Here is a 144,179-nt window from a genome sequence, read left to right as displayed (position 1 = left end):
CAAAAAGGCGAAGAAGGTGAACCCAGGCAACTATAGACCGGTGAGTCTGACTTCTATACCAGGAAAGATCTTTGAACAAATTATTAAACAACATGTATGTAAGTACCTGGATAATAATGAAGTGATTAAACAGAGTCAACATGGGTTTGTAACTAATAAGTCATGTCAGACTAACTTAATTTCCTTCTATGACAGAATCACTTATTGGGTGGATCAGGGAAATGCTGTAGATATAGTATATCTTGACTTAGTGATCGGACTCAAAGAGTGGTCGTAAATAGCTGCACATCCAGTTGGAAGAAAGTCTCAAGTGGGGTACCACAGGGCTCTGTCCTGGGCCCTGTATTTTTCAACATCTTTATACACGATTTAAATGAAGGAATTGAGGGTAAACTGATTAAATTTTCTGATGATGACACAAAGCTAGGAGGGATAGCTAATACTAGAGAAGAGAGAGAGAGGATTCAAAAAGATATAAATAAACTGGAGCAGTGGGCAGCAACTAACAGAATGGTTTTTAACAGGGAAAAATGCAAAGTACTACATCTGGGCAATAAAAAATGAAAAAAGCATATACAGAATGGGAGGAATAGGGCTAAGCAACAGTACATGTGAAAAAGACTTGGGTATACTAATAGATCACAGACTGAATATGAGTCAACAGTGTGATGCAGCAGAAAACAGGCAAATGCAATTCTAGGATGTTTTAACAGAAGCATACAGTCTAGATCACGTGAAGTCATTATTTCCCTCTACTCCTCTTTGGTCAGACCTCATCTGGAATACTGTGTCCAGGTTTGGGCGCCATATTTTAAAAAAGACATCAACAAACTGGAGCAAGTTCAAAAAAGAGCGACCAGAATGGTGACCGGTCTGCAAACCCTGTCTTATGAGGAAAGGTTGCAGGATTTGGGAATGTTTAGCTTGCAGAATAGAAGACTGAGAGGAGACTTAATAGCTGTCTACAAATATCTCAAGGGCTGGCACATTGTAAAAGGATCATTTTTATTCTCATTTGCACAAGGAAAGACTACACTGTGTTACAAATTATTATGCAAAAAGAGTTTAGGAGTGATAAGGTTAGAATTTTTTGTTTGTCATTTAAACTCATTGATGGTGATGTGTGTCAGGGCTCTTTATATCACTGAAAGACTGAAAGCAATTGCAGATACCTGTGCATATGAGTTTGGCAGGTGTGTCCAAATAAAGGCAAGACTACTTAAGAAGGCTGGTCCACATTATTAAGCAGCCTACATTTTTTGCCAAAATGGGAAAGAAAAAGGATGTGTTGGCTGCTGAGAAGCAACAAATTGTGGAGTATTTAGGTCAAGGCATGACTACAATCAACTTTGCCAAGACACTTTATCGTGATCATCGCACAATCAAGAAGTATGTAGCTGATTCCCAGCACACACGTGTGCGTGCTGATAAGGAAAAATTGAGGACTCTTTCCAACAGGCAATTGCGTCAGGTTAAAAGAGCAGCTGCAAAAATGCCTTGTCATAGCAGCAAACAAGTTTTTGAAGCTGCTGGTGCCTCCAACGTCCCCCGAACAACAAGATGCAGGGTCCTTCAGAGGTTTGCAGCTGTGCATAAGCCATCCTGCCGACCACCTCTATCCACTGCACACAAGCAGAAATGGCTCCAGTGGGCCAAACGATACATGAAGACTGACTTCCAAACTGTTTTGTTCACCGATAAGTGCCGTGCAACGATCGATGGTCCAGATAGATGGAGTGGAGGATGGCTGGTTGATGGACCCCCCATGAAAACACGGCTAAGACGCCAACAAGGAGGAGGTGGAGTAATGTTTTGGGCTGGAATCATGGGGAGAGAGATTGTCGACCCCTTTAGGATCCCTGAAGGGGTAAAGATGAACTCCATAATCTATGTGGAGTTTCTAAAACAGCACTTCCTGCCATGGTTCAAGAGGAAGAACCGTGCTTTCCGCAGCAAGATCATTTTCATGCATGATAATGCACCGTCTCATGCTGCAAATAACACATCTGCATCTCTGGCTGCTATGGGCATAACTTATGGTGTGGCCACCATCTTCCCCTGACCTCAACCCCATTTAAAACCTCTGGAGCATCATCAAAAGGAGTGTCTATGATGGCGGGAGACAGTTCACATCTAAGCAACAGCTCTGGGAGGGTATTCTGTCCACATGCAAAGCAATTGAAGCACAAACCATCCAAAAACTGACAAATTCAATGGACGAGAGAATTCAGAAGCTTCTTTCCAACAAGGGGTCCTATGTGCAAATGTAACATCACCTAGAATAAAGTTTTGACTTGAAAACTGTTTGATTTCATTTTGTAATAAGCTGATAATGCTTATAATTTCACAATTGACCATTTTTTTGTTCAAAATAAAAATAAAAAGGTTGAAAACTCTGCTGTGCATAATAATTTGGAACATGCATTTTGAGTGTTTATTATTTTTAAAAATATACTGTTTTCATAGGCAGTTTGTACAAAAACATTGCAATTATACTAGAATATTAGATGACTGGAAAATAACAATGACTGCAATTCATATAGGTAATTTAGAGAAAATATGAGGAAATATTTTTTGCATAATAATTTGGAACACAGTGTAGAAGCAATGGGATGAAACTGAATGGGAGGAGACACAGATTAGATATTAGAGAAAACTTTTTGACAGTTAGAGTGATCAATGAGTGGAACAGGCTGCCACGAGAGGTGGTGAGTTCTCCTTCAATAGAAGTCTTCAAACTGAGGCTGGACAGACATGTGTCTGGGATGATTTAGCGAATCCTGCTTTGAGCAGGGGGTTGAACCAGATGGCCCAGGAGGTCCCTTCCAACTCTACGATTCTATTATTCTATTATTATATTTCTCAATAATGTCACTAAAGTCTAGTAATCAAGAACCCATGGTTTAGCATCCTTCTCTCCGTAGAATAGTTTCTATGCAAATATGGTGGCTACTCAGCTTCTTTTCTACTGACGCCTCCAAACTAAGGCTAGTTTCACACTAGCGTTTATTCCACGCAGCGCACGGCGCCGCTAAGCCCCACCCCCTGCCAGCTCCCTGCCCGCCCCATCCGGTCATCGCCGCCTACTATCGCACATGGATGCTTGCGATCTGCGCACCCTATCTTTAGCATAGGGTGCACAGATCGTGCGCTGGCCGTGCGTTAGTAGGATTTTGGCGAGCGCTGCGTACTTTTGAAGGTGCGCCGAGTGCGCCGAAATGCAACATGCTGCGTTCGGCGCACACGGACGCACCTTCAAAAGTGCGCAGCGCACGCCAAAATCCTACTAGTGCACGGCCAGCGCACGATCTGCGCACCCAATGCTAAAGATAGGGTTCGCAGATCGCAAGTGTCCATGTGCAATAGTCGGCGATGACCGGATGGGGCGGGCAAGGAGCCGGCAGGGGGCAGGGCTTAGTGGCGCCGTGCGCTGCGTGGAATAAACGCTAGTGTGAAACTAGCCTAAAAAGCGGGGAATTTTCTCCTTCTAGCTTTCCTTTCCCTTTCATGTTCCGCTACCTTTCCGGCTGTAAACTTCATAACATCCCGCTAGGCTTTCTTCCTCAGGCTCCAGCACTTCTTCTTTCAGACTCTGGATTGAAACTTGCTTCCTTTCCAGTTGTCTCTTCTTTGCCTCTGCTGAGTCTTACTATCTGTCTCACTCATCCCCCTCTTGTACAGGGACACCTACTACATTTGGTTCTACTAACTAGCCAGATCTGAGGTCTGCTACAGCTGCAAGCTGAGCCCTATCTGCTCTTCTTTCAGGAAGTCAATTACTGTACTCCCATGTAGTCCCTCTCATTCTGGGCTAGTCTCAACTGTTAACTCTGTATATGCCTACTAATTATCTGTTGCTGGGAAGAAGATAACCACCACATAAGGGTGGTTTCACAAGTCCTGATATTTCTGGTACCGGAAAAAACAGTACCGGAGAAATCAGTGTCCATGTGTCTGTGTGTGCAACACTTGTGTAATACATGTGGCAACCATGTGTCACCTGTGTGCCACATATGTACTACTGGGAATCAGCAGTACTGTTAGTGCTGTGACCTGGCACTGGGTGCTGAAGACAGCTCACATCACCGTCCCCTGCTGCGATCATCGTTGAGAGTTATATTCAGTCAATAACGGTGAGAGCAGGCGCCGGCTGATGAAAGTATTCATCTGCCACTGCCTCCGCTATAAATAAGTAAATTAATTAATTTAAAAAACTGCGTGGGTTCCCCTGAATTTTTGATAACCAGCCAGACAAAACTGACAGCTGCGGGCTGCAATGCTCAGCTACCACCTTTAGCAAGGTTGGTTAAATAAATAATTTAAAAAAATGTTGTGAGGTCCCCCTCATTTTTGACAACCAGCCTCGCTAAAGCAGACAGCTGGGGGCTGGTATTCTCAGGCTAGTAAGGGGCCATGAATAGTGACCCCTCAGCCTAAAAATAGCAGCCTGCAGTCTCCCAGAAAAAGCACATCTATTGGATGCGCCAATTCTGGTGCTTTTCCCAGCTCTCCCCACTTGCCCTGTGGCAGTGGGGAGAAAGGAAAAGATTATTGAAGATTTTCTGCAGTAATTCTGCACTTATTAGCAAAAATAGGTTACTTGAGTTTTGTTCATTGCATTTTGTTACATGCGACTTTATCGCATTTTTGACATTTTTGTTTAAAAAAAAGCGGCTTTGTTTCTGATACTTTTTGGTATTTGGAATATTGGCAAAGCTTTATTGATACAGGTATATGTAAATTAACGTGTTTTTCATGCTTTGCCGCAGCTAAAAAGCATATGTATTTTTTACCTGTGGATTTTCCAAATCTAATACAATTCTATGGGGAAAATCTGCACATAAATCTCGGCATACTTGTGAGAGAAATTGATATGTTGCAGATTTAAAATAAAGCACCTAAGGTCAGTTTATGCTGCATAAGAAAAACCTCGGTGGGTAGGAGATGTTTATAAATCACGGTAACGTTGCTGGAACTGTGAGACGCTTCATTTTTTGTGCAGCGAAGATACACATTTTCAAAACTAATTTTGGCAAGTTAACTTTATTATCATACCCTGCAATCATTTTACCATGTGTGAACATAACCTGTGAGATAGACAGAATAGTGTCTGTGTGTATTGGGGCCAAAAGCCACACACATTTCTCACAGTGCTGTCTCACGGTTACCTTGAGAAGTTGGCTGACCCCATCCGCATAAGTCAGTTGTACGGCTATTTACGAGACAAGATTTCCAAGATCTTACTTTAATGTCAATATTCTTAAATAGCATTCTGATGATACATCTTCTCCAAAAAAGCCAGGCAGCCATTTGCTAAGAAACAGACATTCTGTGTGAGGACACCACTGCGGCTCGTAGAAATGTACTCGATTTTCTGTGAAAGTTGTATTGACTAAATTTGAAACAGGGTGACAGCGTAGTAAGGTGCAGTATAGAATATCTCATGCTACCGTATGTATCCCAAAAACGGGATTTTACAAAAGCGTGACAGGTTCCCTAACTTTCACATACAAGGACACCAACACGCTGCACACAGGATTATAGAGCGCACAACTAAAATGTAAAAAATAGTCTATAGTTTCATAGCTTTTAAGGTAAAGGTAGTCCTACGTCCATCAAGTTCCACCTATACCGTAAGGCCTGTTTCACACATTCGTCTGTTACCATCAGTCAAAATCCGCCGTTTTGCAAAAAAAAACGGATCCGCCATTTCGCTTTTCCCATTGAGTTGCATTACCGGCGGATCTTGTCGGATGGCCATCCGTTGGATCCGTTATTTGGCGGATCCGCCAAAATTTTGGCATCCGCTGACATGCCTGGACGGACAATGCAACGTTTTTTCGGCCGGCCGGATCCGCATTTTACATTGTGCATGCCCGAAGGACTTGCCTCAGCCGCAAATTTAACCCTAAACTCTGTTCTGGCGGCTGAAAAATTCTCTCTTTCTCTCTCCTCCCCAGACAGTGGTTCCTTGAAATGTCTTCCATGGCCGGATCCGTCACAAAAAATGGTCCGGTGGCACACGTTGATGTCCGTATGCAGGCGGATCCGTTTTCCGCCATTTTGGCGGATTACAACTGACAGAAAAAACTGATATGTGAAACAGGCTTAACATGTTACTGCATAGGAAGGTAGAAACTTCATTGAGCAGACACTAATGACTTCATATTGGGGGAAAAATTCCTTCTCAACGCCACAAATACCAATCAGAATAGTCCCAAAATTTACCTGTAATACTACACTGCTCAAAAAAATAAAGGGAACGCTTAACAGAATATAACTCCAAGTAAATCAAACTTCTGTGAAATCAAACTGTCCACTTAGAAAGCAACACTGATTGACAATCAATTTCACATGCTTTTGTGCAAATGGAATAGACAACAGATGGAAATTATTGGCAATTATCAAGACACCCTCAATAAAGGAGTGGTTCTGCAGGTGGGGACCACAGACCACATCTCAGTACCAATGCTTTCTGGCTGATGTTTTGGTCACTTTTGAATGTTGGTTGTGCTTTCACACTCGTGGTAGCATGAGACGGACTCTGCAACCCACACAAGTGGCTCAGGTAGTCCATCTCATCCAGGATGGCACATCAGTGTCAGTGTAGTGTCCAGAGGCTGGAGGCGCTACCAGGAGACAGGCCAGTACACCAGGAGACATGGAGGGGGCTGTAGGAGGGCAACAACCCAGCAGCAGGACCTCTATCTCAGCCTTTGTGTAAGGAGGAACAGGAGGAGCACTGTCAGAGCCCTGCAAAATGACCTCCAGCAGGCCACAAATGTGCATGTGTCTGCACAAACGGTTAGAAACCAACTCCATGAGGATGGTCTGAGTGTCCGACGTCCACAGATGGGGATTTTTGAGCAGTGTATAATTTTCAAGAAAGGCATCCAGTCCTTGTACTTTGGTAGTGACTCAAGCATTATAACATCATGAGGCAGAGAGCTGCCTGCTCTTACAGTAAAGAATCTGCTTCTGTAAATTAGGTTAATCCACTTAATGAAATTTGGACCCAGACCGAAAATCTGCAAGATATGGCCATTCTACAGAGTCACAACCAATGATGCCGGCGCACAATTTTCATTCCCAGCTACTCCCACCGAAGTTCTCCTTATGTTGTCCAATTGTTCCAAGTGTATTATGCTGTGAATAGTGTTGAGCGATACCAGCCGATACTGAAAAATATTGTATCGGAATGGATCGGCCGATCTAAAAAAAGTATCGGGTATCGCAGATTCCGATACTGGAAGTCCCATTCAAGTCTATGGGACTTCCGGTATCGGAATAAGAAAAACCCTTTTCTGTCCTTGTACAGCCTCTCGGGGGTGTGTACGGACCTTCCGGGGGTCTGTGCCGGCCTGCCGGGGGTCTGTGCCGACTGCCCGGGGATCTGTGCGGACTGCCGGGGGACTGTGCCGGCTGCTGGGGGTCTGTGCCGACTGCCCAGGGGTCTGTGCCGACTGCCCAGGGGTCTGTGCCGACTGCCCAGGGGTCTGTGCCGACTGCCCAGGGGTCTGTGCCGACTGCCGGGGGTCTGTGCCGACTGCCGGGGGGCTGTGCCGACTGTCCGGGGGTCTGTGCAGGCTGCGGGGGTCTGTGCAGGCATCGTCCGATGGGACTACAAGTCCCATCGGGCTATGCCTGCTACCATGACGGTGATTGACACATTAGCCAATGATGGGACAGTAGTAGTCCCATCATCCGGCTAATGTGTTGAATGTAAAAAAAAAAAAAAAAAAAAAACATACTACATACATACATATATACTACATACATACTACATATATACATACTACATACATACTACATATATACATACTACATACATACTACATATATACATACTACATACATACTACATATATACATACTACATATATACTACATATATACATACTACATACATGCTACATACATACTACATATATACATACTACATACATACTACATATATACATACTACATACATACTACATATATACATACTACATACATACTACATATATACAGTATGTAGTATGTATATATGTAGTATGTATGTAGTATGTATATATGTAGTATGTATATAGTATGTATGTAGTATGTATATATGTAGCATGTAGTATGTATGTAGTATGTATATATGTAGTATGTATGTAGTATGTATATATGTAGTATGTATGTAGTATATATGTAGTATGTATGTAGTATGTATGTAGTATATATGTATGTTGTGTGAATGTAGTATATATGTAGTATGTATATAGTATGTATGTAGTATGTATATTGTATGTATGTATGTAGTATGTATGTATGTTGTATGTATGTAGTATGTATGTATGTTGTATGTATGTAGTATGTATGTATGTATCTAGTATGTATGTATGTTGTATGTATGTAGTATGTATGTTTTTTTTTTTTTTTACATTCAACACATTAGCCGGATGATGGGACTACCACTGTCCCATCATTGGCAAATGTGTCAGTCACTGTCAGTGTAGCAGGCATCACCCGATGGGACTTGTAGTCCCATCGGACGATGCCTGCACACACACAAGACCCCCGGCAGGCCCGTACAGACCACCGGCAGCCGGCACAGGCACACGGCAGCCGGTACAGACCCCCAGCAGGCCCGTACAGAGCCACGACAGTCAGCACAGACCCCCCGCAGTCGGCACAGACCCCCTGCAGTCGGCACAGACCGCGCATCATGATGCGCACAGACCGCACATCATGATGACGTCATTTCAGCAGCCAATCACAGCCATGCCAATAGTTAACATGCCTAACAGGATGTGCCCACACTTCTGAGGATTCCCATTGGCTGAATCAAATCGAGCAGGCTGATAGCTTTATGGGAACTTCCGATTCCGGTATCCGATACGAAAAAAGTATCGGAAGTCAGTATCGGAATTCCGATACAGCTAATATCGGCCGATACCCGATACTTGCGGTATCGGAAAGCTCAACACTAGCTGTGAATGATTTTAGTAAGTTGGTTTGCCAGTAATTTGGTCAATATTTTGTAGTCAACATTAAGTAGCGAAATGGGACTCTAAGATCCACAATCTAATGGATCTTTATCTGTTTATTTTTAAAGCTCTACTATAGTGGCATCATACAGGGAATCTGGGAGAGAGCCTGACTCAAAAGCATTTTGGAACATGTCCTGGAGAGATTCACTCAGACATTCTGTGTATCTAGAATATTTTTATTTATTTTACTCACTTATATAGCACCATTAATTCCACAATCTGATAGACCTCTATTGGGATGCCATCTGGCCCTGGTAATTTGCCTTCAGCCAAGTCCTCTATTACTTGCTCCATTTCTTGAAGGGTAATATCTGAGTCTACCCATTGCCTATTCTCTGTTGTTAGAATTTTTTTTTTTAAGAAAGTGTTAATATCAACTTGTCCATTAATTAGCTTCGAATTGTACAACTGTTGATAATAGTCCCTGAATCTATTAAGGATTTTTTTCATTGTCCATTAATAGATCCCTTTGTTCTGATTTCATTTTGAGCATAGAGGGTGAGAATTGTTTTGTGGTTTGGAAATATCCCAAAACCTTGCTAGACGCATTCCCGAGTTCAAATTGTGCTTCACACAATCATAGAATCATAGAATGTTAGGGTTGGAAGGGACCTCCGGGGTCATCTGGTCCAATCGCCTGCTCAATGCAGGAGTCACTAAACCATCTCAGACAGATGTCTGTCCAGCCTAGTAGAGCATGCCCTCTTGTCCCCATTGCAGGCCTAGGTATTAAAAGATCAGTCATATAAAAAGATCATCAAAAAAATCTCTATAATTTGCCCTCATATATTTGTACAGTGTAATGCCCCTAAGCTTTCAATTTCCCAAACTAGATAACTCCAATTATGATAACCTGTCTTGTTACTACAGTTCATCCATTTCTTTAATTACCTTGGTTGCTCTTCTCTGCAGCCGCTCTAGTTCAGCTCTGTCCTTCTCATACACTGGAGACCAAAATTGTACACAGTATTCTAAGTGAGGCTGCACTAGTGTCTTGTATAGAGTCAAAACTATGTTCTTTTTCACAAGCATCTATGCTTCTGTCCTTGCATCTTATTACCGTATATTATTAGCCTTGGCAGCAGCTGCCTGACACTGGTCACTAAAGTTTAGTTTGCTGTCCATTCGTACTCCAAAGGGTAGTTTACCAACCATAGTGAAGAAACACATACACCCAAATAGGTGGAGGGATTAGGCCACAGATGTCTTTATAAAAGATCAAATTTAATTGAAATACACTATATAAACCTTAACCAATTTGTTATTAAATCTTTAAGAACCACCATAAGATAAAATTGGGCCAACCATAAATTTAGACTTATCCATCACAAGCTACTTACTTCTTAATTCTAATTAAAGATGCCATGACAACATAAAAACTAAAAAGTGCGGGACGGTGGGAAGCAGGACACTATCAGCAGGGTGTTCTGTCCCCACATGAGGCGAAAGGAGGTGTGTTATGATTGAGTCACCGAGGAGGAAAATACAAAACACAAACTCAGCCCAGAAAATCAGAGAGGTTGGAAACTAGCGGATTGCAGACCCCTAATCCTATCACACAACTATCAGTAGCCGTGGAGTGTTCCTACGGTGATCCTAGACACCTCGTCACAGCAGGAGATCTAAATAAGCCTAAAGAGAGAAAAGGGAAAAACTGACTGCCCCAGAGCAGACCCCAAAGCAACAGGCAGCCCCCAACATATAATGACGGTGAAACAAGATGAAAACACTAACACAGATAGAAAGATAGGTTGAGCAAACGATGGGGCCCAAGCTAACTAAAAAGGACAGGACAGAAAAGCTGCTGTCTGCAATCCGAGAAAACCCTGCTAAAAATATTACCAACACAACTGATAAGCAAAAATAACCCTGAAGTCACTAGACTTCAAACCCTATATCAGCACTCAGAATATTCTGAAAGCAGAGCAAAAGTGATCAAGGAATAAGAATCCAGCACACCCCTGGCCGGGTATGGCTGAACTAAAAAAACAAGGTAAACAAAACCAAAACTAATAAGTTCAATAGCAGAGCAAAAACTTATCTTTGGGAAGCAGGAATCAGACTGGTCTCCAAGAATCCAGCAGAGAAGTCACCAGCCACTCAGAAGGGCGTCGTCTGCCTTATATCCAGTCTGAAGTTCCTGTTACCCAGTCACAGTCCACCTGATCAGGTGTTTGGTTTCTTTCATCCAAATCAGCCTCACTACCTTCCTTCACCAGAAGAGGGAGATCCTCGGACACAAAAGGAGAATGAACAGATGAGCTCACAACAGAGGTGTAGTTAATTGGGGCTGAGAGAGATTCCTACCTTCCATTTACTCAATGCAGAGCAGACAGGACCAATGCCGTTCGGCGTCCGGAGATATGATGCACATCAGGGATTGTGAAGTCCAGACTTGTTTATTGGAAGTCCGGACATACAGCATATGATTGGTAATACAGTACTTCTACAGAAATGCAGGTGTAACAACCAAGGTGGTACAGCAAAGTGGTCGAAAACTGATGCCTTTCACAGCTCGGTACAAGCATGTCTCTCCCAGAGAAAGTGAAACTAACAATGGCTGCTTGGAGGAAACAGGAGACCTGAACCTTGATCCGGAAGTGGAAGGCATGCCATGAGGATTAATTAACTGCAGGCTGCTATATAGAAAAAATACCAGCAGATGGCAGCAGAGCACATGCAAGACTAGATTATACATAGCATTAAAATAATACTATGGAAACCATAGAAGAATAGCTTACACAGAACAGCACACTCCCCGTCTGAAATTCCTTAAGGGATTTCACTATATTAATGTCCTTGAAATAAAGTTCAATAACCTAGAAAACAAACACCAATATGATGGAATGCAATAATAACAACAAACAAGATAGACGAATGTCTTTAAGTTAATTCCTGAGATAATTCAAAGGAATCCCATCTTCGGATCGGAGAAGCCACACTAGGCCAAACTGTCTCCGACCCAACAGTAATCCGATGAACGAAGTACTAGGGCAGTGTTCTGTTCATGGTTCATCCTACCGGAATGTCCTCAATTGGTAGTATCAATACGAGCTCGTGGATTGGCCTCTGAAATGTCTTAGGCTCGCCTTTCCTAAGGACCTTCAGCCCCACCTTCCAGACCTTAACATCTTGACTAGGGAAAGTCTTTGTAATGATTCCCATAGGCCAGTTGGTCCTTTCAGCTTGCTGTTCCTTCATTAGCACCATGTCTCCTTCTTTCAAGTTTGGTTTACTCTGTTGCCATTTTCTTCTTCCTTGCAGAATCACAAGATACTCCTTTCTTCACCGTTCCAGAAGTAATCGGTGAGGTAGTGTACGCGCTTCCACTGCTTTTGGTAGGTATTTGCGTGAGTAAACTCTCCACTGACTGTTAGCGGGTTCCCGGTCTCTTGGGTAAGAAGAGTAGCTGGCGTAAGAATGGTTGGCATTTCGGGATCCATTGACACTGGGACAAGTGGCCTTGAGTTGATTATGGCAGAAACTTCAGCCAGAAGAGTAACCAAGGTCTCATGCGTAAGTCTTGAAGAGTTTGCGACCATAAGCATGGAGTTCAAGATGTTGAGGGAGATCCCGATCATCCTTTCCCAGGAACCTCCCATGTGAGAAATATGCAGAGGATTGAAGATGCAGGTGCAACCTCTTTCTGCCAGTTGATCCTGAATTGGCTTGATGTCAATATCCAGCTCTCGGCATGCACGGATGAAGTTGCTTCTGCGGTCGGACCTCAACTGTTTCACCGGTCCTCTGATCGCTAGAAACCGCCGAAGAACGTTGATCAGGCTGGATGTGTCCATAGATTCTATCACTTCTATGTGAACGGCACAGACACTCATGCAAGTGAATATTACGGCCCATTGTTTGCTGTTGGCGTGTCCACGTCGAGTTCTGCGTGCAAATACCATCCATGGCCCAAAGACATCTAGGCCAACATAGGTGAAAGGCGGTTCGGCACTCAGTCTGTCAGAGGGCAGGTCGGCCATTTGTTGATGTACCTGTTTTCCTCTGGTTTTGCGACATTGCACACAGCGATGTAGTAATCCCGCTACGCGTCTTTTCATACCTATGATCCAAAGCCCTGCAGACCGTAACATGCCCTCTGTGATCTGCCTGCCTTGGTGTTCGGTCCTTTCATAAAAGTGCCGGATCAGTAGATCAGTGATATGATGTTTACTGGGAATGATGCAAGGATGTTGCTCTGAAGCCACAATCTTGGCTTGATTTAAACGACCACCGACTCTCAGCAAACCAAAGCTGTCCATTTCTGGATTCAAATGAGCAATGGGGCTTTTCAGAGGGAACAGCTGTTTGTGGTGTAAACATTCCCATTCAGTACTGAATACGCTCTGCGGGATGTAAAATATTATAAGAGACTCACAGTGAGAAATGTCCTCGGCAGAGAGTGATTTATTGCAGACGTGCCAACCGTGACAGTCTTTGTCTCCACGTGAGTTGTGATAAGATCTCGCAATGTGGACTAACCTCGCGATAGTCTTGACGATTGTCCTCCAATTGGAGAAGCGTTCGAAGCGCTGGCAACCGAGGCTGGAGGTTGGTTTAGTGTTCGTCGCCAGAGCACTGACCTCGGAGCGGACTTCTGGATCGCCATCCGGATCCTGGATGCTGAAGACTTCCTGGACACATTTACTTCACTTCTGTTCCAACAGAAACTTAGGACCTGAATGCCAAAAAGAGTTAGCAAAAGAACTTATAGACATAGGTCTAGTGGCATGGTCAGCTGGATTAAGTGCGGATGGGATATTGTGCCATTGTTCAGGCTTGGAAGAACTCCTTATTCTCTCGATGCAGGTACTGACGTACACGTAGAAGCACCTTGTTTGGTTGTAGATGTAACCTAAGACAACCTTTCTGTCACTGTAGTATTGTATGTCATCTATGTTGGTGTCCAGCTCATGCTGTATAAAGTCTGCAAGTTCTACTGCAAGTACGGCCCCACAGAGTTCAAGCCTGGGAATAGTGTGGTCAGGCTTGGGAGCCAACTTAGCCTTGCTGAAGACGAACCCAACATAACCTTGATTGTCGGGTCCCGTCACCTTCCAGTAGGCAACAGCTGCAATGGCTTCAGTGGATGCGTCTGAGAACACATGGAGTTCCTTCCTAGTGCTAGCAGCAAGTGAGGTTCTGGCATAGCATCTTGGTATGTGGATCTCATCCAAGGCACATGAGGACTGATTCCAGGTTTCCCATTTTGGTTCCTTATCAAGAGGGAGTGGGGCATCCCAGTCCTTGACGGTTTCGGAAAGCTGTCTCAGAAGGGATTTACCTTGTATGGTTATTGGTGCTACGAATCCCAGTGGGTCGTATAATCTATCCACCACTGACAGGACACCACGTTTAGTGAATGGTTTGTCTGCACAGTTGATTTGGAAACTGAAGGTATCGACTGACAGGTTGCACCTCAAGCCTAAGCTTCTCTGCACAGGCGGACAGTCTGGTCCCAGGTCTATGTCCTTGAATCTTGGTGCGTGGTCACTTGACTCAAAGGCTCTCATGCCAGGCTGTTTGAAGCAATTTTGTGCAATCTAAGCTTAGCTCGGTACAGCATACCTTGGGTCCTCGAGTAGGTCGATCGCCGCTTCTTCTGTGGGTAGAGATTTTAGTCCTTCATCTACGTAGAAGTCTTTCTCTTCAAAGTCTCTGGCGTCTGTTCCATATTCGGACTCACCATCTTGTGCAGTTCTCTGCAGGCCATAGGTTGCCACTGCGAGGGAAGGGCTGTTCCTGAATACGTGCACCCTCATGCGATACTCCACCATCTCTTTGCTGGGGTCATTGTCCTTGTACCACGGGAACCTGAGGAAATTCCTATGGTCCTCTCTGACTATGAAACAGTGGAACATCTGTTCAATGTCGGCGGTGATGGCAATGGGCTCTTTCCAGAACCTCATCAACACTCCTACTAGGATGTTCGCAAGATTAGGACCCACGAGGAGGACATCGCCGAGAGACATGCTTTGATGTTTGGTGCTTGAATCAAAGGCAACTCCAATCTGCCTAGGCTTCTGTGGGTGACACACTCCGAATGAGGGCAGGTACCAGCACTCCTCATTTTCCTTTAAGGGAGGTGCTGGCTCGCATGGTTATTATGGAATATCTTGCTCATAAAGGTGACAATGTGTTCTTTCATCTCCGGTTTGTTGCTAAGTGTGCGCTGGAGAGAGTTCAATCTGGATAAGACTTGTTCACGATTGTTCGGGAGTCTTAGCCTGGTAGCTAGGAAGGGTAGGGGAAAAACCCAGTGATTAGTCTCATCCTTAAGGAACTCATTGTCCATTATCCTGACAAATTCCTTGTCTTCCATTGATGGGGCTACTTTGTTGTCATCCTTAGTTGTATGAAACACCGATCTTCCCAAGTCGTCTGCATAGGGAGAAGGAATGACATCAGGCAGCTGTACGGGATCTGAAGGTTTCTCTTTCACCTGATAGAGATGAGGGCATGGTTTGCAGAAAGTAGTTCGTCCATCTTGGCATATGTAGGTCTTAAAGGGGTCGACTCTTGGTCGGTCCAAGCAGACATTTCCTATGATTACCCACCCCAAGTCGAGTCTCTGTGCGTAGGGGGCATAGTCAGGACCATTACACTGTTGGCGGACCTTATGTATCCATAAATTGTCTCTGCCGAGCAGAAGTAGAATTTCAGCATCTGTGTCCATAGGTGGGATAACGCTGACCAGGTGCCTTAGGTGTGGTTGGTGGAACGCAGCTTCTAGGGTAGGAATCTCATCCTTATGTTTGGGTATCTGATCGCATTCGATTAGCGTAGGTAGGGGTATTTCTAAGCCTCCATTGATAGGAGAAGCAATTAAACCTTGTGCCCTCCTGCCGCTAGTCTCTATGCGGCCCGAGCAAGTATTCAGAGTATAGGGCGTTGCTGGTCTCTTGATTCCAAAGGCTTCAAAGAACTTAGGTCCAGCTAGGGATCGATTGCTCTGATTGTCAATGATGGCATACGTTTTTACTGCCTTCTCTGGTTGCCCTTCTGGATAAACTCTGATTAGGCATATCCTGGCACAGCATTTATCACTTTGGCTCTCTGTTATGAATGAGTCACCGGAGGAGGAGAAAACAAAAATACAAGCTAAGTCCAGAAAACCGGAGAGGTTGGTAGCTATCGGATTGCAGACCCCTGATCCTATACACACAACTAACAGTAGCCGTGGGGGGTTCCTACGGTGCCCTAGACCCCTCGACACAGCCGGAGAACTACATAAGCCTAAAGAAGGAAAGGGGAAATCTAAACTGCCCCAGAGCAGACCCCAAAGCAATAGACAGCCCCCAACATGTATTGTCGGTGAAAAACAGATTAAAACACAAACACAGACAGAAAGACAGGCTGAGCAAACGATGGGGCCCAACTAACTAGATAGGACAGGACAGAAAAGAGGCTGGCTGCAATCCGCAAAAAACCCTACCAAAAAAGTCCCAACCGTCTGATAGGGAAAAAGGCCTATATCAGCACTCAGGTATATTCTGAAAACAGAGCAAAGAGATCAACTGATCAGAGACAAACATGGAATTCAGCCAGTCCAAACCAGGACTGGCTGAATACAAACACTAAGGAAACCAGACAAAATCTCATGGAATAATAGCAGGGCAAAACTTAGCTTTTAGTAGACAGGAACTAAGCTGGAAGCAAGAGCTCAGTCCAGAAAGGATCACCAGCAGCCCTGCAGGGCGTCGGCTGCCTTATATCCACTCAGAAATTCCAGATGTCCAATCACACTCCGCCCGTTCAGATGACAGGCTCTTCCCATCCCAATCAATTTCTGTACCTCTCTTCACCAGCAGAGGGAGTTCATCAGACACCAAAGGTGAAGGGGAGAATGAACTCACAACAGTACCTTCCCCTTGAGGAGGGGTCACCGAACCCTCATCCACGCCACCAGGGCGATCAGGATGGGCCCGATGAAAAGCAAGAACCAATCTTTCGGCATGAATATCGGATGCAGGGACCCAAGAATTATCCTCCTGGCCATAACCCTTCCATTTAACCAAATACTGGAGTCTCCGTCTAGCCAGACGAGGATCCAGTATCTTCTCAACCTCATATTCCACATTACCTTCAACCAATACAGGGTCAGGAGGTGCCACCACAGGAACTACTGGCTCAACAAACCTTTTTAACAGAGACTTATGAAACACGTTATGGATCTTGAATGTAACAGGAAGAGCCAATCGAAAAGAGACCGGATTAAGAATCTCCAAAATCTTGTAAGGTCCAATAAATCTAGGTTTAAACTTTGGAGAAGCCACCTTCATAGAGATATTCTTTGATGACAACCAAACCATATCACCCACCTTAAACTGGGGACCAATGGTCCTATGCCAGTTGGAAAACCGCTGGGCCTTTTCCTGGGAGAGAGACAACTTATCCACCACTTGGTCCCAAATCTGGTGCATTCTCTCCACCACAGTGTCAACACTTGGGCAGGCAGAAGACTCCACCTGCCCTGAAGAGAATCGAAGATGAAACCCAAAGTTGCAAAAAAAAGGTGACATCAAAGTGGCAGAACTAGCTCTATTATTTAAAGCAAATTCGGCCAAGGGCAAAAATGAAACCCAATCATCCTGATCAGCAGAAATAAAACATCTCAAATACGACTCCAAAGTCTGGTTTGTTCTCTCCGTCTGCCCATTGGTCTGAGGGTGAAAAGCAGAGGAGAAGGACAACTGAATTCCCAGCTTGGAACAGAAGGTCCTCCAAAATCTAGACACAAACTGAACTCCTCTGTCAGATACAATGTTCTCAGGAATCCCGTGCAAGCGAACCACCTGTTGCAAAAACAAGGGCACCAACTCTGAGGAAGATGGCAACTTAGGGAGTGGTACAAGATGGACCATTTTAGTGAATCTATCACAAATCACCCAAATAACAGTCATTCTCTGAGAGACAGGCATATCAGAGATAAAATCCATTGAAATATGGGTCCATGGCCTCCTGGGCACCGGCAAAGGCATCAACAACCCACTAGAGCGAGAACAAGGTTTAGACCGGGAGCAAGTCCCACAGGACTGCACAAAATTCCTGACATCACAAGACAAGGCGGGCCACCAAAAAGACCGACTCACCAAATCTCTAGTACCAAAAATACCCAGCCAATGCGGAGCAATGAACCTCAGACATCACTCTCTTTCTCCACTGGTCAGGAGCATACAATTTTCCAATGGGACAACGCTCAGGTTTGTCCTCCTGAAACTCCTCCAGAACACGTCTCAAATCGGGCGAGATGGCAGAAAGAACTACCCCCTCACCTAAGATTGTAGCAGGCTTGATCACAATAGGAGAATCAGCAAAAAAAAACTCCTAGAGAGGGCGTCTGCCTTGACATTCTTAGTGCCCGGAAGAAAAGAGACCACAAAATCAAAACGTGTGAAAAACAAGGCCCACCTAGCCTGTCTAGGATTCAAGCGTTTGGCCGACTCCAGGTAAATCAAATTCTTGTGGTCAGTAAGGACCCCGACTTGATGTTTAACTCCCTCCAACCAATGTCTCCACTCCTCAAATGCCCATTTCATGGCTAACAGTTCCCGATTCCCCACATCATAGTTACGTTCGGATGGGGAGAACTTTCGGGAAAAGAAAGCACAGGGATTCATTTTAGATGTTACAGGATCTTTTTGGGACAAAACAGCTCCTGCACCAATCTCAGAAGCATCCACCTCTACCTGAAACGGAAGTGAGACATCAGGTTGCCGCAAAACCGGAGCAGAAGTGAACCTTCGCTTCAGCTCCTGAAAAGAAGAAACAGCTTCCGGAGACCAATTCAGCACATCAGCCCCCTTCTTAATCAAATCAGTCAATGGTTTGGCAATACCAGAAAAATTAGCTATAAATTTACGATTAAAATTAGCAAAACCCAAAAACTTCTGGAGGGCCTTCAAAGAAGTGGGCTGAACCCAATCATAAATGGCCTGTACCTTGGTCGGGTCCATTTCAATAGTTGACGGAGACAAAATAAATCCCAAAAATGAAATCCTCTGTACACCAAAAAGGCATTTCGATCCCTTGACATACAGGGAATTCTCCCTCAAAATACGGAACACAGTCTGAACATGCTCCACATGAGAGTACCAATCCTTGGAAAAGATCAAAATATCATCCAGATAGATAATCAAAAATTTATCGACAAAGTATCGGAAAATTTCGTTCATGAAGCACTGGAAGACAGAAGGGGCATTAGTGAGCCCAGAAGGCATCACCAGGTACTCAAAATGTCCCTCCGGAGTATTAAACGCCGTCTTCCATTCATCCCCATGCTTAATGCGGATAAGATTATACGCCCCCCTGAGGTCAAGCTTGGTAAACCTGCAAGCACCTCTAACTCTAGAGAATAGATCCGAAATCAGGGGTAACGGATACTGATATTTAACAGTAATTTTATTGAGGGCACGATAATCAATACAAGGCCTTAAAGAACCATCCTTTTTGGCCACAAAAAAAAACGGCACCTAAGGGTGAAGAGGATGGTCTAATATGACCCTTCTCCAACGCCTCCTTAATATAGGACCGCATAGCCTCGTGCTCGGGTACAGATAAATTGAAGAGCCGACCCTTGGGAAATTTACACCCCGGGCTTAGTTCAATTGCACAGTCATAACTCCTATGAGGAGGCAAGGACGCAGACTCATTCTCACTAAATACATCATAAAAGTCCGCCAAATAGTCAGGAACATCATGCGACTGAGGAGAGGTGGAAAAAACCGGAGCCTCACTAAAGGCACACCGACAACCCCAACTCACCACAGACACAGATTTCCAATCCAAAACTGGATTATGAATTTGCAACCAGGGAAACCCCAGAACAACGGCATCATGCAGACCATGCAATACCAAAAATCTGCAATTTTCTTGATGGTCTGGGGCGACCCGCATGACCACCTGGGTCCAAAACTGAGGTTTATTTTTAGCCAAAGGAGTAGCATCAATCCCCCTCAAAGGGATAGGCGTCTGCAGAGGTGTCATTGGAAATCCACAACGTTTAGCAAAATCCAAGTCCATTAGGTTTAGCGCTGCTCCCGAATCCACAAAAGCCTTGGCGGAAAATGTGGACAGGGAGCAGATCAGAGTAATTGCCAGAAGAAACTTAGGTTGAACACCACCAACAGAAAACGTGTGTGCAAAGCGTTTCTCTTGTTTAGGACAAACAGAAATAATAAGCGAGGCATCTCCACAGAAAAAACACAGCTTATTACGCCTTCTGAACTCCTGACGTTGCGCCTTAGACAAAACTCTATCACATTGCATAGGTTCAGACGTCTGTTCAACCGGTGGCAACACCTCTCGTGCAATCCTGCGTTCACGTAAACGCCGATCAACCTGAATGGCTAATGACATAGAATCGTCCAGACCAGAGAGAACAGGAAATCCCACCATAGTATCTTTTACGGCTTCTGACAAACCCTTCCGAAAGAGAGCAGCCAAGGCATTATCATTCCAGGTAGTAAGGACCGCCCACTTTCGGAACTTTTGACAGTACAACTCTGCAGAATCTCGACCCTGGTTCAATGCCAACAGGGTCTTTTCAGCCTGATCAATAGCATTAGGTTCATCATACAACAACCCCAAAGCTTGAAAAAATGCATTCACATTAGTTAGAATAGGATCATCTGGTTTCTGTCACGTCTCCGTCAGATTTGGGGCCTGCTGTTCCGGTCGCAGCCACTAGGAGGCGCCGGGCCGCCACTTCGCCGTCAGACTCGGGGACGGCTGTTCCTGCCTCGGCCACTGGGAGGCGCCGTGGTTCTATTACGTCGCCGTCAGACTCAGGGCCTATGGTCCCAGCTTTAGCCACTAGGAGGCGCCGGTCTGTCACGTCACCGTTGGATTCGAGGCCTGCTGTTCCGGTCACGGCCACTAGGAGGCGCCAGACCGCCACTTCACTGTCAGACTCAGGGACGGCTGTTCCTGCCTCGGCCACTGGGAGGCGCCGTGGTCCGCCCGTGAGTTATGGTGGTGACAGAGAAGTGGCTCCTGCGCAGGCATCTGGTGGGCGCAAGCTCCGCCCCTCTGTCAGTCATCAGGGGGTTACTGCAACACCATCTGGCCTGGTCCTGGGGGCGGCCCTAATGACATCACCAGCCCAGGAACCTGTGAGGGATGACCTGATCCCTCAAATACCTTGGGACTGGTCTTGCAAGCCGCCGGATATATTCTTGGTTCCCCTGTGTGTTGCTTAGTGATTGATTTCTGTTTGACTCTGACCTCAGCCTGGATTTCTGACCCCTCTTTTGCCTGACGATTCTGTACTTCTGCTACTCTCCTGGTTTGTGACCTTGGCCTGGATATTCTGACTCTGCTACTTCCTAACGATTCTGTACCTCTGCCGCCCTCCTGGTTTTTGACTCTGACCTTGGCCTGAAATTGACTCTGCTATTGCCTGCCGTTTTTGTACTTCACTCTGACGACCGTCCTGCTCTGGACGCTGCTCCTATTCAGACAGTACCTCCTGGGCTCTGTTGTAAATCCAGATCCCTGTATAGGGGTAAAGGGTATCAGTGTTTCTCGGGGTGTTGCCTGGCTGCAGCCCAGAACCGCAGACGGACGTTACATTATATCCGGCCATAAAATTAACTGCTTCTTGTGTATATACCCAACATATACAAAAGCAGTCTCCCTGAACTTTTTTTTTTTTTTTCTTCTTCTGACTGAGCTGATTTTTAGCCTGAACACCTGTTGCAGTGCACAGCCTGGAAGATCTCTCTCCTTTTCTTGGACAACTATGCGGCAGTCTGGAGTCTTCAGGGAGAGAGCTGCACCTCAGAGATCCATGCTCCTGGCACGTCGACCTCTGGGCAACTACTCTGGCTATGGTTGCCCAGGGGCTCAGGTATTGCCCGCAGATGCGGCTAAAGTTTTATTACCCATTTCAGTTTCATGTGGTCAGAAATCGCTGTGTTTAAACGCGTATGTGGATAGTGGCTCTGAAGGAAATTTTATGGATTCCTTGACTGCTAGGAATCTGGGTGTAACTCTACTAAAACTTAATGCCCCTATTAAAACCACGGCTATTAATGGCACGTCCATTATTCAGGAGGGGGTTAAGTTTGTTACTGCCAAGGTTGCTATGTCTGTGGGAGCCTTACACACTGAGCTGGTGTCATTTTTTGTGATGGACAATTTAACCTCTGCAGTTATTCTGGGTATGCCATGGCTACGCCAGCACAATCCGGTCATCGACTGGCACTTGGGTGACGTTGTACGCTGGAGCCCACAGTGTCAGAAAAATTGCATATCCTTGGCAGTAAACCAAGTTAAGGTTAAAACCCCCCGCATACCGTTTGCTTTCAGAGATTTTGAGGATGTCTTTTCTATTGTAGAATCTGAAAAGCTACCCCCTCACAGAGAGTATGATTGCCCTATTGATCTGATTCCGGATGCCCGTCTCCCTAAGGGAAGAATATTTAATGTCTCTGGCCCAGAGCGTCAGGCCATGAATGACTATATTGCAGATAGCCTAAGAAAAGGGTTTATCAGACCGTCCATTTCTCCAGTTGGGGCCGGGTTCTTCTTTGTGGAGAAGAAAGATGGTGGTCTCAGACCCTGCATTGATTATCGGGAGTTGAATGCAATCACTATAAAAAACCAGTATCCGCTTCCACTCATCCCTGATCTTTTTAATCAGCTAACAGGAGCCCGTTGGTTTACTAAACTTGACCTCCGGGGGGCATATAATCTGGTCCGCATAAGAAAGGGAGATGAGTGGAAAACGGCCTTCAATACACCCCTTGGCCATTTTGAGTACCTGGTTATGCCATTCGGACTCAGCAACGCACCTGCCGTATTTCAGCACTTTGTTAATGATATTTTTAGAGACATTTGTGGGGTGTATGTCGTGGTGTATTTAGATGACATTCTGATTTACTCTGCTGACCCTGTGACACACTCTCAACACGTCTGTTCTGTGCTACAAAGACTACGTGAACACTCCTTGTTTGCTAAACTGGAGAAATGTGTCTTTTTTGCTGAGGAGGTACAGTTTTTAGGATACATGGTTTCAGGTAAAGGCTTCCGCATGGATCCTGCCAAGGTCCAGCCTATTAAGGCTTGGGTGCAACCAAAATCGCTGAAAGCGCTGCAGCGATTTTTGGGGTTCGCTAATTATTACCGCAAGTTTATTAGAGGTTTCTCAGAGATTGCCAAGCCACTCACGGATCTGACCCGGAAAGGGGCGGACGTGGCCAACTGGAATCCTGAGGCAATTCAGGCGTTTTCTATGTTAAAAGAGAGTTTTGTGGCCAACCCAGTTTTGGTTCAGCCGGATCTGGACCGTCCATTTATTGTGGAGGTGGATGCCTCTGAAGTCGGAGTGGGAGCAGCGCTATCACAAGGCACTACATCCCTCACTCAGCTTCGTCCATGTGCGTTTTTTTCCCGCAAATTCTCTCCCACGGAGAAAAACTATGATATTGGGAATCGGGAACTATTGGCAATTAAATGGGCCTTCGAGGAATGGCGTCACTTCCTCGAGGGCGCCAAACACAAGATCACGGTAATTACCGATCATAAGAACCTGACATACCTAGAATCAGCAAAAAGGTTAAATCCTAGACAAGCAAGGTGGGCATTGTTTTTCTCTAGGTTTAATTTTATAATCACCTTCCGCCCTGGTACAAAAAATGTGAGGGCCGATGCCCTCTCTCTCAGTTTCTGCCCCTCACAAGCCGAGGACTGTGAACCAGTTCCGATATTGGCCACTGGGATCATTGTGTCCGCAGTGTCATTGGACCTTCTGGAGGAGATCCGTAAATCCCCAGAACAAGCCCCTGACACTACGCCACCCAACAAATTGTTTGTTCCGCCTGCGTTTCACCTACAAGTGCTTAGAGAATCACATGACTCTGTCTTGGCAGGCCATCCTGGTCTCAATAATACCGCCAGATTGATAACTAGGAATTTTTGGTGGCCGACGGTGGTTAAGGACTGCAAAGAATATGTCTTAGCATGTGAGGTCTGTGCCCGCGCCAAGTCCTCCCATACTCGCCCTGCCGGCTAGCTCCAGTCCTTGCCCACCCCCGAGAGTCCATGGACCCACATCTCCATGGACTTCATTACGGACCTACCGTCCTCAGATGGAAAGACGTGTATCTGGGTGGTGGTGGACAGGTTCAGTAAACAATGTCATTTTGTCCCCCTGTCGGGGTTACCTAACTCGGAAACGTTGAGTAAACTGTTTATTGTACATGTGGTACGTTTACACGGTGTCCCGGTCAATATTGTGTCTGACAGGGGTACCCAATTCGTGTCAAAGTTCTGGAGGGCGTTCTGTAAACGTATTGGTATTGAGCTATCTTTTTCCTCGGCTTACCACCCTGAAACCAATGGGCAAACCGAACGTGTCAACCAGGCTCTGGAGCAATACCTTCGTTGCTACATCTCAGAACACCAGTCTGATTGGGCAGAACATCTGCCACTAGCCGAGTTTGCCCTAAACAATCAGTATCAGGACTCCATTAAGTCTACCCCCTTTTTCTGCAACCACGGGCTGCATCCGCGCTTTGGCTCATTCTCGGCCAGAATGTCGGAGCTTCCTGGGGTAGAGAAAAATATACATCGTTTAAAAACCATTTGGTCTGAGGTAAACTCTAACTTGAAAGGGGCCCGGGTTAGACAGACCTCGGCAGCGAACAAACGGCGATCCAAAGGACCGCACCTGGGAGTTGGAGACAAGGTTTGGCTCTCCACCAAAAACATCAAGCTTAAAGTACCGTCTGCCAAACTGGGTCCCAGATTTATTGGTCCATACGAGATTATAGAGGTGATTAACCCAGTGGCCTTCCGTTTAAAACTCCCTCAGTCTTTCAAATTACCCAATGTCTTCCACAAGTCTCTCCTCAAGTTTTATCGCTCCCCAATTCACCCTGTCCCGTCCCCTCCTCCTCCCGTTTCGGTCGGAGGGTCCTTGGAGTATGAAGTCCAGGGTGTCCTTGACTCCCGCCTTGTAAGAGGGTCCGTACAGTATCTGGTACACTGGAGGGGCTACGGCCCGGAGGAGAGGTCCTGGGTCCCTGCGCGGGACATCCATGCAAAAGCACTAATTAGAAGTTTCACCTCCTTCACCCTGACAAACCAGGTTTTGAGGGTCCGGAGGCCCCTCTTGGAAGGGGGGGTACTGTCACGTCTCCGTCAGATTTGGGGCCTGCTGTTCCGGTCGCAGCCACTAGGAGGCGCCGGGCCGCCACTTCGCCGTCAGACTCGGGGACGGCTGTTCCTGCCTCGGCCACTGGGAGGCGCCGTGGTTCTATTGCGTCGCCGTCAGACTCAGGGCCTATGGTCCCAGCTTTAGCCACTAGGAGGCGCCGGTCTGTCACGTCACCGTTGGATTCGAGGCCTGCTGTTCCGGTCACGGCCACTAGGAGGCACCAGACCGCCACTTCACTGTCAGACTCGGGGACAGCTGTTCCTGCCTCGGCCACTGGGAGGCGCCGTGGTCCGCCCGTGAGTTATGGTGGTGACAGAGAAGTGGCTCCTGCGCAGGCATCTGGTGGGCGCAGGCTCCGCCCCTCTGTCAGTCATCAGGGGGTTACTGCAACACCATCTGGCCTGGTCCTGGGGGCGGCCCTAATGACATCACCAGCCCAGGAACCTGTGAGGGATGACCTGATCCCTCAAATACCTTGGGACTGGTCTTGCAAGCCGCCGGATATATTCTTGGTTCCCCTGTGTGTTACTTAGTGATTGATTTCTGTTTGACTCTGACCTCAGCCTGGATTTCTGACCCCTCTTTTGCCTGACGATTCTGTACTTCTGCTACTCTCCTGGTTTGTGACCTTGGCCTGGATATTCTGACTCTGCTACTTCCTAACGATTCTGTACCTCTGCCGCCCTCCTGGTTTTTGACTCTGACCTTGGCCTGAAATTGACTCTGCTATTGCCTGCCGTTTTTGTACTTCACTCTGACGACCGTCCTGCTCTGGACGCTGCTCCTATTCAGACAGTACCTCCTGGGCTCTGTTGTAAATCCAGATCCCTGTATAGGGGTAAAGGGTATCAGTGTTTCTCGGGGTGTTGCCTGGCTGCAGCCCAGAACCGCAGACGGACGTTACAGTTTCAAACAAAATGCCCAATCCTGGGGATCGCCACGCAGCAAAGAGATGACAATTTTAACCTGCTGCGCGGAGCTCCCTGGCGAGTTAGGCTTCAAGGCAAAAAATAATTTACAATTATTTTTGAAACTCAAAAATTTAGATTGATCCCCAAAAAATACATCAGGTGTAGGGATCTTTAGTTCAACAGCATGCGAACGCGCAAGGTAGGCAGAAATTCCCCGCACTTCCGCAGCGAGCTGCTCCACACGATCAGACAATTGCTTTATCTCCATTGAGAGAGAAAAAAAAATTCCCCCTACGGCCTCAGAGATATAGAGGAAAGAATATACACACACCATTTTTTTTTTTTTTTTTAAACACAATTCTTTCCTGCTATTGAGTACCCTAGGATCTGCGGTACGACGGGTGAATCTGTTATGAATGAGTCACCGTAGGAGGCAAAAACAGAAATGCCAGCTTAGTCCAGAAAACCAGAGAAGTTGGCAGCTATCGGATTGCAGACCCCTGAACCTATCAACACAACTAGCAGTAGCCGTGGGGGGGTTCTTACGATGCCCTAGACCCCTTGATCACAGCCGAAGAATTAAATAGGCCTAAAGAAAGAAAGGGGAAATCTAAACTGCCCCAGAGCAGACCCCAAAGCAATAGGCAGCCCCCAACATATAATGATGGTGAAGCAAGATGAAAACACCAACACAGACAGAAAGATAGACTGAGCAAAGACGGGGCCCGAGCTAACTAGATAGAAAAGGACAGGAAGGCTGCTGTCTGCAATCCGTGAAAAACCCTATGAAAATAAGAGCCAACAGACTGACAGTGAAAAAGGCCCTGAAGACGCTAGGCTTCAAAAAGCTATGTCAGTACTCAGGAATATTCTGAAGACAGAGCTACAGGCAAAAGGAGATTCAGCTCACCCCAGAAGGGAATGGCAGAATACAGAAAAGCAAGGAGAACAAAAAACAAAACAAGAATGCTAACAGGCAAAACAGAAAACTTAGCTTTAGAGGAGTAGGAATCAGATTGGTGTCCTAGAAGTCCACAGAGAAATCACCCACAGGGCAGAAGGGCGTCGGCAGCCTTATATCCAGTCCGTGACTCCACTCAGCCAGTCATCCTCATTAGACTCAGGTGCCTGATAATCAGGCTCATTACCTTCCTTTACCAGAATAGGGAGTTCACCAGACCTCAGTGACGAAGGGGAAAATGAACTCACAACAGTACCTCCCCCTTGAGGAGGGGTCACCGAACCCTCAACCACGCCACCAGGGCGATCAGGGTGAGCCCGATGAAATGCACGCACCAATCTTTTGGCATGAATATCAGAGGCAGAGACCCAGGAATTATCCTCCTGACCATAACCCTTCCACTTAACCAAATACTGGAGTCTCCGTCTAGCCAGACGGGAATCCAGTATTTTCTCTACCTCATATTCCATGTTACCTTCAACCAATACAGGGTCTGGAGGTGCAACCCCAGGAACAACTGGTTCAACAAACCTCTTCAACAAGGACTTATGGAACACATTATGGATTTTAAATGTGACAGGAAGAGCCAAACGAAAAGAGACCGGATTAATAATCTCCAAAATCTTGTAAGGTCCAATAAATCTAGGTTTAAACTTAGGAGAAGCCACCTTCATAGCAATATTTTTTGATGATAACCACACCATATCACCAATCTTAAACTGGGGACCAATGGTCCTATGTCGATTGGAAAACCGCTGGGCCTTTTCCTGGGAGAGAGATAACTTATCCACCACTTGGTCCCAGATCTGGTGCATTCTCTCCACCACAGTGTCAACACCTGGGCAGGCAGAAGGCTCCACCTGCCCTGAAGAAAATCGAGGATGAAACCCAAAGTTACAAAAAAAAAGGTGACATCAAAGTGGCAGAACTAGCTCTATTATTTAAAGCAAATTCGGCCAAGGGCAAAAATGAAACCCAATCATCCTGATCAGCGGAAATAAAACATCTCAAATACGACTCCAAGGTCTGGTTTGTTCTCTCTGTCTGCCCATTGGTCTGAGGGTGAAAAGCAGAGGAGAAGGACAACTGAATTCCCAGCTTGGAACAGAAGGTCCTCCAAAATCTAGACGCAAACTGAACTCCTCTGTCAGATACAATGTTCTCAGGAATCCCGTGTAAGCGAACCACCTGTTGCAAAAACAGGGGCACCAACTCAGAGGAAGATGGCAACTTAGGGAGTGGTACAAGATGAACCATCTTAGAGAACCTATCACAAATCACCCAAATAACAGTCATTCTTTGAGAGACTGGCATATCAGAGATGAAATCCATTGAAATATGGGTCCATGGCCTCCTGGGGACCGGCAAAGGCATCAACAACCCACTAGAGCGAGAACAAGGTTTAGACCGGGAGCAAGTCCCACAGGACTGCACAAAATTCCTGACATCATGAGACAAGGTGGGCCACCAAAAAAAGCGACTCACCAGATCTCTAGTACCAAAAATACCTGGATGACCAGCCAATGCAGAGCAATGAACTTCAGACATCACTCTCTTCTTCCACTGGTCAGGAACATACAAACTTCCACTGGGACAACGCTCAGGTTCGTCCTCCTGGAACTCTTGCAGAGCAAGTCTCAAATCGGGCGAGATGGCAGAAAGAACTACCCCTTCGCCTAAGATGGTAGCAGGCTTGGTCACCACAGGAGAATCAGCAAAGAAACTCCTAGAGAGGGCGTCTGCCTTGACATTCTTAGTTCCAGGAAGAAAAGAGACCACAAAATCAAAACGTGTAAAAAACAAGGCCCACCTAGCCTGTCTAGGGTTCAAGCGTTTAGCCGACTCTAGGTAAATCAAATTCTTGTGGTCAGTGAGGACCACAACTTGATGTTTAGCTCCCTCCAACCAATGTCTCCACTCCTCAAATGCCCATTTCATGGTCAACAGTTCCCGATTCCCCACATCATAGTTACGTTCCGATGGAGAGAACTTTCGGGAAAAGAAAGCACAGGGATTCATTTTAGATGTTACAGGATCCTTTTGGGACAAAACAGCTCCTGCACCAATCTCAGAAGCATCCACCTCTACCTGGAACGGGAGTGAGACATCAGGTTGCCGCAAAATCGGGGCGGAGGTAAATCTTCGCTTCAGCTCCTGAAAGGAAGCAACAGCCTCAGGAGACCAATTCAACACATCAGCACCCTTCTTAGTCAGATCAGTCAATGGTTTGGCAATACTAGAAAATTTTGCTATAAATTTCCGATAAAAATTAGCAAAACCCAAAAACTTCTGGAGGGCCTTCAAAGAAGTGGGCTGAACCCAATCATAAATGGCCTGTACCTTGGCCGGGTCCATTTCAATAGTTGACGGAGACAAAATAAATCCCAAAAATGAAATCCTCTGTACTCCAAAAAGGCATTTCGATCCTTTGACATACAGGGAATTCTCCCTCAAGATCCGGAACACAGTCCGAATATGTTCCACATGAGAATCCCAATCCTTGGAGAAGATCAAAATATCATCCAGATAGATAATCAAAAATTTATCGACAAAGTCTCGGAAAATTTCGTTCATGAAGCACTGGAAGACAGAAGGGGCATTAGTGAGCCCAAAAGGCATCACCAGGTACTCAAAATGTCCCTCCGGAGTATTAAACGCCGTCTTCCATTCAACCCCATGCTTAATGCGGATAAGATTATACGCCCCCTGAGGTCAAGCTTGGTAAACCAGCAAGCACCTCTAACTCTAGAGAATAGATCCGAAATCAGGGGTAACGGATACTGATATTTAATAGTAATTTAATTGAGGGCACGATAATCAATACAAGGCCTTAAAGAACCATCCTTTTTGGCCACAAAAAAAAAAATGGCACCTAAGGGTGAAGAGGATGGTCTAATATGACCCTTCTCCAACGCCTCCTTAATATAGGACCGCATAGCCTCGTGCTCGGGTACAGATAAATTGAAGAGCCGACCCTTGGGAAATTTACACCCCGGGCTTAGTTCAATTGCACAGTCATAACTCCTATGAGGAGGCAAGGACGCAGACTCATTCTCACTAAATACATCATAAAAGTCCGCCAAATAGTCAGGAACATCATGCGACTGAGGAGAGGTGGAAAAAACCGGAGCCTCACTAAAGGCACACCGACAACCCCAACTCACCACAGACACAGATTTCCAATCCAAAACTGGATTATGAATTTGCAACCAGGGAAACCCCAGAACAACGGCATCATGCAGACCATGCAATACCAAAAATCTGCAATTTTCTTGATGGTCTGGTCTGGGGCGACCCGCATGACCACCTGGGTCCAAAACTGAGGTTTATTTTTAGCCAAAGGAGTAGCATCAATCCCCCTCAAAGGGATAGGCGTCTGCAGAGGTGTCATCGGAAATCCACAACGTTTAGCAAAATCCAAGTCCATTAGGTTTAGCGCTGCTCCCGAATCCACAAAAGCCTTGGCGGAAAATGTGGACAGGGAGCAGATCAGAGTAATTGCCAGAAGAAACTTAGGTTGAACACCACCAACAGAAAACGTGTGTGCAAAGCGTTTCTCTCGTTTAGGACAAACAGAAATAATATGCGAGGCATCTCCACAGAAAAAACACAGCTTATTACGCCTTCTGAACTCCTGACGTTGCGCCTTAGACAAAACTCTATCACATTGCATAGGTTCAGACGTCTGTTCAACCGGTGGCAACACCTCTCGTGCAATCCTACGTTCACGTAAACGCCGATCAACCTGAATGGCTAATGACATAGAATCGTCCAGACCAGAGGGAACAGGAAATCCCACCATAGTATCTTTTACGGCTTCTGACAAACCCTTCCGAAAGAGAGCAGCCAAGGCATTATCATTCCAGGTAGTAAGGACCGCCCACTTTCGGAACTTTTGACAGTACAACTCTGCAGAATCTCGACCCTGGTTCAATGCCAACAGGGTCTTTTCAGCCTGATCAATAGCATTAGGTTCATCATACAACAACCCCAAAGCTTGAAAAAAATGCGTTCACATTAGTCAGAATAGGATCATCTGGTTTCAAAGAAAACGCCCAATCCTGGGGATCGCCACGCAGCAAAGAGATGACAATTTTAACCTGCTGCGCGGAGCTCCCTGACGAGTTAGGCTTCAAGGCAAAAAATAAATTACAATTATTTTTGAAACTCAAAAATTTAGCTCGATCCCCAAAAAATACATCAGGTGTAGGGATCTTTGGTTCAACAGCATGCGAACGAGCAAGGTAGGCGGAAATTCCCCGCACTTCCGCAGCGAGCTGCTCCACACGATCAGACAATTGCTTTATCTCCATTGAGAGAGAAAAAAAAATTCCCCCTACGGCCTCAGAGATATAGAGGAAAGAATATACACACACCATTTTTTTTTTTTTTAAACACAATTCTTTCCTGCTATTGAGTACCCTAGGATCTGCGGTATGGCGGGTGATTCTGTTATGAATGAGTCACCGTAGGAGGCAAAAACAGAAAAGATAGCTAAGTCCAGAAAACCAGAGAAGTTGGCAGCTATCGGATTGCAGACCCCTGAACCTATCAACACAACTAGCAGTAGCCGTGGGGGGTTCCTACGATGCCCTAGACCCCTCGATCACAGCCGGAGAATTAAATAGGCCTAAAGAAAGAAAGGGGAAATCTAAACTGCCCCAGAGCAGACCCCAAAGCAATAGGCAGCCCCCAACATATAATGATGGTGAAGCAAGATGAAAACACCAACACAGACAGAAAGATAGACTGAGCAAAGACGGGGCCCGAGCTAACTAGATAGAAAAGGACAGGAAGGCTGCTGTCTGCAATCCGTGAAAAACCCTATGAAAATAAGAGCCAACAGACTGACAGTGAAAAAGGCCCTGAAGACGCTAGGCTTCAAAAAGCTATGTCAGTACTCAGGAATATTCTGAAGACAGAGCTACAGGCAAAAGGAGATTCAGCTCACCCCAGAAGGGAATGGCAGAATAAAGAAAAGCAAGGAGAACAAAAAACAAAACAAGAATGCTAACAGGCAAAACAGAAAACTTAGCTTTAGAGGAGCAGGAATCAGACTGGTGTCCTAGAAGTCCACAGAGAAATCACCCGCAGGGCAGAAGGGCGTCGGCAGCCTTATATCCAGTCCGTGACTCCACTCAGCCAGTCATCCTCATTAGACTCAGGTGCCTGATAATCAGGGTCATTACCTTCCTTTACCAGAATAGGGAGTTCACCAGACCTCAGTGACGAAGGGGAAAATGAACTCACAACAGTGTACTGTTTATCGGCAGTTACTGCTGGTGGTGGCAGGTTAGTCTTTCTGACACTTTCACTATTTCTGAAATCCTTGCGTCTATGTGTGACACATTCATACCTTGATGACGGTGTTGCTGGAGCTGTCGTGTTAGGCTCCAGGAAGTCTAGGCAAGGGTCGTTCCTCATTTGGGCCTGTTCGTAGATGAACTTGCAGAACTAAATGAATGGAGGAAAATTGACATCATGTGACCTTTTCTACCTGGAGACACACACTGCCCACTTCTCTTGCAGACTATGGCAGCTTTGAGACGATTGGGTTCACCCCATGGGAGGTGTCCAGGTAGCACAATCCAGACACACGAGGGTCTCTTTTTGCAAGTACCAGCTCCATAAGCAGATCACTTAAGTCCAGAAGCTTGTGGGCTTCCTTAAGGTAGATCCTTGGAACGTTCTGCAGTCTCTTGAATAGGGACTTTTCTATAGCTTCAGAGCTGCCATAGGTTCTTTCGAGACTCAGCCAGGCATCGGCGAGACCTGCTTCGGCTTGCCCCACATAGACGGTCTGAAGACTCTTGATATGGTTTGTGGAGTCAGGACCCAACCATTTAACCATGAGGTCGAGTTCCTGTTCCGCGGATAGGTTGAGGTCAGCAATGGCGGCCTTGAAGGTTGCTTTCCAGGCTCTGTAGTTCTCTGCACAGTCGTCAAATTTTGAGAGGCTGGTGCCGATTAGCTCTGTGCTCACCATGAACCTGGCAAACTCAGACATGTCTGATCCTTGACTCCATGTTACCGTGTCAGCTTGTGGTGCCCCTTGGGTGTATAAGCTGTGTGGCATGGAGGGGTGAATTGTTCCCGGGTAGAATTATGTTGCTGCAGGATTGAGCTGTGGTTTAACCACTGGAGATTTCGATGACTGCGGCTTGAACTGTGGAGATGGACTGAAGTGCGTCTTGTGGTGATTGCTGCTCCTGAGGGGACACATTATGGCGCTGGTCTTGGGTCTCTGCCGATGCTGTGGGTAACACTGGCACCGTAAGTTGGGATGACTTGGACGTTTCCACAATTTGGGTAGAACATCGCTGGAGAAGATCTGTGCTGCAGATATCTGTTTCTGCACGTAGTTGCTGGTACGAACAGCTGGGTCTTCTTCTTCCAGTGGTGGTAGGGAAATCGGGTAGAGGTTTTGCTTCAATGCTTGCTCGAGTATTTTTACTTCAGCTAATACGATTTCTTCCTCCGTTTGTGTTTGAAGAATCTTTTTTGAGCCTCTGCTTCTGCTTTCTTGGATTCTGCCTCTGCTTCAGCTTTCTTGGCTTCTGCCTCTGCTTTCTTTTCTGTAAAGGAACGTCTTAGTTTGGATCGCTCTGCGTTTAAACGGGCCTCTAGAATTCTGTCACTGAGGGCTGAAGTTCTTGAGCAGGATGATTTGTATGACCAAGAAGACTGTCTGGATGAGCCTGACCTGTGGGATCTTGATTCTTGAAGATGAGCAATACAGAGCTCTGTTTCATCTTTGGCGTCTTGCACGGCGGCATTCTTTTCTCTGTCTGTGGAATCTACTTTGCTTAACTCTGATGAGGCTTCATCTATATTAGTCTTTTAGGAAGGCAACGTACCTTGCGGACAGTCTCTTGTATCTTCCGTGGGTCGTGTCTGGCCGTTTTATAGTGTCTTGTAGACTCGCTGCATCATTTTTGTGGTGTTGGATGCTTGACATGAGGGAGATGACTCATTCCCATAGGTCGTCCATGTTGTCATTGAACTCATCCTTTGTGGAACGGTAGTTCTCAAGGACCTTTAACGTTGGCTTAAGGGAACGTACTGGTCGTGAGTCTTGGCTGTCTCTGAAGCTGGCTCTGTTTCCCGTTCTTCATAATGGGCAGTATCGGGTTGTATTTGCTCTGTTTCGACATTGGGGAACAGTGCCGAGTCTTTTTCGGCCATTTTGATTTAAGGTGCGCTGTCTCTTTAAGAAACTAAACTTTTGAATTTAGGGCTAGAAATTGCAGTGCAGCTTAGTTAAGATGTCCTGACAAGATTCCCAAGGTGTTTTTGGAGAATTGTGGGGTTTTGCAGTCCGACAATCTGCAGCGATGTGGTATAATATACAGAGTCTCTATGCACGGATGCAGTGTGAGGTGACGCTGCAGGAGATTTCTTAGCAGAGCAGGGCTGCAGTATGTGAGCAGGCAGATGGGTTGGGATATAAAGGTGATTTTTTGCCGGACTTCAAGGCAGTTTTTGACTGTTCTGACTCCCCACATGAGGCGAATGGAGGTGCAGTTGATTGGGGCTGGAAGAGATTCCTACCTTCAGTTTCCTCAATGCAGAGAAGACAGGACCAATGCTGCTCAGCATCCGGAGAGATGATGCACACCAGGGATTTTTAAGTCCAGACTTGTTTATTTGGAAGTCTGGACATATAGCATATGATTGGTAATACAGTACTTCTCCAGAAATACAGATGTAAGGCCTGTTTCACACTTCAGTTTTTCACAATCAGTCAAGATCAGCCAATTTGCCAAAAAAACGGATCCGCCATTTTTATTGGCGGATCCGTTTTTTCCCCTATTGACTTTCATTATCGGTGGATTTTGACTGATGATCGTCCGTTGCATCCGTATTTGTGCGGAGCCGCCAAAATTTTGGCGTCCGCTCAGATCACCGAACGGACCACGCAACTTTTTTTCGCTGTCCGTATCCGCATTTTCCCCTTTTAACCCTGAATCAAGTCTCGCAGCTGGATGAAAATTCTCATTCTCTCTCTCCTCCCGCGACTTCCATGATCGCGTGATGCCTTCTTCCATGATTGCGCGATGCCTTCTTCCATGATCGCGCGATGCCTTCACTGCTGTACTCCCGCGACTTCATCGCGCGATACCTTCATATCGCAGCCATGGACCCCCGCTCCAACATGCAGGTACTCCGCTATATCGCGCCGATACGCTCTCTGCGAGGGTTCCTTTAAATTTTAACCTCGGCGGATCCGTACATCCGCCATTCCGGTGACACCCCTTCCTGTCAGTCCGCCTGCGGATCCGTTTTCCGCTATTTTGGTGGATTTAGACTGACAAGAAAAACTGATGTGTGAAACAGGCCTAACAACCAAGGTGGTACAGCAAAGTGGTCGAAAACTGATACCTTTCACAGCTCGGTACAAGCATGTCTCTCCCAGAGAAAGTGAAACTAACAATGGCTGGTTGGAGGAAAAAGGAGACATGAACCTTGACCCTGGAAGTGGAAGGCATGCCATGAGGATTAATTAGCTGTAGGCTGCTATATAGAAAAAAGACCAGCAGGTGGCAGCAGAGCACATGCAAGACTAGATTATACACAGCATGGAAATAATACAATCTATGGAAACCATAGAAGCATAGCTTACACGGAACAGCACACGGCGTTCTTGAAGTTACAGCCTTCTTCCCCAGAATTTTTATATCTTCCAAAGGTCACTTGAGAACTTACTGTACTATGAAGAATTATCACTGGGCACAGATATAGCTTGCCCCACAGCAATGACACTGGCATAGGTCAAGGTAATGACCCAAAAATTGGCAGTTACTACCCAGCAATCATTCTGCCTTCACTTTAGGTGGGAAAATTGGCAAATTTGGCAGGAAAAAATGTTGGCGGATGATTTAGTGCGGTTAATGAAGAGCAAGGATAAAGATTTCATCAGCATATCAAGGAAATGGAAAGACGATACCAAGGTATATGAAATGTGAACATGATGGATGCTTCAGAGAAAATCTGCACACCTTCAGTAAGAGAAAAGGTATCAAGAGAAGCTTTGAAGAGAAAAGGAAAAAGCGCAATAATTTCCAATAAAGTTGCAGAATGAATGTTCAATACATTTTTATATATCACTTGTAAGTAATTTTCCTGTGTGTTTTGTGCAAAATATATGATGGTTAACCCTTTTCTGATGTTAGACATATTATTCCGTCCATGTGACCAGGGCCAATTTGACCATGGACGGAGTAGTACGTCATCGCGATCGGCCGTGCACAAGGGGGGGGTGCGGCCGATCGTAGCCAGGTGTCGGCTGATTCTTACAGCTGACACCCGACACTAAGTGCCAGGAGCAGTCACAGACCGCTCCCGGCACTTTAATCCCCCAGAATACTGCAATTGAATACGATCGCAGCATTCCGGGAGCAAGCAGAAGGCTGACAGCCCCTCTGTCTTTGGATCGGAGACCCCGTGGCGTGATGCGGGGTCCTGATTGCTGCCATGGTAATCAGATGTCGTCATGATGACATCCGGATTATCAGAGCTGAGAAACTTCTCGGTCATGCGCAGTGCATGATCAGGAAGTCCCGTAAAGTTGAGGTTAGGATTTGGATTACAGTTACGGTTGGGATTAGGGTTAGGATGGGATTAGGGTTAGGGGTGTGTTAGGGTTAGATTTGTGGTTAGGATAATGGTTAGGGTTGGGATTAGGGTTAGGGTTGTGTTGGTGCTAGGGTTAGAGTTAGGGGGGTTTCAAATGTTTAGGCAAATCAGGGGCTCTCTAAACGAGACATGGCATCTGATCTTAATTCCAGCCAATTCTGCGTTGAAAAAGTCAAACAGTGCTCCTTCCCTTCTGAGCTCTGCTGTGCGCCCAAACAGTGATTTACCCCCACATATGGGGTATCGGCATACTCAGAACAAATTGGACAACAACTTTTGGGGGGGTGAAAAGGTCATTTTTGTGCAAAAAAATATGATTTTTTATTTTTACAGCTCTACGACATAAACTTCTGTGAAGCATGTGGGGGATCAAAGTGCTCACCACACATCTAGAAAAGTTCCTTAGGGGGTCTAGTTTCCAAAATGGTGTCACTTGTTAGGGGTTTCCACTGTTTAGGCACATCAGGGACTCTCCAAACGCAACATGGCATCCGATCTCAATTTCAGCCAATTTTGCATTGAAAAATCAATCAGCGCTCTTTCCCTTCCGAGCTTTGCCATGCGCCCAAACAGTGGTTTACCTGCATATATGGGGTATCAGTGTACTCAGGACAACTTGTACAACAACTTTTGGGGTCCAATTTCTCCTGTTGGTAAAATAGGAAATATTGGATCTGAAGTAAATTTTTTGTGAAAAAAAGCTAAATGTTCATTTTTTTTAACCAATCCAAAAACTTCTGTAAAGCACCTGAAGGGTTAATAAACTTCTTGAATGTGATTTTGAGCACCTTCAGGGGTGCAGTTTTTAGAATGGTGTCACTTTGGGGTATTTTCTATCATATAGACCCCTCAAAGTGACTTTAAATGTGATGTGGTCCCTAAAAAAATGGTGTTGTAAAAATTAGAAATCGCTGTTTAATTTTTAACCCTTATAACTTCCTAACAAAAAAAATGTGGTTCCAAAATGGTTCCAAAATTGTGCTAATGTAAAGTAAACATGTGGGAAATGTTACTTATTAAGTATTTTGTGACATATCTCTGTGATTTAAGGGCATGAATATTCAAAGTTTGAAAATTGCAAAATTTTCAAACTTTTTGCCAAATTTTCATTTTTTTCCCACAAATAAACGCAAGTTATATAAAAGAAATGTTACCACTATCATGAAGTACACTATGTCACGAGAAAACAATGTCAGAATCACCAGGATCCATGGAAGCTTTCCAGAGTTATTACTTCATAAAGAACAGTGGTCAAAATTGGCCTGGTCATTAACATGCAAACCACCCTTGGGTAAATGAGTTAAAAATAGATTTTTTTTAATTAAGGCATAAGAAAACATAAGAATCAGTCATTGGATTTGAAATTTTTCTTTCATAAACTAAAATATTGCATACCTGTGTAATCTTACAGATGATAACTATTTTGATTCTTATAATCCCATGCGGCTCCCTCCTAAATGTTACGCACCGGTATCCTTTGAAAAGCCAGCAACTCATATGTGGCTACTGTAAAATCTCACTGACAGGTTATAATAGAAAAGATAGAATAGATATATACCGTACATATAGTATATATGTATTTATATACACACACGTGTCAGTGACACACATACATATACAGTATAGGTATTTATATTACATAGATAAATACAATTAGTATAGTATGTGTGCAGCTTAATGTTAATGTATTGAATTAATAAAACTTTTTTTTTTTTTTAAATGGCGTGGGCTCCCGCACAATTTTCCAAACCAGAGAGGAAAAGCCAACGACTGGGGGCAGATGTTTACAGCCTGGGAAGCGGGTAATACCCTTGGATCTTCCCAGGCTATTAATATCAGCTCACAGCTGTATACTTAGCCTTTACTTGCTTTTAAAATAGGGGGACCCCCCCAAAAAATGACGTGGGGTCCACCTATAATTAATAACCAGAAAAAGCTATACAGACAGCTGCGGGCTGATATTCATAGCTTAGGAAGAGGCCATAGATATTGGCCACCCACTGGCTACAAACACCAGTTCACAGCCACCCCAGAAATGGTGCATCTCTAAGATGCGCCAGTTCTGGCACTTAGCCTCTCTCTTCCCACTTGCCCTGTAGCAATGGCAAGTGGGGTAATAGTTATGGGGTTGATGTCACCCTTGCATTGTAAGGTGACATCAAGCCCATGGCTTAGTAATGGAGAGATGTCAATAAGACACCTATCCATTACTAATCCTATAGTTATAGGTTAAATAAAAACACAGCCAGAATAAAGTATTTTAATGAAATAAAACACTAAACACAGTTTCCCATCTTTATTATACAGCAAATCCATACGACGCCCTCGTTCTCCTGTAATTAAAAAAAACAACAAAAAAGCAACAATATACCATACCTGTTTGTCGTTGTGTCTCACGCCATAATCCATATCTGGGACGGTGCTAAGATGCGACCATCCCAGCTGAAAAACACTGGTGAATGAGGAGATGCTGCCAGCGCGGTGACTAGCGCTGGACGTCACTGAGTCTGCACTCTCTCACAGCCTTAATTGCGATGACCTTTGTACCATGGGAAAATGCCAGTAAAGAGGTCGCCGCAGTTCATGCTAGCATCAGTGTATTCACAGCTGATCACCGTGAGAATTTCTCACGGTGATCTGCTATGAAGACAGTGTGGGACACAACGACGGACAGGTATGGTATATTGTTTTATTTTATTTTTATCACAGGAGAACGAGGGCTTTGCATGGATTAGGTATGTTTGTAAGCATGATTTAATTAAGAATAGTAAAGGAGTCTGTGTTTTTATTTTAATTAAAGGATTTTTTACTGGCTGTCGGTGTTTTCTTTTCAATCTGACTATGTGGTTAGTAATAGGGTCATCTTATTGACATTGATGCCTCTCCATTACTAACCTCGGGGCTTGATGTCGACTGAAAAGTGACATCAACCCCCATCTACCGTATTACCCCATATGCCACCGCTACAGGACAGTGGGAAGAGCAAAGCTATTTGCCAGAATTGGCGCATCTTAGAGATGTGCCTTTTCTGGGGCGACTGAGAGCTGACGTTTTTAACCGGGGGGCAGTATCAATTGCCCCTTCCTAGGCTATTAACATCAGCCCTCAGCTGTCTGCAAAGCCATTGCAGGCTATTATTTATAGAGGGACCCCACGCCATTTTTTGTCTGTAAAATAATCTTTTATTAATTAAATACATGTCCAGTAGTTTGCACACACACTATACTAATTGTATTTGTCACTGAAATCTATATATCTACCTACTCTATATGGATTTACTGTATGTAATTGATCTCTCCTAGCCTGTTGGCTCCTGCAGTGATTTTACAGAATCTTTCTCTCTGTATATATCTAAAGCTGAGTGTATGTATGTATAAAACCACGCCCACTCCACATAGCCCCGCCCACTCCACACACAGAATGGTCTGTGCAGCCTTTCTGGGATTGATGTTGTGTGTGGATAGATCCCTGCAGCCCGTGATCTGCAATCAAGCACAAGATGACATTGGTTGAGGGGTAGGACAATGCCTGGTCAGTATTTTACCTCAGTGTTTGGTCAGTATTTTACCTCATTGTTTGGTCAGTATTTTAGATCAGTATTTGGTCAGTATTTTATCTCAGTGTTTGGTCGGTATTTTACCTCAGTATTTGGTCAGTATGTTACCTCAGTATTTGTAAGCCAAAACCAGGAGTTAGTGAATAATACAGAAGTGGTGACGTGTTTCTATTATACTTTTCCTCTGATTGTTCCACTCCTGATTTCAGGTTACAAATACTGATGTCAAATACTGAACATGTACACATGGCCTTAAAATTAGACATCAATACCAAAGGTAAGACTATGTTCCCACAATTAGTTTTTGAGTTGTTTTATGCTGCGTATTTCTAAAAAAATGCAAGTATTCTATTTTACCTAATAGGTGCAGAAATGGCACAGAAAATCTGCAACATCAAAAACTCATTGTGGGAACAAAACATTAAAGTTAGATATCAATACAAAATGTAAAGTTATTTTTCCACGATGCGCATTTGGTGAGTTTTTTTACTCTGCATATTTTTAAAATAATGCGAGTGACCTATTTTGCTTGATCGGTGCAGAAATAGTTCAGAAAGTCTGCCACATCAAGAGCTCATAGTAGGAATATAACCTTACGAAATTTTCAGAATGTTCTCTTATAAGGCTACGTTCCCACGATGAGCTTTTGGTGAGTTTTTGATGTTGCAGATTTTCTGCACCCATTAGCCACTTAATAACCAGGGGTATTTCAGTTTTTGAGTTTTGTTTTTTGCTCCCCTTCTTCCTAGAGCCATAACTTTTTTTTTTTTGGTCAATATGGCTATGTGACTTTCCCATTATGCTACACAAAGAAGCAGTGTGTTTCAGTTGTGCATTAAAATACATCCACAGGTGTGTCTGTAATTAACTCAGATGTTGCAAAAAAATTTAAAAAAAAAACAAAATCAGAAGCTTCCAAACACATGACATGATCATATGGGCAGTCCAGAATTGTTTACAGGCATAGTAACCTTAGTGCATGTAAACTATTGACTTTGCAGTAATAAAAATGCCTTAAAACATTCTCTCTCTCTCTCTCTCTCTCTCTCTCTCTCATTATTCTGGAATTTGGCAAATATTAAGAACTAGCTGAAGAACCCGGCGTTGCCTGGGCATAGTAACCAACTGTGGTTAGTTATAACAAATTATAATGATTATATTGCACATAAAAACATTTCACATCATATATTCAACACTACAGATTTGCAACACAAATTAACTAAACGATTACCCAAGTATTGATAGTATTTTATTTTCAACTCATTCAAGAGCCTTTTGATAAACAACATTTTTGGGTTTTCCTTTCGGTGCAAAGATGAACAGATTTTTGGCAGTTCCAACAGATCACGTAAAGTTGACCATGAGAAAAGCATGGAGATTGCAAATCGATCCCTACTACTTTCAAGGACTGTCCCTGAGCATTGTTAATGGACATTGCAAATAGCAGTTGAACTGGAAACTGGAGGTGTTTAAAATGAAAAAACAAATCAGATGGAATGAGTAGAATTCATGGAATGAAAATGTCCTCTCCTTTGGCACACCCTGTTTCTGAGCTGTGTATCTAACCCTATCCTGTGTGATAATGTCTGCTGAGCTGTGTACCTAATCCTCTCCTGTGTGATACTTTCTGCTGAGCTGTGTATCTAATCCTATCGTGTGTTACTGACTGCTCAGCTGTGTCCAAATCCTATCCTGTGTGATACTGACTGCTGAGCAGTGTATCTAATCCTATCCTGTGTGATACCGTCTGCTGAGCCGTGTATCTAACCCTATCCTGTGTGATACTGACTGCTGAGCCGTGTATCTAATCCTCTCCTGTGTGATACTGACTGCTGAGCTGTGTATCTAATCCTATCCTGTGCAATACTGACTGCTGAGCCATGTGTCTAATCCTCTCCTGTGTGATACTGACTGCTGAGCTGTGTATCTAATCCTATCCTGTGTGATACTGACTTCTGAGCTCTGTATCTAATCCTATCCTGTGTGATACTGACTGCTGAGCCGTGTATCTAATCCTATCCTGTATGATACTGCCTGCTGAGCCATGTGTCTAATCCTCTCCTGTGTGATACTGACTGCTGGGCTGTGTATCTAATCCTATCCTATGTGATACCGGGCTCCCCCTGCAGTCTGTGTCAGAGGGTGGTCTGTGTTGGCACAGTAACAAATTGTGTTATTTCCAGCTTTACAGAAGGACGATAACACCATAGAAATGATAAGAATAATAGACCTCAGTTACCACAACTGTCTACAAAGAAAACTGTTGCTGATAGCAACCAATCACAGCTCATTTTTCATCTTTTAAACAGCTCTGTGACATCATGGTGAGTTTTGAGTGGCGACTTTTGTTTCGACTTTTATGTGGCAAGGTTGGTGTATGTGTGGTGAAATGTGTGCTGAGGGTGGTATATGTGTTGAAGCACGTGGTAGTGTGTGGCGCATTTTGTGTGTGTTCATATCCCCGTGTGTGGTGAGTATCCCATGTCAACGCCCCACCTTAGCAACTGTACGGTATATACTCTTTGGCACCATCGCTCTCATTCTTTAAGTCCCCCTTGTTCACATCTGGCAGCTGTCAATTTGCCTCCAACACTTTTCCTTTCACTTTATCCCCATTATGTAGCTAGGGGCAAAATTGTTTGGTGAATTGGAACACGCAGGGTTAAAGTTTCGCCTCACAACATAGCCTATGACGCTCTCGGGGTCCAGACATGTGACTGTGCAAAATTTTGTGGCTGTAGCTGCGACGGTGCAGATGCCAATCCCGGACATACATACATACACACATACATACATACATACATACATACATACACACACACACACACACACACATTCAGCTTTATATATTAGATTATAGAAATCCTAATTGACCTAAAACGGGAAAGGTTTATTCTGATTTCATGTCAGATCTTGAAAAAACATGCATATAGTGTATGTAAACCTCTGAATTCAACTGTATAATAAATTGGGAAGATGCTTAGAGACTTTGCATCCTCAACCCTCAATTAATTTTAAGTCTCTACACAGCATACTCCCCACCCCACAAATCATTATAAATCTTTGTATAATGTCCTCTAAACCCCTATATATATATATATAAAGCTGTGTTTGTGTGTATGTATCAAGCCCCACCCACTCAGCATAGCCACACTCACTCCACACGCAAAGCCCCGTTCACACGGCCAACGTTATTAGCACACACAGGCGGAGACACATTCATCTCGAAAGCCACCCTGCAAAATTCCCCTGCTGCGACGTCCCAGCCACTGTGAGCTACAGTTAGGGCCACCGCCTTCAGAGTATCAGTGTGCGGAAGTTACAGGCCACAACTAGCTCCATTGTGTCTAGAATGGAGTTGCTTGTGTGAGGCATGACGTCAAGAGAAAGGGAGGAGCCTCATGGATTACACCGCTGTGCTCATAACTGGAAGATGCTGGGCCCGTGTGAGGGGAAGAGAGGAGTGAGGGGAAAAATGAGAGGAGTGAGGGGAAAAATGAGAGGAGTGAGGGGAAAAATGAGAGGAGTGAGGGGAAAAATGAGAGGAGTGAGGGGAAAAATGAGAGGAGTGAGGGGAAAATAGAGGAGTGATCGGAAAATGAGAGGATTGAGGGGGAAAATGAGAGGATTGAGGGGGAAAATGAGAGGATTGAGGGGGAAAATGAGAGGCTTGAGGGGGAAATATAATTTGTTATAACTAACCACAGTTAGTTACTATGCCATGCAATGCCAGGCTCTTCAGCTAGTATATACAGTATATATATATATATTCTATGTGTATATATCCTATCTATTCTAACCTGTCACTCTGTGATTATACTGTACACAGCAGATCATTAACCGGATTTTAATCTAATAAACATATATAATATATATATATATATACACATACAGCACTGGCAATAATTAAGAGACCACTGCACAGTTTTATAAAAATCAGCTTCTCTATGTCACGGTCCACTCCAGAGTTTATTTTCTGCTGTCCTCTCTTTGGACTGGTCATGCAGGGGGTTAATCTGCTCGGCCTCGTTCTGGAGCTATCTGGGCTATTTCAGGCTGTCACGGCCTGCTGACCAGTGTTAGTGATAGCTCTAGCTTCCAGTTCAGAGCCTCTGACCCTTGTACCTTGGTGATCCTCCTGCCTTTGATTTGTATCCACATGTATGACCAGGACATATCTCTGACCCCGTCTCTTGGTATTCGTCTCTGCTGCTACGTTCTCTGTCTGGCTTTTGATTCCCTGGCTTGTACCCTGACCACGTCTTCCGTCTCACGTTTTTGGACCCCGTGCTCATCTTTGGCTTTTTGACCCTCGGCTTGGTATTTTGACGTGTATTGCTGCTACTTCTGGTACATCTGTTCCTGATTGGTCAGACGAACCGAGTCAGAAACTTTCTCTCATTACCTGTGACACCTGTGCGGTTGCTCAGTGTTACTACGCTTGGTGTTTAACCTCTCTTCCCTCACCAGCTCCCCCTGGTGGAGGTTTCACTACACTCTACATGTCTGACAGCCATTCCATTCCAGTGTCATTTGAATTCCAACCAGAGTATGCCTCATAATACCCCTGTGCCTCCTTTAATAATAATCCCCTTGACCCCTTATAATAATGACCCTGCACCTCCTTATAACAAAAAACACACCCTGTGCTTTCTTATAATATTAATGCCTCCTTGCATTCTTTATAATGACCCCCAGTGTGCCCCCTAATAATAATTCTCCTTAGCAGGGCGTACATAGAAATCACAGGCGCCCCATAGCAAACGTCTTATCATGTCACAGTCAAAGAAGAGCACATCTCCAAACTTTTTAAGACAGAGAGAATATGTATTGCAAAACTTACATAGTTATTTTGCCTCCACTGAATATCCCAAGTGGCCTCAACCACTATGATTTCCCTTTCATAACCCCCACGGACTATAAAGTATGAGTCTCCCACAGCCCCCAAAAACTAAAAATCCTGATACTCACCTAATTCATACTCATCGTCCTCCGCAGCCTCAGCCTGTCTTGTTTTCTACCAGGTCTCGCAGAGGACGCTGATGGCCCGTGGCCTGCCAGTGTAATTGATGGAGCCTTGTAGGTATGATCATAAGAAGATAGATTTCCTGGACGTCCGTTTGGAGGTGGATGACAATTCGTCCATCCAGACTGATGTCTTCCAAAAGACAACGCCAGTTAATGCTTTGATTCATGCAAAATCTTCACACAGCCAAGCCACCATTAGGGCCGACCCAGTCGGACAGTTCTTGAGGCTGAGGCGGATATGCTCTACGGATCAGAAGTTTGAAGCCCAGGCAGTTTATCTCAGAACAAAATTTGCACAATGGGGATATAGCAAAAGGTGCATCTGATATGGGTACAATAGGGCTAAATCCACCCCCCCCGTAACCAATTGCTGTATCAGAATAAAAAGAGGTGGATTCTCTGTTGAGAGGAACAGAGGTCGCTATCTGTGTCTGACAGGATATCGGGACTCTTCAGACCTACAGATGACTGCCCATTCCTGCTACTACATGTGGGGACAAATGACACCGCAAGAAACGACCTGGAAACCATCTGCAGAGACTTTGCAAACTTAGGTAATAAAGTGAAAGAACTGGGAGCGCAGGTGGTCTTCTCTTCCAACCTCCTAGTGGATGGCCATGGAACAAGGAGGTGGAATAAGATTCTGCAGGTGAACAACTGGCTACGTCGATGGTGCCGTCAGCAAGGATTTGGATTTCTGGATCATGGAGTGAATTACCTATACGATGGACTACTTGCTAGAGATGGGGTGCACCTTACGAAGACTGGAAAACATGTATTTGGAAGCCGCTTTGTTACACTCATCAGGAGAGCTTTAAACTAGAATACTGTGGGAAGGGAAGCAATTGCTATTGAGAACTCTGCTATTAGAAGTGGAAAGGAAGAACAGACAAAAGAATCTAAATAATAAAAATATTGGAGAAAGAGAAACCAATCACAAACTAAAATGTTTCTATACTAATGCACAAAGCATGGGCAACAAACAAGGAGAACTGGAACTACTAATGCAGGAAAAGAAATATGATGTAATTGGAATCACTGAAACTTGGTGGGACAATACACATGATTGGAATAGAAGGCTAGAAGGATACAACTTATTTGCTAGAAACAGACTTGATAAACGAGGAGGAGGTGTCGCATTGTATGCTAGAAACGCGTATATCTGCACAGAGATCCAAGCTTCAGAGACTGGGAGTTCTGTGGAAACTGTTTGGGTAAGAATACAAGGACAGAACAATGGAAAGGACACCATTGTAGGCATTTACTACAGGCCGCCTGTACAAGCTGAAGATATGGATGAACTCTTTATGTATCAAATGGCCAAGTTCTCCAAAAAATATGAGATAGTTGTCATGGGAGATTTCAACTATCCAGACATTTGTTGGGAATCTCTCTCAGGCAAAACTAACAGGTCAAGAAAATTCTTATCCTCTCTTGCTGGCAATTTTATCTTCCAAAAGGTAAGGGAGAAAACAAGGGGATCTGCTACCTTGGATCTAATCCTTATAAACAGGGAGGAAATGGTTGAGGAGATAAAAGTGGCTGGGACCCTAGGAGGTAGCGACCATGCTATTTTAGAATTTTGGATAACTAAAAGAGGAAGACCTGTGAAGACTCAGACATCAAGGTTATATTCCAGAAAGGCAGATTTTAAGGGATTCAGAAAGAGAATTGGAGGGATCACGTCATTATCTCCCTCTACTTCTCTTTGGTCAGACCTCATCTGGAATACTGTGTCTAGTTTTGGGCGCCACATTTTAAAAAATGCATCAACAAACTGGAACAAGTTCAGAAAACCGCGACCAGAATGGTTACCGGTCTGCAAACCCTGTATTATGAGGAAAGGTTGCATGATTTGGGAATGTTTAGCTTGCAGAAGAGAAGACTGAGAGGAGACTTAATAGCTGTCTACAAATATCTCAAGGCTGTCACATTGTAGAAGGATCAACTTTATTCTCATTTGCACAAGGAAAGACTAGAAGCAATGGGATGAAACTGAATGGGAGGAGACACAGATTAGATATTAGAAATTTTTTTTTGACAGAGTGATCAATGAGTGGAACAGGCTGCCACGAGAGGTGGTGCGTTCTCCTTCCATGGAAGTCTTCAAACAGAGGCTGGACAGACATCTGTCTGGGATGATTTAGAGAATCCTGCTTTGAGCAGGGGGTTGGACCAGATGGCCCAGGAGGTCCCTTTTAACTCTACGATTCTATGAGGGATAAGGGAGATGACACAATTCGCTTTATCTCGGTATTTAACCATGAATGGGACAATAGGGGGGCGATTTTAACAAGACATTGACCCATTCTAAGTTCCGAACCCTCCCTGGGACCTTATCTGGCTGATCGTCCATTTATGACCCCCCTCCCCCGCAGATCAAAAAATCTAAAAGCTTTTCTGATAACAAGTCATTACATTGCACCAACTACGAATCCGTTTGGATCAAGAAGACCCTTGAAGGGCTGTTACACCTGTGGCCACGGTCTGGCCTGCGTCAATGTTCTCCGCAGCACCTCCTTCCAGTCTGCTGATGGTAAAAAAACATTTTTAAATTAAGTAATACATCTCTTGTAACAGCATGAATGTTATATACTATGCAATATGTAGTTGCCCACTAATTTATGTGGGGCTCACCTCAAGAGAATTAAGAGTGAGAGAGCATGTGCAGGATATTGGCGCAGCCAGGACTGAGGCGGATCCATCAGAATTAAAGACTATCCCTAGACACTTCAGATCTGTCCATAATTGTGACCCTAAAGAGTTTATGGTAAGAGGGATTGATATAGTCCTCAATGGCTTAAGGGGAGGGAATATCAAAAACCTCCTAGCCAGATGAGAACTTCAATGGATCGTGATGTTGGGAACAGTAAAACCTGATGGTCTAAATGAAGCCCTAAATTTTGTGCTTTTTTTGTAAGGCGATCATGAGGATGATCAGAATGTATAATCCCCTCCAGCTATATCTTTTTAACTGGTTGTGTGTCTTATATGGTTTTAATATGTTTTGTATTCTATTTTCAGTCTCCTGTGGTGTAATGGATTCCATAATTCACATCGATTCTTATATTATTTCTACCTTGTATGACAGACAATATGATCGTGAAGATTTAGTGCCTGCATACGATCCTGTGGACATAAGGAGAGACAAAACAGTGGGCATGAAATTATACTGGATGATAATATTACGGATGAATCCCGCTAGAATTTATATCTAGTCTATCAGTTAATGTAGTGATGATAACATGAGGCGACAACTAAATCTCTTATGCTGATTGGGTTGTGGTGCGAATGCGCCCGCTTGCCTCCTGCAGAAGCCCCGCGTCATCCAGCAATATGGCATCCTGGGCTCACGACTGGGGGCCATGGCAACTGCTGTGCTCCTGCTCGCGTGCACGGTGATGCCTGACTGGGTCATGTGGGTGCAGTGCGGACAGCCGCCGGCGCATTTGCTGCAATTATACAACCAATCAGCGGCCGGTCACATGATACATGTGACCGGTTACTATGGATACAAAAGGTCCTACAGGAGACTAATACATCACCTTCTCTTGAGAAAGCATGGCGTAATAGCGGTGAAACGCGCGTTGGGGTTGTCTAGTGTTGTGTGCCTCAGTACGGTAAGGTTACCCTTGTCCAAATGCAATGAATGCCGTCATGATGGCTTTACCAATAACTGTGGTATGTTTTTCGAGTCTTAGAGAATCGGGAACCATGTCTTTTTGAACAATGTGGCATGTGCACAATGGAATTATAAATGGATAGGTAAGATCTATTTATATAATTCCGTCTGGATGTCCCGAAATCCCACAATCCACCGCGCCGCTTCGGAAGTACTCCAACCGCCATATTGGAATACCCAAGTGATGGGTATTCCAATATGGTACCCGCTGGTGGTACCAGGCCCTTCCACAGTACCACCAGCGGGACACCGCTGGAACCCCCCCAGGCGGACCCCTGCCGCCGGACCCCCCACTGCCTGCCCACCCACCTCCGTGCAGTCACAGCCGTCAGGAAAGACCACGGCTTGCGCTGGAGATGGGGTGCGGCCCCACCAGAGGGCGCTCGCACCCTATCTCCAGCACAGGCCACAAACCACCGTCTTTCCTGCCAGCTGGGTATAGCAAGAGGGGTATAATGAGGGGGTTTAATGAGAGGGGTGTAATGAGGGGGGTATAATCAGAGGGGTGTAATGAGGCGATATGAGAGGGGTGTAATGAGAGGGGTATACGCTGGACCCCCGCTAGGACCTGCCGCCTATCGCGCCGGATCCCGCTGCTGCCTGCCCACCCACCTCCGTGCAGTCATAGCCGGCAGGAAAGACCGCGGCTTGAGGCCTGTGCTGAAGATGGGGTGCAGGCACCCTCTGGTGGCGCCGCACCCCATCTCCAGCACAGGCCGCAAAACTCTTTCCTGCCGGCTGTGACTGCACGGAGGTGGGTGGGCCGCCAGCGCCACAGAGCTGCCCCCATCGTGATGTCACTGCCCTCCCGATGCAATAGCATCGGGCCCACATCTAGTAGTAGTATAACTTTTCTATAAAAGACATGTTTTCACGGTTATACCACCCAAACTGCCAGGGTTTACCTTACCTTTTGATGATTATATAAATAAGATGGAAATATATGGTGGTATATGGCACTCAGTACCACTATTTTGGTGTCCTCATCTGCAAATTTTTATCTATGTCTATTATTTAACGTGTCAATAAAGATTTTTGTAATATTTTTATTAAAAAAAACTCCTTTGGCTCTTCTTTTTCTGAACATGTTGGTTTTGGAGTTGTTTTGGGAATAGCTAGGAGAATTTCACTTGGTGAACTCATCAATACGAGTCTGGGTTTCTGTGTATTAATAACTGATGGAGCCTGCGACCCTTCTGGCATTTGCCATAATTGCCAGTCCGGCCCTGCCCATAATCACAGCTCAATGGTGTGATATCCTATAATAAACTTGTCAAATGCAAAGTTTATGAAAGAGCTCTCTGCTCCAAATATCATCTGCTGAAATCCAACGTGAGATTTTTGCCTACCTGGTTGTCCATAGATACTTCCTTCGTGACAGGTCACACATTGATGAGTAGATTCCTGCTTTTCTTTTCTTTATTTTATACAGCTCACATCAAAGCGCTTTACAGACATCACCACCACTGTCCCTATTGGGGCTTACAATCTAAATTCCCTATCTTTGGAGTGTGGGAGGAAACCGGAGAACCCAGAGGAAACCCACGCAAACACGGGGAGAACATACAAACTCCTTGCAGATGTTGTCCTTAGTGGGATTTGAACCCAGGACCCCAGTGCTGCAAGGCTGCAGTGCTATCCACTGAGCCACCCTGCTACCCCATAGAGGTAACACCCACGCTACACAATTATGGAGTCAGAAATTAGCTAGTATCTGAAGGCATTTAAAGGGTTACTGTAGACACCGTATTAGGCTACAAGGGAAAACAATACTAGATTCTGGAATGGAGTCTGTAAATATTGGTGAAGGTTTTCCAGTAAGAGTGTCTTCATTTTTTGCAGCTACCTTGTCTGTGCACACCTTTTTGACCTAGCAGTCAGCAAAAACTAAGTGTGTGCAAAAAGCATACCTGCACCCACCCATAGGCTGCATCCGATCCTCTCCAATTCCCTGACCAGGCGGAAGGACATGGTGACCCCACCACTACAACCAAATACGATTTGGTCTGAACAGTGTCTATAAAATTCTGCAATACGCATTACTAAAAATGTTGAAAGGACATGTCTGCTATACTGGCAGGTCTGTTTTAGTAAATTGTTGCACTTCTCATACACTAACTCTGGAGCACCTCTCTAGAGAGTTGTGCGGTTCTTCCATTACCCCTCCTGCTAATGTATGAACAAACTGACATCTCGCTTACCCAGTCTCCTGGTCAGGGCTGGTTTCCACCAGTGTATACATAGGCTGAGTGCTCTGCGATGTTTTACCGGACAGCACTCGGCCCAATCTTATGATATGGAGCAGTGAAGATCTGCGTTTTTCCTTTCTCATACCAATGCAGCGTGAGAAAAACTATTACTGAAAGATACACTGGTGATGAACGAATGTGGTCGCGTAAGGTGTTATCTCAGCATGCTCAGGTGCTAATAGCATACCTTTGGTGTGCTCCAACAATATGTTCGAGTCCCCGTGGCCTGCATGTCTCACTGCTTGATCACTGCTATACAGTCATAAAAGGGGCCTACAGGGCAGTGAGGAGAGCAGCAGTGGGCTTTTCAGATCATTGTCTAATTCATTTAATTCCAGCCTACAGGCAAAGGTTGAAAACATCCAAACCTACAGTTTATACAAAGAAGACATGGTCTGAGGAGGCAAAATTGCAACTACAAGCATGCTTTGAATGCACGGACTGGGAGGTATTCCAGGAAACATGCTCGGGTCTGGATGAATGGGTTGATGCAGTGTCCTCATATATCCGTTTTTGTGAAGACGCGTTTATTCCATCCAAATCTGTCCACTTTCGGGGAAACAACAAGCCGTGGTTTACAAATAAAGTCAGGTTGATCCGTAAGAGAAAAGAGGAGGCTTATAAAGCAGGCGATATTACTGAATTCAAGAAACTTAGGAACTCGCTATCTAAAGAGATCAAGTTAGCCAAACACGAGTATGCAAAGATTCTGGAGGAAAGGTTCTCATCAAAAGATAATAGATCTGCATGGAGAGGATTAAGAGAGGTCACCAATTATAAAAGCCACCCCACTATAGTGAACCCCAGCAGAAGTCTGGCAGCAGAGTTAAATGAATTCTACTGCAGATTTGAGGCAAGCTCTACACACAGTGGCTATTCATCTCTAAGCTCCTCAGTCTGTTCATATAAAGATCATTCATTGTGCAACACCCAAGTAGTGATCTCCGAGGCAGAGGTGATACGCATCCTGAAGGGACTTAACGTCAAAAAGGCACCTGGCCCTGATGGTGTATCTCCAATGTGTCTGAAAGTATGTGCTACCCAGCTTGCCCCTATACTGACAAATATATACAATGTGTCACTGAAAGAGTGCGTTGTACCTCAGTGTTGGAAAAATTCCACAATTATCCCTGTCCCCAAGAAAGTGGGATCCTCTGAGTTGAACGACTATAGACCAGTAGCACTCACATCTGTAGCTATGAAAGTCTTCGAAAGAATTATGATGTCCCACCTGATAAAATTCACGCAGAAGCTATGGGACCCGCTTCAGTTTGCCTATAAGGAGAATCGTTCGGCAAACGACACTGTCAATCTGGCACTGAAGTACATTTTGGATCATACAGATGAACTGCACTCATATGTCCGGATTCTTTTCATGGACTTTAGCTCAGCGTTCAATACCATTGATCCGAATTTACTTCATAAGAAAATGGTAGCTCTTGGAGTCCCTCTTAACTTATGCTTGTGGATTTATAACTTCCTGACAGCCAGGATACAGAGTGTAAAAGTTGGACCATTCACTTCGGACACCTTGGTCACAAACATCGGGGCACCTCAGGGGTGTGTTTTGTCCCCGTTACTGTTTTCTCTCTATACGAATGATTGCATCTCTTCAGCAGACTCAGTAAAAATCTTGAAATTTGCCGATGATATGACACTGATTGGTCTCATCAGGGGAAATGCTGAAGACTTGTATCGGAGTGAGGTGGAAAGAATATGTGACTGGTGTAAAGCCAATAATCTTGTACTCAACACTAAAAAAACTGCTGAGATGGTTGTGGATTTTAGGAAAGATCAACATGAGATACTTCCAATCTACATCCATGACGAAGTGGTTCTTAGGGTCACAGAGACCAAATTCCTTGGTGTTATCATCTCTCATGATCTTAAATAGGGGAAAAACGTGGATGCTGTTATAAGAAAAGCACAACAGAGGATGTTCTTCCTGCGTCAGCTGAAAAGATATGGTTTGTCTAAGAATCTGCTGATCTTATTCTTTAATGCTGTCATCAGATCTGTGATTTGTTCCTCTCTGATAGTCTGGTATGGGGGAGCCACTGCGCATGACAAACTCCGCTTACAAAGGACTTTCAGAACAGCAGAGAGAATTATAGGTTCCCCCCTGCCTAAAATCCAGGATCTTTATGATAAGAGTATTCGATCCCACGCATTGAAAATTTCATCCGATCCCTCTCACCCGGGACACTCCTCATTCCAACTACTCCCTTCAGGACGTCGCTTCAGAGTCCCCAAATGCAGCACCAACCGCCATATGAACAGCTTCTATCCACTCTCTGTTCAACAATTAAATCGTCATGTGTAGACTATATACTGTATCTGTCTTGTTAGATGTTACTTGTTGTATCTGTTGTTATATATTATGTTGCCTCTTTGCCACAAAGAATTCCTTGTATATATGTAATATGTACTTGGCGATAATAAATTTGATTTGATTTCTCGTGGATGTTATGCAGGGATTGCCTGACAAACTAGCAATGTTGCGGCTGTCGAACAGCTGCGGAGACAAACTCGGATGACACCTTATGCGACCGCGCTCGTTCATCACTAATGGACACCTGTCCTGGAGATTGAAGAAATACTGAAGTGTGAATGATACATAAATCCTCTATTGATACACCCAATACGCCATACAGATACATTCTTTAGGCAACAATAAGTACGTTTCTGCACAAGATATAATGGAAAAAGCAAATAGATAAATCATTTTGGTTCAAATAAATAACCTTTATTGAATAAAACAAAATTAATAGTTTAAAAGCACCAAAACTGTGAGTATGCAGTTACACATAATATGAGAAAAGTGATTGAAAAACAAAATATCAAGTGGTAAAAATAAGGGAAGGGTGGAATAAAATGATGGAATAACCGGACTATAATTAAAAAAAAATAAAAAAGAAAAGCAAAACGAGAAACACAAAATTAAATAATTTCATCTCATAGTATTGCTATATATAAAGGTTTTTTGTTTTTTTTTAATGATACTTTCATCACTTAATAAATACTTCTGAATAATGGATCATTTGTTGGAAACTGGACATTTCGGCATCACCAATTACAATACACTGAAAGTAGCCACTTATTAGAGTGATCTGGTCCTGCAGACAGCGCCGGGCGCCGACGTTGCTTGTTTTAGTATATTGCACAATGCTATAAGTTGAGCAGTCTACGTTTTCCTATATTTTTTTCCTACATTTAAAAAATTTTTTTTTTTTTAAATGAACGCAAAACAGGTACAGGCAGCTTATAGTATACGAGAGCCGATCTATAGGCAGATGTGCTGTGGGCATTCACAATGCCGTGTGCCGCCTCAGGCACAAGGATGGAGTCATGGATTGCATGGTTTAGCAGAAGAAACGTACAATGGGGCACAGCAGACATATATGCTGCATGCAGAGCCAGCCGTGACCATACAATTATTTTTTTTTCCCTTACTTATATGCAAATATTTGGTGCTAAAAATCAATTCTGAAACTTGGTTTGATTAATAATTTTCGCTGATGGTGCTCTAATGTCCTGGGCCATTTTTTGATCATTGGTCTCCCGCTGGCCAGCACGCATCGCTGCATGTGGCAGCGCAGACCAGCGATCAGCGAGCTCCCAGCGCTGTAAACAGAAGCTGGGAGCTGGTATCCAGGGTAAATATCGGGTAACTAAGCGCGCGCGGAGCTGTTACCCGCTGCGTACCTTGGATGCCAGTGTGCTCGCGCTGGGAGCTGGTATCCAAGGTAAACAGCGGGCAACTAAGTGCCTATTTACCCTGGATACCAGCTCTCCCTGCAAGCACGCTGGTATCCAAGGTACACAGCGGGTAACTAAGCGACGCGTGCGCTTAGTTACCCGATATTTACCTTGGATGCCAGCGTCCTCGCTGGTCCTGATCGCTGGTGAGATCTGCCTGTTTGACAGCTCAACAGCGATCATGTAGCGATGCACCAGCGATCCTGACAAGGTCGCATCGTTTTCGGGATCTCTGGTGCATCGTTTGGTGTGACGGGACCCTATCTCTTGTTTTATAGTGAGCTCCCTACCCCCCATCCCTAGGGAAAGCCTTCAACACCTAGCCATAAATATATGCATTTTATTCAATATTTCTTCAATACATCCCTCCCCCAGAGATGCACGCTCGGCACAGCGGAGCATGCACGCTCACTTTAATAACACTTTACTGGTTCTGTAAAATGCAGCTAAAATGGAATTAAAAAGCCAATGCGTGAACAGAGCCTTTACCGTTTTAACATTTCCAGGAGGATTAAGTGAGGAACAATCCCGAGTGCCAAGTAAAGTGCTAGGATTGTCAGGAGGATTGGGGTTTGTGCACACGTTGCGGATTTGGATGTGGATTTTTCCGCGCAGATTTGGCTGAATCCGCAGGTAAAATGACCTGCGTTTTACCTGCGGATTTCCTACAGATTTTCTGCGGATTTCCCCTGTGTTTGTACACCTGCGGATTCCTATAATGGAATGGGTGTAAAAACGTTGCAGATTCCGCACAACGAATTGACATGCTGTGGAAAATAAACCGCAGCAAATCTGCGCGGAATTTTCCGCAGCATGTGCACAGCGGATTTGGTTTTCCATAGGTTTACATGGTACTGTACACCGCATGGAAAACTGCTGCGGATCCGCAGGGCCAAATCCGCTGCGAATCTGCAACGTGTGCACAGACCCTTGGAAGTTACCCAGAAACGTCAATTGATTTTATAGTACTTTACTTATTCTAAAGTGCTGTGGCTCATTTTCCACCAAAGGGGTTAAACTTAAAAATTACAATCAGGATATAGTCACAAAGCGATACGTTCCGAAAATGATTCGCTAAATCCATACAAACTATATATGTTCATTCTAGGCGGTTCCGGCATCTTATAACGTTCCGGCAACAGTGCGCTGAATGTCCTGCACTGTCGTAGTAGAAGGTATATGGAAACTCAGAGCAAGCGCGCCAACGGCAGGAGCTCGCACTGGGACCCGATTGCGCACCACCACATAGCAGCCGCTAGGAGGTCCGATCGCACAGCATCCAATCACCCAAAGTCAACTTCTACTACAGAAAGGGCATTACAGGATGGCGGCTGGGACGTCAGGAGAGGCGAAACATGGAAATGAAAAGTACAGAACGGACACCTGATGTGATCATAAAAGGTATGGCGGGAAGTTTAGCCACTGAGCGCTGGTGACGGTAATCAGGTGTGACACTTAGGCCGGGATCACGCACAGCGAGATACGGCCGAGTCTCGCAGGTTGAAACCAAGCTCTGGCACCGGCACTCCAGAGCGGAGCGTGCAGCCGCACAGCAATACATGGAGCTGCACGCTCCGCTCCGGAGTGCCGGTGCCAGAGCTTGGTTTCAACCTGCGAGACTCGGCCGTATCTCACTGTAGCGTGACTCCGGCCTTAGGCTGCGATTCATCAAAATGGGCAAGAGGAGCCAAGGTGGGAAAGCGCGTGGCTACGGCTGCCCATCAAAGTGCGCCAAAAGTCCAGATGTTTCTTACACCAGAAAGGCTCCTTCTGTGCCTGACTGGTAGAGCGCTTCTGGAGAGGTGTACACCACTGGAAATATGTGCCGAATTCACTAAGTGGTGTGCACCAGTTAATGAATTTGGTGCAAACTCTTCAGTAACACTGGAGTGGCACAATGCTGGTCCTGATGGATCGGCCCCCTATGACTGTATTCACATTACTTTTCTGTTTCTCCAAAAAATTAGCTCCAGCAATGGGCAGGGATCCTTACAGAGGAACAGAGGAAAACCTTTCCCATAAAATGATTTACTTTGATTTTCCAACATCCACCTGACGGAGCAGGAATATCAGCAAGGCTGCCTTCTTACAGACCTGGCGTCACTCGTCTATGGGCTGTTTCTATCTCAGGCACATTCAACTTAAAGGGAGAGTTTAATCACAAAAAACATGGTTTAACTCAGGTCTGTAGCTCATTTGTTTTTTAGTTAAGTTTTCTTCATATCTCCATGTATATTAATAAAAAAACACATCTTATAAGTGTTCCCAATGTCCATTAGGCCTTATACTAGACTACTTCCTGTTCTATACTTTTCAGCAGCCTCATTATCATTACAGACAGGGTTACAATTAATGATAACACCTCAATGTATAGAAGATAACATGGGATTCACCATTTTTAAAAGATGATGTTACAGATCACCTCCTCCCCCTTCCTACACAATCTCTGCCCAGATTAGCGCTTGCTCAGGTAATGCTTCCATATGAAAGATAGACTGTCAGTCTATTGCTGCTAATGTCCATGCAGACAATATTTCTGATGACATATTGCCGTTAAAGTGCATTTTCTGGAAGATTATTTTTTTTTCCCCATTGTTTGAAACATCAATGCACTCTGTATAAGTACAGATAGCATAACAGTGTACGTGAGCGCTGGCACTACCTTAATAAGAGTCATTTATGCTCTTTGCCAAGCACAGCCCCTTCCACGCACTAGGAATCAGCAGCGCTCTGAGCCGTCGTCATATCGGCCGCCGCTGGAAAAGTGGCTGTGCGCAGTTCTGATATCAAGTCACATGACCCATGTTTAGTGATACATTTGCCACGTGATTCAATTTAATGTCCCACCATCATCTGTGATGTCCTCTACAAGGGGCTGCAATACGAACCATGTCCTCGAGCTGTGCCACCTTCACAAGAGTGGGTAGAGCTATCTGGCCAACAGAGTAGTGCACAAAGTCCCCCAAAAAAGTTTTGCAAAAGAAGAAACAGCATCAAGTTAATGAGCTAAATATATCCATCTATAATGATTTTTTTTTTTAAAAGATGGGGGGTGTAACACTACACCTTTACATCATATTAGTAATATCATAAATCACAGCCCCCATTGATGGGAAGCCTCAGTGTGTGGGCGCCTGATGGAACATGAAATACTCGCGTCTCCACAGAACAGATCCTCACGGACAGACGAGCAGGGAGGGGAGCTGCTGATTAACTAAAACTCTTTCATGTGCGGCTGGAAAAGTGGGTGACAAGTTAATCACCTTTTTTTTCTCCCCCTGTTACATTAGGACATGAATTAAAGAACAGCTCGGCATCATCAAAAGACCAACTTCTCTTTTGAACTGATCATTTATTCCCAAAGCGGAAGTCTGACCTAGCAGTTCTTCGTTAGGGTGGGCACGCCGGCTCTGCGACAACACCCGCCAGGACGATGGTGGTCCCTGGTACAATTAGGAACCACTGTACAGAAATTAAATGTTACATTACAACACGTATCTATTAGAAACCACTCATGGCGGGCATGAGAAGAAACCCAGAGCGAAAGCTCAAGCTGGACCTGCTGCCTTGGCAAATGCAGCGGATGAGTAGTGTACTTTTTGTGCCTCATTCTCCCCTTTATTTGAACCTTTTCTAATACAGATTTGCAGCCGTGTTTCCTAACGCGTTTCTGCACTTACCAACGTAACCACGTTTTATTCATAGAAGCTTGTGCTAAAAGAAAGTGAACCCAAAAAGCGTACAGATCGACAGCGCCTTCACCTGCACGGCGGGAAGGGACTTCCATGAAATCACATCCACTTTGGACTGTAAAACGCAGAAGATTTTCTGCACAAATATAAGCAGCGTTTATGCTATGTGAGAACACGGCTGAAAGCTTAAAAACGCTGCATGAAAAGAAAACTTCAACGAGTAAGTTTTATCTAAATACTTTCCGTCAGCTGATATATTCGTGCTGGTGGAGTTATCACAAGGGACGGTTTCACCTTGACAATCCCTATGGTCTTCGTGGAGGGGTGATCTCCACTAGGTTCCCCATCCCCCACACACTATCAGCTTGGCAGACTGGCTAACATATGGTCCTCTCATTCATGTCACCACACAAAGCTCTCCCGTAGAGGACAGCTGATCACTGTGTGTTAATAAACCACAATGTAACTTGTATTCCCGTCTCCAAGATCCTATCCCAATATGTAGTAGGTGGAATAATAATAATATTAGCAAAAACCTCCAATTAGAAATGTAGTATAGTTTGTCTGGTTCGCAGTTTCTTTCCTCACGTGCAGGCATTGCAGGACCTTATGTATCCATGGAAACGACCACTGATATAATGACAGATAGCTAGTTGCTAGGTCGTAACCATGGATATCTAAGATCTAGCAATGCATGCGCAGGAGGAAAGAGACATAGCTAATCAGAAAAACTATACATTTCTAATTGGAGGTTTTTGCTAATATTATTATACCTACTACATATTGGGATAGGATCTTGCAGATGGGAATACCCCTTTAAGCAAATTAATTAAAAAAAAAAAAAATAGTATGGAACAACTTTGTGTTTATCCACCATTAAAAGAGCTTGCCTACTTCAGCTTACACTTGGGCTACGTTCCCAAGATGAGCTTTTGAGGTTGCAGACTTTCTGCACCTATTAAGTAACATGGGTAGGAGTCAGGTAGTCGTAGTGTGGGCCATGTAATAGAACTATGGCTACGAATGGAGTCAATAACTTGCCAATAAGGTGCCCAAGTAAGATAATTACCTGCACCACCCGTTACGTTATGGACTATACCAATGGAAGCAAAGCTGGAGTGTTTGATTTAGAAATAAAATGTCATTTGGGCAGAACATCTGACTGACAGCGAAGAGGAGTATCATATTTTTTGGATTATAAGACGCACCCCAAATTTTGAGGAGAAAAATAGGAATTTTTTTTTTTTTTTAGTAAAATGGTGGTGCTTCTTATAATCAATGCGTCTTATTGCTTACCGGGGGGTGGTGGCTGCGGTGAAGTGGGGTCCCAGGGTCGCTGCTGGAGGAGGCAGGAGTTGGGTGATGCTGCAGGCCGGGATGAGGGGGTGCCTGATTTGCAGTGCACCGCTGTCCAGGGTGTCCGCCGCTGCGGGAGGGCTCTGCCAACATTTCGTAAAATCTCATCTCCCAAGATCTTGATGCCAAGATCTCCATCTGCACAAGCGCTAACCCCCGGCGGCCATCTTCCCACAGTCCACCACACAGGAAACCACGGATCTGCGCGGGGGTTCTGGCTTTTCAGGAAATGTCGGCAGAGCCCCTCAGCAGCGGCGGACACCCCAGGCAGCACTACCGGGCACCCCCTCATCCCAGCCTGCAGCAACAGTACCGGTAAGGGAAATTCTGGGGGAAAAAAAAGTGTGTCTTATGCAAAAAAAACGGTAATTACCCTCAGCAATGTACTTATTCAGATCCTGATGCAGGAATAATCACATATCTCTGAAGCTGCTTATCTGGGTGATTTTAGCTAGTGTAATATATTCTGATAATATTTAAAAGATCACCGATAAAACCCCCAAAAGAATGATTATGTGATAGCGCACAGCAAAAACCTACAATGCAAGGGTGCTAAAGGGGAAATTAGCAAGATTTTGCCTTTCTGATGATCCATTTTGGTAGCTCAGTTACAAAATACAGCTTGTCTGTCTATGAATATGTCTGTGTCTTTTTTTTTTTCTTCTTTAGCTTGTTAGACATTGGTGAATTTTGTATAAATAAGAAAAAATAAGGTAACAACCATGAGGTGGAGTATTCACTTTTCATCTCCTGATATTACTCAGAAAGCCATAGATTGTACACTACATTTTTATCACAAAAATAATAGAAAAAAAGGGGTCACCTCTTCTTCAAAGCAGAGGTAGGAGATTATTACTGATGAGCAATTGTGTGTGGTTAAGGTGTTATCTGAGCATGCTCGGGTACTAACAGAGTGACTTCGGAGTGCTCGAATAACTGTTATGCAGCGATTGCCTAACAAACAGGTAATCCTCTGCATGTGTTATGGCTGTCGAACAGCCATAAGACATGCAGCCACGAGGACTCGAACATCTTATTCGAGCATGCCGAAGTCACGCGGCACCCAAGCATGCTCAGATAACACGTTATCCGCACATGTTCGCTCATCACTAGAGATTATATCACAGGGGAACATACATGAGAATCTGCAAGTATTTAAAAAAGGCACAAATATTCCAAGATGTACTTATAAACATAAGATTTAGCATTTTGCACATAACATAAGTAAGAAAGGAAAGTATATCTCACCAAAGACTTTCTGGTGCTGTGCTGCCTTTCTTGGCAAAGATTGAGCGCTTGCTTCTAACACTTTATTCAGAGCTGGTAAGAACTATTGGTAATATGGTGGTCATGGCCTAAGGAATAAGTACATCTCTCTTATGGGACCAGATTATGTCTAAATTCATCTATGAACTTAGACAATCTTTGCTGACATTGCTGGCCAATATCTTAAAAAAGTATTCCCATTTTAGCAAGTGATGGCACACAGTCATCCTTTAAAGGGGCTGTCTCCTGTTAGCTTTCCAGAGCACACAGCTCACCATCCTTCCGGTTTCCTGCTCGCCAGGAGGCAGTGCACTCTTGATTGACAGATTGGATCAGTATTATTGCCTTGCCATTGCCACAAACTGTGCGCTCTCTGATGCTGCTACATCAGGCCCGTTTGCCCCGGCAGCATCGGACAAGCACAAGGCAGTGATGCTGGCCAGATCTAACCAACTTCAAACAGCGCTGCGCTGATTGCCTAAGAGACCGGCCACTGCTGAGACTGAAGAAATGGTTGGTAACCTTGGAAACGAGCAGTAAACAAAAAATAAACTCCTCCATCCTTGGAAATGGAGAAGATTTTTAAAGAAAAGTAAATCATAGAAGTTCCTTGCCTTTACAAGAACTTTACCCAGTAAAGAATAATAAAAAAAAACCTTTAAATGACCCCCACCAATCTTGAAAATGGAGGCGCTGCAGCAGATCCCTTCCACCTGCATTGAACAGCGCTGTAGGAGGCCGGGATCGCTCCTGTGCAGAGGGGGGAAAAAAATCCATCATCCTTAGCATCGGTGGAGGACCCAGACATCGTTACATGAAGGTATATCCTATTAGTGTGCCATCAACTACTGAGATAGGAATAACCCTTCAAGACAGTACAAACACGTCCTGCATTTACTTGAACCAAAAAAGTGCAAAATGAGTGAATCCGTAATAGTACTGAAGAACACTGGACCCTCGGTTCCCCATCATACACAGTGCTGGGTTAGGAGTTTGTAAAATAATTTCTTGCATAGTTTAGATTTTACGATCTATCATGTTATATAAAGCCGAGTGGCCAAAAAAAATCATGTATACACATTCAACATAAAAATACAGGAAGATAAAGCCATTATTATTGCACTCAGTCTCTCTACCTAGTACGTAACATACACCAATTAGTAAGTGACATGACTTTACCATGAGACTAACAACCAAAAAGACTTGACGCGTTTCAGGGTATAGCTTTACTACAGTGAGTCAATGTTCAGAGGGGCCCTAACCCATCACTGCACCATGGCGGAGCTTTCTTGCAGACAGAGCAGGGAAGGTTTATCCGCCTCCTAGCCAGAGACAAAGCTGCAGCCTAAGCTTCACGTTAAATATACTACTTCCAATGCTGTAGAAGGGACAGGGTGGTCAAAATTAACATTTTTCTGGTCACTTTTCTAACCTTCGTGTGTCATCCTTGGGCAACATCCAGGAACATAAACCAAGCCCTGCTTGCATAAAGAAAGCCACGTTCCATCCCCGCAGCGCTCCACACTTTACAGCCAAGGGTATCTCAAACACCTTATCAAGGCAATGCAAAAACCGCCCTCTTGTCGTGCAAAGCGGAATTTACGGAATGATCTCTAAAACGTCAGGAAACGCTAACAAATGTAATGTCATCTATTCGCCGACATATGTAGAAAAGCACATTACGGATTGAAAAACGGTGCATGCTATGTATTACCGGAAAACTTGGGATGCTAAAACTTCACGTGAGCCTCGTCATGCCGGAACAATCGGAAATTCCGCTTCTTTATAAAGAAAATAGCTACATCTACCAAGCCAAAGTTACTTTTTGGTTTATCAAAACTAAGCAAAATATATTTCTGCGGCGCGGACTGCACCTAAATCCTTTTAATCACGGGACAGTACTGAATTTAGGAAGGTTGTTGGTCAGAAACAATTGGTTAGGGGGCCAAATCGTGGCCATCACACGCTAAATGCCGTACAACATTATCGAAGGAAATATGCACAGGAAATAATACTAGATTTTTGTTGTATATATTTTTTTTTTTTTTTTTTTTTTTTTTTTTTTTAAGATTGATGTATAAATATAAATTTTGCATTTTCCTTAGGAAACCCGTTAAGGAACTCAAAACAATGTTGCATAAAATAATTAAACACAAAATAAAATGCCATCAAATAATTAAAAATGCCAAAAATATAAGAATTAGTAAAACGACTAACTGCTCCTTACATACAGTACGTCATCCGTTGCAGCTATATGCATTTGTTGACCAGCATGGGACATAAAAAAAAAAAAAAAAAAAAAAAAAAACACGATGTCTGCGGCCATACAATAGTCTTGAAGAGAAAGCGTGCATGAGACGTCAGACCAAAGTCTCAGGTGTACCTTACCCGGCTTTTAAGAGACCCAAGATGAGATTCTGTAATGCGAAGTAATGGCAAGCACCTCATCATCATGGTCGCCTCTTCAAATACAACAAAAAAAAATAATTATTGTTTCACTGCAATGTTTCTGCAATCCATTGGATCCTTGATTGGAGTAAACAGCACACAATCTACTTCTGATTAATACAGTGTCCGATACTGTCCGTTATCGGTACTCTCCATCGCGTGGATTGGGGTCAGTGCATCCAGTGAGTGATATGGATTGGAAAGATGTCCTTTGTAGACTCCAAATTCACAAATAATTGAATAGTGTTTTGCCAAGAAATACCAAACCTCTGAACCAGCAAATGAGCGACGAGAAGAGAAAAATTGCATTGGGAAGTGGAGAAAGGCTCGTACAGTCCAACATGCCTGAAAGTATCACAAGACGTATGACATGGATTCATCGACCGATGGGTGAGGCTTCCCAACTGCTCTGTAATGGAAGTACCTGACGCACTTGTCTCCTCGCTCTCTTCTTCATGCAGCAGAAGCAATTCGGTTTGGCTGTGGATGTCTCAATGGTCCATGAGATCCACCTGGGCACAGAAAAGGCAGGATTATTAAATGCACCTTAATTAACCTGCATCAGCAAAACCGCCTGCATAATGCCGTGTAGGTCGCTCCTGTGCGGTCACTTTTAGTGGATACTAGCCATTGAATACAGGAACACCGCACAAGACCTGCCATTAAGAAATGCTCCAACAGTGTCTAGCCATCAAAATATGGCCCTTACAAAAGCAGCTCAGATCCTGGCACTTGCCCACTTTTCCTGCTTTTAACACAGAAATATACCCCAGGGTCTCCCCCCCCCCCCCCAATATACCCCAGGGTCTTCCCCCCCCCCCAATATACCCCAGGGTCTTTCCCCCCCCCCCAATATACCCCAGGGTCTTTCCCCCCCCCCAATATACCCCAGGGTCTTTCCCCCCCCCCCCCCAATATACCCCAGGGTCTTCCCCCCCCAATATACCCCAGGGTCTCCCCCCCCCCAATATACCCCAGGGTCTCCCCCCCCCCAATATACCCCAGGGTCTTTCCCCCCCCCCCCCCAATATACCACCAGGGTCTTCCCCCCCAATATACCCCCAGGGTCTCCACAGAGGTCATTCTCACAAGAAAATCAATGATATTCACTTCTACTTTACATGGTTTTAACCCCTTATTGTCCAATGACTAGGATCTGGGGGGGGTTAGTTGTGCTAATAAGGGGATAGATAGAGTAGACAGAGAGAGGGAGGCAATAGGGGTAAATGAGGCTTAGGGGGGCTGGGATGTGTAAGGAAAACAGGGAGCTGAACAGGAGTAACATATGTGCTAATAATATTAAATGTCTGCTGGCAAATGCAACAAGTCTGGCAAACAAAATGGATGACCTGGAGGCTCTTATGACGATCACAGACTACGATGTGGTGGGCATTACTGAAACCTGACTTGACGACAGCCATGACTGGGTAACAAATGTAGAGAGGTACACTACATTTAGAAAGGACGGGAAAGATAAAAAATGTGGAGGGGTGTGCATCTTCGTAAAATCCACATTAAAACCTGTGCTCAGTAAAGACAATGGGGGGGGAGTTCCAGCAATGTAGAGTCACTATGGGTAACTGTACATGGGGATGACAATAATGGAAAGCTGCTAATTGGAGTTTGCTACAAGCCTCCTAATATAGCTGAACAGGTAGAAGATGAAATGCTGCAGCACATTAAAAAGGCAGCAAACAGTAACAGGGCTCTTAACTATCCAGACATTCAATGGGACATAGAATCTTCTGGCTGTGATGAAAGCTACAAGCTCTTATCCACAGTCTAGGACTCTCTCAGCTGGTAGATGACCAAACCAGGGGAGGTAATCTGATGGATCTGGTTCTGTCAAATAGACCAGATACAATTTCAGCTCTACAGGTCAGGGAGCAGTGACCATAACGTGGTAAGTTTCACTGTAATTTTTAATCAAACATTCAAAAGGAGAAATGCCAAAACCTGGAACTTTAAGAAAGCTGATTTCAACAAATTAAGGGAATAGCTTAATCGTATAGACTGGGACAACGTCATGGTACCTGGGGATACCGATCATAAATGTGGCATTTTTAAAGAAATACTACTAGAATCCTGCAAAAAAACTTATGCCCTCTGGTACTAAAATGTCAAGGAATAAAAAGAACCCATTATGGATGAACAGGACAGTACAAAGTTTAATGAGATAAAAACAAAGGGCAGTCAAAATCTTGAAAGCCGAGAATACTGAAATAGCATTGCAGTTAAGAAACGTAAAAAAGTAATCAAGCTGGCAATGTTATCTACAGAGAAACAAATCACCATTGACATTAAAATAAATCCCCAAAATTTTAATTTTTTATAAATACATCAATGCCAAAATGAAAAAAAAAAAAAAAAGATGATATCGGCCCCTTAAAAGATGACAATAACAAGATAATCACAGAGGACAAAGAAAAGGCAGAGATATTAAACAGGCACTTTCTATCCATGTTCACTAATGAACTGTCTGTTACTTTCAACAAGACAAAAATGAAACTACACAACCTGATATAACAAGTTTAACACAAAAAGAAATGCATCTACGACTGAGCAATTTAAACAATGACAAATCTCCCGGCCCAGCTGGCATTCATCCATGGATAATGAGGGAATTGAGCTCAGTTACTGATAGACCGCTGTATCTCATATTCTTAGACTCTCTTGTAACAGGGGTGGTGCCATGGGATTGGAGGATGGCTCATGTGGTACCAATATTTAAGAAAGGTAAGAAGGTGGATCCGGTAAGCCTGACATCGTAGTGTGCAAAATTTTTGAGAGCATTATAAGAGATGACCTGCAGGGATCTGTACTGGGAGCAGTGGGGACCGCAGGGATCTGTACTGGGAACAGTGGGGACCGCAGGGATCTGTGCTAGGACCAATTCTTTTTAACCTCTTTATTAATGATCTTGTGGATGGGTTTGCATGTAAATTGTCAGTCTTTGCTGATGACACCAAACTATGCAGGATATTAAAATCTGCCCTTGACATTACAATATTGCAAAATAATCTGAATGAGATGACTGAATGGGCAAGCAGTTGGCAAATGAGATTTAATATAGATAACTGTAGAGTAATACACCTAGGATGGAGCAATCCTATTGCTGCATTTACATTAAATGGGAGTATACTCAGGACTAAAGATCAAGAGGACTTGGGTATTCTGGTTCCAGGTAAGCTGAGCAGCAGTGCTCAATGTCAAGCAGCAGCCGCAAAAGCAAACAAGATTTTAGGATGTATAAAAAGAGAGATAAAATCCCACGATCCCAACGTATTATTAGTGATGAGCGAGTATACTCGTTGCTCGTGTGAACTCCGAGTATTTTGGCGTGCTCGGAGATTTAGTGTTGACACAGCTGCATGATTTGTGGCTGCCAGACAGCCTGAATACGTGTGGAATTCCTAACAAACAGGCAATCCCCACATGAATTGAGCCTGTCCAGCAGCTGCAAATCATGCAGCTGTGTCAACACTAAATCTCCGAGCACGCCAAAATATTCGGTTTTCGGTTTACGTATTTTGCTCCCCCTTCTTCCCAGAGCCATAACTTTTTTATTTTTCTGCCAATAAGGCCATGCGAGGGCTTGTTTTTTGTGGGACGAGTTGTACCTTTGAATGACACCATTGGTTTTTTGTCATGTCGTGTACTAGAAAACAGGAAAAAATTCCAAGTGCGGTGAAATTGCAAAAAAAAGTTCAATCTCACACATGTTTTTTGCTTGGCTTTTTTGCTAGGATCACTAAATGTTAAAACTGACCTGCCATTATGATTCTCCAGGTCATTACGAGTTCACAGACACCAAATATGTCTAGGTTCTTTTTTCTCTAAGTCGTGAAAAAAAATTCCAAACTTTGCTAAAAAGTGAGGGCTTATTTTTTGCGTGCCAAACTGACATTTTTAATGATACCATTTTTGTGTAGATACATTCTTTTGATAGACCATTATTGCATTTTAACGCAATGTCGCAGCGACCAAAAAAACGTAATTCTGGCGTTTTCTCACTACGCTGTTCAACGATAGGTTTAATCCTTTTTTATTGATAGATCGGGCGATTCTGAACGCAGTGATACCGAAAATGTGTATGTTTGATTTTATTTTTATTGTTTTATTTTGAATGGGGCGTAAGCAGGGTGATTTGAACTTTTCATTTTTTTATATTTTTAAACACTTTTTTTTTTCCTTACTGTTGGCATGTTTCAATAGTCTCCACGGGAGACTAGAAGCTGCCACAACCCGATTGGCTCTGCTACATAGAGGCGATGGTCAGATCACCTTTATGTAGTAGAATTGCTCACTTGCTATGAGTGCTGACCACAGGGTGGCGCTCTCAGCAATTCGGCACTGACAACCATAGAGGTCTCCAGGAGACCTCCGGTTGTCATGCCAACACACCAGTGACCAGCGATCATGTGACGGTATGCGTATTTCTGGCTTGATTGCCGGAAGCGCCTGTTAAATGCTGCTGTCAGAGTTTGACAGCGGCATATGAGAGAGAGAGAATTTTTGCCAGAACGGCGTTTAGAGTTAACATGCATGAGAGGAAAGATTTTCCGGGCATGCGCATTTAAAAATAGCGGTTCCGCCGCTGAAAAAAACGTTTGTCTGTCTACTCCAGACAGCGGACGCTAAAATTCAAACGGATCCGTCAAAAAACGGATGCAACGGACGACCATCAGTCATAATCCGCCGCTAATGCAAGTCTATGGGGAAAAAACGGCTCTGCCAAAAAAAAATAAAATGGCGGATTCGCTTTTTTCTAAAAAACGGCGGATTTTGACTGACGTCAAATAACTGAAGTGTGAAAGAGGCCTAAAGCATGGACTCAGGAACACGCAGGATATAGGACAGTACAAGGCGTGTGCACGATAGTACGGAAGGTTCTGGACAGTACAGGGCGTGTGCACAATAGTACGGAGGGTACAGGACAGTATAAGGCGTGTGTACGATAATATGGAGGGTGCAGGACAGTACAAGGCGCGTACACGGGAGCGGGTATGGCGTGCACAGACAAGCACGCCCGGCTGCGGGTAAAGCAGTACGTGTCCAAGGAGCACGCCAGAGTACAAGACTAGACAGAGCGCGTGCTAGGGATGCACGCGGGAGTACAAGACAAGGCAGAAGGTATGCTGAGAAGCACGGCAGAATACAAGGCTGAAGCTTAGCGTGTGCTAATAGGCGCGACAGAGCGCAAGGCAGAGTAAAAGATAGAGCACAAGACAGGGCGCAAGGCAGAGCACGAGGCAGAGCACTAGGCAAGGACCCGAGTACAGAGAGCGACCGAGCAGAGACCAAGAAAGCCTAGCAGGAAAGCCCAACAATAATCAGGCGCCTCCCATAGGAAGAAGCTGCCTGATATAGGCCAAGAGCACAGGGACTTCTGGGTCAGGTCCTCCAGGACCATAGAGATGACATGGCTGCAGCCAGCGCAGGGAAGGGGGCGCAAGCATGCTAGACATAGCCGTACAACCACAGGATCAAGAGTGAGTGGCTGCGACACCGGAAGTGGTGACGTTGGGCGAAGAGTCCTGGCACCGGGTGAGCGTATCGTAACAAACTGTATGCACTAAGCTACCTCTAATGGAGGCAGCCAGAAAAGGGATTTGGAGCAGTGAATCCGAAAAATAAAACGGTCTGGCCACTATAAAAGACATTAAAAAAAGCAATTGGCATAGAACTTAACCCCTTCACGCCACAGCCCTTTCGTTTTTGCTCCCCTTCTTCCAGAGCCATAACTTTTTTATTTTTCCGTCAATATGGCCATGTGAAGGCTTGTTTTTTTGCGGGACAAGTTGTACTTATGAACAACACCATTGGTTTTACATCTTGTACTCGAAAACGGGGGAAAAAAATTCCAAGTGCAGTGAAATTGCAAGCAAAAAAAAAGTACGATTCCACAACTGTTTATTTTTTGGATGTTTTTTTTTTTTACAATGTTCACCAAACACTGAAACTGACCTGCCACTAGGATTCTCCAGGTCATTACGAGTTCGTAGATACCAAAGATGTCTAGGTTGTTTTTTATTTAAATGGTGGAAAAAAAAACGTAGCGTCTCCATTTTTCGTCATCTGGGGCTGGGTGAAGACTTATTTTTTGCATTCCGAGCTAACGTTTTTAATGATACCATTGTTGGATAGTGGATACATTCTTATGATCGTGGTGACCAAAAAACTGAACGTTCATATACTTTTATTTTTTTTTAAATGTATATATGATTTATGATCACTTTCTCCATGCTTCAATAGTCTCTATGGGAGACTAGAAGCTGCAGTTGTCTCAGATCAGATCGCCTGTGTGTAGCAGAAATGCTCACTTGCAGTAAGCGCTGACCACTGGGCGGCGCTCATAGCAATCCGGCAATGACAACAACAGGGATCTTCTGCAGAACATGGGTTGTCATGCCAACCCATTGGCGACCCGAGGTCATGTGACACGGGTGCCAATGGGCGGGATTAGTACGCGCTTCCAGGGCGATCACATTAAATGCCGCTGTCAGAGTTTGACAGCGGCATTTAACGGATTAACAGCCGAGGGTGGATTGCGATTCCACCTGCGGCTGTTAGGGGCACATATCTGCTGTTTAAAACAGCAGACATGTGCAGGGAAAGATGTAGGCTCAGTGCCAGAGCCCACATCAAAGGGAGGGACATGAGATGCGCAGTACTAATAAGGCGAATGTCGTGAAGGGGTTAAGTTTTAATTTAAGAACTAAGTCCTGGTGAGAAGTGGTAACTGGACATAATGTGCATGTACTTGCAGTACAACAGATTTTCTAACTACCATACACATATAAGATTGAATACCAGTTAGTTTTCCCAGTCTGTGCAAGGCAAACTCTCCTCCTCATCTTCGGATTCAGGTGAGGCCTCCTTGATCCGTCTAAGTGCTTCGTGAATGCTGCGTGTCAGTGGGTCAGTGTCCGGCAGGAGAGTAAAGGATTCTTTTAAAACATCTTTTTGTACTTTCTTCAATTTGACTCCTTTTCTGATTTGTGCTAATATGTTATTACTGTCATCCTCATCTGGGAAAGGAGCCAACAGCCGCTGTTCCACCTTCTTCAGATGAAAACTACCACGTTTTAGGGATGCCAGCACTTCATCCATTGGCGAGCTCACTACAAAAGAGAAGATATGAGAAGCTACTACAAATATCAAGGTTTATTTCACTGACAGACGGCCTCTATCTACTGAAATGGCTACCATACAGATCAACAGGAGCCAAAGAACGGTCCAACTTTCAGGACCTCAACCTGTCAACCGGATGAAGAGCAGCTACAAACAGCATCTTTCTCTGAAGGACACGGCATTACATCGACAGTCCAGAGTTTTCAATTTGCACCACACAAGACTTTATGGGTAAACTTACAGAAAGGTTTCAGTTTTCCTATAGGGAAACTAAAGTACAGTTGATCTCTGGGGTCCCACAAATGGGACATAATCTCATCAGCCTATCTTTGGGGTTCTCTTCTAACGAATGGGAATAAGGCAGAAATTCCCTTTTTTATTTGTAAATTATTATTCTATAAAGTGGGCAGTTTTTAAAGGGAACGGATTTTGCCATTAAAATCCAAATTGTGAAATATATATTTTTTGTTATGTTTTGTTATATAGATTGTTTTTATTATGTTTTCTCTATTTGATGGGAGAGGCATATTGTCTGAGCTGCTAACAGGATTGAGACAAACGCTTAAAAGCAGATGCATTAGGGTCCGCTCACATCTGCGGATATAAAAGTAGCTGAGATTCTCAGACAGAAAAGTTGGACGAGTGTCATGCGTTTTTTCCTCACCTAGAATCAGTACGACATCTGTATCACATGCGTCTGCAATCCGTATGCAATGGGTTTTTAACATCAGCTTTTACATACAGTAATTCTCAGTCATTTCAAGCTAGTTTTCTAACTAATAAAACATATTAAACAGCTATAGATAAATGAACGGTAGATAGCAATTCATCAGTCAGACATATAATCAGTGCTTTGTGTAGTTTTCTGTACATGTATTTAGCGAATAAGAAAAAAAAAAAAAAAAGCGTACCAGCTGAAGGAAAGTAGACAGTTGAGAGCTGGTCTTAATAGTCAGGGAAGGGGGCAATGCACATGGAGCTTCCCAGGCTATTATCTGGTTTCAGCTGTCTGCATGGCCTTCGCTGGTTAGAAGAAAAAAAAAAAAAAAAAAGAGAAGAGGTAGGTTGGGGGAACCCCACAAAAAATGACATGGGGTTCCCCCTATTTTTAGTAACCAGCAAAGGCTAAACAGGCAGCTGCAGGCTGCTATTAATAAGCTAGGAAGGGGCCATGGATATTGGTCCACTTCCAGAATAATAACAGTCCTCAGCCGCCCCAGGAATGGAGCGTTCATTAGATTCAACAATTCTGGTGCTTAGCCTCGGCTCTTCCCACTTGTCCTCATGCGTTAGCAAGTGGGGTAATAGTTTAAATGGAGAGGTGTTCATTAGACACCCCCATTATTATCCCCGTAGTCAAAAGTAATACAGCTGTTCCAGCTGGCGTGGCGAGCGGTCACGTTACTGAAGTCGCCGCTCATCACACCATTGAAATGTAGCAGAGTTGGGGATCGTTGTGGGGCCTCCTTATTATGGAATTACGGCAGACAGGTGAGTATAGCTTTGATTTCTATGGGAATAAATGGCTTGAGGAGTGTTTTTTTAATTAAAGGATTTTTTTCAGTGTGTATTACTTTTGACTACGGAGTGAGTAATGTGGTTAACTATTGTAACTATAATAAAACAGCAATTGCACTTCCTTTTATACTTCAAATCTGTGTGATCTACACCTAGGGACCTAAGTGATAGACTCTATAGGGGGCCATTTAGTAGCCTTGGAGCTTTGACAAGTGCCACACACATTTGGTCAATCTGAATCAAACAGTAATAATAGAATACAGGGCAGAAGATGATAACATTGCGATTCTTCTCTCTAGTGTCAGAAAACAGTAAAATAACTAATTCACTCAATATCTACAATATCGACATTCAGAAACAGCTGTAAATAAAATTCCCTACTGAAACTGAAGTACAAAAGTAAAAAAAAAAAAAATAACCGTGAAACAAACCTAAATGCTAGTATATGCCCTTGTCATCTCCCACCTTGACTACTACAACATGCTTCTCTGTGGCCTCCCGTCTAGCTTTTACACCCCCCTAGTCTCTTGCCTCCGCCATCTACCTCTTTAATAATAACAGTGCCGCTCTTTTTTTCTGACCCCTTTTAATGCTTAGAGAATGCAGCTTACAATATGATGACGATACAAAGTCGCGCATAACCAGTCTCCCCCACACACAAATTCCCTAATTTCTTTGCTCACTGTGCCTCACATCATTGTCTCCAGCATTTTTTCCCATGTCCCCTCGCCATACGTGGGAACTTGGTATCCCAACACATCACACTCTCCCAGAAAAATAAACTTGAGAATCCCCCTTTTCAAAAAAAGCCTTCATTAACCCGACTGCCATATTAGCAGCTCCTCACCTGCCGTCTCTATCCTCATTCCTTGTGGGCAGGGCTTTCTCTTATTTACTAGTCAGTCACTAGTTAAACTCATTTTTTATTGTTTTGGTTATTTAATCCTGTCACAAATACATCGCCTTGCCATAAACATTGCTTTAAAGTAACAAAAACAAATGTAAAAACGGGCTTCATACCTCTTCTTCTTTCTATGCCGTCCAAAGCTCCGGTTTTCTTCAGTTTTTTTCTGGCACTGACGAGTTGACTGCTATCAAATAATTGGGACAGAGGGCCGCCAGAAGGTGCCTGGGTGGCCGGCTCTTCTGATTCCTTCTTAACGTGAATAACTCTGACTTCTAGAGGATTTGCTTCTTTTTGCAGAGGTGGAGGAGGTGGTGGTGGCGGCGGCGGTGGTGGTGGAGAGGATAGTGGAAGCGACAGAGGCTGCGCAGCATTAGGTTCAAGTGCACTATGAGTGAAAGTGGGGAGTGACGTTGCTTCCTGAAGCCCAGAGGTATTTACACCAGGAGGTAATAAATTCTCTTCAAGTTTTAGGTTTTCGAGCGTAACCTCCAAAGGCTGTACAATTTCTGGTGACTCCATGTCAGCTATCCCCTGTGTCTGAATACTGACAGAGAGGGACTGTGGCTCATCAACACTGGGGGTATTTCTCCCTGCGGTTTTTCTTCTACTGTGAGTCAGACGCAGTCTTGTCGACTTAAGGATCACTTGCCCAGGATGTCGCTGAACAAAGAAAAGTAAAATAGCCTCAGCAAATAAATGCATTGGAAATGGTAAAGAAAAAGTCACTAGTGCAAAATGCAGTGCACCTTTATGTCCTCTAACCTCTATCACATGGCCTACACGTGCTGAATATAATACCAATAACCGAGACCATGAAGTGAAATATACCAACAGACTTCTAAAGTAGCAAAGACATCAGGACGTATAAAAGTTCGTTGTCACTTCTAAAATGCTTCACGGACATACTTTGGGCTACATTTTAGTAAATAGCTTGGCCAAATGCTTTTCAAGAGAAAGCATCATCAAAAAATGACTTATGTATTATAAGAGGTTTTCCAGGCTAAATGTAACATTTCCTGTCTGTGATAATAATGAGACTGCTGAAAAGTCTTCTGTTTAGAACAGGAAGTGTGAGTCTAGTATCAAACATAGTGGTTAGTGTGATAATTATAAAATTTATTAGAGGACTTTTAGATCATATTTTTTTTTTTTACATATAGTCACAAGAGTAAAAGCAAAAACAAAAAACTCACAATTATCAGGGATGCATTTAACATAAAAATTTCCTACAATAGATAATTTTCTGATGACACTTCGATTAATCTAATTTGAGGGCCCTTCCTATTGAACTTTAAGATGATCACACATATTACATAGGCCCTGAAAACTAGGAAGGATTTTTCTTGAAGCATGATGGAAATTAATACTAGTCTGTTGAAATCTCCTGTGTTTACTTGGCCAGGTTTACATGAAGCAATCACAGGCTTTAAGTGACCGCCGATCGGCTACAGCAGACCGACCACAAAACTCTGTACACAGATTAATCGTTATTCAAATCACTCTGTACACATAAAATATGTTAAAAAGATACCCATCCCACCTGACAAACAAGCATTTTATTCATTTATCGCATTCTTGCCCTGATCATCAGGATATTAATGTTTCTACCGACGCCCGTTCCTTTACTTTTTCCCTCCATCTAAATGGGCTCTAATGATGTGGTTTACATGCGAGTGATCAATGTGGACCCCCAATAAACTGAGTGATGTTGTGTCATACATACGGCCATCATTTAAGTGTTAGACTACTTCTGTAACCTCCAAAGCTTGTTAACCTGTCTGACTACGTTACTATACACTTAAGGTTTCTAAATGGACAATAGTAAGACTCAACAATGTATGTTTAAGTATGAGGATAAAAGACATTAAATGATGAAAAAAAATTATATTCCAAGTCACATGGAAAAATGCTTTCTAAGGGCAGTTTCACACGTCCAGATAATTCCGGTACCGGAGCTATCCGTGTCCGTGTGCATACGGAGGTCATCCGTGTGACATCTGTGTGTTATCCGTATGTCCGTGTGTACGTATCCTTGAAAAATTATTTTTAATGTTAACCCTTTGACTTTTAAAAAACGCACACGGATCGCACACGGACAGCATCCGTGTGCGGTACGTGTTTACATGGACCCATTGACTTGTATGGGTCCGTGTGATCCGTGCTGTTGCACAAAAACGGACATGTCAGCGTGTTTTGCATACGGACATACGGTCCGTGAAAACACGCTGCCATCTGCATAGACACATTCATGAGAATGTCTCCAGTACATGAGAAAACTGTCACTACACGTACCGGAGACACTGACGTGTGAAACTGCCCTAAGAAAGAGAAAGCCACCTTACCAGATCTTGCCATTTTGTCATGCACAGAGCAGGGCAATTCTATTAATTTCACTGTACTAAGATCTTTTCCGGTTTGAATGCGGCCCTCCATTAATAAATATCAGACACTGTGGGATTATTGTTAAACTGCATCACCCCAGCTAACCTGCTTAAACGTGCGTAGCCGGTCCAAAGTCTTCTGTCGCTCCTGAGTAACCCATACGCTTTTGCGATCTTCCTCATCTTGATGTTTGTCTCGTGCCTGAAGAGAAGAAATCATACGTATCAAAATAATGTTTTACAAGAAAGAAAACTGCATGCAAAATAGTAATGCCAACGAAATTATTTTAACCCATGACCCAGTGTTATTACTTAATTAATCTGGTTTTGGAAAAGGCTTTGTGCCTGTGAAAATTATGTCATTTCAGTGGGATTCCACCAAAAATGCTGCAAAAAGTTAACATAATGCACAGCAATGTACAAAAGACAGATTCAAAACAGCTATTTGCCGGGAAAGATGTTGGCTCACCGCCGTAGCCCACATCAAAGGGGGAGACACGACATGCACAGTACATGTATGCCGCATGTCGTGAAGGCGCTAAGTATGTAAATGACAGCAAAACCGCCAGAGAAGCCGATTCAGAAAAAAGACTGCTGGACCTATGTGCTGGAGTCTTCGAGACGTTGTGTGCACATACAGTTCAATATGTGCAATTGACAATCTTTCCCTACATAGAACACAACTATCGATAAACTGACCGGCACAACCAAACAGGTGCAAGCCAAGAGAGACACTCTATAGAACTAACAACATGCATAGTATAGCCTTTCAGAGCACAGCTTTAAACATTGAATATATGAAATTGGACCTGTAGAAAATACAACAAATGAAGGTACTTAGCGCATAAATTTGTGTGAGTCCAACAGGCAGCAACAAGGCATACCCCTTTGCTGGGACCCTAAACCTAACATGATGACTCGCCCGGTCTAAAATCCTACAATTATACGGGAAGGCTCAACAAAGGGGTATGCCTTGTGACTGGCTGCTGGGCTCGCTCAAATTAGCCAATTTATGTGCCAAGTACCTTCATTTTTTACATGTTTTCTACAGCAGTAATGCAGTTCCAATTTCATATATTCATTGTGTACATGTTATAGTGTTCAAAGTGAAGTGTTCGTTACATAGAGTGGCTCTCTTAGCTTGTACCTGTTCACACTGGTTGTTTGGAAGTGCCGGTCAGTTTTCTGATACCCATAGTATTCTCCCTCTGACTGAGCACTTCCTCCCATCAGCCTAAGGGTACCGTTACACTTAGCGACGCACCAGCGATCCCCAACAACGATATGACCCGGTCAGGATCGCTGGTGCATCGCTAAATGGTCACTAGTAAGCTGCCAAACAGGCAGATCTACTCACCGACGCAGCAGCGATCCAGCAATCCATACGACCACGGCGGTCGTTGGTATCTTGTCACACAGCGTCTATTCAGACGATTCCCGCCTGTGTCCATGTGTTCTGTGTCGCCAACGAGGTCGCTCGTTGGTGTCAAACACTGCGATGTGCGCTGGCCAGTGGGACACCAGCGATGAAAAAATGACCCAGGCCATTCGAGCACGAACAGCGAGATCGCAGCGGGGGCCCGGTCACGACTGCGTATCACATGTAGCAAGATCGCTAGCGAGATAAAAATAAAAAATGTACTCCCAGTGGATATTCTGATCTAGCACTGCAGAAATTGGGAGTGTTGGGGTAAGAAGAGGCTGCTCAAGCTGCTGTCCACGCTATCTGATTTAATACTGGAGATACCAGAGTGTGCAGAGGTAAGAGGCTACTCACACTGCTGTCAACCCTGTCTTTCTGATCTAATAATGGCGATACCAGAGGGTGCAAAGTTAAGAAGAGGCTGCTCACACTGCTGTCCACCATGGCTTTCTGATCTAATACTGGAGATACCAGGGGGTGTCGAGGTAAGAAGAGGGTGCTCACACTGCTGTCCACCATGGCTTTCTGATCTAATACTGGAGACACCAGGGGATGCCAAGTTTAGAAGAGGCTGCTCACACTGCTGTCCACAATGGCTTTCTGATCTAATACTGGAGATACCAGAGGGTGCCGAGGTAAGAGGCTGCTCACGCTGCTGTCCACCATGGCTTTCTGATCTAATACTGGAGTTAACAGGAGCGCTGAATCAAGAAGAGGCTTCTCATGCTGGTATCTACACTGTCTTTCTGATCTAACACTGGAGGTACCAAAGGGTGCAAAGGTAAGAAGAGGCTGGTCACACTGCTGTCCACCCGCTAAATCTGATCTAATCCTAGAGTAACTAGGGCTGCTAAGGTAAGAAGAGGCCACTTCCACTGCTGTCCACCACATCTGTCTGGTCTAATACTGGAGAGAAGTGGCTGCTCACTCTTATGTCTGCCATATCTATCCGACCTTTTTGTGGAAATATCACGGGTGCTGAGACAAGACGAGGTTGCGCACACCACTGCTGTTAATCACATCTATCTGTTCTTATACTGGAGATATCAGGGATGTGGAAGCGAGAAGAAGCTGCTCACACTGCAGTCCACCATATATTTCTGAATGCTGAGCGGCTGCTGTGACCTGGTAATAGCTTGACTGTATGTTGCATAAATTATCTCCAGGTCACAGCAGCGGAGCTCCCTACTGCACATGCTCATAGGCATCTGTCCTAATATTTTAATTGTTTGGCTATTACCTCACTAAACAAAATAAGTGTGATTCGCTAACTATAAAGTATTTAAGAATGTATTTATAATGCTATTGCTTTTGTTGTTTTTATTCCTAGAAAACGTCTGCAAGAACAAGTTAATTTTATTCAAAATAGCAGCTATGTGGAAACAGGGGCATAAGGGTGGTGCACACTGTCACAGTTCACAATCACATACAGGCACACAGAGACAGAACAAGGAGTCAAGCATAATGGTGCAGGCGACCTCCAGGTCCCAATACATATCACTTCTATCAGTTTGATAAATTACTCCAATTTGAAAAACCTCACTGTCGCTTATCTTGTTGACTTTGGAGATCTAAATCTAACCTGCATTAATCTGCATCACTCAAATTGTGTGCTGCCCTTCTGTCTCTACACATGTCCATTAAAGTCCAAGCTTTGTTCTTTCTCATGATCAGTAGTCCAGAGCCAAAATGCTTAGATTTATCCTTCAAGGTAGGTGCATAATGGGTTGTGTCTTTGCAGGACAAGTTGTACTACTTTGTGGCACTATGAGGGCCCTCACTGCCACAGTGCCCCATGACCATGTTGTGGGGAGCCCACTGATGGCATCATTGAAGGGTTTAAATGGAAACAATTATAGATTTTTCTGATCCCAGCTGTTCGTGAGGGAGCCCACCACTGCAAAAAAGAAGTGTTTGTATGATCACCATGTTGTACAGTATGGCATGATTCCATGTCTGTGCACTAAAGAGGTTAAATTCAAGGAATCATCCAGGATAAGAAACAGCCACATTCTTCTCCATGGACCATGTTTAGTATTGCAGCATATAGAAGGGAGAGTTGCGGGTGGTGCTGGGCTGCTGGTGAGGAATAAGATGAATAGTAATATGTTGCAGTTTATTCCCAACACGTTTCCAGATCAAAACGACCTCTTACTCAGGGGAACCACAATAGTTCTTCATTGTGGTTTCCCTAAGGAAGAGGTTCATTCGACCTGTAAATGCCTTGGGAATAAACTGCAACATATTTCTATTCGTCAGATCCCTCACCAGTAGCCCAGCACACCCGCAACCCTCCCTTCGGAATACATCGACATTGGTTTATCCAACCAGTGGAGCGGGTGCTATTATCTCTGGCCATTTAAGTGATGTGGTCGCACAGCATCAAAAGGTGAGCACAATTGAGTGCATTTACACCGCATGTTATCTGGTTAATGCCCTACATGCGCTTTTTTCCCTCCTAGTCCATAGTAGTATTTTAGCGGATAACTATTTAGCTGAATAGGGCAGAGCATCAATGCCAGACAAAACACATGCTCAGGAGGAATATGGTGTCTGAGAAAGGTGTAAAGAGAAATACCGTATATACTCGTGTATAAGCACAGTTTTTCAGCACATTTTTTGTGCTGAAATCGCCCCCCCCCCCCCTTGGCTTATACACGAGTCAATTGTCCCAGAAGCCGGCTGGGCAGGGGAAGCGGCAGAGTAGTAGGTCACAGGAGGCAGGAGCCAGCCGCTGCTAAAGAAAAATGAACATTCACTGCACTGGCAATGAAAATTCATTTCTCTTATAGCGCGCACAGTTACAGCCGCAACAACCTCCTACTTACCTTCCGAGTGCCCTCGCAGCATCTTGTTGTTCCAGTGCCAGCAGCTCCTGTGGCCGAGCGATCATGTGTTCCCAGTGAGTGGATAGAGGAGAATATTTATTACCTTAATGAGCGGGGACATGTGATCGCTCGGCCGCAGGAGCTGCTGGAAGCCAGAACAGGATGCCGCGAGGGCACGCAGGGAAGATAAGTAGGAGGAATTTTTTTTGGTTTTTTTTATGCTTTTCTCATGGGGGGGCCATGCATTCAAGGATAGGGATGAGGAACCATGCATACAAAGGATAGAGCTGAAGAGCCATGCATACTAGGACAGAGATGAGGAGCCATGAAGACAAGGATTGGGATAAGGAGCCATGCATATAAGGATAGGGATGAGGGGGCCATGCAGACAAGGAAGGGATGAGGGGGCAATGCATACCCGGCTTATACACGAGTCAATATGTTTTCCCAGTTTTTTGTAGCCAAATTAGGAGCCTCGGCTTATACAGAGGTCGGCTTATACTACAGTATAAAAGGTACATTTCTATATGTAAGAAAATCAGGTTTGGCCTATGAAGAGTTCTAGAGGGCTGAACCAAGAAGCACAAATTAATTCTGCTCAATATGAATATTCATATTTTATAGTAATATTCATTTTATCACTTAATATTGAGCAGAATTAAGACAGCTGACTGAGAAGACTTAAGCCCCCGTTACACACTGTGATATCGCTAGCAATATCGCTGTAAAGTCACCGATTTTGTGACGTTGCAGCGATATTGCTAGCGATATCGCTGCATATGATACTTACCTCCGACCGTCTCCCCCGCTGGTTATCGCTGATCGCGCGAGAAGCTGCTGGATCATTTCTCGTCGGTCACTTCCTGCTGGGCTTCCTGTGGTGCCGACGAGCGCCGCATGGAGCCGGGCGGGAGGACGCAGGATCGCCACGTCTGACAGGTAAGTAGCGATCCCCGTCCCCAGCGATGTCGCTAGTGAGATCTACCTGTGTGGCAGCTCACTAGCGACCACTTAGCGATGCACCAGCGATCCTGACCGCGTCATATTCCACCAAAAATGCTGCAAAAAGTGAACATAATGCACAACAATGTACAAAAGACAGATTCAAAACAGCTGACATCTGCCGGGAAAGATGTGGGCTCACCGCCGTAGCCCACATCAAAGGGGGAGACACGACACGCACAGTACATGTATGGCGCATGTCGTGAAGGCGCTAAGTATGTAAATGACAGTAAAACTGCCAGAGAAGCCGATTGAGGAAAAAGACTGCTGGACCTATGTGCTGGAGTCTTCGAGACGTTGTGTGCACATACATTTGTGAGCTATTAACATGAAGAACGTCAATATGTGCAATTGACACTCTTTCCCTACATAGAACACAACTATCCATAAACTGACCGGCACAATCAAACAGGTGCAAGCCAAGAGAGACACTCTATAGAACTAACATGCATAGATAAGCCTTTCAGAGCACAGCTTTAAACATTGAATATATGAAATTGGACCTGTAGAAAATACAACAAATGAAGGTACTTAGCGCATAAATTTGTGTGAGTCCAACAGGCAGCAACAAGGCATACCCCTTTGCTGGGACCCTAAACCTAACATGATGACTCGCCCGGTCTAAAATCCTACAATTATACGGGAAGGCTCAACAAAGGGGTATGCCTTGTGACTGGCTGCTGGGCTCGCTCAAGTTAGCCAATTTATGTGCCAAGTACCTTCATTTTTTAACATGTTTTCTACAGCAGTAATGCAGTTCCAATTTCATATATTCATTGTGTACGTGTTATAGTGTTCAAAGTGTAGTGTTTGTTACATAGAGTGGCTCTCTTAGCTTGCACCTGTTCACACTGGTTGTTTGGAAGTGCCGGTCAGTTTTCGGATACCCATAGTATTCTCCCTCTGACTGAGCACTTCTTCCCATCAGCCTAAGGGTACCGTTACACTTAGCGACGCACCAGCGATCCCGACAATGATATGACCCGGTCAGGATCGCTGGTGCATCGCTAAATGGTCGCTAGTAAGCTGCCAAACAGGCAGATCTACTCACTGACGCAGCAGCGATCCAGCAATCCATACGACCACGGCGGTCGTTGGTATCTTGTCACACAGCGTCTATTCAGACGATTCCCGCCTGTGTCCATGTGTTCTGTGTCGCCAACGAGGTCGCTCGTTGGTGTCAAACACTGCGATGCGCGCTGGCCAGTGGGACACCAGCGATGAAAAAATGACCCAGGCCATTCAAGCACGAACAGCGAGATCGCAGCGGGGGCCCGGTCACGACTGCGTATCACATGTAGCAAGATCGCTAGCGAGATAAAAATAAAAAATGTACTCCCAGTGGATATTCTGATCTAGCACTGCAGAAATTGGGAGTGTAAGGGTAAGAAGAGGCTGCTCAAGCTGCTGTCCACGATATCTGATTTAATACTGGAGATACCAGAGTGTGCAGAGGTAAGAGGCTACTCACACTGCTGTCAACCCTGTCTTTCTGATATAATAATGGTGATACCAGAGGGTGTAAAGTTAAGAAGAGGCTGCTCACACTGCTGTCCACCATGGCTTTCTGATCTAATACTGGAGATACCAGGGGGTGTCGAGGTAAGAAGAGGGTGCTCACACTGCTGTCCACCATGGCCTTCTGATCTAATACTGGTGACACCAGGGGATGCCAAGTTTAGAAGAGGCTGCTCACACTGCTGTCTACCATGGCTTTCTGATTTAATACTGGAGATACCAGAGGGTGCAGAGGTAAGAGGCTACTCACACTGCTGTCAACCCTGTCTTTCTGATCTAATAATGGCGATACCAGAGGGTGCAAAGTTAAGAAGAGGCTGCTCACACTGCTGTCCACCATGGCTTTCTGATCTAATACTGGAGATACCAGGGGGTGTCGAGGTAAGAAGAGGGTGCTCACACTGCTGTCCACCATGGCTTTCTGATCTAATACTGGAGACACCAGGGGATGCCAAGTTTAGAAGAGGCTGCTCACACTGCTGTCCACAATGGCTTTCTGATCTAATACTGGAGATACCAGAGGGTGCCGAGGTAAGAGGCTGCTCACGCTGCTGTCCACCATGGCTTTCTGATCTAATACTGGAGTTAACAGGAGCGCTGAATCAAGAAGAGGCTTCTCATGCTGGTATCTACACTGTCATTCTGATCTAACACTGGAGGTACCAAAGGGTGCAAAGGTAAGAAGAGGCTGTTCACACTGCTGTCCTCCCGCTAAATCTGATCTAATCCTAGAGTAACTAGGGCTGCTAAGGTAAGAAGAGGCCACTTCCACTGCTGTCCACCACATCTGGTGGTCGGGATCGCTGGTGCATCGCTAGGTGTAACGGTACCCTGAGGCTGTGTGCACACGATGCAGATTTGCAGCGTTTTCGCAGCGGATTTTACCGCGCAGAAACGTTGCATATCCGCATTGTGATGTACAGTACCTTTAAAAAAAAAAAAAAAAACCGCTGTGCAGACGCTGCGGATTTTTCCGCGCGGTTTTCCTGCGGTACAAAATCTGCAGCATATTACTTCTTTTGTGCGGTTTTCTATCTCCCGTCTCCAAATCCGCAGGGGGAAAACCGCAATGGAAAACCGCACAAAAACCGCATGAATACCGCGTGAAAAATGGAAGAAATCCGCAGGAAAAAAGGAGATTTTTGTGTACTCACCGTAAAATCTCTTTCTCTTAGCCTTTAATTGGGGGACACAGAACCTTGGGTGTTATGCTGCTGCCCACTAGGAGGCGACACTATGCATAATCTGAAAAAAGATTAACTTTGGCTCCTCCTCTGCAGTATACACCCCTGGACGGCGTCAGCCTTCTCCAGTTTTGTGCCAAAGCATAAGGAGGAACGTAACCAAATAACATAACCATGCCTGTAAGAAGGCTACTATGTACGAGCTCAAGAACAATATGAGAACTCAACAGGAAACAACGGCCCGTAAGGGCAACAGGGTGGGAGCTGTGTCCCCCAATTAAAGGCTAAGAGAAAGAGATTTTACGGTGAGTACACAAAAATCTCCTTTACTCTGTCGCCTAATTGGGGGACACAGAACCTTGGGACGTCCCAAAGCAGTCCCTGGGTGGGAAGCAGTGGACGAATATTGTGCCGACAGTCCCCTAGACTTGGGGTACTGCCGCCTGCAGAACCAGTCTACCCAGGCTCGCATCCGCTGAGGACTGGGTATGAACACTGTAGTGTTTCGTAAACGTGTGTAGGCTAGTCCAAGTGGCCGCCTTGCACACTTGTTGTGCCGAAGCCTGATGCCGAATGGCCCAGGAGGCCCCTACTGCCCGTGTAGAGTGTGCCGTGATACCGGCCGGAAGAGGGGAACTGTTAAGTCGGTAGGCCTCATGTATGGTGGACTTGATCCACCTGGCAAGGGTAGCCTTGGAAGCCGGCAACCCCTTGCGACTACCTTCCGTAAGAATGAAGAGGGAATCGGATTTCCGGAAAGGTGCAGTCCTGGACACGTAAATCCGCAATGCCCTGACTAGGTCAAGCGTATGCAGAGCCTTCTCCACTCTATGTACCGGAACCGGGCAAAGGGAAGGCAGTGAAATCTCTTCGTTAAGGTGAAAGTTGGACACAACCTTCGGAAGGAAGGATGGTACCGTGCGGAGAACCACCTTGTCCTGGTGAAAGGCTAGGAAAGGTCGTCTGCAGGAAAGTGCTGACAATTCCGACACTCTGCGTAACGAGGTGATAGCCACTAGAAAAACCACTTTCTGAGACAGAATGGAGAGTGGAACTTCTCTAAGAGGTTCGAAGGGTGGAGCTTGCAATGCTGTCAGGACCAGATTGAGGTCCCACGTATCCATCGGACGTTTGTAGGGAGGAACCAATCGGGAAACTCCCTGGATGAAAGTCCTTACTTGCGGTTTAATAGCAATGCGCTTTTGAAAAAGGACTGAAAGCGCCGACACCTGACTCTTAAGCGAACTTAAGGATAGCTTGGCATCTAGGCCCGATTGAAGAAAACCTAGTACCTTCGGGAGGTAATAAGGGAGTGGGACTTGTCCATGAGATTCGCACCAAGAAAAGAAGGCTCTCCAGGTACGATAATAGAGCTTGGCAGAGGCAGGCTTCCTTGCCCTGATCATAGTTGCAATGACTGCCGGTGAAAAACCTGCCTGGGTTAGAATCCAGGTTTCAAGGGCCATGCCGTCAAATTGAGGGCCCCTGAATTCTGGTGGAAGAACGGACCTTGAGACAGAAGGTCGTGGCGGTCGGGTAGACGCCAGGGGGCGTCTGCCGTAAGTTGGACGATGTCGGCATACCAAGTACGTCTGGGCCAGTCTGGCGCGATGAGGATGGTCGGAACTCCCTCTTGCTTGACCTTCCTCACGACCCTGGCTATTAGGGGGAGGGGTGGAAAAATGTACAGGAGTCGGAACTGGGACCAGTCCTGGACCAGGGCATCCGCTCCGAGCGACCGCGGGTCGTGTGTCCTGGCCATGAAATTGGGAACCTTGGCATTGAGATGGGATGCCATTAGGTCCACATCCGGGGTTCCCCATCGTTGACAGATCTGGTAAAAAATCTCGGGATGGAGAGACCACTCCCCCGAGTCCATTCCTTGCCTGCTGAGGAAGTCGGCTTCCCAGTTTTCTACACCCGGAATGTGTACCGCAGAAAGAACCGACCTTGTGTCTTCCGCCCAGCGGAGGATATGAGCCACTTCTCTCATTGCCTGGGCGCTGCGGGTCCCGCCTTGGTGATTCACGTATGCCACAGCCGTGGCATTGTCCGACTGTATCCGTATGTGCGAGGCTGCAAGCAAGTGATGAAAGGCTCTCAGTGCCAAGAGAATGGCCCTGATTTCCAGAACATTGATGGGCAATGTCACTTCCCTCGGTGACCACTTGCCCTGTGCCCTGTGATGTAGGTGTACCGCCCCCCAGCCTGTCAGGCTTGCATCGGTAGTCAGGATCTTCCATTGTCCTGAGAGGAATGGCTTCCCTCGTGTAAGCGAGGTTGGTTTGAGCCACCAGTGCAGGGACCTCCTGGTCGATGACGTCAACCTGAACTCCCTGTCGAGGGAGAAGGGGTTCCTGTCCCAAGATCTGAGTATGGCTAGCTGAAGGACCCTGAGGTGAAACTGGGCAAATGGCACTGCCTCTATTGCTGCTGCCATCCTGCCGAGGATTCTCATGGCAAACCGGAGAGATCGAGGAGGACTGCGAAGGAGTGTGCGAACTCCCAGATGGATGGCCAGTGTCTTGTCCTTGGGAAGGAGCACCAGGCTCCTGGTGGTGTCGAATACCATTCCCAGGAATGTTAGAGTCCGAGTTGGGATGGTCGACGATTTCTGTAGGTTGACTAGCCATCCCAGGCGACTCAGAGTGTCTAGAGTGATTGAGACACTGACCTCGCAGTCTTTGAAAGTGGGAGACTTGACGAGGAGGTCGTCCAGGTACGGGACGACTAGAATGCCTCTTGAGTGCAGGACGTCCATGGTGGCCGCCATGACTTTGGTGAACGTTCTTGGAGCCGTGGCGAGTCCGAACGGAAGGGCGACAAACTGGTAGTGGTTTTGGTTGACCGCGAACCTGAGAAACCTTTGGTGGGCGGGAGCAATTGGTATGTGGAGATACGCATCCTGTATGTCTATGGAGGCGAGGAATTCTCCCTGCTCCATGGATGCAACGATGGACCGGAGGGACTCCATGCGGAAATGACGGACCCGTACGTAATTGTTGAGCTGTTTTAGGTCCAGTATGGGTCGGACGCCGCCTCCTTTCTTGGGGACTACAAACAAATTTGAGTAGAATCCTCGGAATCTCTCGTTCGCGGGAACCGGCACCACAACTCCTGATTGAAGGAGAGAGGAAACCGCTTGGTGGAAGACACGAGCCTTTTCTGGTGGTGTTGGAGGAACAGAAAGGAAGGACCGGTTCGGTGGAACGGAAGTGAACTCTATCTTGTATCCGGAAGACACTATTTCCCTGACCCACCTGTCTTCTGTAATAGGCAGCCAGACTTGCTGAAAGAGTAAAAGTCGGCCGCCTACTGGTGGGGTGTCTTCCGGAGGTCTCGAGTCATGATGAAGTGAAGTTCTGAGGTTTTCCTCCCTTGGGTTTCGCTTGGCCTGCTTTCGACTGCCAAGCCCTGTCCGGTCGCTGCTGCGTCCGTGGGTTGTCTCTGCGTGGAGAACGGTTGCGGTTTTGCACTGGGCGCGAAACAGACCAGCCCGAGGAATTCCGAAAGGATCGGAATCGCGTCTGGTTTCTTCGTTTGAACGTGCGTTTCGGTTTTAGTTGAGGGAGAGAGGTACTCTTACCCCCGGTGGCATTGGCTATCATGGTGTCCAACTTTTCGCCGAAAAGTCTACCAGTAGAATACGGAAGTCGCGTGAGGGACTTCTTTGAGGCCGCATCCGCTTTCCATTCTCGCAGCCAGAGGATGCGTCGGATCGTGATGGCGTTTGATGCTATTCCCGCTACACCTCTGGCGGAATCCAGGGCTGCATGAATCATGTAGTCTGCTACCACTGCCATCTGGACCGCTTGGTCCGAGAGTTCAGGATTTGAAGCCTGAAGACCCTCCTGTAGTCTTTTGGCCCAAGCTAGGATGGCCTTGGCTGCCCAAACTGAAGCAAACGCAGGGCCCAGAGAGGCGCCTGCCGCTTTGAAAATAGAACGAGCCATGCGTTCTACTTGCCGGTCTGCTGCGTCCCTGAGGGTTGAGCTATCCGGCAGAGAGAGTAAAGTCTGCGCTGCTAGCCTAGAAACCGGAGGGTCCACTTCAGGTGGATCTGCCCATTGTTTGGTGTCTTCCTGTGGGAAAGGGTACTTCGCTTCCAGATATTTGCGATTAGCGAATTTTTTGTCAGGCTGCGCAAACTGTTTGGTAAGTATTTTCTCAAACTCATCGTGATTAGGGAAGACCTTAGGTGGTTTTTGAACACTTTCGAAGCAAATCCTATGTTTTGGGACTTCCGGGGGCGACTCTGGAATTTTTAGCACCCGATGAATAGAAGAAATTATGTCCTCAACTAGCGCTGTATTGCTAGGGGGAGAAGGTACCACGGACCTGACCGTTTCATTATCTGAGTCGGAGTCACAGATGCTAGGAGGGATAGCTATTACTAGAGAAGAGAGAGAGAGGATTCAAAAAGATTTAAATAAACTGGAGAAGTGGGCAGCAACTAACAGAATGGTTTTTAACAGGGAGAAATGCAAACTACTACATCTGGGCAATAAAAATGGAAAAAGCATATATAGAATGGGAGGAATAGGGCTAAGTGACAGCACATGTGAAAAAGACTTGGGTATACTAATAGATCACAGACTGAATATGAGTCAACAGTGTGATGCAGCAGCAAAAAAGGCAAATGCAATTCTAGGATGTATTAACAGAAGCATACAGTCTAGATCACGTGAAGTCATTATTTCCCTCTACTCCTCTTTGGTCAGACCTCATCTGGAATATTGTGTCCAGTTTTGGGCACCACATTTTAAAAAAGACATCAACAAACTGGAGCAAGTTCAGAAAAGAGCGACCAGAATGGTGACCGGTCTGCAAACCCTGTCTTATGAGGAAAGGTTGCAGGATTTGGGAATGTTTAGTTTGCAAAAGAGAAGACTGAGAGGAGACTTAATAGCTGTCTACAAATATCTAAAGGGCTGTCACATTGTAGAAGGATCAACTTTATTCTCATTTGCACAAGGAAAGACTAGAAGCAATGGGATGAAACTGAATGGGAGGAGACACAGATTAGATATTAGAAAAAACTTTTTGACAGTTAGAGTGATCAATGAGTGGAACAGGCTGCCACGAGAAGTGGTGAGTTCTCCTTCAATGGAAGTCTTCAAACAGAGGCTGGACAGACATCTGACTGGGATGATTTAGCGAATCCTGCTTTGAGCAGGGGGTTGGACCAGATGGCCCAGGAGGTCCCTTCCAACTCTACGATTCTATGATTCTATGCCCTCCGAATCCTGTGCCTCACTAAGGTGATCCCTGGAGGGCGACCTGGGGCGGGGGTCTTCTGTGGTGGGGGATCCCTGTGGTAAATTGCACTGTCTGTCTGTGGCAGGGGACTGCCCAGGAGACCTGGAATGACGCTGTCTCTCCCTAGAGGGGAACGACCTTGTGCTATAGTGCGACTCAGGTGATCGAGACCTGTGAGTCCGCTTACGTCTGTGAGAGTCAGAAGCAGCATGTTCCTGAGACAAGCTGTCCGTTTGCTGTGTACCGTCCATAGCCGGGGTCCGACTCTGCAGAGCTTGCAGCAATGTAGCAGTTAGGTTGTCTATGGACTGTGACATAGACTGAGACATCTGAGTTGCCCATTCCGGCGTGGCCTGTGACACTGAAGCGTCAGTAGGGACTCCCTGGGGTTCTGACCCAGAGTTCTGGATGCAGACCCGGCAGTGCGGATACGTGCTGCCACTAGGGAGCGTGGCTTTGCAGGCTGTGCAGAATGCATAGAAACATTCCTGCCTGGTTCTCTTCCTTGAGCCCGGCATAGTGCACAGAGGCTGGCTATAAGGGATCGTACAGGGGTGGCTACGCAGAGGGAACCCACAGAAAGCCTTATAGGAAGTATAGATTCACAGCTGAGTAATGAGAACCCAGCTGTGAGCTTACCCCACCGGTGTGCCCCTAGGTCCAGCGCCGACAGATCCAAGTTCTGTGCCCCCCGGAGACCGCTGTGATGCTTCTCTCCTGGATCTCATCCAGAAAAAATGGCCACCGGGGCTCTGAGGAGAGGGAGGAGGGGGCGGAGAGCTGAAAAGGGCGCGCTGGGCTGTGTAAAAACGCGCCCTTTCTGCCTCAATCCGCCCCTTCTATGACACTCCAGTGTGTCATTTTGGTCATCCGGGGGGCGGGCCGGGGGGAGGGGAAAAGGCGGCGGCTTCAGCTAGGCCGAAGCCGCGGTCTAAATTTGAAGCCTGATGCCCAGGAGGGCTCCAGAGCGGCGTGGTAGTCCGGGGGGGGGGGGGGGGCGGATTTGTACCAGACCCCCCCAGAACGGTCGACTGGATAGCGGTGGGGGTAGCAGGGGTAGCGGTTTTTGTATGGGGGGCCCCTGAAGGGCTATGGAGCCGCTGCTGCTGCAGAGACAGGGACGCAGCAAAAGCCCTGTTTCTGCTGTGCCATCCAGTCCGCACCCTCCCCCGGCCCCCACAGGATCCCTCAGCCGGCCTGGGGTCCCTGGAAGCTGCGGAATGCTGCCTGATCTCCGACCCTACCTGAGGCGTCTCAACCTAATACCCCCTGCGGGGGATTAGGGAGGGTGCGTCTGTCACCGTCAGGGGGTCTTCATCCTCGCCTCGACCTCAACCCAGACCCCTTAAGGGTGTTGGGGAAGGAGGGGGGTCTCGACCTCGAACCAGGACCCGAGGGACTGGGGAGGGAGCGACATGGGGAAAAAAACCACCTCAACCTCAACCGGGTACCCCTAATAGGGGACCGAGGAGGGAGCCATGCCGGGAGTCTCGCTGGAGACCCACTTTTCTTCATCTGTATTTCCGTGAAAAAAGGAAAAAAACGGAAGAAAAAAGGTGTGCCTCCTTGCGACACTAAGCAAAAACTGGAGAAGGCTGACGCCGTCCAGGGGTGTATACTGCAGAGGAGGAGCCAAAGTTAATCTTTTTTCAGATTATGCATAGTGTCGCCTCCTAGTGGACAGCAGCATAACACCCAAGGTTCTGTGTCCCCCAATTAGGCGACAGAGTAATGCAGGTCATTTGACCTGCGGTTTTCTTCCATTCTGCACGGAAAAATCCGCAGGGCTCAAAACTCCGTCTGCACTCAGCCTTATTGTAACATCTATCCTTACCAGTAACAGGTAAGCAAACATATATCATTTACTGCTTTTTATTAAGCTTATAAATCATATCCTCATCTTAGTCAGCCCTTGTAACTTAATCTATAGCTCACAACACACAGTATGATGCAGCCACCACAAGACCCCCAAACAGTATGATTCGGCCCACACAAACAGGATGATAGGCCGCACAGCTCCCCCCACACAGTATGATGGACCCACAGCCCCCCCCCCCCCCCCCAAACAGTATAATGCCCCTACACAAGGTATGATATGACAAGTGACTGACAAAAAATAAAGAAACTAAATATTACTCACCTCAACCCAGCTCCCTCACCCCCAGAGTGTGTACAGCAGCTCCGTACAACTAGGGTTATCTAGTAAGGTCTCAGATGCACCGAGGCAGCCAACTAATTCTTGTTCCACTATTGTATTCAACAATATCTGTATTCTGAAGATGCAGATACCATTGAAATTGTGACACCTGCTGGGAGTGAAGGTGGCTGTCCTACAACTCAAATGATAGGCAAACACCACTACTTCCAGTCTCTTGTAATCTGTTAACTCATTGGTGGTACACTGTCCCCCAACTCATGGGCGGCACAACACTACTTCCAGCTTTTGCCATCCCCCAACTCATGGGTGTTACACCACAACTTACAGCTCTCACTTGGTCATCACTCATCTCAAAGATGGTACACCACTAATTTACATCCAAGGGGGCTGATCCCAATCTCATGGGCGGTATATCAGTATCTCCAGTCCTCTTGGATATCCACCAACTCACGGACAGTACACCTGGCTGTCCCCACAACTTACAGGCGGTATATCCAGGGCCGGCTACAGATTTTTGTGGACCCAGGCGAAAGAGTCTCAGTGGGCCCCTTTAACACATACGACGATTCTTAATGCACAGATACAGAAGAGAAATATAGGGACAGTACAATGCCAAAGATTTCACTTACTTCTTACATTACATGAGTGATATATATTGTAATTTCTACAATAGGTCAGAAACCAGACAGTATAGTCCTCCATACAGTATTATGGGCACCACATAGTGCTCCATACAGAATAACGAGCCCCATTTAATTCTCCATACATAATAATGAGTCCCATACAATGCTTCATACAGTATTATGGGCACCATATATTGCTCCATATAGCATAATGAGCCTCTTATATTGCTCCATACAGTATTATGGGCACCATATATTGATCCATATAGAATGAGTCCCATACATTATTATGAAGAATATTTAGAGTGTAGAGTCCTCAGTGGTTGATTCCTTTTAATGGCTAACTGAAAAGAAGGTAACACATTGCAAGCTTTCGAGACTACTCAGGTCTCTTCATCAGGCTGGACTAATACAAAATCCGAAGAATAACATATTTAGACACAAGACAGCACATAAATAACTCAATAGATATCACAAGTGATGTGAAGCGGAATAGTCATTGTGGGAGAGAGATAAGCACAAATATTGGAGCAGTTCATAGATAAGCAGTGTGAAGGTTTTATTGCCCTCTGATTGCCGGTCTGATTCTGTGTTGTGATTACCCCAGAAGGTCTGAGGGGCAAATTCCTTAATTGATGTAAAAAGACATAAATCCATGCGACACATTAATACCTGCGCTGAATGTGTCAATATTTGTACTCAGAGATTCTTCTCTCTCTGAGACTTGAAGTTACCTTTTAATACAAGTAATATAATGTCCATCATGCTATGACCAGGGATACAAAAATGTTTTGCCACAGATAGATCCATGTTCTCAGTTTTTGCCTGGTCTCCCCCACATACAGAACCCCAGTAGGACATTTAATACAAATAATTAAGTACACCACATTAGATGTGATGCAGCTGAACGTACCTGGGATCTTGTAGTCCTGATGCGAGTTGGGGATCTTTATCTTGTCCGTGGTCATTATAAATGGACAGGTTTTACATTTTTTCTGATTGCAAGGAAAGGTTTCTGCAGATGTTGGGAGAGGACATGGAGCTTCTGACAATGATGCTTCTTAAATTTGGGGGCTGCCTAAAACACAGCAGTGGGGGGTCTGGAAATATGGATTGTAATCGGGCATCTTTTTGCAGTAAAGGTTGTAATTTCTGTGCAGCTCCCCTTAGCACCTCCAGATTTGGATTGTAGGTGACCACTAGAGGCACCCGGTTATTCTCTTCTTTAGCTTTGTGATGTAGCAGGTGATTCCTTGATATTCTGGTGGCCCTTGTAATTTGGTTTTCAATTATTCTTGGATGGTAGCCCTGATTCAAAAAGGTTTTTCTGAGGCGACATTATTATGGGCACCATATACTGCTCCATATAGAATAAAGAGCCCCATATAAAGTTCCATACATAATGGGCCCCATATAAAGCTCCAAACAGTATATGATGGGCCCCATATAATAATTCATACATAATGGGCCCCATACAATGCACCAGTAAATGCTGGGCCCCATATATTGCTCCAAACATTTAAAAAAAAAAGAAAAGAAATACTGTATATACTCGTGTATAAGCCGACCCCCCTAAATTTGCCACAAAAAACTGGGAAAACTTATTGACTCGCATATAAGCCTAGGGTGGAAAATGCAGCAGCTACTGGTAAATTTCAAAAATAAAGACACCAATAAAAGTAAAATTAATTGAGTCATCAGTAGGTTAAATGCTTTTGAATATCCATGTTGAATCAGGAGCCCCATATAATGTGCCATACAGTCCATGATGGGCCCCATAAGATGCTCCATACAAAATACGCCACATATAATGCTGCACAAAGGTTAATAATGCCCCCATAAGATGCTCCATAGAATAATATGCCCCATATGCTGCTCCATAAAGGTTATGGCCCCATAAGATATTCCATAGATTATGCTCCATAGATTATGCCCCATAAGATGTTCCATAAATTATGCCCCCATAAATTGCTCCACAGATTATGCCCCCATATGCTGCCCCATAAGATGCTCCATAGATTATGTCCCCATATGGTGCTCCATAGATTACGCCCCCATATGCTGTGCCATAGATTATGCCCTATATTGCTGCTGTCGCTGCAACAAAAAAAATAAAAAATGACATACTCACCTCTCGTCGCTTGGGGCCCGATGCTAGTGTCATGAGCAGGCGGTGACAGGATCTGATGTCACCGCTGGCTCAGGACCCCGGCACTGGAGATATTTACCGATCCCCGCTCCATGGCTGTGCATCGCTCTGTCTGTCGGGTCCCTCTGTCAGTGACGTTGAGGTAGAGGGAGCGGTGCGCACTAACTACATCACTGCGCCCTCTGACCTGAACATCACAGACAGAGGACGCGGAGGAGAGGACAGCGTCAACCGGGGACAGATGAATATAGCTTATAATTACCCCCTCCTGGCGCGGTCTCTGCTGCCCCCCTGCTTCTCCTGGTCTCCTCAGAGTCATCTTCTGACTGACTGTTCATGCAGAGGGCACATACTAGTGACGTCATCACGCCCTCTGACCTGCAAAGTCACAGTCAGAACATGCCAGAGCGGAGGAATTGGGAGCGGTAAGTATTGCAAGTACTGGGGCCATGAGCAAGTGGGAAGGGGCACACTCGCGGGCGCTGGCACCGGGCGGAGGAATTGGGAGCGGTAAGTATTGCAAGTACTGGGGCCATGAGCAATTGGGAAGGGGCACACTCGCGGGCGCTGGCACCGGGCCCCCATAGAGCGCAGCAGTCCCCAACAGCGTTTGGACCCCCCAGCCTGCTCAGGATCCCGGCACTTGCTCGGGTGCTGACGCTGGCCCTGGGTACACCACTACTTCCGGCCCCTTGCCTGTCCCCCAATTCACTGGCAGTACACCACTACTTCCAGCACCTTAGCTGTCCCGATCTACTGGCCGGGCAGAAAAAGCCAAAAAGACAGGTATGGCCTGCAGGCCAGTTGCCCTGGTTCTGTTATAAATCATAAAGACTTGTCCCACTGCCTGTTAGTTCTTAAAAATACTATAAGCTATCAGTAAGGGTGAAGTCGTGTAAGCCAGAAAGGCGTAAGGTTTTATCTTCATGATGGATCCTCCTGTTTTCAAATTAATTTTTAATAAAAATATGATTTGTGGGGATTTAAGTGCCGGAAAATCAATTTTTCTTCTTGAGCTCTATATTAAACAACAGTAAATGTAAATTTGCACAATATAAAAAGCATAAACTCACTACGTGGGTGGCATGGTGAATTCTATACTGCTCGTCAGTCTGAAGACGCTGCTGCAGCTTTTCACTGTTCTTAGCGATGCAAATCTCCTAAAATTACAAAAAATTAAAAAAAAGCCAAAACCACAGGACAGAAGGTTAGTAATGAAATATAAAAGGAAACTTAGTCAGTTAAAGTGAACGGCAAATACAATTTGGGACTAATTATTGCTTTTGACAATTTCCTTGAACTGAAAAAGATTTTTTTTAATAAAATCTCGACAAAACAATCCCTGAATTCAGGAGAGGAAGCATTTCGTTCACAGAGTGGTGTAAACAGAAAATGATCTAGTAATTTTCAACCTCTGAATATAAATGAGGTTTCCATTCCCAGAGAGCAGTTATGAAGCTGGATACACAAACTAAAATCTAGCGTTGCCTACTATTCTTTTGGCTATTTTTTTTTTACATGACTTCTAACAAGCAATCAAAACGTGTGAAAAATATACAAGACAGAGGTCTATAACAGGAGAGCTACTGAAAATGTAAAGGGTTAATGCAGAACAAAAAAACTATAGTCATCTGGTTATGTGCAGAAGAAGTGACTCTGAACCCCTCCCCTGGTCCTGTAGTATTACAGCCACTGTTGTGTTGTGCTCCTCAGCCCCTGGCAGCTTATAGATAGCGACTAGTGAGGAGCGAATGTGTTCGGATAACGTGTTATCTGAGCATGCTCGGGTGTTATCCGAGTATCTAGGGCGTGCTTGGATAATATTGAGACTCTGCGGCTGCATGATTTGAGGTGGATAAGAGCAGCATGGTAACAGATCCTGCTTCTTACAAGGCGGATGCCAGCTGTGTTTCATTGCAGGATTCTGACTGTAACTGCAGTGACTGGAGTTTGCTCTGATTACTAAAACTTAAAAGGGGTATTCCCGTCTCCAAGATCTTATCCAAATATGGCACTGCAGTAAGCTTAGGTTTCCATGGTTACAACCACTCACAGTGACAGCGGTAAGTGGTCGTAACCATGAATTCCTAAGCTCCTGCAATGCACTGCACATGGGATAAGCAACGTAGCTTATCAGAAGAACTATAATACACTTCTAATTGGAGGTATTTGCGAATATTATTACACCTAATGCATATTGAGACAGGATCTTGGAGATAGGAATACCCCTTTAACCATTTAAATGCTGCAGTCAATCTCTAACAGCAACATTTAAATGACATTATTGCCAATGCACGCACAAGGGCTTCTCTTGGCCCTCCCTCCATCATGTCAAACCGATGGACTAACAATGGTGCCAAAGGCCTGTTGAAGGCTCCTGTAGCTGCCATCTTAATCCTCTTTTTAAGTCCAGGCAGGCATCTTTGGAGAACCGCAATTTCACTGGGTACAGCAATACTATGGCATTAAATGATGACAGATTCAAGCAAAAAAATAAAGCAAAAAGAGAGGTTTAAAATAAATAAGAGTCAACTATACCTTTTTGTTTCTGAGGTAGGCTTTTTTAGCTGAAATTCGGCCTCGCTTTGCCTCCAGCTGCCGAACTTTTAGCTGAAGTTTATGGAACTCTTCCCGCTGTAAATGTATGGACGATGCCATGTCTTCTGTTGTAGGCATTGCATCCATACTTTCATACGCATCATAGTAAACCACTTCTTCTCTTTTCTCTGGGGATAATGGAAAATGAAAAACACGTCAGTGGACGAAAAAATTTATTTGGGCATTTTTTAAAGGGGTTGCCTGGCCTTAGGCTATAAGTTTGCAATCACTCTAAAACCCTCACATCATGCGTATTGTGAGAGTTCTCAGGTGCCAGGAGCGGTGTGTGAGTGACCAAAAGGATGATTTGCATACAAATGATCACATTGCGACTAGACGTGTGTAGCCTAGCTCAATGCAGTGGATTGAGTGAGGCCGGACAAGTCTAGTTGTAATATGGTAGAAAGTGAGCAAATTGCTTACATGCAATAACATGACCGCCCAAATCCTGGAGTAGCCTCACAGTGTGCGTGATGTGAGGATTCACAAGTCTGCAGAGTTGTACCCAAAGGCAGTAAAACACCTTTAACTATGACTGATTCAGGGTCAAGCAACAGACAGTGCTAACGTTCTTTTGCTTTTCAGAAGTCATCTAAAAATAATAAGAAAAAAAGAAAAAAAAAAAAAGAAGAGTACAGCTATGGCTTGTCCTACTAATTTTATCAAGTGATCAGATTGCCCACGCTGGGCGCCAGGAGTCTCCAACTAGTGGCTTTTCATTCAGTAGGTAAAACCCACTGCTGTACACATATCTGTACCACAGCCCATGTAAAATGGGTGTCATGGCGGAATCTCGTATGTGTTCCCACCATTGAGTCTGCCGCTCAGCTTATCCTCATATCTGGCTGCCGCGGCGGGTTCACGCAGCACTTCCCAACTGGGCTGCACACCCGTTTCCACATGGATAAAGGGAGGCACGGCCAGATCCTGCAGGAATTTAACCCTGCTGTGTCCTGAATGGTATGGATTCCAAGGAAATCACCAACCAGCAGGTACTATATTAGGGAGCTCCTCTCTCCACTCCTCACCTCATCTAAGGTTCTAGCTCAGTCTCTGTCTAGATTACTGTAAGGGCTCATACTCACTTACAAGAGCCTCGCACGATTCTCTTGCGAGTCTCTCACATGAAAACCCGGCACAGCCGCCGGCAATGGGACCAGCGCATGCGGCTACATGTATTTCTATGTAGCCGAACGCTCCAGTCCCAGTGCCATCGGCAGTGCCGGGTTTTCATGTGAGAGTCGTGCGAGTCTCTTGCAAGTGAGTGTCGTGCGAGTCTCTCGCAAGTGAGTATGAGCCCTAAGGTGCACTCTTGTATTGTCTCTTCTGTTTTCTGATCCGGCTTACCTACCCCATTTATCCTTCTCTCGGCTGTGTACATTGAACCCGTGCTTCGTGCCCTGGCCCCTGGATGACTACCATGTCTTTGCCTCTGTCCCCCTGTACTTTGTACCAATGTCTCAGCTGCACACCCGGGGACTGCCCTGGAGTGGTACCTGCTGACTACCGGCGACAAAGCCTACCCTCAGCAACTGAGGCAGTAGAGAAGACCAGGTTGTAACTTCGCTACACACCTCCAGGGTAAGCCCGGCCCGTGGTGTAGTGGTCCATACCCACCAGTCATACAATGGGTGCCTAAGCAATGTTACAAGGTAAAGGCTGAAAGGCCCGCCGTTATCCATCAAATCTTGTGTTTTGTATTTTCATATCATTTCTCAAGTGAAATAAAGCTATAATTTTATATATGTCCTGGAAAACCCCTTTAGACTTTACTTAGGTTTGAGTTTGCTCCAAAAGCTTCCAATTCACTGAACGAACTGGAAGTGAAGTTGCCATCCTGTGAGATTGGGTAAAGAGAAAAATCACCTAATACCAAGTGTGTAATGTAGAACAGAAGACGTGATTATATCATGATCTTCAAGGACACTAGAGTTGTGTATTCATGGAAAAAGTCAGGTTTTCCCTCTGGTGTATACGCGAGATGTGCTTCCACTTCTGCACATGTTCTGACCTGAGATCTGCCGCTTGATGCTTTCCAGTTGAGCCGTTAGCAGCAGCTCCTCACACTTGAGAATCTCAAACTGTACTTCATATAGCTGGAGCTGATGATCGTAATAATCCGCCTCCAATTGGTCTAATACGGCTATTGCTTCTGTTCCACCATGTAAACTCTGCATCTAAATGGTAAAAAAAAAAAATAATCTTGGTTAGCTCATAGAAGAATATATGCGAGAACCTTACCTAATAAGGAGATCAGTCTGCTATTCGCTTGTTTGTGTCCTATGCTTCCTTGGCTTTCAAATTAAAACAAACAAGTAACAGGCTGGAATAAGAAAAGCTAAAAGCCCCGGCTCCTGTGATTGTGTGCAGGCACAGAAGATAGATGTGGCACTAAAGTGCTGGCACTAAGCAGCAAGTCTCCATTCTCATGCCTGTGTGAAGAGCTGGACACTAAAAACAAGCACAAAACTTTCATAGTACGACTTCTTTTGCCTTAGTTATTTCCATGGCTCCGTTAAGGGCAAGTCTTGATGCCCGTTTTGGTGGATACGGATGGAAGCCCTGGATGGAAACAAGAGCACACTGCTGCAAATCAGTGGGAACAGGCCATAAAGCAGTGACCGGGACCAGAAATCACCGACCAGCAAAGAACCAGGAAGATCAACAAACAGCGAGGAGGCAAGCATCTTCTTTGGTGGTGGGGTTTTCAAGATCAATGTTCAAAAGCCCACCGCTCACCTGCCTCCAGCCTAGCTGCTTGGCAGGGACACGGTGCTCCCCGATAATCAGCTCCGCCCTCATCAATACAGCTACCAGAAGCAGCTTTACTCCTGAATCATCAGAGGAGCGTAGGGGCCACAAAGCTGGCCAGATCCAATTTCAGAGCAGCGCTCTGCTCATTGCCTAGAAGACCAGCCACCACTGACAGTCTGCAGCAGAGGCAGACAACGAGCAGTAAAACCAGAACATTAAAATTCCCTCTGTTCTTGAGAACAGAAAGGCTTTTTAATAATAAGTAAATTACAAAAGTGGATTGTTTTTACTAGCATTTTGTAATTTTAACAATTTATCATGCTGAGACAAGCCCTTTATTGATCTGTCAGAACTCATCCTTTAATCAGAGTGCCATGCACTACTCTCTTTTATGCCCTAAACTTCAAATAAAAGTAGAACACGTTTCAGGTAAACTTGCATTTTACTTGTTGAAATCCCTGGAGATTATATATATCAGTCCAGTGGGCGGTCCTACTAGTGACTGACAGTCTACACTGTATAGCGGTGCATGCAAAGAGCGCTGTCATTCACTAGTAGGACCGCCCACTGGACTCATATCCATACAAACAGCAAGGAGGTCAATGAATAAAATGCAAGGTTACCTGAATCTCCCAACAAACCTGTGTATCATTCGGCTCCTCTTCTTATCTATACCGTGCTGTCCACAGACCGGCCTTGTCTGTACAACGTGGACAGGTTCATTTCCAGGTTAAACTCATAATGCACGCCTAAGGCATAACTAAGTCTCAAGTCAGGTCCCTGTGTATGGAGCCCACGCAATAGCCAGCAGATGCCATCTGTGCTACACAACCAGCATCTGCCTACAGCAGAAGCATCTGGAGCTTTCTCTTATTGCTCCTGTTCAACCATTTGAATGCCACTGCCAATCACTGACAGCAGCATTTAAATAACGCTACTGATAGTTTATGTGCACTGCGTCCATCGCAGGGTGCTCCTCCTGTGAAGCCCAGCTTTCTATGTGAACGTACTGTAATTTCCACTATATATATATATATATATATATATATATATATATATATAACGATAATTGTGCCAGTAATTTTTTTCCTGCACAATTATCACAAAAACAAAACCCCTCAAAGTTGCAGAAGTTTTTTTTTTAATCATATTTGTAATTTGTTTCCATTTTTCAGCACATTATGTGGTAAACTGAATGATGTAATTGAAAATTAAAACCCATCCCGCAAAAAAAAAAAAAAAAGACATTATTTAATTGTAATCTGCATTGCATTGCTCCCCTATCTTTAACATGGTGGGCGCATGGTATAGCGCTTGTACGCTTTCGTGTGCTGCGTTTTTCTCCAGATGTGCGCCCAGGCGCTCCAGATGCAACAAGTTGCATTTTTCTGTGCACCCAACTGCTGCCAAAAAACGCATGCATGTTAGCGCACGGAATGCGCAAAAAAACAACAGTACAGTCTATGGGATCGCACGTGTGCGCTAGGACATGCGCACGCATGCGTTTAAAATCGCATGCGTTTTTATAGAGTTAACATGGCGACAAACTGGTTAAATCGCATGTGCAAAAAAAAACAGCAAATGCATGCAAAACGCTTAATGCGTTTTTTGCATGCATTTGGAATACGCACGAGGCGCAGCGCAAAAAACCGCTAGTGTGAAAGTAGCCTTAGAGCTACAAACAGGAGGCTCACTTCATGAATGCTTTTCCAAATCTGATGTGTACCCTAAAGGGTATGTGCACACGGCGACATTTACACACCAGGACAACCACTGAGCTTTCCCAGGCAAAGCTGCTTCAGGAAACTCAAGGTGGTCATTTTCCATAGGCAGCTTCACCAGTACCATTGCTGGTGGCGGCTTCGCCAGTGCCATTGCTGGTGGCTTTCAATTTTTGCTCTTAGGTATACATAGCATACACCTTCCCAGCGGAAAATGCCCCAAAAAATGAACATGGCACTTCTTTTAACCACTTCAAGGTTTCCAAAACCCCTAGAGCAGTTAAAAGAAGTGAAATAAGATGGAACAAGTGCACAGAGAAGTCAATTTGACATTGCTGCACATCATGTTCATTTTATGAAGAGTTGTTGTGGCATATTTTTAGGCAGATTCTGGGTGCAATCCACTGGAAAAAGATACCATGTGCACATACTCCAGCAAGTAACAAGTACGGTTACTAATGGCCAAGCATAAAGCTTACCGAATCTCAATGAGACCTGCAAGCAAGTGTCAATGGTCGATGTGGCACTCCACACAAACCCCCATGACTACTTCCCCAGTGAACGGTACTAACTACAAGTAATCTTAGGCTTGGATGCACAGTAGAAAACCTCTGGAAAGCGGAGACCAAAATAAAGGGATTGTAGACAGGAAACAGCCAGTGTACATGAAAAAGAACCTAGTTTTCATATTAAAAAGTGTTGTCCACTACTAGGACAACCCCTTCTTGATCAAAATGTTTGGCCTCCATAAAATAATAAAGCCTATACTCCCCTCTCGTGCTGGGTGAGCGCTGGCGTCACTGCCCCCATCTGTGGACAAATCGATCATGAAGAGGAAGTCCGAGCTGCAGCAGATGCCTGGATTCCTCTTTATGTTCAATTTTTCCGAAGGCAGAAACAGTGACGCCAGGGCTGATTGGGCGCCGGCATCACAACACCGCACGAGTGCCTGGGGTGAGCGAGTGCCAACACTGCAGAAATGGCGTCAGCATGGGAAGTGAGTATAGGTTTTATTATTTTATCAGGGCAAAGCGAGGGGGTTATGACAAGAAGTCCAAGCAGTGGGCAACTTCTTTAATGTATTTAATGCGTTCTGACTTTTACCCCTCACCCCACATTCCTGCTTCTACCATATTGACACTGCAGGGAAACTGAACACTAGTTGTAAGGTCTTCATGGATTACAGCTCTTAAGGCCAGGTCACACACAGCGAGATCGCTGATTTTGTGACGCCACAGCGATCTTGCCAGCGACATCGCTGTGTGTGAAATGGATCAGTGACCGCCCCCCCGCCGGGTATCGCTGATCGCGCTCCATCGTTCTGGGCCGTTTTTTGATCGTTGGTCTCCCGCTGGCCAGCACACATCGCTGCGTGTGGCAGCGAGAGACCAGCGATCAGCGATGCTGGTTTCCAATGTAAACAGCGGGTATCCAAGAGCCGCGTGGCTCTTGGTTACCCGCTGTTGACCTTGGAAACCAGCTTGCTCGCTGGTCCTGATCGCTGGAGGGGCTGTCTATGTGACAGCTCACCAGCGATCAGCTTAACAATGTCCCAGCGATCCCATCCATGTTGGATTGTTGGTGGGATCGCTGGGACATCATTATGTGTAACGGGGCCTTTAGCCTTGTAATAAATAGGCACTGACCACACCAGATGTCCCCCACTACCCCTCTGTGCAGTTTTCAGTTACCTCCTCCTTTAGTGCATGCTTCTTTTGTTCCAGGCAGATTTCTTTTGCTCTCATCAATTGCAATGTCTCTTTAGATACCCCGTACTGAAGTTTCTCCATGCGCTCCACTGCTGCCGTCCAGGATGTTTTTCCAAACTTTTTCTGGTCTGCTCGCATCCGATCGAAAACAGCTTCATATACAAAAATATATAAAAAAAATTTTTTTAAAGTGAAGAGAGAAAGAATCAAGACCGTAAGAAACAAATAAACTTTTCTTGGAAATTGTAGCTAAGCATAAACCACTAATTACGGTGCAGACCATGGAGCCTTTTTAGCATGAAAAAAAACAAAGGAAGTGTAGCCGCCTTTTTGACGAGAGAAAGGAGGAAAAAAAAAAAAAAAAAGCAGATGTAGACATGTAGACAGTAACAAGGGCAACTAGCAGAAGACAAGACTAAGCTCATCTAAACTGGTGAACCCTTAGTTCATTTTCCCAATTGGGTTTGGCTGAAAAGGCATTGTCTCATGCGGACCACCCTTGTCCATACGACCTATTGGGGCATATGAATATAAGAGAAAGAGGTGAAGTGATGTCCCCCGCTCAGTACCCATCTTCTGAGAAAGAATTAAAGTGGTTGTACAGCTCTGGCACACAAGTCTGCAGACACTTTTTGTGCATCTTCACAGCGCGCACTGTCAGGATTCTTTTTTTCATTCCATTATATAATTTGGTGGGTTTTGATTTTTATATACTTTTATTATATTTTGCATTTTTTCTGCATATACCTCATTGTTATTTTTGCCAAAGTTTCCTATGACATCACTCCTGTGCCCAACAAACAGGATGCAGTGGATGGTGCTCATGTGCGCCACCGTGGAACCTTTGCTCTGTGGTGGGGCGCATGACAACCATCCACTGCACCATTGCTGTCAATCAGTCACTTACAGCTACTCTTGTTCGGAGCTTTAGCTTCTATATCATTGCACAATATCGGCGGTTTATTGAGGGACAGTCAATCCTTGCTATTCCTGCCCATATCTCCCTGGGCACTGCTTACTTTAGTATAGGAAGAACCCTGCCTCAAAAACACGTCTTTTCCAGACTTGCGTTCCACTGTGGCACGCATGTTATTTCTTGCCTGAAATCCGATTTTCTGGATATCTCAAACATCACTTCTGGCGGTGTGATCCACCGTGGCACGCACCCCTCCTATGATGATGTCATTTATATCTTATCTCCGGCAGTGTGGTCCACCGTGACACGCACTCCTTCTATGACGTCATTTATATGTCATTTCCGGAAGTGTGGTCCACTGTGACACGCACCACTTCTACGAAGATGTCATTTATACGTAAATTTCAGGCAGTGTGGTCCACCCTACTCTGTTTTTTACAAGTTTTTAAGACCATTTAGTGCTTTTTATATCGATCAATGAAGTTTACTCTATTATTTTTGGCTATATTGCAAGTCTTCATTTCCTTTATGGTTTACTGGCGCTGTTATATACACCTGCTCTCTTTTTCTTCTCTCCAAATGTATATATGTGTACGGCACAGAACTCCCAATCATTGTTGCAGTGTTGGTTCACCCTCGTACTGTACCTTCTCATGTACGGCACCATAGAATCAATGGTTCTATGAAAATAAATAACTATAAAAATGTCACAATATTTAACACTTAGAGAACGGTGTGGGAAAAACCCAAAATGGCCAGAATTTCTGTTTTTAATTTATTAGGCTACTTTCACACTTGCGTTTTTTTGCTGCTCGTTTTTTGCGCACACAAGCGCATGAAAAAAACGCATCATGCGTTTGTGTGCGGGTTTTGGTGCCTTTTTTTTTAAAAAAAACGCATGCTTTTTTTGCGCATACATGCGCACCCATAGACTATAATGGGTGTTTTGCTGTAAAAAAACGCATTGCGTGCGCATGCGTTTTTTGGGGGCAAGTCGGACGCACAAAAAATGCAACAGGATGCATTTTGTGCACCCGAGCGCACACTACAAAAAAAACGCATGCGCACACAAACGCGTACAAACATGTGTATGCGCACCTAAGCGCACCCATGTTAAAGTATAGGGAAAAAAACACATGCTTTTTTTGCGCTAAAAACCAGCACAAAAAAATGCAAGTGTGAAACCAGCCTTAATGTCACCAAAAAATTAAATATAAAGCTATGCAAAAATTAAAGGTTTTCCAAAAAGGCCATAGAGTAAAACATGTCACTTATATCGCACAGCGAACAATGTAAATAAAATACAAATTTTCCCACGATCACTCTCCCTCGTGTTGATCTATTATTATCCGAGCACCTATACTTCAACAAAATAGGGATCAGAAGATTCAGCTAATAGCGCTGCCCAAGGAAACTGGTATATGTGCAATTCCTAATATATTTTCCAAGATTCATGAAGGAGACTATGGGGCAGACATTACCCCCCTGGTGAGATAAAAGAATACAGATGAAATAAAACACAGAATGTCCACAATTACCTTTCTGAGCTTTCGCCGTGATTTCAAAGTATTTCACAGTTAAATCTTGGATAGACAGCACGGCCATGTGAGCTTTTTTCTCCCAGTCTCCATCTTCCTTCTTCAGACTTTCGATCCGCCTGGGTCCCAAGTAATCATTTTCTATAGAGATCTGTCAATAAAACAAAAATAAATCCTGTTTGTATAAAACTTTTATAATCTCAGCATCAATGTATTTGGCCCATAATGAGTTAAGGCTCATTAAGTGCAAATGAGTGTTATGAGAGAGGTTTCACTGGGGCGTGTTCTTCCTCCCCCTGTATTTTCACTGGGGCGTGTTCTTCCTCCCCCTGTATTTTCACTGGGGCGTGTTGTTCTTCCCCCTGTATGTTGCTAACCAATCTTAAGCAGGGAACAACACTCAAAGAAAAGAACACGCCTTCATCATAGTTTAGCTCATTATATGAGATGTTATGATACATTCCAGATTTCTTTCCCTAACCTCCAGCATGAGTCAGTGAGGGAGGGCAGTGCAGCAGAGTTTAGCTATATCACATTACAAACTCTTCTATCAACTTCCTCGACTTATACCACAGTGACCTCTGCTGTACAGCAATCTTCCCTGGATCCCAGCACCCCTGTGATCATCTTCTTTAGCTTCACTGGTTCAAATTGTCTGGGAAGAAGTAGCTTTCCTAATGCAAGTCTGATACTCAGACCCAAGAGCCATACACTTATATTGAGAAAGTGACTTCCTGTTTACACATGATCTCTGTTTGAGACGCTAGTATGATTTTGGATCACACTGTACGAAAGAGGACCAAAGAAAGAAACTGGAAACTGTAGACTATGGCAAGCGGTAAGTACCTTAATGCACTCCCACTACATTACTACATAATTAGAAGAGATTAGGAAAAAAAAAAAAAAAAGCAGCTAACTAGTATATAGAAGTCTGTGTGATGAGGTTGGAGGCATTGGATCCACGAACCATCCATCTACTCCCATTCTCCAACGGACATCAGCAGCTGCGCACACACTGGGCACACATTTGCAAATCTAATCTATCTTTAACCTTCAATATTTGCATGAACAGGATTACCATAGACCTATGAAAACAAGTCTTCCTCATATCTATACCAGGGGGACCAAATAAACCTAATACAAGACAATCAGAAAACAAAGCCTTAACATGAATAGAACAGTGTATAACAGGATATCAGAAGAGAAAGGCAAAGGACACATGACAGCGTTACAGAGGAAGAAAAATGAAACACAAAATTACAGATCAAGAAATGTGAGGTTTTATGTAGTTTATTCTGCACAGCAGAATAAATAGTTTGTGCTTCAAACTTTGCTGCATGTTGCCAAATGGGCATGGTACTTCATGTGGAGGCGGGATGGGGAGAGGCTGGCAGGCGGAGGCGACTGGCAGCTGCCTTGTTTGTCAACACTACTACATTAATCCCTTCATTACTGGAGGTATATTTGGTTTTGCGTTTTTGTTTTTTTTTTTTGCTCCCCTTCTTGTCAGAGCCATAACTTTATTTTTCTATCAATATGGCCACGTGAGGGCTTGTTTTTTGCGAGACGAGTTGTACTTTTGAACAACACCATTGGTTTTAAACTTATCGTGACCTGAAAAAATTGGAAAAAAATTCAAAGTGTGGTGAAATTGCAAAAAAAGTGCAATCCCAAAGTTGTTTTGCTTTACTTTTTTGCTAGGTTCACTAAATGCTAAAACTGACCTGCCATTATAATTCTCTAGGTCATTACGAGTTCATTGACACCAAACATGTGTAGGTTCTTTTTTAGGCTACTTGCACACTTGCGTTCCTTGGAGCTGCGCATGGCCGCTGCCAAGCTCCGCCCCCTGCAGTGCCGCCTCCAGTTAGCTCCGTTCTTTTGACGGTGCGCCGACCTGCGCCAAACGCAACCTATTGCATTTTGGTGGGCTCGGCGCACCGTCAAAAGGACGCATGCCCCGCAAACGCATACCTGCGCACGGCCTGCGTATCCAATGCTATAGATAGGGTACGCAGGTCGCATGCAGCGTCATGCGCCCATAAGCGAAGCTAACCGGAGGAGGTGCGGCAGGAAGCGGAGCTAAGCGGCGGCCGTGAGCAGGTCCAAGGAACTCAAGTGTGCAAGTAGCCTTATCTAAGTGGTGAAAAAAAATTCCAAACTTTGTTTAAAAAAAAAAAAAAAAAAATTGCGCTATTTTCCGATACCTGTAGAGTCTCCATTTTTCGTGATCTCGGGTTGGGTGAGGGCTTATTTTTTGCGCACCAAGCTGACGTTTTTAATGATACCATGGTGGTGCTGACACAATCTTTTGATCGCCCGTTCTTGAATTTTAATGCAGTGTTGCGGCGACCAAAAAAACGTAATTCTGGCGTTTTTACCTTTTCTTGCTACGCCGTTTAGCGATCAGGTTAATCTGCTTTCTATTGATAGATTGGCGATTCTGAAAGTGGCGATACCAAATGTGTATGTTTGTTTTTTTATTGTTTTATTTTGAATGGAGCGAAAGGGGGGCGATTTGAACTTTTAGGCTGCGTTCACACATCGCGGCTTTTCCACGTTTTCGCAGCGGATTTTGCCGCGAAAACGCAAAAAAAAAAAAACAGCATCCCATGCGATTCCGCAATGTTGTGCTAATGCTGCGGATTCGTGGTAAAATACGCAGCATGCTCATTAATTTGCAGAATCGCAGCGATCCCGCACCCATAGGATTGCATTGTTCTGCTTACTTTCCGCATGTGGCTGTGCCCACCATGCGAAAAGCAGAACATTTGTGGATGGTACCCACTGTCCGGAGGAGAGGAGACTGTCCTCCGGGCTCTGGGTACCATATCCCTGTAAAAAATAGAATTAAAAAAAAAAAAAAAAAAAAAAAATATTGGGTTATATTCACCTTCCGACGTCCCGCGCAGCGTCCCCAGGCTTCAGCGATACACGCGGCAGCTCCCGTTCCCAGTGATGCATTGCGATAATGACCTTTGCTGACGACGCGTCTCTCGATCATGTAGCGATCTCGCGAGATCGCGACGTCAAAGGTCATCGCCGCAATGCATCACTGGGAACTACTTGTCGGAGCATCGCGGAGGCCTGGGGACGCTGTGCGGGACGCCGGAAGGTGAATATAACCCGATTTTTTATTTTTTTGAATTATAAAAACATTTTTTTTCACTTTTGAAATGCTTCAATAGTCTAAATAGTCTAGAACAGACCTGGGCAAGGGGCGGCCCCCGGCCCACCCACTGCCTGTGACCGGCTCGCGGAGGGGTCCGAGACTTCTCTGGTTCCTGCTTTCCTCATGAATCATTCATGAGGAAAGCAAAAAGCAGAGGACTCCCGGCAGATGTGGCGGTGAGCGGAGCGGACCCTGACCTCCTGAGAGCGGCACAGAAACATTGCCTCCAGCGCACCGCCCACACACCAGACCTGCGGCGCTGACTGGTCGAGGCTGCAGGGGGGCGTGGCCTGAGAGAGGGCTGCGTAGATGCCGTTGGTGGTGTCTGCTTGCAGCAGTATACATCAGACCACGCCTCCAACTCTGTGCTAAAACGTGCGGGAGTGGTGTGATCTATACTGCTGCAAGCAGACCAGTGAGACTGGTGCAACGTAAGGCTAGCATCAATTACTTTAGACTGGGTCTGGAGTGGGTGTTTACTGCTGCAGTTTTATTCTTCTCTCAAGGAGGAAAACTTTCCTAACCTAAGGAGGCATGCTCAGAGGATGTTAGTTCTCTTTGGATCTACCTACGTATGTGAACAAACATTCTCACTGATGAAGTTCAACAAATCCAGATCCTCTCTCAGTGATGATCACTCGTGTGCTGTTCTTCGCATATCCACCTCAGATATTGAACCTAACTTCAATGAACTTGTTCAGGCCCAAAACAGGCTAGATTACTCTCATTGAAGATTTTCATGTTATTGAAATGTTTCATTTACTGTTCTTTACTAAGTTAAAGGGATGCCGGTCTTTAAAAAACTAACATGATATCTTGACCTAAAATAGCAAGTTTTTCCAAACACTGTTAAAGTTAACAATTAAAGTGAACAATCACAAGCTGGTTGCAGTTCATCATCTCATCATTAAATAAAGATGTAATTAGGTCCTTCATATTTTCATTGTATTGTAAATCTTTGCATTGTTTAACATACTGTTTGTTTATGAAAAGATCGCATTGGGTACAACTGAGTTAATTATATTAGTCCGGCCCTATGACACCATCCCAATTTCTAATGCGGCACCATGGCAAAATTAATTGCCCACCCCTGGTTTAGAAGCTGCCATAACCCTATTGGAATTGTTACATGCTGGCGATGATCAGATCGCCTCCATGTAGCAGAATACCTCCCTTACTATGAGCGCTGACCACCGGGTGGCACTCATAGTAATCCAATAGTGACAACCATAGAGGTCTCTCCAGGTGAACTTTGGTTGTCATGCCAACCCATCGGTGACACGTGACGGGGGTCACCGATGGGCGAATTTCCGCTGCGATTGCTGGAAATGCATATTAAATGTGGCTGTTAGCATTTGACAGCGGGATTTAACAGGATAACAGCCACAGGAGGATCGCGATTCCTCCCGCGGATGTTAGCGGCACAACTGATAGATCAGTCATTGGTCATTAAGGGGTTAATCTAGTTCGTCCAGATTAAGGCCAGGTCCAGATGAGTGTAAACAAAATAGTTTTAAAATATCCTAAAGTCCTAAATGATATAATAAATTGGGCTCAGTAGTTCAGTGCAGGATGTGCAAAAATGTTTTCATAGTAATTTGGGAAAGTGATGAAATGTCCTATAAATGTCTGTTCTGTTCCTGATCTAAGGATCTCGGCTTTTAGTGGAGATGAATCTGTGCTGCACTTTACGTCCATGATAACTAGTGAGGCATGGCTGTGGAGTCAGGGAAATTGAGGCGTCGGAGGTTTGGCCTACCAACCCCACAGCCCTGATTGGAGGATTAGTAAACCTGCCGCCATGTAGTTCTCCATATTTGTGAGCTCTACATATACCACTGATTGGTAGCTTTCTGTTCGAGTATATACTGTACATGGGCAATAAGTTGCCAATCAGTGACGTGGGCAGGGATATTCAGAGCTCTGCAGCAGAGAAAACAGTGATTTTATCAAAATGACAGGACACAGCCCAGAAAGTGACATCACTCGAATCGCCTAGTACTGCAGCGATAATCTCTTGCTGATAAAACAATGATTGTATTAAAACTGCAGCAAGCTGCTGAGCAAATGAAATCCCTAGAATCAGGTTCTCTGCCCCCACATTATGCTATCAGATTAAATAGCATCAATTTAATAACAGATCCCCTTCAAGCCTAATGTTCTACGTCCACACCACTGTTGATAATACAAGTCAATGACTGAGCTCCAGGTGCCATTCAGGAAGCCCCCAATATACTGTAGTAACCGTAATCAATAATATAAAGCCATGAAGTGGGAAATACGTCACACTATCGTATAAGCCACTGCTAGAGGCTGTCCATCACAGGAAATCACTGAAGTCCAAGGATCAAGCAGCTCTGAAGGTTTTCCAGATTGGATTTAGATAGGGTTCACATCATTTTGTGGATATTCTGCAGAAATTTCCAAATATATACAACATATTTTGTCTATAAATTTCCATTCATAAAACAGATCATATGTCAGAGCTGTGGTCAGGCAATATATTCTCTATTTTTTTATGAAAAGAAGATATAAATACGGGACAGTTTCCACTTGCCATAGTGTCCAGATTAGAAACGTTTCTGATTAATCAGATATATAAACGTACAGATCTCCTACATGTGATAAGCAAGGGACCTAAACTGCCACTAAAACTACAGTACACCGGCTAGAAGTGCACTTTGTGGATAGCTCTCCATCATTTGTGATGTTGTATGCAGATCAGTGGGGCTGCTACCGACGGGATCCATACAAAGCCTTAGAAACAGGGGTCCACACCAAGAGAATTGGATAGGTGTCCAGCCCCTAGAGGTCATTGGTGGTACTAACAATCCAGAGTGCAACTAGAGGATTCGAGCTCGGGTCACAGTCACAGCTCAATATTAGCTGGGAGGCACAAAACTGTACTTTACCCTGAGAAACAAAAAGCAGCAAGAAGTGTGAATTTTCCTGCTAGCTATGCAAATGTCATGGATAAGTATCGCTGGGCATTAATTAAAAAAAAAAAAAAAAGCAAAAAAGCACTCTGGTCCACACTGCGTGAGATGGGATTATTAGTACTACCGTCACTGCCTCAGTGATATAGTGGGAACAGGACCTTAGGGAATGCAAAGGCAAATATTACAAAGTGCGGTATCACTGCAGAATTGCACACTTAAAGGGAATCAGTCGCCAGGTTTTTGCTCCCCCATCTGAGAGCATGATGTAGGGGCAGAGGCACTTATTCCAGTGATGTGTCACTTATTGGGCTGCTTAAAGCCGTTTTCATAAAATCACTTTTCTGTTCTGCAGATCGACCGATTCTTTGAACCCTGCCCACACCACTGATAGGCAGCTTTCTGCCTATGCACAGTGTACACAGAAAGCTGCCAATCAGTGGTGGGGTTATACAGATCATAAACATGGAGGACTACTTGACAGTAGCTTTGCTAGTCCTCTAGTGATAATGTCCTACTGCTAAAAAGTGATTTTGTCAAAACCTTTCTTTTTATTTTACAAGGGAAGGGGGGGGGGGGGGGTGTAACGTCACATAAGGGGTTTTCCAGGTAGCAGACAACCCCTTTAAGGGTAGCTTCCTTCCAGAAGAGTGTTTTACAATAGCCTTTGCTTCAGTCATCTCCTCCTGAAAAAAAAGAGAGAGTGGGGATAGTAGTCCCAGCACAATGTAGTATAATCGTACACATTAATAAGTGGGAGTGGCACCTTACATGTGCCCCACTATACCCACCACCAATGAGGGGCCTGCTAAGCTCATCAATCTTGGCTGGGAGAAAGCTTTAGCATATACAGATGAAGTTACAGCAATACACATATTTATGAGGTCCTGGGTGAGTTTGGTGTTTTCCACTGTAAATGATAAACGCTTTATATTTTCCCATATATTTTATTTCTAGTTTATCATTAAGGGAAGTACCAAATGTTTGGCGCATAAAATGCTCACCCACAGTCTTCCCTTAGTTACATCAATACATTTCTGCCTTTCATTACAGGAAGTTGGGTCACTGGTCTCTCATCCAGTCTGATACTCGGACTGGCGTGTAGACAGGAAGTCAGTCTCTAACCTCCTGTGAGTCACAGGATGACTTCATCACCTATCTGATCCCTCCTGACAGCTTTCAGACTCCTCCCTTACGCCTCAAGCTCCGCCCTCCTCATTCCACTGTATTTCCCCCCAATGAGCTAAAGATCTGGGTGAAGACACTGTATAAATGAAAAAATGTCTGACTTTGCTGCCCATGGCAAATACTTAGACAGCAGCTTTCACTTTCGAAGAAGAAAAACATTATTCTGCTCTATGATTACTGATATTTAAGAGCAAAAAAGAGACATTATCTTGTAGCTTCATAAATGTGACTATTATTTGTATGCATGTACTTTATATAAGAGAACAGTGATATAGTAAGGGGGATTCTGCTGTATATATCACATAGAAGACACTGAGATTGCTATACGCACCACATAAGGGACACTGAGGCAGCTATGCACATCACATAGGAGACACTGAGGCAGCTATGTACATCAAATAGGACACAGATTGCTATACACATCACATAGGAAACACTGAGGGAGATATACATGTCACCTATGCACATCACATAGGAGACACAGAGTATGCAGTTTTTTTGCATAGGTCATCAATATCAGATCAGTAGGTTTTAGAGATCTGACAACTGGCAGAAGCTGTTCGTACACAGAGCACAACCCCAGAGGTCCAACAAACGGTTTTGTGGACACTGCTGCGTACCGAAGATCAATTCATAGTCAAACGAATAGGAGCTGATGTGTACTACTGGGTAGCAGCCACTAAACAGGGTGGCAGAGCGGTGGTAACAGAATGAAATACAACCACTGCTCCCGATTTTGCATCACGGTCTGTATAGAGTTCAATGGCAAGGTAAATTTTGTACGTTCAGTAAATAATATTCTATCAGTGAAATATATAGTTACAGCAAGGACAGATACTATCAATGAAAATATAAGTTTTAATACGTACCAAACAAAAATGTGCATACCAACCACAGTCAAAAACATGATACAAAAAGTGCTCAAATAACCAACACACAAAGAAAACAAAATGGTCTCACCTTTAAGATGTCTTAACGAGCCATCAAGGTCCACAGTTAAAATATGAGGGGGGGAGGGGGGTGTCCTATCAAGGGCAATACCCATTAAGTGGAACCTTAAAAATTAGGGTACTGAGAAATAACCCAAATTAAGGACTACTCCTCCCTATTAGCGGAGTGAATATTCACTCTGTTAAACAGGCAACACTCTGCTTATAGGGAGTAGTCCTTAACTTGGGTTATTTTCTCAGTACCCTAATTTTTAAGGTTCCACTTTTTGGAATTATTTACCGACTCCCCCGAAATTGTTTGATACTCCCCTGATGAGCCCACCTTCACTGATAGACGAAACATGTGGGGAGGGAACGCTAAGACACTAGTGAGGGCAGGAGCACACTTGGGTACTTGTCCTTGTTAGGAAGGGAGATTTTGCACGGGGTATGACAGGGTTATCTTCAAGAATTTGAACCCACCCCATTTTTTACAAATGGACCTATGACGCCTCATTCAAGACATCTAATCGGTGAGACCGTTTCATTTTGTTTATGTGAGCTGGTTATTTGAACACCTTTTGTATAGCATGTTTTTGACTGTGGTTGGTATGCACTTTTTTATTTGGTACATATTAAAAAAAGTTATGGTTTTACTTGATAGCATCTATACTTGCTCTAACTACAAGGCCAATTTTTGGAATACCATCTTAAAGAACATGAAACGATGATCGGACTGCAGTGCATCTATTATATCTTTTGCACTGAGGTTTCCTTCAGATACGTGTATTTCTATAATGACACTGTTGTTTGTCGGCTTTCTTCTCCAAAGATGTAAAAGAATTTTAATTGAATGTGCTATTCCGAAATCAAGCCCACGTTGTCAACTTGTATCGAAAGGAAAGGAGACATCAAAGGCTATAACTACTTGACACAACTGGGACAATCTTAGCAAGACCCATATTTCTTATATAATGAGATTACAATATGTAACTAAAGGGAAAAGACAAAAAGTCACTGATAGGTAAGAAGTAAATAAAACCATACTTGGTTTGTTAGTCTCCAGAAACATCACTAAGTGTTATCAGATGCAACCAGATAATGGAAAGCTATGGCATTTTTTTTATTTTTTTTTAAATAATGTCTGTGTTGCCCCCCCCAATGTCACCAGGTATACTAATAGGGGGGGGGGGTCTCTATAAGCAGACACAAACCCATTCAGCATGAAGGTCCTGAAACAGAGTTCTGTTCCTGTGTCTGAGAAAGAGGAGGCAGGCTGGATGGTAGTATAAGGAGCGCTCGAGTGGGCCAGGACAGGAGCTGCTCTCTCCTCTTTGGCTCAATTACTACAGCCCCCCTCCTCGCCGGTGACAATAAGACATCATAGGAGTCTTCATGAAGCAACTCCTTTAAAAGTTTAACTGTGGTTTTAAGTGAACTTGCAGCAGGTCTGTGGTCTCTCTAATATCTCCAACACTCCATTCCATAGACTTTAATGAGCAGCAACCGCTGCCTGATCCCTTAGTGAGCTTATTATCTTTTTCCACTAAAGACAGATTTTACCAAAAGTAACAAGAGGAACTGATCATTTGAGGAGCAGAATAGAGGCAATATCTGTAATAAGATACATTACAAGAGGTTTCCCATCTTCACCTGTTCTATAGATTTAAAACAAAAGTAATTAAAACAATGGTTACTGTCTAATATTATAGTTTTTATATATTCCACCAAGCCCTTGAAAATTGTCCAACAGGCCCTACTTATATCACAGAGCAATCCGCCAGCACCCTCCCATAGAAGTGACTGGGTTGTGAAACACAGATGTCTGGAGCTCCGGTTCCTGACCTCTCGTCTTGTCAGTGTGAACCCATCCCATCCTGTGTAGATAAATGCTGCTCACTGAGTAACAGAATGACTCTCTTAAGGCTGGGTTCCCACGATCCAGAAGCAGCAGCGCTTTGGGCACAGCACATGTTCGCTGCGTCCAAAGTGCTGCAGACTACTGAATGCAGGTGAATCCGCATGTGTTCACTGAACCGTGCGGATTCACAGCGTCCAATACATTGTATAGGTGAAATTTATCTTGCGGGGGAAATGGAGAGACACGCCACATGTCTGTCTCTGTGGGTGAGCCGCAGGCGTCTGTGGACGCATAGTGGTCATGGGATTTCTTGAAATCTCATCCACTTTGCTGTAACATCTGCATGCTGCATAAGTCTGCAGCGTGAAAACCGGAGCAACTCCGGATCGTGTGCATACCCACACCAATACTACAAAATGTGCAGAATAGAACAGTGATCTCTGTGTTCATCCCGTCCACTGAGGTTCCCATCACCTGACTGAATTCCTACTGCCTGACCATGGCCAGAATGAATCAGACAGCCAAGTCTCTGCCGGCTTCTCCTTACCCTGCTCCCCTTGACTTCACAGGTCTCTCTCGCTCTATAAAAACAGATCAGGGGAGATCTGTCAGAGTAAGAAGCAGGGTGAAGTCGCTGGTGACCTGCCTCAGACGCCTCTTCCCAGCCATATTGTCCCAGGCTGACTCTTAAAAGTATGTTTTCTATGAAACGCTGCAGCATTTCAAAGCAGTTTTGATAATTTCCTCTGCTGCAGATCTGGCAGTTCCCTGAATGCAGAACTCTGCATACCACAGTCCACAACACTGATTGGGAGCTTTCTGCGGACACTGTGCATAGGCAGAAAGCGGTCAGTGGTTCCAGCGGGGTTATAGAGAGCTCAGCTGACTTTTGGGAACAAGGATAGGAAATTAAAGGGAACCTGTCACCAACTAAATACAGTCTAATCTGCTAGCAGCATGTTATATAGAGGAGGAGGAGTGGAGTAGACTGATATATAGTTTTGTATAGTCTAAGGGCTCAGACAGACAGCCATATAACTCCTGCCAGGATCGCACTGGAATCCTCGTACTGGCTGTCGGCTCTCCTGACCTGAGCTTGACAGCCGCATAGAAATACATCATGCTGTCATGCTCAGGTCAGGAGGTGCAGGCCAATCCATCCGTGCAGTGCAATCATCCCACAAGTTATACCACCTGTCTGCGCCCTAGTCAGCGCATCATTTAATCCTCTGCTTTTTCTGGGATCTTCAGGTCCAGTGATCCCTCCATTCACACTTGTATAAAGAAAGCTGTCAGTCAGTGATCGGACCTCCACTGGAGATTAGAGGTATAAGTGAATAAGTTATACTGAATCTTATCACAAAACTAAAAAACAATATGCTCTGCTGCTCCTGCTCTATAACACGGGGCCTGCAGTCCTGGTAACAGGTTCCCTTTAATGTTGGGAAGGTGCATAGGATGATGGGAAAGTGAAGAACCCAAGAAAACTCATAGCTGTAGAAAATAATCACAGTGTATTAGTAATTCAGGACAGTGCGGCCAATTATTCAAGGCTGGAGTTTTGTACCCCAATCTTGATCCAAAGTGCCCTACTGTAAAATGTGCCAAAATCATTACAGGGAACTGCCCTGTGCCTTGTTAGTGATGCAATGTAATTTTTCCATTACAAACGGAGCTGTAATTAAGTACAAAATGCACTTTTTATATACAGTGCCTACAAGTAGTATTCAACCCCCTGCAGATTTAGCAGGTTTACACATTCGGAATTAACTTGGCATTGTGACATTTGGACTGTAGATCAGCCTGGAAGTGTGAAATGCACTGCAGCAAAAAAGAATGTTATTTCTTTGTTTAATTTTTTTTTAAATTGTGAAAAGTTTATTCAGAGGGTCATTTTTTATTCAACCTCTCAAACCACCAGAATTCTGTTTGGTTCCCCTAAAGTATTAAGAAGTATTTCAGGCACAAAGAACAATGAGCTTCACATGTTTGGATTAATTATCTCTTTTTCCAGCCTTTTCTGACTATTTAAGACCCTCCCCAAACTTGTGAACAGCACTCATACATGGTCAACATGGGAAAGACAAAGCATTCCAAGGCCATCAGAGACCAGATCGTGGAGGGTCACAAGGCTGGCAAGGGGTACAAAACCCTTTCCAAGGAGTTGGGCCTACCTGTCTCCACTGTTGGGAGCATCATCCGGAAGTGGAAGGCTTATGGAACTACTGTTAGCCTTCCACGGCCTGGACAGCCTTTGAAAGTTTCCTCCCGTGCCGAGGCCAGGCTTGTCCGAAGAGTCAAGGCTAACCCAAGGACAACAAGGAAGGAGCTCCGGGAAGATCTCATGGCAGTGGGGACATTGGTTTCAGTCAATACCATAAGTAACGTACTCCACCGCAATGGTCTCCGTTCCAGACGAGCCCGTAAGGTACCTTTACTTTCAAAGCGTCATGTCAAGGCTCGTCTACAGTTTGCTCATGATCACTTGGAGGACTCTGAGACAGACTGGTTCAAGGTTCTCTGGTCTGATGAGACCAAGATCGAGATCTTTGGTGCCAACCACACACGTGACGTTTGGAGACTGGATGGCACTGCATACGACCAAGAATACCATCCCTACAGTCAAGCATGGTGGTGGCAGCATCATGCTGTGGGGCTGTTTCTCAGCCAAGAGGCCTGGCCATTTGGTCCGCATCCATGGGAAGATGGATAGCACGGCCTACCTGGAGATTTTGGCCAAGAACCTCCGCTCCTCCATCAAGGATCTTAAGATGGGTCGTCATTTCATCTTTCAACAAGACAATGACCCAAAGCACACAGCCAAGAAAACCAAGGCCTGGTTCAAGAGGCAAAAAATCAAGGTGTTGGAGTGGCCTAGTCAGTCTCCTGACCTTAACCCAATTGAAAACTTGTGGAAGGAGCTCAAGATTAAAGTCCACGAGACACCCAAAGAACCTAGATAACTTGGAGAAGATCTGCATGGAGGAGTGGGCCAAGATAACTCCAGAGACCTGTGCCGGCCTGATCAGGTCTTATAAAAGACGATTATTAGCTGTAATTGCAAACAAGGGTTATTCCACAAAATATTAAACCTAGGGGTTGAATAATAATTGACCCACACTTGTATGTTTAAAATTTATTAAAATTTAAATGAGCAACATAACTTTTTGGTTTGTAAGATTTATGCATCTGTTAATAAATCCTGCTCTTGTGTGAAGTTTGAAGGCTCTAACTTATTTGCATCTTATCAAACCTGCTAAATCTGCAGGGGGTTGAATACTACTTGTAGGCACTGTACAGTTGTGCTCAAAAGTTTACATAACCCGGCAGAATTTTTGCTTTCTTGAACTTTTTTCAGAGAATATGAATGATGACACCAAAACTTTTTCTCCACTCATGGTTAGTGGCTGAGTCTGTGTATCCACCAGACTTCTGAACAACACAACTGATGGTCCCAACCCCATTTATAAGGCAAGAAATCCCACTTATTAAACCTGACAGGGCACACCTGTGAAGTCAAAACCATTTCCGGTGACTACCTCTTGAAGCTCATCAAGAGAATGCCAAGAGTGTGCAAAGCAGAAATCAAAGCAAAAGGTGGCTACTTTGAAGAACCTAGAATATAAGACATTTTCAGTAGTTTCACACTTTTTTGTTAATTATATAATTCCACATGTGTTAATTCATAGTTTTGATGCCTTCAGAGTAAATCTACAATTTTCATAGTCATGAAAATAAAGAAAACTCTTAGAATGAGGCGTGTCCAAACTTTTGGTCTGTACTGTATATATGTAATCGATATTACATAGTGTATTACATATTTACAATTTATTACAGTTTTTTTGTGTTCTAAAGTTGTATTCCAATAAATAATTATGTTCTATCTAAATATCTTGATTATTGTATCATAAAAATGATTAAATGTCTGATGTTCACATTGTACTACAATAAATTTTTCACATAAATATAAGCAATATATGTTGGAGTTGGAGTCGGTGTAAGGGAAATTGAGGAGTCAGAGTTGCAGGTTTGGCTTACAGACTCCACAGCCCTGGTTTCCACAGTGTTGAGCGGGGAGCCGCGCATGCGCGCGAAGTGCAGGTCCCCGCTCAACACTACACAAGTGCAGCCGGCTATACTCTGCATATAAAAAGTATATAAAATGCATTTTGGACATCATTACAACAGTTTTTAATGTACATTGTGCCACTAACTATGCACTGGGGACAGTTTACATGCATGAAATGATGTGACAGGTTCCCTTTGAAAAGCATGTGACTCGTTTAGCCATCATGAATCAGTATCAGAAATATGATTTAATCTTAATTTACATCTATTTGTGCCAAGACTGAGATTTTTTGTGACATGCTTATCCCATGCACCCTCTCACTCACCTCCACCAACTTTCTGACAAAAATGCCAAAAAGTTGCAATATTTTTATACAACTATAAATGTCACATACATTTTATGACACAGTAAACAGTTTTACACTAGACATCTCTGCAAACTGATGAACTCTCCCCAGTGTCCTGTCAATTGGTACCAAGTAGATCACATCTTCAAGACTGCGTAGCCCTGAGCTAGAATAATACATCTCAAATTATCGGGCTACCTTCACAGAAATGATTCTACACTGATCATACAGGGTTTATAGCCGGTTGATATTACCTAACCACTTGTCCTCTTAAAGCACCTCGCTAACTTTTTTTTTTTTTCAGTGCCGGAGTGGAGCTTTAAATATAAGGCCCCTGCCCCCATTCTTATACTCACCTTCCAGCGGCTTCACCTTTTACTGACGCTGCTCGGGACCCATCTTGTGTCCGTAACTTCTGACTGGCCGGAAGACAGAAGATAGGTCACCAGGGCTCAATGGAAGTCTATAAGAGCCAGAACGATCCTCTCAGATGCATTGAAACATGACCTCCGGCACGCTTCACGAAACAGTGTGGTTGCCAGCAGGTCACTTTTCACCGGAGACCAATGGGAGCAACACTGGAAGTAGATTAAGGCGGCGGCAGGAGAATGTGAGACAGGGGAATTACATTTAAAGCACCACTCTAGTGGTACAATTACAAAAACACTGGAGTGGTGCTTTAAGCTTCCTTACAATATTTCCAGTTTTTCAGAACTTCCACTAGCAAACATCAGTAGTATTGGAGTATGCTTTTTTTGTCATATGTATCTTTTTTCAGTTTGTATCATTATTAAAACGGAGCCTGTCGCACAAAAAATTACATTTAATCTACCGTATTTTTCGGATTATAAGGCGCACCTTTGTTCCCCCAAATTTTGGGGGAAAGTGGGGGGTGCGTCTTATAATGCGAATCTGTGTGCTGCTGTGCTATAGAGTGGGGGGGCGGCTCTGGCATGGGGTCAGGGGGCTGGGGTGGGCTGGCTGCGTGCTGCAGAGACAGTGGGAGGTGCTGTGCTCCCGCTCATTAGGCTCATGTAATATTCACTGCACCCGCAGGTCCTATTGGTCACATCATGGAAGGTCCTGTAGCTACAATGAGCTGCCTGAATGAGCAGCAGCTGCGCGTGCCCTCGCAGGAGGATCTCAGCAGACACAGGAAAGCCACGGGGGAAGCTGGGAGCAGGAGCCATCATCAGAAGGCGAGTCAACTATTTATTATTTTATCATGTGCTTGCCAGCAGGGGGGAAATATAGGGACAGGAGCCATGTGTGACAGCAGGGGGGGAATATAGGGATGGGGGGGGACAGTGTGTGCCAGCAGGGGGAATATATGAACGAGGGGCCATGTGTGCCAGCAGGGGGAATATAGGGACGGGGGGGGGGGGGGACAATGTGTGCCAGAAGGGGGAATATAGGGACGGGGAGCCGTGTGAATGCCAGCAGGGGGGAATACAGGGACGCGGGGGCTGTGTTCGTACGAGCAGGGAGGCATATAGAGAGAGGGGGGCCATGTGCGTGCCAGCAGGGGGGCATATAGTGACCGGGGTGGGCCATATCCAGGATGGGATAGGGGGTCTTTGTGCCAGCACAAGGGGGCAATGTGCCAGGATGGGTGTTTATAGGTACCAGGATAATAATAATCTTTATTTTTATACAGCGCTAACATATTCCGAAGCGCTTTACAGTTTGCACACATTATCATCACTGTCCCTGATGGGGCTCACAATCTAAATTCCCTATCAGTATGTCTTTGGAATGTGGGAGGAAACCTGAGAACCCAGAGAAAACCCACACAAACACGGGCAGAACAAACAAACTCCTTGCAGATGTTGTCCTTGGTGGGATTTGCAACCAGGACTCCAGCTCTGCAAGGCTGCAGCGCTAATCACTGAGCCACTGTGAGGGACATATAAGGTATATGATTTGAAAGACGGTCACTGACATTATAAGACACCTCCATTTAACAAAAAACAACTTTCTCTTTTTCTTCACCAAATTTGGGGGTGCGTCTTATAATCAGGTGCGTCTTATAAAGCGAAAAATACGGTTCTTGAGCAATCCTGTAGGGGACTTCGACTTAATAAAATGCATAAGTGCAATATAAAATTTCCTTTTTTTTTTTTTTTTTTTTCCTAACTGCACAAGAAAAAAAAAAAAAAAGTTTTATTGTGTATGCCCTGCATCTTCCGCACTGACACTGCAGGTCACACAGTGTCAGTCTGGGTGCACTTTCATCCTTCTCTGTCTGCTGCGCTCGCTTGCACACATGATCCCACAGTAGTGAACAGTCATTGCAGGCAGGAGTGATGGATGAGTGCACACCTGCAGTGACTTTGTTTAGAAAGGTCGGTTTGACACCTGAGGTGTTGGTGCGGCAGCTGATTCAATTCAGGCAGTATTTTCCCTAAGCACCCAAAAACGGTCAATTGCGCTAAGGTGAGGTGAGCAGCATCTCGATCGAGGCGGTAGAACGATGCACTGAGCCCCTGGCCATGGCACGGGTGCAGAGAGGAGCCCTTTTATGTATATATTACATAACTGTTCTCTGATCAATTAAAGGAAGGAAATCCATACTGAATTTAAGCGTTATCATCTACCGGTGCTTCTCAGAAAATTAGAATATCATAAAAAAGTTAACTTCAGTTCTTCAATACAAAAAGTGAATCTCATTCTATAGAGTAATTACAGGGTGATCTATTTCAAGTGTTTATTTCTGTTAATGTTGATGATTATGGCTTACAGTCAATGAAAACCCAAAGTCATTAGCTCAGTAAATTAGAATACTTTATATCACCAGCTTGAAAAATGATTTTAAAATCCAAAATGTTGGCCTACTGAAATGTATGCTCAGTAAATGCACTCAATACTTGGTCGAGACTCCTTTTGCATCAATTACTGCATCAATGCTGTGTGGCATTGAGGCGATCAGCCTGTGGCACAGCTGATGTGTTATGGAAGCCCAGGTTGCTTTGATAGCAGCCTTCAGCTCGTCTGCATTGTTGAGTCTGGTGTCTCTCATCTTCCTCTTGACAACACCCCATAGATTCTCTATGAGGATAAGGTCAGGCGAGTTTGCTGCCAATCAAGCACAGTGATACTGTTGTTTGTAACCAGGTATTGGTACTTTTGGCAGTGTGGACAGGTGCCAAGTCCTGCTGGAGAATGAAATTTCCATCTCCAAAAAGCTTGTCGGCAGAGGGAAGCATGAAGTGCTCTAAAATTTCCTTGTAGACGGCTGCGCTGACTTTGGTCTTGATAGAACACAGTGGACCTACACCAGCAGATGACATGACTCCCCAAACCATCACTGATTGTGGAAACTTCACACTAGACCTCAAGCAGCTTGGATTGTGGCCTCTCCACTCTTCCTCCAGACTCTGGGACCTTGATTTCCAAATGAAATGCAAAATGTACTTTCATCTGAAAACAACACCTTGGACCACTGAGCAACAGTCCAGTTCTTTTTCTCCTTGGCCCAGGTAAGACGATTCTGGTGTTGTCTATTGGTCATGACTGGATTGACACAAGGAATGCGACACTTGTAGCCCACGTCCTGGATACGTCTGTGTGTAGTGGCTCTTGAAGCAATGACTCCAGCAGCAGTCCACTCCTTTTGAATGGCCTTTCCTTAATCCTTTCAAGGCTGCGGTTATCTCAGTTGCTTGTGCCCCTTTTTCTACCACACTTTTTCCTTCCACTCAACTTTCCATTACTATGCTTGAATACAGCACTCTGTGAACAGCCAGCTTCCCTAGCAATGACCTTTTGTGGCTTTCCCTCCTTGTGGAAGGTGTCAATGACTACCTTCTGGACATCTGTCAAGTCCATGATTATGGAGCCTACTAAAACAGACTAAGGGACCTTTTTACACACTTAGGAAGCCTTTGCAGGTGTTTTTGTTAATAACTCTAATTTACTGAGATAATGGCTGTAAGCCATAATCATCAACATAAACAGAAATAAAAGCTTGAAGTAGATCACTCTATGACTATATAATATAGGAGATTCACTTTTTGTATTGAAGAACTGAAATAAATTAACTTTTTGATCACATTCTAATTTTGTGAGAAGCACCTGTATGTAAGGAGCTTAAACATCTTCAATAATAACAGTAGCTCACTTGTCAGGGACACGGACTATAAAACTTTCAGGAAAGCATCACAGCTACGTATCATAAATTGGAGGGAGGGGGCAGATTCACAGGTCAACTCCATTAGTCTGGACCAGAGTGGATTGCTCCACTTTAGTATAGGATATGTGGACTAATGCAGCAACCTATAGGAGCCACAATATTTAAGAGAGTTGTCCAGGTTTGGGATGAAAGTCTGCACTCTGACAGCAGACTTCAGAGTCCTCACAGAGCACACTGTCAGGATTCTGCGGTGCTGGTGATCACATGACAGACTTAGAATCATAGAATCGTAGAGTTGGAAGGGACCTCCTGGGCCATCTGGTCCAACCCCCTGCTCAAAGCAGGATTCGCTAAATCATCCCAGTCAGATGTCTGTCCAGCCTCTGTTTGAAGACTTCCATTGAAGGAGAACTCACCACTTCTCGTGGCAGCCTGTTCCACTCATTGATCACTCTAACTGTCAAAAAGTTTTTTCTAATATCTAATCTGTGTCTCTTCCCATTCAGTTTCATCCCATTGCTTCTAGTCTTTCCTTGTGCAAATGAGAATAAAGTTGATCCTTCTACAATGTGACAGCCCTTTAGATATTTGTAGACAGCTATTAAGTCTCCTCTCAGTCTTCTCTTTTGCAAACTAAACATTCCCAAATCCTGCAACCTTTCCTCATAAGACAGGGTTTGCAGACCGGTCACCATTCTGGTCGCTCTTTTCTGAACTTGCTCCAGTTTGTTGATGTCTTTTTTAAAATGTGGTGCCCAAAACTGGACACAATATTCCAGATGAGGTCTGACCAAAGAGGAGTAGAGGGAAATAATGACTTCACGTGATCTAGACTGTATGCTTCTGTTAATACATCCTAGAATTGCATTTGCCTTTTTTTCTGCTGCATCACACTGTTGACTCATATTTAGTCTGTGATCTATTAGTATACCCAAGTCTTTTTCACATGTGCTGTCACTTAGCCCTATTCCTCCCATTCTATATATGCTTTTTTCATTTTTATTGCCCAGATGTAGTACTTTGCATTTCTCCCTGTTAAAAACCATTCTGTTAGTTGCTGCCCACTTCTCCAGTTTATTTAAATCTTTTTGAATCCTCTCTCTCTCTCTCTTCTCTAGTATTAGCTATCCCTCCTAGCTTTGTGTCATCAGCAAATTTAATCAGTTTACCCTCAATTCCTTCATCTAAATCGTTGATAAAGATGTTGAACAATACAGGGCCCAGGACAGAGCCCTGTGGTACCCCACTTGAGACATTCTTCCAACTGGATGTGCAGCCATTTACGACCACTCTTTGGGTCCGATCACTAAGCCAGTTATGAATCCACCTAACAGTTGCCTTGTCCATTCCATACTTAGTCATTTTTTCAATAAGGATTGTATGAGAGACTTTGTCAAATGCTTTGCTGAAGTCAAGATATACTATATCTACAGCATTTCCTTGATCCACCCAATCAGTGATACCGTCATAGAAGGAAATTAAGTTAGTCTGACATGACTTATTAGTTAGAAACCCATGCTGACTCTGTTTAATCACTTCATTCTTATCCAGGTATTGACATACATGTTGTTTAATAATTTGTTCAAAGATCTTTCCTGGTATAGAAGTCAGACTCACCGGCCTATAGTTGCCTGGGTCCACCTTCTTCCCCTTTTTGAAGATAGGAACAACATTTGCTCTTCTCCAGTCTTCTGGCACTTCTCCTGTTCTCCAAGAATTTTCAAAGATTATGGAGAGGGGTTCAAAAATTTCTTCTGCTATCTCCTTCAGTACTCTGGGGTGTAATTCATCTGGACCTGGAGACTTGAATTCATTTAGGTTAGCTAAGTGTTTCCTCACTATCTTTCTGTTTATAGATATCCTGGATTCTTCTATTCCCTTAATAGGACAGTGAATAACAGTTGATGTTGCATTTCCTTTCTGAGAGAAAACAGATGCAAAATAGGAATTTAAAAGTTCAGCCTTCTCAACATCCTGTCTTACCATTTCATCATTTTCATCCTGTAAAAATCCTATAGCATCTTTGACTTTTCTTTTACTTTTGACATATCCCCAAAATCCTTTATTATTGCTTTTGACATCTCTTGCAAGCCTCAGTTCATTTTCAGCTTTAGATAATCTGATTTGTGCCCTGCAGGTTCTGCAGACAGCATTATATTCTTCTTTAGATATGCCTCCCTCTTTCCATTTTATAAACATTTTTTTCTTCCTTTTTAGCATGTGCTTAAGTTCTGTGTTCATCCATCCTGGTTTCCTTAAATGCTTCCTATTCTTCCCTCTTTTCGGAATTGTTAACAACTGTGCTTTGAGAATTTCATTTTTCAAGATTTCCCATCCTTCCTGGACATTTTTGTCTTTAAGGATATCTTGACGTACATACGGTCACATTTCAACTAGACGTGCTTGGCTTCACTCAATTCACTTGTATTTGGTGAGGTTGCGCACTTCAAGTCGGAATGTTGCGGGATTATGTAATTGATAAAAATCGCAAAGTGCCATAGGGTCTTATTCAAGCAAAATAGCGACGGTGCAATAAGACTTTTGCTCACCTGATGGGGGAAAAAATAAATTACTGATAGGGGTTTGTTAGAAGTCTCCAAAAATAATGGAAGCAACGGAGAATATCCTCAAAAAGCAAAGAGATGAAGCTGCGACTCAAGGAGAAGTCATTATTATGGGGGACTTCAACTACCCTGAAATACATTGGGGAACCGAAACCTGCAGTTCCAACAAAGGTAATAGGTTTTTGACAACTATGAGAGACAATTACCTTTCACAACTGGTTCAGGACCCAACAAGAGGGGGGGCACTGCTAGACCTAATATTAACCAACAGGCCAGACCTCATATCAAATGTAAGGGTTGGGGGGGTCACTTGGGTAATAGTGATCACAAATTAATAAGTTTTCATGTATCCTTTAATAAGATGTGTAGTAGAGGGGTTACAAGGACACTCAACTTCAGGAGGGCAAATTTCCAACGGATGAGAGATGATCTTGGTGCAATTAACTGGGACGATATCCTGAGACATAAAAATACACAAAGAAAATGGGAGACGTTTATTAGCATCCTGAATAGGACCTGTGCACAATATATACCGTATGGGAATAAACATGCGAGAAATAGGAGGAAACCACTATGGCTAAATAGAGCTGTAAGGGGTGCAATAAGAGATAAAAATAAAGCATTTAGAGAATTAAAGCAAGTAGGTAGTGATGAGGCATTAAATACAGAAAATTAAATTCTGTAAAAAGCAAATCAAAATAGCAAAGATTGAGACAGAGAGACTCATTGCCAGAGAATGTAAAAATAATCCTAAAATATTCAACTACATAAATAGTAAGAAACTAAAAAATGATAGTGTTGGCCCCCTTAAAAATAGTCTGGGTGAAATGGTGGACGAGGATGAGGAAAAAGCCAATATGCTAAATGACTTTTTTTCAACAGTATTTACACAAGGAAATCCCATGACGGACAACATGATCAGGGATAAAAATTCTCCACTAAATGTCACCTGCTTAACCCAGCAGGAAGTACGGCGGCGTCTAAAAATCACTAAAATTGACAAATCCCCGGGCCGGATGAGATACACCCCCGAATACGGCAGGAATTAAGTACAGTCATAGATAGACCATTATTTTTAATCTTTAAAGATTCCATGATAACAAGGTCTGTACCACAGGACTGGCGTATAGCAAATGTGGTGCCAATATTCAAAAAGGGGACAATGGAAATTATAGGCCAGTAAGTTTAACCTCTACAGTGGGTAAAATCCTGGAGGGTTTTCTAAGAGATACTATACTGGAGTATCTGAAGAATAACCTCATGACCCAATATCAACATGGGTTTATGAGGGACCGTTCCTGTCAGACTAATCTGATAAGCTTTTATGAAGAGGTAAGTTCTGGACTGGACCAAGGGGATGCAGTGGACGTGGTGTACATGGACTTTTCAAAAGCTTTTGATGCAGTGCCACACAAAAGGTTGATACATAAAATGAGAGCAATGGGGATAGGGGAAAATATGTGTAAGTGGGTTAAGAGCTGGCTCAGGGATAGGAAACAAAGAGTGGTTATTAATGGAGCACCCTCGGACTGGGTCATAGTTAGCAGTGGGGTATCACAGGGGTCAGTATTGGGCCTGCTTCTTTTTAACATATTTATTAATGACCATGTAGGGGGGCATAGAGAGTAGAATTTCAATGATTGCAGATGACACTAAACTCTGCAGGGTAATCAATACAGAGGAGGACAATTTTATATTACAGGAGGATTTATGTAAACTAGAAGCTTGGGCTGATAAATAGCAAATGAGCATTAATGGGGATAAATGTAAGGTCATGCACTTGAGTAGAACAAACAAGATGTATAATTATGTGCTTAATTGTAAAACACTGGGCAAAACAGTCACTGAAAAAGACCTGGGTGTATGGGTGGACGACAAACTCACATTTAGTGGCCAGTGTCAGGCAGCTGCTGCAAAGGCAAATAAAATAATGGGATGCATTAAAAGAGGCATAGATGCTCATGAGGAGAACATAATTTTACCTCTATACAAGTCACTAGTGCGACCACACTTAGAATACTGTGTACAGTTCTGGTCTCTGGTGTATAAGAAAGACATAGCTGAACTGGAGCGGGTGCAGAGAAGAGCAACGAAGGTTATTAGGGAACTGGGGGGGTCTGCAATACCAAGACAGTGTTAGGAACGGCGGAACGCACTAAATAAATAATAAAGTGCGTTCGCCGCTCGCGGTCCACAGTGCAGAAGGCGTTAACACTGCTGCTAAATAATGGCAGACGCGCAATATGGCGGTATAACGAGCACGAGTTAAACGTCACCCGATGTGCACGGAGTGGACTCTGTTAGCTCACAGAGGCGCTGTAACATAAACGCCAAGCCTGTTATACTCACAGGTCTCAGCGGAATTGCACACATGATATCAGGTCACAGAACACGGGCCCAAGGTCGGTGTCCGTCTAGACCTACCGTGTGTGCGGCGTCGCTACCGCGGACGCCGGTAAGTGCTGCTGACTGCAGTGCGGCGGCAGACTCAGCCGCTATGCGATAGTGCCGTATGAGACGTGACACCATCGGACGCTAGTGTAGAGGTGCGGTGTGCACAGTGGCCTATGGCTTGCCACTGACTGGCGCTGACTCTTTCTCTAGTTCCCTATCCACATGCGTAATATCAGAGGGAGGGGAATCATAATAAGTCAGTCACCAGAATCATACATCCAACACCATTCACAAATCTAGCAAGTAGAGTCTATACTAGCACACGGCCAAGCGGCCATGCGGGCCTTTTATAGCCGTGCGCTGCCGAGACCTTCCACAACCCTGAGATGGACCAATCAGATCTGGAGAAGGACCTGAGCACGTGACTCCTGACCTCCAATGGGAGATCGTCTCGTGAGCATGCTCAGTGGAGCGGCAGAGGGACTTCGCCTCAGGAACGGCTTGCTGCAGAGCAGCATGTGAGGCTCTGGATTCCTGTCGTGCCGCTGCAGGAATCCGACGCCTAACAGACAGGTTATTACACTTGGGGTTATTTAGTTTGGAAAATCGAAGGCTATGGGGTGATCTTATTACAATGTATAAATATATGCGGGGACAATACAAAGACCTTTCTAATGATCTTTTCACTCTTAGACCTGTGACGGGGACAAGGGGGCATCCTCTACGTCTGGAGGAAAGACGGTTTAAGCATACTCACAGACGCGGATTCTTTACTGCAAGAGCAGTGAGACTATGGAACTCTCTGCCATATGATGTTGTAATGAGTGATTCCCTACAAAAATTTAAGAAGGGTCTGGATGCCTTTCTTGAAAAGTATAATATTACAGGGTATACACACTAGTTTCCTTGATATTGCGTTGATCCAGGGAGCTAGTCCGATTGCCGTATGTGGAGTCGGGGAGGAATTTTTCCCCAAAGTGAATCTTACTGTTTGCCACATGGGGGTTTTTTTGCCTTCCTCTGGATCAACATGTTACGGCAAGTTATGGTAGGATATGGGTTGAACTAGATGGACTTAAAGTCTTCCTTCAACCTTAATAACTATGTTACTATGTGTGTGACACAATCACTAATGAAGAAAAGATCCATGAGTGTTCTGGGTGTCTTAATATTTGTTAGAGAGAAAAAAAACCAAAAACATACAAGAATTACCTTAATCTGCTGCCTCCTTAACATTGCAAGCTCCCTCATGTCTCGAAAGGGCTGTAACAAGTACTGATAGAATTCGGTAGTGGCTTCTACAACACCATTGTAAGCGTCATCCTCGATCTGATACAGCTCCAGGAGATCAATCATGTTTTCAGTGGCTTTATGTTTTTCCAAAAGCTATAAAAGGAAAAAAATAAATAAATTTCAGGGCAGAATATAAAGATGCATATTTTTCTGCTACAGTTTCCTACATTGCTTTATTAAAAAGGTTTGTACCAAGTTTATAAGTTATTCCCTATCCATTTTCAAGCCCGAACATTAAAAGTGCAATGAATCTGGCAGCGTTACATAAGAAACCCATACAAAACTGAGAAAGAAGACAGTAGTGATGAGCGAATGTGCTCGGATTAGGTGTGATCTGAGCATGCTCGGGTGCTAACCGAGTGTCTTCGGCATGGTTGAATATTATGCTTGAGTCCCCGTGGTTGCATATCTCGCTGCTGTTCGACAATCCCTTCATGTGCTGCCAAACAGTGGAGAGGCATGCAGCCGCAGGGAATCGAACATAATATTCGACCATGCTGAAGACATGCATTTGGCGTTTTACGTCCGAGTGCAGCTTGGCAAAAAGGGGGCATGTACAAGCGTCCGACAAATTTGTAATAGTTTATGCCTGAAAAGTGGCATACATTACAACAAAGTATGCCAGTCACTGACTGGAGTACACTTTTATGCGGTGGGAACCGACAACTGAAGGATGTGTCAAATTCATTAAAGCTAATGAATTTGGCACATCTTACTCCAACACATACAGACAGCTGTGAGAAAAAAAAAAAAAAAAAAAACAACAACAACATTCTTGATATATCAGCCCCAATTATTCTCTGCTTATCATGCCTTTTTGCGTTTTGCTAGTGTCCTCATCACTGTTTGTGCCATGCAGTGGTATGTCAGCCCTATGTAGTCCAGCTACTATACTCCAAGATAGCGCACCCATATCTGCTGTCTCAGGAAAGTCACTGCATCTCCCAGCAGTGTCAAGGGCATGAAAACAGGACACAAAATTTCTTGTCAAAGCAGGACTATGGGAGAGCATCAGAACGGCAGCAGGACTAGTGTCTGGCCTTTCGAGAAGCACGGCCAGAGCTCTACAAAGTGACCTACACAGGCATCAGTTGTGCAGGCTACTGACCAAACAGTCTGTATGAAGGGCTGACATCCTATAGTGGGACCTGTGCTCACATGCCAGAACCGTACAGCAGAAAATGCCAGATTTTTTAAGGTCCACCACTGGTGCCCCATTTTCTTCATATTCGAGGGCACGTGGCAAACGTAAAAAAGTCTGGAGACGGCGTGGTGAGGGTTAGCGTGCTAGTCGTATCTCTGGAGGGCTGCAAATCCCTCAAAATGATTGGTCTGAGAATTTCCTCCCAGTACCTTTGTCAGACGAAGGTGTTCCAAAACGCGCGTTGGGGCGGTCACAGGGACCCCCAGGTTGCCACCTGCCTTTTGTTATTGTGTCCAGGTAACTTATGATTCATTTGAATATATACCTTTGATTGCTGCCTGGACCTACTATGTCTTCCCTATTGAGTGCAATACATTCGCATTAGATACTTACTAGTATTGTAATGTGCAGCAGTGGTAACTTGAGTCTCTGTGTCCCTATTTGCTGTTTATGTTTTTATATTTTTATGGCACTTTAGCATGCTGTTTTGTACCTTGCCTGACCACTTAAATAAAGCAATTTTATTATGACCATTAGTTGTATTTTGGATTTTGTCCCCCCCCCCCCTTTGCTATTATATAGTACAACTGGTCAATTAGTTCACAGGTATACATGTTGGTGGCATACTGTTTGATACTATTATATAGATATATTTTTTGATTAGAATCGACTGCCCCACATGTCATATATACCAGATTTCACTGCCCTTGCTATTTATTACTTAATTAAGTGAGTAGAGTATATGGGTACAGGGCTTTTGCACTTAAATCATACGTCTAGTTTCACAAGGGCTCTGCAGGATGACTTTTCTTTTTTAGCTAGCCTGCAGTACGGACCGCCTAAAGGCCCCGTCTCACTAAGCAATCTCGGTAGCGAGATCGCTGCTGAGTCACAACTTTTGTGACGTAACAGCGATCTCACCAGCGAGATCGCTGTGTGTGACAGCGATCAGCGAGCGGCCCCCCTGCCGGTATCGCTGATCGCTGCAAGAAACCTCTGGACATTTCTTTGGTCGCTGGTCTCCCGCTGGCCAGCATGCATCGCTGTGTGTGACAGCGGGAGACCAGCGATCAGGTGTAAAAAAATTAAAAAAAATAAAAAATATAGTTATTCTCACCTTCCGATGTCCCATTCAGCCATCCCGCCTCTCTCCACGCTCCGGTCCCAGTGATCCTTTGCATGAATGACCGCGAGACTTTGTTATCCCGCGAGACCGTGACATCTCGCGGTCATTCGTGCAAAGGATCACTGGGACCGGAGCATGGAGAGAGGCGGGATGGCTAAACGGGACGTCGGAAGGTGAGAATAACTATATTTTTTATTTTGATACTATTTTCTACAGCGATAGCCAGCGATGCCGGGCGCTCGGCATCGCTGTGCTGATCGCTGGTGAAGCTGTCTGTGTGACAGCTCACCAGCGATCACATAGCGACTTACCAGCGATCCTGACACCTTCATATCGGTGTCGGGATCGCTGGTGAGTCGCTTAGTGTGACGGGGCCTTAAGTCTGAACTGTGGGCTTCACTAAACTCGGCAGGTCCCCTCTACTGCTGCCAGGTATAGGATTCTACAGCACTTGCTCACACTGAGGGCAGGTGCACTTTTGGTCCGAGTGTGAACCGACAAAACATCAGATCACACTCGGACCAATATTATGTAATGGGGTCGTGCACATGTCCAATTTATTCCTCGAACAGAGACTGTCCATGGGGGAAAAAAAACAAACAACATTACTGCATGCCAAAATATTCTCATCGCACTCCGAGACAAACAAGTCAATAAGTCAGTAGAAACCATCAGACTGCACTAGTGTGACATCTGAGTGCAATCCAATGTCCGCCCACTCACAGAATGAAGATGGTCCGGTTTACTCGAGAAGATTGGATTACACTATGCTGAAACTATGATCATAGCGCCTTTCTGTTCGAGGAAAAAAATTTTAAAAAATTACACACGTGCCCAGCCCCAGAGAATGACGTGACATGGGTAAGAGTGCTACTCGTCAAAACCACAGCTAGAACTTGTCCAATTTATACGCTGACAGGCAGAATACTGTACGATACTGAAGTAGTATTGCAGTTTAAGATAAGAGAAATCAAGCTCAAATGGACGTAAGCCCCATAGCAGGACCCAGCAGAAGCGATTCAAAGATCATCATAAAAAAAAGTTGCATGTAGTCCAAAATTGCACCAATGAAAACCTCAAATCATCCTGCCATAAACATCCCGGCTAGTCAAAAGGATTAGTTAAAAAGATTGAAAATGGCTTCAAGAAACATTGTGCTAAAATACAACTGATGCCGTATAAAACAAGCCCTCATTTGCCTAAACTGCTGCAAAACTAAAAACATGGATTTCAGAAGGTGGAGATAAAAAGGAAACAAACGAAAAATACATACAGCATCATAAAAGGTAAAATCTGGCTATTTTGAGCTATTGGCTTGTGGTATAAAGCACAATTCAGCAGATTTCTCAAAATCAAATTTTCTTTGTTGTGCATGGCAACAAATCACTCAAGCCCAACTTTAGAAATGAAAAAACGGCATTATGACTGTTTGCCAGCAATGACAATTTTTAGACTGCATTATCTGCCCTGATTTGTTGGGCTATATTTAATCAATACTTCTCTATGGGATGCTTTGCTGCTCCTTGCCACTACACTGCCTCTACTACACAAATGCTCTGCTGCTTCCTGACAAAGCTCTGCATCTATTAAAGGTGAACGTTCTATTACTCCTTGTCACTACGCTGCCTCTACTACATAGAAGCTCTGCTGCTCCCCCTGACAAAGCTCTGAGTCTACTACACGGATGCAAATATGGCAAAAAAGACAGATCTTGAAAAAGACTAGGGTCGAAACGCGTAGATCTGTCTCACTTGTCCTACATGGAGCTGTAACTGCCTGCATGCTTGTTTGGAAAAGGTTTTTCCTTTTTAGTAACTAGTAATAAAGCACATTTTTTACCTTTTCATTCCACACTGGATTTTTTTTCTCTTGCACTTACTCCCCGGATGCTCTACTACTCCTCAGCACTAAGCTGCCTCTACTACATAGAAGCTCTGCTGCTCCCCATGACAAAGCTCTGCGTCTACTACACGGATGCTCTACTACTCCTCAGCACTAAGCAGCCTCTACTACATAGAAGCTCTGCGTCTACTACACGGATGCTCTACTACTCCTCAGCACTAAGCAGCCTCTACTACATAGAAGCTCTGCTGCTCCCCCTGACAAAGCTCTGCATCTACTACTCCTCAGCACTAAGCAGCCTCTACTACATAGAAGCTCTGCTGCTCCCCCTGACAAAGCTCTGCATCTACTACACGGATGCTCTACAACTCCTCAGCACTAAGCAGCCTCTACTACATAGAAGCTCTGCTGCTCCCCCTGACAAAGCTCTACGTCTACTACTCCCTGCCACTACGCTGACTCTACTACATGGATGCTCTGCTGCTCTCTCTGACAAAGCTCTGCATCTACTACACGGATGCTCTACTACTCCTCAGCACTAAGCAGCCTCTACTACATAGAAGCTCTGCGTCTACTACACGGATGCTCTACTACTCCTCAGCACTAAGCAGCCTCTACTACATAGAAGCTCTGCTGCTCCCCCTGACAAAGCTCTGCGTCTACTACTCCCTGCCACTACGCTGACTCTACTACTTGGATGCTCTGCTGCTCTCTCTGACAAAGCTCTGCCTCTATTACACGGATGCTCCGCTACTCATCACTACGCTGCCTCTACTACACGGACGCACAGCTGCTCCCCAAAGTGCTCTGCCTCTACAAGACAGATGTCTTGGCAGGGCTTCTTCCTACACTCTCTCCAAGGCCATACACAGAAATAAGCGCCGCACAGTAATACTTACTAGTCCACTAATTTTTTATTAAGTTAATGTTTGCCATGATTTTATAACAGCTCTTTATCAGTGGAGTGGATTATACTGATGCAACATATGAGCAGTGTGCCAGTACCGCTCCTCTGTGTAGTATGTTATAAGTTTATTAGCAGGGTGCACACCCTGTTGATGAATCTGGCTTAGGCGAAAAACATTGGGTCAGACCTGTTCCAAAACTTTTCTATGTAGAACAACTCTGAAGCCAGGCCAATTTTACTTGACTCGTATACTGCAAAAGCAGAACAAATATTTTATTAATACGATTCTCAGCTACAATAGCGTATTTTTCAATGCGGTTACAACAGATATCTGGCATAAAGACTTTCCTGAGTCTCCCCCAGAATCTAGGCTCCCTTTCACACAGTAGGTGATAAAACTGGCTGTTTGCAGTCACCAGTAGGGGGCGCTCAGGGCACGTGAATTTGTATCGCTAATATTACATTGACTGGAAGCTTTAAAAATCAAGATGCCCTGAGCTCCTCCACTGGGGGTGCAGAAAAATATAAGGGCTGTCAGAAAGTAGTAGTTCAGCACCAGCTGAATACGCTCTAACAACTCACCAGCAGCGAGCGCCACAGATCTCCTAACATGTTAGCACAAGACCAGCCTCTAGCTTCCACCGCTTTCCTGGTGCAGACAGCAGGGGTCTTTAAACTGTGCAAATAATCCAGCGAACCTAACCCAAATATCAGCCTTGCCTGAACTGATTTAAAGTATACCTACCTACATTACAACCAACATACAATATTAAATAGCTGTTTTAGGCCTCATGAGACCGCTGAACTGACTTACACAATGTCTATGTAATCCTGATATTAAAAAGTGGCCAAGCTACAGAGCTCCCCAAGTGATTCCTTCTCCACCCACCCAGCCTGACAGCTCAACAGCAGCAGGAGGTCACTGACGAGCTCACATGCATGGTGGCTCAGTGGTTAGCACTGCAGCAACAGGGGTCCTAGGTTCAAATCCCACCAAGGACAACATCCGCAAAGAGTTTGTAGAAGAGAAAAAAGAACCGCTCGAAGATATTCACACCACCAATACTATAAATAAAAAGTGGAAAAACTTTAGACAAATATTTTAAAACATATTTAAAACCCATAAATGTCCCCCCTCTAAATGCATAAACCATAATGTGGTTATAGAGGCCTGTGTAAATTATGCCCATAGTATGTCCAGTATAGCAACAATTACGCAGCAGGATATAATGACTGGAATCATCAAAATGCTAATAAACCACGCACGGCAGCACGGTGGCTCAGTGGGTAGCACTGCAGCCCTGGAGTCCTGGGTTTGAATCCCCACCAAGGACAACATCTCCAAGGAGTTTGTATGTTCTCCCCGTGTTTGCGTGGGTTTCCTCCCACATTCCAAAAACATACTGATAGGGAATTTAGATTGTGAGCCCCATCAGGGGACAGTGATGATAATGTGTGCAAACTGTAAAGCGCTGCGGAATATGTTAGCGCTATATAAAGATTATTATTATGAAATCAGTAGGCAAATTATTGTATATAGACAGCTTACAGCACATAGCCACAATCAGGATATGATAACTGGAATCATTACCATGCTAATGAACAACACATGAGAAGCTTGGCCAAAACATTTGTGTATGTACAGCTGAGACAAGAACACATTTAGCCAAACTGCTGTATAAGAGCCGCTTGATCAAGAGCCAGGTGGCGACCTAAATAATGTAAGCAACAGACAATGAGGGCTGTGCAATCGCAATCATGCAATGCACAAGATAAATAGTGGCAGCTCAGGTATGGAGCCGCAAAATCATCTCACTAGAATGAATGTGGGCCCTTCTAGAAAAGAAGATAGGAAGCCAGCCAGAATCCATGGAACTGAAAGGCGGGCAGAGACCAGGGCACCAAATACAAATAGATGAGGAGGAATAGAGAAAGAACTGGAATACTTTGTAAGGTATAACATTTTGAGAAATGGAGATAAGTAAATGGAAGCGTTGAAAAACATGAAAAAATTATACGACAATAATGAAAATAATAAAGAAAAATTATATCCAAATAAATATGTTATATAAATAATGTAAAAGGGAAAAAAAAAAAAATCTAAAATTAAAAATGGAAAAATATATAAAGAAAAATCAAAATAAAATTTAAAAGAAGTGAAAACTGGAAATCAGTATCAGCCTCAAAGACATGGCCGATAGAGGTCCATGGAGGAGCATTAGGTCTTTAACTTGCTCCATCAGTGCGGCTGAGTATATATATAAATTCAACAAAAGGAAAAATCCTCAGTTCTCCATCTTCACCCCAGGGGTGCCTGGTGAATGATACACCCGGAATGAAGCTGAAGTCCTGTGGCTTTTTTCCTTCCATTGAATTTTTAATGTCTTTGGACCATGATACTTGACTGCTTGCACCCAATCTGAAGACACGTGATCGGAGAGAGGGCGGCTCTATTTTTTTTTCTAATTACTAAGTAATGTTCCTATGGCGCATTGCTTTCAGCATGTGAATACATTTTGTAAAAATAAATAAAAAGTACACACACTCTGATTTACACCCTGAACATAATCCACAAGTAAAAGGGTCTTAGACAGGCAGTGTAAGACGACAGAGAATTTTTATAACAGCCCAAAGCGATATATTACATTGCATGCAATCTGGTGGACTCCAGCCCTCTCCATCAATCAGTAACACCGCAGACGACCAGGAGTATACATGGGTGGCCTATCCTTAGGACACAACAGCTGGTGTGTACACGCGCCTGTGCCTTTTCTTCAGTCTGAGCAAGGGTTGGACTGACAAACACACTGATGTTCTATCCTAAACATCCAAGCATATTCCCAAATAACCCCTAAATGTTTCCTGTTGGCTCTCAGAACAGGACTGTGTAAAAGCTGCATTTACAGTGACCGATCACTGAACGAGCCTACCTAGGAACGCTCATTCCCCGTCAATGGAAATGACCTGCTGATCACCTGAAGAACAAACAACATCAATGTTCTCGGCAGCACATCCTCTGATGTCAACAGGACATAGGCGGCCACAGTTCTCAGCAGCACAAAGCGATCTACTACTGACCGATCTGGTTTATATCGACTATTAAACAGTCACCAATATGTACCGATCGGCAGTCAATTAGCGACCACAGGGCGACGTATTTAAATGTACCCTTAAAAAACAAGATGGTAAAGTGTAAAATTGTAGTGAACTACATCTCCTGATCGGAGTGACTATCGCATTCTGAGGAAATCTGATCAACCAGCATGAACAGACTGAAATGCAGAGGGAGAACATGGAATAAGCGTGAGATCAGCGCATTAATGCCGAGCATGATAAATGTGCCATTCATATGATCTGAGACACAAGCCAACTCGATAGCAGAAAATGCAAATGGAGAACAATTGTGGTACATTTATTGCAGTGTGCAGCAATTAGTGACAGTGCCCGCTCTGTTCTGTGGGTGCCGCATTAACCCTCACACACCAAACAGCATACCCGCTGCTAGGGATGAACTGGCACACACCTGCGGCAGCTGCACACAAGCCTCCTCACACAGAGCTTGGGATGAACTTTGGATAGTTCTATCTATTCTTGGGACTGTGGGACAGAATGCCTGTGGTGTAGCCTTCAATGATGAGAGGGGGGGTTGGAGGACTTCTGCCAAAGGTTCCACAGGCGCTCAGAGGTCTCAAAACATCTATAGTTTTACTTGGATTTTAGCAACCGTGTCTGATCAAAGAATATTAAGCTGCGGAATAAGAGTTATTGTGACAGGTTCAGACGACTAGTCGGAAATCTCCCTACTTCCTAATGGATTCATTGAGCAATGGTATCAGTGGAGGAGGATACACTGGAATTATAGGACACTACACACGATGTCACCCGCATTGTTCAAGCTCCTGGAGGCCAAGTCCGACCCTCCCAGGACACACTTGGACGGCGTAACAGACTAGAGAAACCGCACAAAGAGTAATAACCAAATGGAAGCTTTCAGTTAACTTCACACAGTGGGTTTTTTTAATCGAAGTTTATCCAGCAGGAAGGTGAATGACAACCACTTTTCGATACATTTATGGCTTTGGCATCAAAAACTGAAATGATGTTTTTTAAAACTATGTGCAAAACTGGCCAAACTCTTACACAATTTATTCTAAACATTAATTCACATATTCCCAAGGTAACGTTTACCATACATCATAATGGATAGGTCATTAACTTCCTGCACACCCTCGGTAAACATGGAGAAGACGCTCATTTACTACAGATTTGTCCACCAAACCAACCGATTGTAGCTGCATCTTACATTTTTTCTAGCTGTTAGCCACAGTGCATCCAAAAGTGTCTTGCGAAGTCAGTGTGTCACATAATATTTATTGAGGCTTTATGTATTCTAGTTTGTCCCTTTTCAATAGATCATTTTGTTTGTCTTTTTCTCTTTTGTCCATGTTTCATATTTAATTCTTTATAATCTTCTCTTTTCAGATCCAATAGTGGTTATCGCGTAGTGACTTTACATACACTTCATGGCACAATTGTCTGCTTCTCCATTTCTTTTTTTATATCCTCTTTTCTTATTCTATTCTTTCTATTTTTTCTTTCCCAACTCTTTTCTCTTCACTTTCACTCTACCATTTATTTATTTACTCTCAGTGTTGTTTACTCCTCTTCATTTATTTCTCTTTTCCTCTATTTCTTCTTCTTATGCCCCATTTCCCCATATATCTTACTTATGTTGCCCTTTCCTCTGTTATTCCTATGTCCCTGCAGTTCTCGTCTCCTTCTTGGTGTCATTACGTTACTATTCTCGTCTCTTCCTCTCTGTGATCTACCCTCCCTTGGCTCGCTTCGCTTGTGTAGATTTCTACGCTGGACCCAAATCCTTCCATCACATTAATATGACGCATGTCCTAGTTCCTCCCTTTCACCATATACGACACCGCTTCTGGACCAGCCTTTCTACCTCAGCGAGATGAGTTTCGCAACGCCCCAATACTCCTTCAGACAATCCCTGTGCAGGTACCGGTACACTGCCTCTCACGGAGTGTTATGTCTGGCTCCTTACTATTTTGTACTCACCTTGTATCGCCTTTATATCCTCCTTATTCTGCAGACTATCTTACCTTCCTCACATGTATTCTCTCCTTGTACCATCTCGCCATTTTCCTTAGGGTTTCATAAATTCCCTCCACTGGATACTTCTATTTAATTTCTTATTTCTTCTATTTGGCATCTGTCCACCACATCATATTGCCATATGTCTTTTTAGCGGTATCTCACTATGTATGGTGGACAGTCTGAATTGGCTACCTACCCTCCTTATCAACTTATATTACGAGTTATATTACAGCATTACAGAATTCTGTAGATAAGCCCCTGATGTCGGTGCCGGCAGCTGATAGTCGAAAAATGGGGTGACAGATTCCCTTTAAAGTGTAAATAGTTTGCATCCATTGGAATGCCAAGTTTTTGCTGAACATACGATCATCATGGCCCTCTTTATTCTTTAAAGACACTATCACTTTAAGCCTAATTTAGATGGCCAAAAACTTGTAGATTTTGTGCACATATTAGCAGCACATCATCAGATGTTTTTATGATAATGCGCTATTCAAAGCCACCTGAACGCTGCAGCCAATCACAGGCCACAGCAGCTGGTGGAATGGTGAGGTCTGCAATGAGCAGGCATACAGAACAGCCTGATGGCTGGGGATCCAGGTGGCTGCCGGAAAATGGTGAGGTCTCCACGGAGCAGGCATAAGGAACAGCCTGTTGGATCCAAGTGGCTGCCAGTAGGTATAATGAGTCGGTTTGTTTTTTTTTAACAAATCCAGTTCTCTGGGGAAGGTTTCATTTTGGCCGACTCATCATCACATAACTGGAGACCTGGATACAGAACAGCCGGAGGAGTAAGGAAGTGGTGCCATTGAGGCAGCATGGGGTTGCTGTGCATACAGATTCCCACAATGTTTTGTACATATTTCCCCTAAGACAACTATGAAAATTATGTGTTGACAATGGACATCTCTTTAGCCTCCTCGCTAGATAAAGGTCCCCCTCACTATCTGCCAGCCACTCAAACTCCTCAACCGAATAAACATCCCCTTTATTACCTGCCAGCCACTTACCCTGCTCACACCTGCCTGTAGCAGATCTGCCTTCCTCACCCCCATGCTACCCAGTGGCTCCTTATCCTGCTCACCCTGTAGCAGCAGATCTGCCCTCCTCATCCCTTGGCAGCCCCTTATCCTGTCTCCCCCCTGTAGCAGCAGATCTGCCCTCCTCACCCCCCTGGCAGCCCCTTATCCTGTCTCCCCCCTGTAGCAGCAGATCTGCCCTCCTCACCCCCCTGGCAGCCCCTTATCCTGTCTCCCCCCTGTAGCAGCAGATCTGCCCTCCTCACCCCCCTGGCAGCCCCTTATCCTGTCTCCCCCCTGTAGCAGCAGATCTGCCCTCCTCACCCCCCTGGCAGCCCCTTATCCTGTCTCCCCCCTATAGCAGCAGATCTGCCCTCCTCACCCCCCTGGCAGCCCCTTATCCTGTCTCCCCCCTATAGCAGCAGATCTGCCCTCCTCACCCCCCTGGCAGCCCCTTATCCTGTCTCCCCCCTATAGCAGATCTGCCCTCCTCACCCCCCTGGCAGCCCCTTATCCTATCTCCCCCCTATAGCAGATCTGCCCTCCTCACCCCCCCTGGCAGCCCCTTATCCTGTCTCCCCCTTGTAGCAGATCTGCCCTCCTCGCCCCCTGGCAGCCCCTTTACCTGCTCCCCCTGTAGCCCTCCCTCCTCGCCCGGTTTCCATGGTGACCGTATACCTCGTGCAGCCTCCGCCGGGCCCGGTGCAGCGCCTCCTCGTAGCCCTTGTGCCGCAGCTCGCTCAGGCTCTCGTAGTACTCCTCGGGGTCGTCACTCTCCGTGAACAGCACCTGGGACAGGATCTTCCAGCCGCAGGTGTCCAGGCCGTGGCCCAGGTAGAGCTGCAGGCGGCCGCACAGCTCCTCCACCAGCTCGTCGCTCAGCTCGGGGGGCCCGAACAGCACGGACCACATGCCGGACGGCTCCTCGGGGAAGGCGGGCAGGCAGGGCTCCAGCTCGGCGCTGACGGAGCACAGCTGCTGGTGCACGGCCCGCAGGTCCTGGAAGGAGAAGAGTCCGGCCCAGCTGCAGTCCTCGTCCTCCGGCTCCCGGGCCGGGCTTCCTCCCGGGGTCGTGTCCCTTCTGCCCGGGCTGCCCTCCGGCTCGTCCCTCCTGCAGGGGCTGCGGCTGCCGCCTTTGTCCGCGCTCCGCTGCCGCTGCGCGGTCCGGTTGTGACAGGTGATGGCGAACCTGCCCTCTACTTCATTCCAGGCCACGATGAACACGAACTTATGCCGCTCCTTCTCCTCGAACACATTGGGCCGCACGGCCACCCAGTCCGCCTCCAGCGTGTCCTCCAGAGCGAACGACGACATCTCCGGCCCTCGCCGCCGCCAACCGACTGTATCCGTGCGCGGCGCTGCTGCTGCGGCGGATGGATCCCTGCGAGCGAGTGTCTGCAGCCGGATCTCGCTACACTTGTGCCCCTATTGTTGTTATTATCAGCGGCCGCCGGTCATGTGACTAGGCGCCTTGTTCACAGTCACCGGGCAACGGGCCCTTTCTTCTTCCGCCGTCGCCAGTCTGGTCTCCGGCATGACCTCCTCGCCTATCACCCGCATCACGTTGTCTCCCCCAGACCGGACCGCTCGTTGTTGGCTGCCTCCTCCTCCTCTCTTCCCTCAGCGACCTCCCCTTCTCAGGACTATGGAGACAACAAAGCTGTCAGGCCGGTGCTGACGTCACGACCTGCGAAGAAGGAACGTAAACATGCGCACGTGTCCCGTGTCCTGCTGCGCATGCTCACAAAGGGCCGCCTGCTGGTCACGTGACTAAAGGAGCGCCTCCCCCTTACTGCTGCGCCTGCGCGGAGCAGTGGCTACTTGTGCAGGAGGCTATTGCACTCTTATCAGCACAGTTATTTAGTGGAGTCATCATAGCTTCTTCCATGGCCTCTGCTTTATCCCTGTGCTGATCACTGGTATCCACAGCTATGAGAAACACCGGTCACTGGTTTTGGCTTATGGCGGAGGCCACCTGTACAATGGTCAGGTCTTTCCTTTTGGAAAGATGCTGGGAAGCAGGGCTGTGGAGTCGGAGTCAGTGCTCATTTTGGTGGAGTCGGAGTTGGAGTCGGTATAAAATGGACCGACTCCGACTCCTAAAATATATAATAAATTGGGTACAGTAATTCAATGCAGGATGTGCTGAATATTTTTTTATAGGAGTTTGGGAAAGTTATGAAATGTCCTATAAATGGCTGTTATATTCCTGATCTAAGGCTACATTCACACACAGCGTTTTTCCTGTATTTTTTGAGGATACATTTTTCAGCTGCAAAAGCAGATCAGATTTTTAAAAAACTGCATCACCTGAAAGGTTTTTGAGCTCATAGATAATGTTTTCAATAGCAAAAGCAGATTAGAAATCTGCTCTATCTATCCATTTATCCATATCTGTCTATCCATATCGTATCTGTACCAAAAAGAATGAAAACCGGGTAGTACACCAATATATATTCTGTTCTATCTAAATATCTTGATTATTGGATCATAAAAATGATTAAATGTCTGAGGTTCACATTGTACTACAATAAATTTTTCACTTAAATATAAGCAATATGTGTGGGAGTCGGAGTCGTGGAGTTGGAGTCGGTGTAAGGGAAATTGAGGAGTCGGAGTCGCAGGTTTGGCTTACCGACTCCACAGCCCTGCTGGGAAGTCTGAACCCATAACTAGCAAGGAGTTCTTACATAATATTTAGTGATGAGCGCACGTGCTGGGATAAGGTGTTATCTGAGCATGCTCGGGTGCTCGAGTCCCTGCAGTTGCATGTGTCGCCGCTGTGAGGCAATCCCTCAGCGTTTTTATTCTGTGCGGAATTGCACCAAATCGGCACGTTTGCTCATGTAAGGTTAATCTATGGGAATCCAGAATTGTGTGCGCACGCTTGGGAAAATTCCGTCCTCCAATCAAATATATGGAGCAATATAGCGCTTTGCAGCATATCAGCTATCACTCAAGTAAAGTGCATGTGCAAAGAAAGTGACTGATGCAAAAAAGGCATAAAGTGCTAAGAAAATGCATTAGCTGCCCAATTATAGTGGTCCATACTTGTGCTAATAAAGGGTTAAATAAATATACCTGAAGGCGGCAGGCACC

The 144,179-nt window shown here is 44.8% G+C and overlaps 1 protein-coding gene across 1 annotated transcript; it reads right to left on the bottom strand.

Moving 5' to 3' along the window:
• Positions 1-56,943: 56,943 nt before the first annotated feature.
• JMY (junction mediating and regulatory protein, p53 cofactor) lies at positions 56,944-142,805 on the bottom strand. Its single transcript, XM_073584159.1, has 11 exons — positions 141,759-142,805; positions 129,847-130,020; positions 105,044-105,194; positions 102,572-102,741; positions 98,417-98,582; positions 96,346-96,533; positions 94,881-94,967; positions 75,770-75,865; positions 73,396-73,942; positions 70,537-70,847; positions 56,944-64,235 (listed from the first exon to the last, which is right to left on the bottom strand). Exons 1-10 carry the CDS (start codon positions 142,392-142,394, stop codon positions 70,540-70,542), a joined length of 2,523 nt encoding a protein of 840 aa, XP_073440260.1. The 5' UTR covers positions 142,395-142,805; the 3' UTR covers positions 56,944-64,235; positions 70,537-70,539.
• Positions 142,806-144,179: the final 1,374 nt, after the last annotated feature.

This window comes from Dendrobates tinctorius, unplaced genomic scaffold, assembly GCF_039654945.1.
Source record: "Dendrobates tinctorius isolate UK_male_01 unplaced genomic scaffold, ASM3965494v1 ptg000083l, whole genome shotgun sequence".
Classification (NCBI taxonomy): Eukaryota; Metazoa; Chordata; class Amphibia; order Anura; family Dendrobatidae; genus Dendrobates; species Dendrobates tinctorius.
The sequence above is the reverse complement of the archived record's forward strand: the minus strand, read 5'-3'. Positions and strand labels throughout refer to the sequence as shown.

Excerpts from the sequence above, each read along its gene's own strand:
- JMY (XM_073584159.1), bottom strand. The coding sequence starts at position 142,394 with ATGTCGTCGTTCGCTCTGGAGGACACGCTGGAGGCGGACTGGGTGGCC. Across the intron at positions 105,195-129,846 it reads TAAGGAGGCAGCAGATTAAG|ATCTCTATAGAAAATGATTA; the intron begins GTAATTCTTGTA and ends TTTTATTGACAG. Across the intron at positions 94,968-96,345 it reads CCTACCTCAGAAACAAAAAG|GAGATTTGCATCGCTAAGAA; the intron begins GTATAGTTGACT and ends TTGTAATTTTAG.